Source organism: Haemaphysalis longicornis, unplaced genomic scaffold, assembly GCF_048455015.1.
Source record: "Haemaphysalis longicornis isolate Haplotype H1 unplaced genomic scaffold, Haemaphysalis longicornis Haplotype H1 scaffold_7, whole genome shotgun sequence".
Lineage (NCBI taxonomy): Eukaryota > Metazoa > Arthropoda > Arachnida > Ixodida > Ixodidae > Haemaphysalis > Haemaphysalis longicornis.
Genome location: NW_027526422.1, coordinates 115886916 through 116031094, shown reverse-complemented (window position 1 = coordinate 116031094; position 144179 = coordinate 115886916). Strand labels below are relative to the sequence as shown.

Sequence of the window (144179 nt, the reverse complement as noted above, 5' to 3'; positions counted from 1 at the left end):
GATGATGATGGGTAAAATGCGCCAGTGGTGTTCTCTACCCCTCTTCTAGGGCTGTTTGTTTTGGTCTTGGCTTGGCCATTGGCTACTATTGGCTTGCTTTCTTAGAGGTTGGCGCAATACTGCCACCTCAAGGGCTTGGCACTGTGCACTTTTTCCAGTCTAGATGACAACGCGGCCAACATTCCGAAACGCATCCTCTCCACTCCGACATTATCTGCTCCTCTATCACTTGCTCCACTGATGGGGCAACGTGAAAAATGTTTCCAACATGCCCTGTCTATAGCTCACACAATAACAACAGAGCCTTCACAAGTACCCTCATTTTAATAAGGCATTTCTTGTTTTTAACGAGGCATAATTTCATGTATCCAGGTTCATTGAAACACCCATCTCTGCACTTTTTAATCTACTTAAAAGTTGAAACACAATCAAGGTTTTCGAATAGTGCTAGTCCATTTGTGGCCGAGTTGAATACTGTGTCATTAGCATCCATATTCAAAAGTTTCTAGCATTTGCGCCCATAATAATTAGGAATGAGGGGTTCATTGAAGGAATACAGGAAAATGTCCAGCCGTATAGAATGTAGGGGAGGTAGACTGTTCTTTGGAGGAAGGTACAGTAACCAATGTCCGAAATTTTAGGAAAGGATGTTGAGGAAAATAGATTCGCAGTGTAGGAATCAAACCCACGACCTTTGGATAATGCGTCCGATAGTTTACCGACTCGGCTACGTGGGCGGCTGTATTTTTTATTTTCTGGGGTATTTATGTTGATGTAACTGTACCCTCTGTTGAAGGTGTGTTTTAGGTGCAGAGCACTTTAGGGGCTTGCGTTGTCGTTGTAGCTCGCTCGCTGGACCCAAGTAGAGCCACACGGCGTTCCGTTGCAGCGGCTGTCGTCGTGGTGTAACCCAGACGCTTCGAAAGCCAAGCGGTTCATATAGTCATAAGCATTTGAAAGTCGCGAACTGCTGGCACTTGTCATACATCTCCCCGTTGTTTAGCAAAAAGCAAGCTAGGTACATTTTAATCAAAATATATGTAATTAACCAGCAGCACCCGCATTCATTCAGTTAGGAGCGCTCGTTCGGTTGGTTTTTACGACAGCAAGCGAAAAAAAGTGGCAGTACAACGCCAGCACGTGCAGGAGGAAAAGCAAGCACAAAAAGAACAGAACTCCCGCTGGCGCAGTTTCAGGCAGGGGGCGCGCGAGCACTGCGAAGGCGGGAACTTTGAATTGCATTGGCTGAAATGGTTGGGTTTGGCAGTGAGCAGATTAATGGTGCATTATGGCGAATCACTGCTCTGCACTTGCGACAGGTTTCATATTCGGTTGAACGGCTCCAACTTCTTTTTGAGTGCACATTTGTGCAGAAACCGCTCAAAGTGGCACTGAGATGAAGCTAGCCTTGGGTGCAAGATGGAATGAGCGAGTGTACGAGGAAAGTCACCCACCTTTTGAAAAACCTGGTAACGCGACTTCGACCACATGTCCAGCTGCAAAGAACGCAAAAGAAAACACAATGAGAACCCCGATTAGATGACATTTTCGGGACTATGAAAAAGTGTCGTAAAATGCGGGTGTCGTAAAATCCGAACAACAATTACACCAATAAATACAGCTTGCGTGATGGATTTGCCAGTAATTTCAATTTAAACTACAAACTAATGCTCTGCAGGGCTCTGAAACTTAATTCGCTAAAAAAAAATGCAGTGCAGGTGCCAATCACCCTGTATTAAGGGGGGACGAGGGTCTTAAAACTAACTTTTTTATTTATGGGTAGAAACTTATGAAAATTTGCACACGGATGTGCTTTTCTCTGTAGATTTCAAATATGCAATTATATTTGAGCTGGTGCTGTTAGTTCAAAAGTTATCATACAAAGTCTAAACCGCAATTAGGTAATTTCTTACGCAGCTTTAATGAACTTTCGCATTGCATTTTGTCGCTTTTAATTACATGAATGGATAGCCAGAGAGTTCCCATACCCGATGACATTCTTCGTTTTTCTCTAAAGTCACGGGATCCTAAAAACATATTTCAAGTACAAAAAATGGCAGTATTGGATATTTTGGCTCATCAAAATAACTGCAAGTCATTATTTATGCGTAGCCTAAACAGAAAAACTAAGAATGTCATCGGCTGCCTCAGGCTGTACTGAAAAAAATGGTACCAAGATTGACCTTATGAAGCAAAAAGAAGTTTCCAAAAAGCTGCGTAAGGCTGAGGGAAGTGACCAAAAATATGAAACTGAGAAAACTGCATTTGAAGTTCGGCCATGTGTTACGAGATGAACCGTCAGTAGTGTAGCTTCAAAATTTCCCAGTAACAAAGACATGTTCTTCCCATTTTCAAATCTGTCTTTGGATTCCAAAAATGTCAACTAGAACTGGAGATACAAAAGGCCAAGTAACGGACCCCATCAGGAATTTAGCAAAATTTATCGACTTCGAATCGGTTGGCATTTTGTTAGCGTTGTGAAATCTGGTGGTGTCTTGCTGGCGTCGTGAAAACTGCAACAGTCCTTCGTGAAGTGCCATCATCTATTACAGTGCACGGTGGTACCCAGAATATTGTGTACGGCAAAAGTGTGAGGGTGAAACTTGCTTTAGGTGCCCCCCTTTTGGTGAGGCTATTTCATTCGCGGTTTTTATGCTGGAAGTTTGAGAGGATACAGGGGTGGGACACTGCGCAGTGCGTTTTCCGCAAATGCATCATGTTGTTGGCCCTCAAAAGAGTCTTTTGGGGAAAATAAATGTAGCCGAAAGGCAAACTTTCTTGGCCTATGGGGATAAACCCATAGACGCCTTTTTCCTTCAAGCCGTGCATGGTGCGGCTATCTCCATCGGACATCACGGTTGTTTACCGCAGCCCATTCTTGGAGAGCGAGCGCTTGAACATTATCAGGGCTGCCTCTACCTCCATGCGTCCTGCACCACAGTCAATGTTTCGCTGACACTCATGGTCTGCCAGCCAATCTTCGTAGCCCTCATCTGAAGCTTTGGGTCCGATGGCGCAACCTAAGCAAAAGTTAGAGAGGACTACATGATCAATCACTAAGCCGGTGTACACTTCAATGATGCAGCCCACTCCAATGTGTGACAACTGTCCCCTTGTCATCCACGTGCCATCAAACATCACATCTATGTTGTTTGGCGGCTGACCAAGGTCCGAGTACAAGTCCTTGATGGCACGCACACTATCAGCTTCAGAGGCTGCTGCAGTGTCCTCGCAAACCTGAACCACTTTCCTCAAGTGCGCTTAGAATGTCTTGTGGTGCAGGCCTCGGTGGGACAAGTTCATACCAGCACAAAAATCTGACAGAGCAGTCACCCCCTTCCCGATGCTTTGAATACTTTTCAAGGCCCTCATATTCACTTCAAAAAGAGTGATATTGCCAGATCCTTCGGTCCTTGGCGAGGAAAAACGTTCCACACGGTGTTCACAAACCGAGCACGTCACCTCGAGCTTCACGGCGAGGCCGTACTGCCGGTCAGGCTTCCTCAAATCCGGCGCCGCCAGCCCGCACTTGCCGCACCTGACGTGCGCAAAAAGGTCCTTCAGCATTGCAAAATCCACTAAGACAAAATCTGTGCCGGATTCTTCCTCTGAGTGCGCCAAATCCACTTCAAGAAGGTCGAATTTCCGCTGCGTTGCTGACTTGGTCTCCATTCCGCGCTTGACCTCGTCCGCGTGTTCCGTACGCGCGGCGATCTCCTCCGCCGTGTAATACCTCGTGTCAAGCCGGCAGGACGTGCTTGGACCAGGTATGGATTCCGGAGGTGGTTGGTCAGGCGATGGGGCAGGCGAGGCAATACGAGGCGGCGAACGATTCTCATCCGGCGGAGTCGAGCGGCCCGAAGTCGCACCACGCGACCTTGGGATAGGCGGGCGACGCTTTCGCTTCCCGTGCGCATGACGGGTCGTCTTCTTCAAACGTACGTCTCCTGGCATCATTCACGAAAGTACGCGATGGAAGAACTAGAAGAAACTGTAAAAAAAACTGCTCTAAGCGAGCGCTGCGCCAGAAGAGCGGACTCCGTCAGACGCGCGTAGCAGACGCCATGATGGCGACCGCCATGACAGCAGTCGCGCCGACCAATGGGAGGGGTCGTATGGCGAACTCAAACCGCGCGCGCCCGCTCTAGCCAATCGGCGGCCGAGAAGGTGCCTTCGGAAAACTGGCAAGGGCGGTCGCTCTACTCAAGCGACGCCATTTTGAGATACCGCAAAATGCGCACAAAGAAACAAGCTCCAAAACAAGACCAAGATGGCGGCGATCGGTAGGCTGCTTCGCCCGCGGGGCGCGCGGGAATTTGAAGCAACTTTTGCCCAATTTGGGGCATTTCGTGGCCCTCGAGGCGTTTCAAAACATGATTTTAGAGTATTTCCCGATGGAATTTCGGGTTGATATTTTGAAGGCAGGTGCTTGAAGGTACAATAATTCCAAAAATTGGATTTTCTCAAAATCGATATTTTGGCCATTTTTGACCATTCTAAGACCCGCGTCCCCCCTTAAAACAAACCTTGTATCGTAGTCCACTGCCGCGATTCCTGCCAACCAATGCGAATCATGGCACACATGATCACGACAAACACATGCGGAAGCCTAAGCCTCTCAGCATTACCTCGTTGGCGATTCCACTGCATTTCTATACAAGATGCAGCTAAAACATATTATAGTAAAAATGTCAAAATTTAAAGTTCAAGTAATCGCAGCACATAATGGAGGGCTTCAAAATAACAGCACGCAAGCAAACCTACCCTTTGGCACAAATTATCAAACCGAATACAATGAAAGTTTCTTCAATGAACCCTGCTATAGTCAAGTGTCGAATATAATGAATCGAGAGTTATTTTTCTATAACCCCCCCCCCCCCCCCCCCCTTCCTCAAAAGTGTACATCTGCAATGCTAGTTTGCTGTAATAAAACCCAGCTGCCAACAATTAACACGTCCTGAAGCACATACGTACCAAATTACGTTGAAATTGAGCAACTTCAAGTGCCCAGCAGAAAAACACACATGAATGTATATACAGTAAAATCTCGATGATACAAATTTCGGGATGATACGAATTTCTGGTAAGTCCCGGCGAAATCGCATTGTTTGCAATGGGAAAAATTTCGGCTCTTACGAATGGACCTGCGCGGCCCGGCAGATGATACGAACGAGCCGGCGAGGCGCCCGACTGCCGAGCGAGCAAGCGACGGCGACGAAGAGGCTCTCTCTTCCCTCTGTCGCTCATTCTCCAGGAACGGCTGGGCTGTTGTTTTGTGCTCGCGAAAACGCGCCGCGCACTCCACAGGCGCGTTGACACCGCCACAAACCACCCCACACGCTGGGCCGGCCGCGGCAACATGGCGGTGCCTTCGGTCACGAAGTGGTGCGGGGCGCTCGAGTGACCGCTTCGAACCGCTCTTTAAAATTCCACTCAAAACACACACAAAGTTTTTTTTGTGGTAAATGAGCCAATAATGTGGGCGAAAACGGTGCTATAAAAAATGATCTGCACCGCTAGTGAAAGCGCCCGTGAAATATCTGCCGGAGTGCTAAGCCTAAACATCTCCGCCGGAGCCAGCCGGCTGTCTCAAGCACTTCGAAACTGCCGCCATGAGGCGCATGCCTTCCCATTGGCGCAAGTTGTCAGGCTCCTCCCACTGCCACGTGCATCGCATGTCATTTTCTGACCGAGGCACAGGTGGCTGCGGGTGCGCAGCGCCAACGCAGCGCCAACGCAGCGCCAATGCAGCGCCTTTCTGGACGAAAGTCCAGAAAGGACCGCTCGGCGACATGGAGGTTTAAAAAAGCAGAAAAACATCACGGATTTCTTCACGCGAAAGTAAGAAAAAAAATACACAAGAACTTTTTTTAGTGCTCAATCTTTTGGTGTGTGTTGGTTCATACAAATTTCGGATGATACGGATAGTTTTCATGGCCCTACGAGATTCGTATCATCAAGATTTTAGTGTATAAGACTATTGCGTAGCTTCCCTTTCACTTTGGCCGGGTGGCTGAATTGAGTCACAGACAGACAAACATACAGACAGACACCAAAATTTCTGCGTTTAAGTAGGCCAAGAAAGACAATCGTTAAAAAAAAAAAAAAAAAAACGTATCTGTGGATCTCAACAACGCACCTGGTCGTCGTCCGTGTAGAAGTCTTCGTTGAAAGCCTTGACCAGGACCCACTCAATGATCAGGCCTCGAAGCGCCACCAGGGCCCTCAGGGTTCGGCTCAGGGTGATCTGCGAATAAAATTAATCCAAATAGCAATCCAGTACAACACATGTCTCATTGCTCGAGTCATACACTCGAAACCAACGGTGTGTAAAAGCTAATTAACCTTGTTTAATAAGTGGTTGTTGTACAGTAGAACCCTGTTGATATGTTTAAATAAAAAATGCAAGGGAGAGACGTAAAATAAGAGAAAATGTTCTGTGTGGTAAGAAACGTATTACGGGGAATTGATAGTGTTCACAATTGACAGCATAGAAACCGGGCAACTGAATGAACCGAGAACGCATCAACAGGGTTCCACTGTACTTTGTAATTAACTGGGAAACATAGGCGGTTTTGAAGGCACACTGAGAGTGACTAGGCTAGGTGCACACATACACCTTGAACTGAAGACAAATGTGAGCTATTGTTCCATGCAGGCTTACGCTATAGCCCTGCCCTGCACTCTCAAGGCCTGAAACGTTGGCTCATTCTTACGCAAATGACTGGTCAGACATGTGTCAGCACTCTATTGCAAGCAATATAATCTCATACACGCCATCCTAACAAACATCTTTGTGCAATTAGCACTTATTAAAGACGATCCCTATGTAGCACTAGGGACAAAAACAAGCAAATCGGTAACGCTAGGTGAACAGAGATACGCTGTGCGTGATTCCAACGAAGCATTTTCTTTCATCACCAAGCATTACCAAGGAGGCTTCTCGCCCCGAAGTCCTTGGTCCTTGTGTGGGAGCATTACACAACCTCACAGTTCGATGGCTGAGATCAGACACAGCCCTGACAAGTATTGCCCCAGCGGCACGGTGTGTGTCGGAGAGGAAAGATGTAAAAAGAAAAGCGACCACACTTGAAGGTTAACGCGCTCACACTAGCTGCCAGGCAGGGGGCACAAACTTCGAATTGTGAATAGATGTCAATCCAATCCGGCAAATTGAATATTTGCTGAGATTATACTAATCTCACCGAAGATTGAATAGGTCAATCTCAGCGGAAGCTGTAGCGTGATGTCCAAAAAATTCCATAAGGACGAACATATGCATTGCCACTGTCACAAACTTCCGCGCACAGCGTCTAATTTTACTGTAGAACTTGTTAATATCTGTACACAGCTTCTAGTATTACTGTACAGCATATTATTAACGTAGTACGAACGCTCGATTCTTGGCATTTTTTTTCTTTGTGTTCCCTTCGCGAGGCTTTGAGAGCTTAAACCAGGCGCCCAAGACTCACTGTTGGCTGCCGGTGCAAACAAGATACGCAGCACATTCATACGCGTCAGTGGACAAAGTGAACAACAAAATAAACGGCCACCACTTCAAGATGACGAGAACATTCGAGACTGGCACGAAAGCCTTGTAGTCGAGCCAGACCCCACCCTCAAGAAAGGGGAAAGAGGGATGAAAGCCAGCCCCACTCCAGCGGGTGCCTTGTGTGTTGTTTTTGCTTCGTTGCATTAGCGCGGGTATAAAAGGAGCGCCGTGCTGAGGCAAAGCAGTATCGTTGGAATGCCGTGATGTCACGGTGGCTTTTGTCCGTGCGTACATCGTCATTGCGAACTTGCATCTTTGAAGACTCCAACGTGCTCCTAGGTTCTTGAATCTCTGTGTTCGCCATCTAATGGCCTGGTCTACACCGAAGCAACGCTTCACAGGCCGCCAACTTCACCTCCCGTCAGCATCATCCGGCCCAGTCGGTGAATAGTCTTGGACTTTCATGTCGTAAATATGCATCAAACTGTTTAGGTTTCAGCTACTTTGTAACATTCGTTGTTAACGCTCCTTGTTTGCATCATTTTGCGTCGTTTAACTCTCTCGCATTTGTACTGTTTTCTAGAGACCTCTAGTCAATGCTCGTACTCTCGCACTTGTACCATACTTCACCTGTACCATACTGTACCAATACAAGCCTCTTTCTGTTCGTTCCGAGATTCAGTGTTCTGTATCATTCTTACCCGCTCTTGTACGCAAAAGCCACACATCAGACGGCTACCCCATCGTTACCGGGGGTCTGCAGAGTAAGTGGTCCTGTTTCCCCGCCAGAGTTGACTTTCCCATCCTCTCGGCAAAGCACCCCTTTAAGAGCACGGCGACAGCCACTTGTTCTTTCTATGTGCTACAACCTACAATGTCACAAGCTGGGAACGGGAAAGCAGGACCGGTGGAGTTTGTTTTAGCTACTTTATGTTAAATGAGAGCAGCAAGTGCCTGAAAAAGGCAAAATACAAGTGTCTGACAACCTTTGTGGTGCACCTCTTGCTTGAAGGGACGCTGAAGTGAACCTGGCACTCTTCAGTGAAGCTCTGAAGGGAAGTTCAACTTAAGTGACCCTCTATTCCACCATCTGTCAGAAGTCTACAGCCCCAGTTTACACGCGAAGGTTGACAGAAGTGGAAACACCGGGCATCAGGGGTGTAGCCAGGGGGAGGGTAAAATGATCCATGCAGAAAAATGACTACCGTATTTATTCGAATCTAAGCCGATAGTTTTTTTGAAATACTGATATATCAAACTCCAGGGTCGGCTTGGATTCGAGGATTTTGAAATACGCGCCAATTTCCAAGTGAAGTAGTGCGCAGCTAGCGCCACCCAGAAAATAAAGTATTGTAGCCATTACTAGACGAGCCAGTAGCCACTTAACGGCCATAGGCCGCCATTTTGAATTGTGCGGACAGTGGCCTGCGTGCGGTGTGGCGTTTGGTTTTGACAGCGCAAAAAGAAGCGGTGCCATTATAGTGCCGCTTTTAAAAGTTGTTTTAGCCGCGGAGTTGTCGTCGAACGTTCAAGCCGGGCGGGACTTCGGTGTGGATGAAAAAAATGTCCGTCGTTGGAGGACGCAACGGGAGAGGATATTTGCTGGCGCCGCAACGAGGTTGGCAATCACCGGACCACGAGAATGCCGTCACCATGAAATGGAGATGGCATTGGCTGACTTCGTTCAGACGCTGCGAGCAGCTGCCCTTCCAGTAACGACGGAAGTGCTCAAGGCAAAAGCAAGGGAGCTTTTAAGGGAACGAGGCTTATCGCGGGCACACTTCAAAGCCAGTCGGGGCTGGCTACAGAAATTCATGAAGCACTTCGATTTTAGCCTCCGTCGTCGAACCTCAATCGTCCAGAAGTTGCCCGGTGATTTTGAAGAGAAACTGATTGAGTTACAGCACCGCGTCTTCATGTTCAATAAACGTGTTTTCTTTTTGTGAACACTGACCGCCTTTTTGTTCGGCCTACATTCGAGGTAAGTTTTTTTTTTTTTTCGCGCCTTTGGACTTTCGGGGGTCGGCTTAGAATCGGGGCCGGCCTACATTCGAATAAATACGGTAATATGTTGCTGTGGGAGTGCCCTGGCAACCAGGACCTCCGTGCCCAGTACCTGCCACCACACATGAGCACTCTGCATCAATGGACCACCCCCAACAACAACAACAGCCGCGACACACTGCTCTCCCTCTGGGTGTCCGCTCACGAGGCAGGCATTGATCGCCACATCTGATTGTGGATGTACAGCATGCATGTGTGTATGCACTTCTTTCTTTTCTTTCTGTCTTCTCTCCTACACCCATTTTCCCCCCTATTAAGCCAAAGAGCCATTCTTCAATAAATAAAGACATTTCGTTCATTCATTCGTGTTGCTCAGGCGTCCGGCACAGTCTCGCTCTTTTTTTTTTTTTATCCTTTCTGGTGCCATATGACTACCCTGAAATATCTTTCTGGTTACGCCACCGCCATGCATCTATGGGAGTTTGACAATATCAGGCAGTTCAAAATCTTTAGCAGTGTCACAAAAGGTAGCGAAGTGCTGAAAATATGGCACCAAGTCACTGGCAGGCAAGGATGCTGTGCTACTCCAAGTAAAGTGCTCAGGAGACACCAATGTAAATTGGAAGGACTGTTATTTGAAACTGCGTTGTGTGTCCTTACACAAATAATCTTCTCTTTTTGCTTTTAAGGGGAGTACAGAGTCTTATCGTTAGAGGTTATAGAGGCTAACGCTAAGTATCCTGGACACCTGAAACTTTAACCTCGCAAAGTTGAGCCCCTGAAGAGTAGAGGTGTGAAATATTTGAAACTTCAAACACTTGGCGCATAGTGTTTGCTATTCAATTCCATACACAATTCAGTTTCAGTTTGAAGTATAGTAGACTCCTGTTAAGACGAGCTCAAAGGTAACGTGAAGGTTTCTTCGTATTATCAGAAATTCGTCTTTTAAACGAAGGTTTTTTGCATTGTGGACATTACAAGAGTGCCAAAGTGCTGTTCGTCTTAACCATGTAGTCTGTCTTCACCAAGTTCATGTTACCCAGAGTCTGCTGTATCTGAATTTTTGGAACAATAGCGCAATAGGAAATTGACCCCGCCACACAATTTGTGTTGGCGTTTAAAGCTTAATATGCGCAAGACTTGAGTGAAGCAAGGTTATGTAGACTCTAGGGCATGTCAGCCGAAGTTGAGCGCTGCTTGTGCAAAATGTATAAGCCGAACAGAAGCTCCCTGTCAATGTAGTGGCAGGAGTGAGGAAGCAAAAGTTATTACTTGTCAGCAATGCTTGCAGTAAGGTCATGCGAGCCACTAGTGTGTCTAGCCCTTTTTTCAATTATTGGAGGGACCACTCAAATGAAATACACTCACTCTATTCGCAGTACGTTGAGAACCTGCATTTGTTTCTATGGCAATATGTGCAATATCTTTGCTCCACTCCTTTGCCATCTTGTCTTCGTCTTTTAAGTTCTTGCCCCATTTTCTTAACAAAAAAGTACACTCAATGCGCAAAGTCCAAACTGCCTACGTTGTCTCCTCTTTTTCTGCAGCTACACTTTAGAAGCTCAGCACACACAACAGCAAAGATATTTGTTTTTAAAAATACTGGATTCGATTCACAGTCCATTTTGGTTAGTATTCGTACTTGATTTGCAATCCCAAATTTTATGTTTTCACACCCTTGCTAAGTAGACCACATTCATGTCTTTTCAGCATGGTGTTAGCAGTGAAAAAGAAATAGGCTCTTCAAATAACCAATGATACGCCACCTTTATTGAACTTAACTTCTGCAACCTTGCACGTGTATTCTTTTCTGCGAAAACATTTCCTTAATAACCATACGTGTAGCCTTTCTTGCTCAGAAATGAATATTAGGGTGAAGTTTGAAAGGACAAATAACGGCGGAGTAATGACATCATTAAAAAAAAATTAAAGCCGTTCTACTCAACGTGAAAGCTGTCAGAAGTACAGAGCAGTGGTTTTAAGTGCAGAGCATAGTGGGCTGTAGCTCCATTATCTGCGCATTGCTACCACCCAACGCATTTCAAATTTCCCGCCTTCGGAGCTGCTCGCGCTCCCCCTGCCTGAAACTGCGCCAGCGGGAGTTCTGTTCTTTTTGTGCTCGCTTTTCCTCCCGCACGTGCCGGCGTTGCACTGCCACTTTTCTTCGCTTACTATCGTAAAAACCAAACTGACGAGTGTTCCCAAATAAATGAGCGTGGGTGCTGCCAGTTAATTATGCATATCTTGCCATAACTGTACCTGCAGTTTTCTTTGCGCTAAACAACGGGGAGATGTATGACAAGCGCCAGCGGTTCACGAGTTTCAAACATTTATGGCTATATAAACCGCTTGGCTTTCGAACCCTTTGGGTTACGCCGTGACGACGGAACGCCGTGTCGCTCTACTTGGGTCCGGCGAGCGAGCTACTACGACAAGGCGAGCCCCTAAAGTCTTCTGCACTTTAAAAGCTTTCCACTTAGCATGTCGTAGGTGTAAAAGGAACAGAGAGGGCCAATGCCAATGTGTACGGTAGCGGTGCAGGCGGCATACCTTGAGGACAGCCGAGTTCCCACAGGGCCTCAGTATTTCGATGGACATGTCGACAAACTGCCTCTGCACACTGCCGATGAAGGGGTCCACGTTCCTGCAAGGGCAACAGGCAAGTCTACTCTTCAGCCACTACATGAGACAACAAGACAGAAAGCACTTGCACACATCCAAAAAACATGCACAAAAGGACCTGGCCCATGTAACGTTTACGCCATTCCTGTACCAAAAGAGTTAAAAGGGCACCAAAGGCTGAACGAAAGTTTGTTTGAACTGAAAGATCATACGCTGTGCAGCACTCTCAGCTTGTGTTCAATAAGCAACGACGCGTTACTTGCTGAGAAATAAGTAAATAAAGCTGGCATTTCTTACTCCTCTTTCCTTTTCAGTTTTTCGCGACGTAGCCATCGCATCACAATGTACGAGCGAGGCACTGGGTTGTCACTAGGCGCTCTCACACTGGAAATGGTAGCTTTTATGTCTCCAAGACATTGCCAACCACCAAGAACGTTTCTCTGGCCGAGGAGGCCGGCTTGGACTTTTGTTATTCGCCACTGCACAGGAACGAGATATGCTCTTGGACGCTCGAGCAGCCAGTGTGCGCGCCTACACCAGACACCCAGACCCCACCACGCCGGTCACGTGCGAAGCCCCTCTAGAAGTGACAAGCGCCATTTCAAGCATCAGGCAACCGGGCGGGCGCCTCCACCTCACCTCATCTGGCAATCACCGCCACCTCATATTCTCTCTTGTTGCACGAACCTAGCGTAAAATATACACTCGCTTGCCGGCACTCATGGCCAGTAGTCATTGTGGCCAAGGTTCTTCCCAGTCCAAACATAACAACAATGGTACAGCTAAGCGACGCACGATTTACGGATTGTTCATCAACAGCGGCTTACGATGAACAGAAGAGCACAAGGTCAGATCGGTCAGCTAACCACTGCAGTAAGTACCCTGGACCTTCCGCGGCCCATAAGGTTTGAAGCAGGCATGGTAACACATTACCGATAGCAACATCTGTGCGGAGAATGCAAGATTAAAAGATCAGCCGAGTTGCTTAACTACCTGCAGTGTGTCTTGTTCCTTTTGCCGCTTCCTGCAGGGGATATCGCTTGCAGAAACTCGGGCATTCAATGTCGTAGGTTATTGACTTCACTAACTGCGCACCAATGCTTTCCCAAAACGAAACTGAAAGCATGATGGATATCTGCCTGCCTCGCAATGTATAAAGGCTGTAGTCTGCGTTCTTTAAATTAGATCAGCTCACAGAAAGTTTTCATTTACGTTTATTTCCTGTGCTCTACCACTTAGGAGCTGTTTACCTAAGGAAGGCATTTATAAATGCTTCTCCAATGAGCTCGCGCTGTTCACAACTTTTGTGACACCACAAAATGCAGTATTCAAAAGTGTTTGGGGTGTTGACAACCGTGTTCATGTTTCCGGCATTTTCCGCCTTATTAACTCTTTCCTTACGGCGCCATAGGCCATCGGACACGGAGTTCCGATGATTTCAAACGTGCTACGAAAGCTAAAAAACGGTGCCTTGCAGACAACTATCGCTATCTGGTGTATTTATTGACAACTCCTTTTTCGATTTTATTAACTTTTGTATACATTTCGCGTGCGGAAGCAGCGCCGAGAGTGGAACTTGAACCCACGATAGCGGCGAGTTGCACGAAAATGGCGTCCACATTACGGCGCGTTCCGCAAAACTAGAAAGCTGCGCCAGGGACTTCAGTAGCTGCTGCGGCGGATTTTTGTTACTGTAGCAGCAGTGATCACTCAAGCAACGATCTGGATTGGTCAGATTTCAGTACTGATGAAGGCACAACCACTGAACAGCCTCAGACTACGACAGGTGCGGCCAATTTTTGACTTCACGCTGTATTTATAACCAAAATGTGCTCCCTATCTGACGACAGTGGTTCTAATTTTACGTGTAGGGTCTGAACAACGTGTGGCGGGGATATTTTGCCAAATGCACGGCGCCGCACGAAGTTATCGCCTTCAAGATAGCCTGGCGCTTGTGCTAGATTAGCGCTGCGGAGCGACGTGCCTTTGTGCACGTTGTTCTAAGTTCTGTGGTAGTTCTACTTACCCCAGGACCATTCGCAAACAGTTTACAGCAGTTTCGGTTTCATTTCTGCATTGCGATATTCATATTTAGCGCTACTACGCAGTTACCCAACTTCAAGGCTACCTCCATGGCGCCTGGAGCATCCGCGACTGATCCTCAAACAAAGCACGCCGCTCCTGATTTCCCCCCACCCTAACCCGATTTCTGCGATAAGAACTTCAGATGCAAGTCAAAAGATCACACCCAGTCGCCAGATATCTGCTACACCAAGGGCAACGCTTCAAACCGGCCTTACACTGCCAGCTGTTCGCCTTCCAGTTTCGTTTCCATGCGAGGTATATCTGGGTGTCTAATGTTGCTGCTTAGTTGAACTGTCTATTCAGACGGAGTCTCTGATAAGTTTTTGTACTGTTTCATTTGAAAAATGTTAGGTGGCGCTGCAATAGAGGAGGCTCGTTGTGCTGATCTTTTTCATCGCGCAACTGCTACTCGGCCAAAGATCACAGGGCACGATTCTAGCACATCGTACCTCATTTTTGCAAGCAAGGCTACAATTGCGAGTAAGAAGATGATAATAAAGCTCAGCTTTATGTTTTGAGAGATAACTGACCGTGAACGTTAACAAGCATCAACCATGGCATTCTGTTTTCAATTTCATGCATGTTTTTTTCCGCATCGCGTGCTTGTCCCAAATATTGTGCTTGCTGTAAATGCAAAGTCAGTCATTGACAAGATTTTACGTTATGTGGGGGCAAATTGGTGCCTCTGATAATGTCAAACCGCCAGATTTACTCCGGGGAACCACCCGAAATTGCACATTTTGAATTGGAGGTTCAGCTTCACAGCATGACATGAGCACCGTGCGTGCTAACATTTTTTTTTTATATCTGACAAACTGTTCCGCTCAAGTCGACATTTTTTCTAGGGTGTGTTTTTGAAATGTTTCCCTACAAAATGTATATTCTAATTTTTTTTCTACTACCGGTGGTTTGATATACACAACTTCTTTTTTATCATTTTTTTCGACAACTTGACAAAAATTTTGATTTTGATATTTTTTTTCACAACTATGATATATAAAAACATTTTAAAAACTGGTGTTATTGGAAAGGCCGTTAAATAATCTGCATTTTGTGTTCCTGTAATTAGTACCTAACCAATTTTTTTTACCAGGTAAAAAATGTTTTCTTGGACCCCTAAAAATTGGTCAATTTTCCAGCGGTAGCGAAAGAGTTACAAGCCACGGCACCGAGCAACACTGAATTTGATCCTCGCTTCTTTGGTACACAAGGATTGCCGTGCATTGGCAGGTCACTATCTGTAAAGCCGGTCGTGATAAGAATGGGTGCATGCAAGCTCCACATGCTTACTGTGGCGAGAGGTTGTGGCCATTGCTGTGCGGTCTTCGTAACCGCTTCGTTAAAAACTGGGAACTGCTCGACCTCTTGAGCCCGTTTTGATTCAAAATGGCCGACGCATGGCTTGTGTGCTCGTGGACCTGCAAGGTGAAAGTTAAGGTGAAGAGACATACATTTGAGGAGCCGTGAAAAAAACATATAGCGTTGTTTTAGTCAAATGATTTCGTGTTTCATGATACCCCCTCTACTTGTCCAGCAGCTAATGAACCCTTATTCCCTCATAAATTGAAAAATGAAAGACAAAATTTCAATTCTCCCACTGCATCGTCCATTTAGTGACATCAGCAAAGATGCATTAGAGGGAGGTGCGTAAAAAAAGATCCCGGGCCATCTCCACTAACATGAAACCTGTTGAGGGGCAAAGTATGCAGTGTAGATGTGTATTTTCAGTGCCTTGGTGTTTTTGCCAATGGAGATCTCCACTAACGTGAAACCTGTTGAGGGGCAAAGTATGCAGTGTAGATGTGTATTTTCAGTGCCTTGGTGTGTTTGCCAATGGAGATGAAACCGTTGGGGGGTAGAGGTACACAGCTTTGCTCTAAACGTCTCTTGTCTTTGAAGCACGAAGCTCTCTAGCGCGAGGCGTAAACGAGTATCCCAGTGTTTTAGTAGGGTGACTACATGAGGCACACAACGACGACAGAAGACGCCAACAGCCTTAGCCCCTAAGGGGATTTGCTCCTGAAATTAGCCCAGTGACACTGAATTTAACGCAAACACTGATGTTAACAACAAAGCTGCCTGGTGTTCCCTAATTGCAAGACTAAGCTTTGCAGATCTTCTCAAAACCAGCAGGTCAATTCCCGTTCGCGCCAATTCATTTTTGCCATGCTCCAGTGCTCGCGCCAAGTGCTGGAACTTAATTGTTACTTTTTAACTTGGAGCACTGCCACGAGGGAAGGCGCGAGCGCTTTTTGTTTTTTTCACGGTGCATATTTTTATTTGGTGCAGCAAAAATCAAGCAGCCATGTATTTTTAATTAAAAGAACAATGCAAACATCACATACGCATTGATGTCTTGCATCAGATGTGCTCAGCGGTTTGTTTTCGCTAAACAATGTTGACGAGCAGAAACATTCCCACCAGATTAAGTATTTTAGAAAAGCCTTGCCTATATAAGCGGGTCGTTCCAAGCGTTCTTTTAAATTGCTGCATGTGTGCTTGCCGCCTGCTCTCCTCCTCACTAGGCTATGCCCTGTCCCCGTCGCTGCGATTGCGTTGTCACATTTCGTTTCATGAAAACCTCGACCAAGAACAGCTTCGCTGCTAAAAGTAGTCGGAATGTTGACTCCATGCAGAATCGGAATGATGGAATTGAACAAACTTGAACTGAGGCTCACAAGAGGCCATGCTAAAACATGCTTGGTTAGTGCTGGCCTTCCTAGGTGGTGCAGCATTGCCTCTCAACCTAAGGCCCCTAAAATAACTTTCGACCATGACTAGTGTGCAGAGTTCACCACTTCTGATTGGCCCAATACATGCCATGTTCCGTTATGGTTTGTAGTCCAGTAGAACCTCGTTACAAGAGACACTGTTACAAGAGACACTTGGTTATAAGAGACATTTCAAAATGGTTTGGTTGGTTTTCCTTTGTTCACCATGTTAGCAACATTGGATACAAGAGACATGGTTACAAGAGACACTCGGTTACTAAGGTCCACTTGCAGTCCCTAAAACCGCAGTCCCTAAAGCAGGGGAGGAAGCGAGCTTGAGCCTTGTGGAGCAGCTCAGGGAGCAGAAATAATGCTGTTTAGGAGCAGCTTTGGAGCAGTATAAGGTTAGCTTTGGAGCAGCTTTGGAGAACCAAAAGGAATTCTGGAGCCGTTTAAGCCTGTTTGGGAGCAGATCTCTAGAGCACAGCTTCATTTATTTGCAGTTATTCATTCTGGTAAGCACAAAAAACAAATCAAATGGCTTTTACTCAACATTTGATCAATACCAAGCAGACCACTTTTTCAGCAAGTTGGAAAAATATACGTCCCCACAATAAAAGCATCCCATCTAACAGAGCAATCACCAAGAAAAAACTAGAGATAAGCGATGCTTTAAACAGCTGCACCTAACTAGATTAAGGCAAGTAAAAAATAAGAATTACAGCGATGAGAAACAACCATGAGAAGACCAGAGCTAGGCGAAACGGACTGTCTTGCACCTAAGAAAGAAAGTTTACCTTCATTCTACCCCTAACAGGACTATAGAAAAATTTTAAAAGAAGCTGACAGAGGAAGAAGTTAGCAGGAAAAGGAACTAAGAGGAAACTAGAGATAATCTGAACTGAACCTGACTAGATTCCAGAGAAAGTAAAAATAAATGCTCATGTTCACAAAACAAAGGAAAAAAATATTCTAGCGTATTATTCACATTCACCAAGTAATTACCGTATTTTCCGGTCTATAAGTCGCACCTTTGTATAAGTCGCGCCCCCCTCAAAATGACAGTTTTTCCGAAAAAAACGTATATAAGTCGCAACGGCGTATAAGACGCACCGGTATACAAGACGCACTTGTTAATTAGGTAAACTCATAGTGAATCAGATCGTTAGAAAGTGCGGCGAAAGTACATGGTTGCTGCAGCCGCCGCCTGTGAAAGCACCCCTCGGTAAGGAGGGCTAGACGTGCATATACCATCCAAAGTCTAGCCAGAACTAACTCCTCAAAAATGGTTTATTGTTACACACAGATGGCGTGTACTTAGACGGTGTTTAAACAAAACCATCGAAGCCTCTTCCGCAGACTCGCTAACAAATAATTCAGCAACTTCAAGTGGGAGTTCCGCCGGTGTATCGCTATCGCCCTCTGACTCACTGATGTCTTCTTCGCCAACATCGTCACCACTCGCGGACCGGATTACTCTGGCCTTTATCAACCCGGCTACAACTGTTTTTGTAGAAATGGAGTCCCAAGAGTCGGAGACCCACTTGGCCACCTCTCCAAACGTCGCGCGTGTCTTGCGTGCTGTCGTAAATCCGCGCAATAAAGGTGTCATGGCGGACGGAAGTGACGCGAACGGAAGCGGCCCGAAATTCAAAACTTATCAGCAAGCTGTCATTTTAAAAATTAGCAACGTTTACCTCCTTCAGAATAACTTTGTAATAATTTATAAGCTGCATTTTGTATTTGCAACCCAGTTTGATGTTACTTTGAATTTATTCTGAAATGTAGTTACTGCGCATGGCAGAAAGTGACGCGCAGTTGTTGCAGGCCATTATGATTGTTTTTGACTAGAAAAGTTTCAAATTCTTTGGTTTAACGTCCTGAAGCGACATATGGGCTATGAGAAACGCCGTAGCGGTGGGCTTTGTATTCATTTAGACCATAGAGCTGTGTCTCAACGTGCGCTGGCCACGCGTGGCCGCCGCGAACCGGATTTATTCCATACATAAGTCGCACCGGTGGATAAGACGCACCAACGAAAATTTCAGAAAAAAACCGCGACTTATACACCGGAAAATACGGTACGTTCTTCTAAGCAAAAAAAAGCTGTACAAGTGCATTGCGTTTATCTAAATAACGAATGTACCAATGTTTATCAACTTGTTTTTTCGAGCGTAAACAGCGGGCTTCCACGAGGGATAATGGGGGGAGGGCGTGCCGCCTCCCAGTCACATTAAACTCCCCCCCAACCCCCACAAGAAACAGGCGGCATTGGGCATGACACCTACGCAGCTGATTACTTGCAGACAGCTAGTTTAACAGAATCTCTGCTCTCGCTTGTGCCAGTGCATCAATGTTACTTCATACTGTTGAACAGGTCACCGCTAACCTTTAGAATGGGAAGCACACTCTTGATAGATAAAATGACGAAGGTCCGACTGAACAACAAGAACTACTGCAATTTTTGCTTTTTACAATAAGCACAAAGACTAGCACGCCCTGTCAAGAATTATAGCTTCCGTGCTCAATGCAATTGGCATTGAACATCACCTCACAGTTGCCTCACATCTTGCGGCGGCGCTTTGGAGCAGTTTCGGAGCAATACTGCCTTTTGGAGCAGGATGGAGCAAGAAAGCACATTGGAGCAGCGTGGAGCAAATGGAGCAGCACTTCCACCCCTGCTAAAGCAATTTGCAGTCCCTAAAGCTACTACGAATGAGTTTCTTAAGCCATAGTGAGAATTTTTCTGCCGACCTGTCCGATTACGCTTTGATACTGATTTATAACAGTGGTCCCGTTCGATTATGCACTGTTTTCAGAATTTTTGGTTACAAGAGACCTTAGTTCCAAGAGACATGTTTCCTGGATCCCTTTTGTAATGAGGTTTTAGAGTATAATCGTTATACGAGACATTGGGTACGACTTGATGAACAGGGTTACGCAAGCTGCAGTGTCGCCCATGCCGGTTTTCCAATGTCATTTCACAAAATATTCTGCCCAATGGCAGACTTTAGCAGCATTATACGGCAGTAGTTTTATATGCAGTTCATCTGCGTACATGTTTACATGTTTGTTAAAAACATTAATTGTATTATGAAAAGAATATGCACCAGACTTCAAGCACAAGCTTATTTCACAAGTTCATAATCCCTGTTTAACTTGCACTTCATTCTGCCGGCCTTAGCCAATCGCAAATGGCAGCTTATAATGTGTCATAAGTCGCCTGCCTATAACAGTGAGAGGCACTTCTCATTTTCACTAAGACAGGGGTGAGACAGCTGAATCGGATTTGGGAGCAGTTTTTGGAGCAGCCAAATCTCGATTTTGGAGCAGAAGAACCTTGATTTGTAGCAGTTAGCGACATTAAATACGTCGTCTTCGGAGCCTAAAAAATCAAATTTTTGGCAATGCATGGGGGAAAAGTGCACTTTTTAATCGGTTTTGAACTTACATAACACTGAAACAGCCTTTCAATAAAGTTTTTTCTACCAGAGTATCACAAGCTACGAACTGCACTACCCTTTTACAACCCATTTTAAAGTTTTTAGGCTCTATGTATAGATAGCGTGGAGGGCCGTTGTAAATATTTAATTGAAAAACTAAGCAATTTATTTTTGTAATTCCAGACTGGGCTTTACGCACAAGTGTAGACTTGCCACGGCAAAAGTTGCACAAAATGAGGTGACAGTCGTCGCAAGGGGCACGTTCACTACAATCGTAATTTGAGTAGCGTTGGTATGTTTAGCCACCTCCCTTTTGGCATTAAATTTCTCTTCAGATAGATGAACCATTATTACTAGCGTGCAATAATAGCCTGTGCGCTATCGGACACTGCTCGGACATTTTGCGGTGATGTAGCCTGCACTGCCACTCATGCAATGTCGATCGTTTCATTATCGCCGCTCGCAAGCTCGCTGTCAAAGGCAGCAATAACTCGGCATTTTACAACACCGCAATGAGTCCGAAATTTCACTTCAAGCACGCACCGCACCTCGCACTCAAGCCCGAAACACGGCGAATTCGCGGGCACCACATTGTTTTTGCTGAACTCCCATCTTTCCAGTCGCCCAACTTCCCGCAACAGATCAAACGACCGAATGTAAACCCAGCCACCCCCATAACCAAAACCACAGTAGAAGTCGGCGAAGAGCACCTGAACCACGAGCAGCTGCTTCGCCCGGCGGCCATGTTTTCCAATCTTCGCCACACGAAGATGGCGACGCCCAGTAATGTCGTTCCGGAGATACGGCGCTCATAAAATTGCCGTTTTTTCATTACCCTGCACAAGTAGTTTGCTGCCTCAGTACACAAGTATTTTTTCCACAGGACTTTGCAATTGTTTTCTATGGAAAAACTATGACGACCTAGGCTCATCATGAGCAGTTGCCACTTTTTTGCCTATGATGATCCGTGGTCGTCATGGGTCTTTCGCAATGTTCCAAGGGGCTTTTGACGAGCCGTCAAATGGTGCTTTTCTATGCGAAGCATAGACGGCAGCACAAGTTTCGTGATTGGCGCTTCTATTCAATGAAAGTTTGTACATGCGATGGCAGAATGCGTGCGTTGTGTTCCCCGCATGTTATAAAGAAACATGACCCTACCGATGCTGGGTTCTCGTGCGGCTTTCTCGTGCAAGCGCAAGTGATGAGGACATCAATGTCGTATTTGATTCAGGCAAAAAAGATAGTGGTGAACGTTTTACGGACAGTGACACTAAATTTATTGCAGAATACACCTCGAATACCTTGGGTATGAGGATTACACGTGGAGTGAGGAATGAGCAATGGAACATTATCATGTGCCGTAAACCCTTTATGCAGAGATATTTGTTTTAAACATGTTACCGAAGCATTTCACGTCATAACAAAATTTGGCAATATTGGTAGCTAATTGTGTTTCTTAATGAGCCCTTAAGGGGTTAAACCTACAGCCCTAAGAAAATGCCCCAGCATGCCTCAGCCAAAGGTGCAACAAATGCTTCCGACATACCTTGTCGAACCACCGGTACGACTTGACCATGTCCGTGTAGAGCGATGTTCTGTCCAGGGTGGGGTCCTGGCACAAGTGGCCAGTGCTCCCAAGGTTCAGGGGGGTGACGGGGGAGCCAAGCAGGGTCACAGCTGTCTCCAACTCCCTGCGAGAATGCAGAGAGAGAGAGAGAGAAAAACGTGTGGTGAAACAGTTCAACTGGCATCACTTTCATAGGCTCGCAGCCATCAACTTAATTCCAATTGATTGATTGATTGTAGGGTCTAACGCGCCGACGCAATGCAGGAAATGAGGCGCGTCATAGTAGAGGGCTCCGGGTTAATTTTGACCACCAGGGGATCTTTAATGTGTGCCGAAATCTTGTACACATGGCCGCTTCTGCTTTTCGCCTCCATCAGAAAAGCGGCCGCCACGGCCGGGAATCGAACCCGTGTCTAACTTAATTGTATTATTCAGGATAAAAAACTGCACCCTGCACCTGATGGCTTCAAATTTTCACATGCTTCACAATGTTGCACAATGGGAAAACTACTATACAACTTCCCCTGGTTTTTCCTAAGGCAAGGATTGAGAAGAAAAACAAGACAATGTCTGAGATACTCCTGTTCTGAAGTGCTGTCAATTTCAGTGTCAGGTGAAGTTATCACTCAGCGAAATTATATACTGATCGGAATTCTTGATTGACTGTTTTACCACACCCTGGTGTATCCCCTTCTGCAGGTATGAGCTGCTTTGCAGGTGTCACGTAGGTGCTTTGTAGGTCTCTTATTCTCTGGGAACATTTAATTGCAGCGGTGCTGCCAATTCCAACATCCCATCATGTCCTTACTGACTGAAATTACTGGCTCATTGAGGATAATTATCTGAAATTGCTAAATACAAGCGATTTTCTGACCAAAACCATTTAACTTCAATTTTCTTCCATGGGTATATGCCATTTTGCAGTTATGCACTTACAGTTGAACCCCTTTATAAGAGACACGTACCGGGGAGCAGTTTCTGTCTCTTATAAGAGATGTCTCTTATAAGCAGGGTACCATGTTTTCACTAACTGATCAACCCATAGTTCAATGTGGGCACCGTATGACTAAAATAAGCTCAAAAGAATGTTACAGCATGTTTCAAAAGATTCATTCTAATTAATGTTTGGCCCCAGAATTTATGAAACTTTGTTTGCTTCACGACTGTATTTACACTGTTTTTTACAACTGATTCTACAAGCTTTTTTTTCCTTTCCTTGTTTTTGGAAGATGAATTGTAGATGTTGAGTTCACAAGCCTGATGAATAGCCGGAGCACACAGCTTCCACTGTGTGTTCAGGCTATTCATTACGCTTGCAGGACTCAGCATCTGCAGTGCTTCTTGATAGGGAGCTACGCGAGTGGGAGAGCCCGCATGTGCGATCGCGCTCCATTCAATGGATGGCAGTAAGCTTCAACCACTTCTGTCAGTTGCATTTCCATTGGCAGGGCTTCTCATCATCATTTCATAGCTGACTGAACCACTGTGTGTTTGTTGAAGTTATAATAAATAGCGACTGCAGGCATCTGTTGTCCACCTGTGTTTCCAGAAGGGAAGCAACTGCAATTAGTGACTGGTGGCACTGCATCTGAAGTTTAAATGTCTGTTACAAGCGAGATTATTCATTAAAGTTCAAGAATGATTTGTCCCTTATAACCAATCTTCTACATCCGATGCCTGTTATAAAAGAGGTCGATTTAATGGGAAAGATAGGGCAGCCAACCATGTGGGTGAATAGTGTCTCTTATACCCATTTGTCTCTTACATCAGTGTCTCTTATAACGAGGTTCAACTGTACCACAGACATCTATTGGGCAACGTATCAGCTTTCTTGCGAACATCATACATTGCGGGAAAGGAATGGAAGATGGTTAGTTCAGTTTGTTTCCACACATTTTCTGCTTTTTCGAGATTTTACTGACAGCGCACTTAGTTGTCAAGTACATAAAATGCAAGGTAATGATCCATGTGAAAACTGCCTTCAAACAATAACTGCTGGCCTTGGTGACATGTACAAAACAGCAAGAGGCAACGTTCAAATGAAAGAGAAGCACAACAGGAGAAGACGGGACAAGTGCAACCACACCGGCGGCTGCTGATACTCTACCAGATGCCGACAATACCTTGAACTTGCCTGCTGCCGTGGTAATGTGTACAGAAGGAAAACGCTGGTTCCAGAAGACTCTACCAGCTACTGCTTTTTCACAAGCGCTACGAAGAATCTACAAAGTTGCAGCTGACATGTACACCTGGCGGCAAAATAAGCCAGGGCACGCGAGCGCGTGGTAAAATGCATTGCTGGGCCATCTGACGTTGCATTTCTGGTGTTGAGATACCAATGTGCACGTGCGCGTCCAACTCTTGTATAACCCGCCGCAGTGGCTAAGGCGTTGCGCTGCTGAGCATGAGGTCGCGGGTTCGATTTCCGGCCGCGGCGGCCGCTTTTCTGATGGAGGCGAAAAGCAAAAATGCCTATGTGCACGAGATTTCGGCGCATGTTAAAGATCCCCAGGTGTTCAAAATTAATCCGGAGCCCTCCACTACGGCGTGCCTCGTCGCCTACGTTGCGTCGGCGCGTTAAACCCTACAATCAATCGACTCTTGTATACTACCCTGTCTAATCCTTCGCTTCAAGTGGTAAAGCGGTTTTCATTGAGCGCTTGGCACTAGGGGTAACTTTTTATGCTCAACACGTCTCTCTGGAACACGCTTCGGCACTGAACGTCGAGGGTGAAGCGCGCTTTGCTCCATCTCCCTGGCTCTAATAAAGGATGCATTGCAATGAGATTTCGTTGTCTTAGTTCTACGGGTGATAGTGTTTGTTATGCTTTCTCAACGCGAAACTTTTGGTAACACGCATTGCGACGCGTATTGTATTGCGTATAACTATTTCTGTTCTTTTTTGCCAAACCCGCGACCACGCCGATGTCTTCTCGCATTTTTTTTTTTTCGTCAACACTTCCTTTAGTACTTGTGCAAGGTGACCTCTCGTCACACTTTATCTATTCTCGTCACAAATAATCTATTTCTCACCTCAATTCCTTTCCATTTTGGTGTGGTCTTTTTTTATTTACCAACCAGCCGCATGTTTCAGGCAAAAAAAAAAACAAAGACGCTATGGGATATATGTGGCCCAACATCTTTCCCGAGATGGGCGAGACATGCTATCCGTTGGATCGGGGCAGAGCATTATTAGAGCGAGCAATGCACACTTCTCGCCGTTCGCCGCCGAAGCGTGTGTGAGCAAGGCATGTTGGAAAGAAAGTGACCCCTATGGCCCAACACTGAATGTGATCAGCTTTGCTGCTTGAAATGGAAGAAAAGACAGGCCAGCGGCAGTGGTTGGACGCGCATGCGCATATGGATGTCTCGACACCAGATGTGCAACGTCAGATGTCGCAGCGATGCATTTTGCCACGCGCTCGCGTGCCCCGGCTTATTTTGCGGCCGGGTGTACGTGTCAACTGTTGATGACATGTAGTTGACACGTTCAGCCATACAATTGCCAAATCCGAACCTTACGGTCACTTGCAAGGTGCTCAAAGATGCTCGGGTGATAACTAAGTTCAATCACCTTGCATGTAATGAAAATCGAGAGTCCGTACCCCCCCAACTCCCTCTTCCGAGAATGTTCTTCAGCTGCGGCCAAATCGTAATCTGGAGGCCATACCAACATGACGATCACTGTCACACACACGCTGCCAAACCCGCCGCGGTGGCTCAGTGGCTAAGGCGTTGCGCTGCTGAGCACGAGGTCGCGGGTTCGTTTCCCGGCCGCGGCGGCCGCTTTTCTGATGGAGGCGAAAAGCAAAAACGCCCGTGTGTTCGAGATTTCGGCGCACGTTAAAGATCCCCAGGTGGTCAAAATTAATCCGGAGCCCTCCACTACGGCGCGCCTCATCGCCTGCGTTGCGTCGGCGCGTTAAACCCTACAATCAATCAATCACACGCTGCCAAGTTGTTCGTCATAAAAAGGCTCACGAGCGCCAACATCAGGGACAAGCCGGTAAAAGCCGCTTACAAAAAACACGGCGAGTGCTACTGTGTTGTTGAGGCACGTGCTAGTAACAAAACAGAGACGAACACACCTACTCAGCAGTTCTGCGCGACTGCGCGCACTTGAATCAAAATTTGGGGTAGTGCGTTCACTGCTATGCGAGGCTTTTGTGAAAACAGGCGAGGTGCCCTCGACAAGCTTTACACGGACGGTAACCTGCGTGTTTTAAGTTTACTGCGCTACTAAATACTTTTTTATGCGTTACCGACACTTACCGATCGCAAGGAAAAAGTAAGCAGCAGCCACAAGGAACCAATAAAATGCCTACCTGATTCGCGAAATAACTGCTCCTAACGTTCCTTGCAGTTCAAGGATGAAGCTCTTCTCCTTGTTTTCGTCGCCCTGGGAAAACGGCACGCCGTCCGTCAACGTACGAAAAACTTCGCCGACCGTGCATCGCAGGGCTTTAACGGCTCTAAGGCCAGCGTTCACGGCGTCCAGGTTGATTCCGATGTCTGCAACGTAGGGGTTCATTTTGATCCACGAAAATTCAGGCTGCGTTCACTTCGGAATCAACTCGATTTAGCAACAAGTGAGCGCGCTATTCTTCGCATTACAACGTACGCGGCCATATTGTAAACTTTAGAACTGGTCGTGTGGGCCCCTGGTATGGTTTCACCAAACCACTAAATAAAAGAAATTCCTTTTTTATAACTACAACAATACTTGCAACAGTAAACTTTGTCATAGCTACACTAAAAAAAATCAGTGTGCGATTATTTGTGAGCTACTTGAAGCAAAAAACAAATTATTTATAAGTGTTGAAAACGAAACTGCAACCGAGGTACTTTTGCCCGCGTATATATAAATGGTCCTCTCTGAAATTAGTAGCGTTAGGAGCTCATTTTATCACTGCAGTGATCTTAATTTACGTTTGAGATACGTCAGGTGCCCAACAACATCCACTGAAGCACTGCACTACAGGAAAGATTGTGCCGAACAAAGTATTAATCCCATAAAACATTTGAACACGCCCCACTTCACGAACATATATACAGGTTGTCCCAGCTATCATGCACCAAGATTTAAAAAAATAGCAGGGGCGTTACTCGAAGACAACCTAGTGCATAACGTTTGCAGTACTGTGGAGAAGCCGACAGTAATTTCTTCGTAAATGAGACGTAATTGCATGATCAATTTAAGTAAATATCTAACTCGAACAGTACTCTTCTAATCATTAAAGTGTCAATAAGGCACTCGTAGATACCCACGAGATGCATCAAACTACGGTATTTTCAGCGATAAACTAATTGCGTACTCACAAATTTTGACGGTTAAAGACACCCCGCGAAATACGAAAAATACCACGTGATGGCACTCCCGCCCGCATCATAAAGCAGCGCCCTCAAATACGCTGATTGAGAGCAACCGCTTTGCCTCTCAACCTGTAATGCTGACTGATCTCTTGGTAGGTGAGCAGTGGGCTCGCAGCCTCTATCCCTCGTGGTTCCCGGTGGGTTAGCTCTCGGACAGTATTGTGGGCGGTGTTATTGCCCTGGTGAATCGAAAGGGCTGGAGTAAAGAGTATTTTTACTCGTCGGTGAAGCCCACGTTGAAGACGAATGTTTAATGCAGATTTGGATATTCTTTCATGGAGGTAATTTCGGCATGCCTGTTGCGAATCTAGCTGTATCTGCGGTCTTCTGAGAGATGACCAGGGATATGGCAGCCTCTTCTGCTAGGTCAGTGGTGGTGCAGCTGGGTAGGGTGATGCTTCTAATATGCGACGTTGCAGTTGTCACCACGGCAGCCATCGATCCATTTCTGGCGTAGTCTGCTACATCAGTGTAGACCGTGCGGTCCTTGTCGTCGTTGGCCTTTCCGATATATATAGCACGAGCTCTTGCCTCTTTCCTGCCTGAATGGTGTACTGGATGCATGCTGCGCGGTAAGGGCGTTACTGCAATCTTCTCTCGCACTTCCATTGGCACATCCCGATACTGTGTCTCTGCCGGGGATGTCACTCTTAGTCTGTCTAGGAGGCTTCTCCCAGTGATACTTGACCAAAATGTTTATCGCTGGTTTGATAGATGACCCTCGATGATTTCAGCCACTGTGTTGTGAATACCCAGTTTTAGAAGTTTTTCGTTCGAGGTGCTTACTGGGAGCCCCAGGGCCTGCTTATATATGTGCCTTCCTGAGTAATGCGTCCAATTTAGCTGTTTCAGTCTTGTTTAAGTATGGCATATGGAAGGGTGCAAGCCAGTCGGGATATCACAAGGTCCCCGATTGATTGATTGATTGATTGATTGATTGATTGATTGATTGATTGATTTTGGGGTTTAACGCGACGACGCTGCACAGGCGATGAGGCGCGCCGTAATGGAAGGTTCTTCATTCTTCACTGGGGATCTTCACCTGGGGATCTTCACCGTGCGCCAAAATCTCAGCACACGGCCGTCTTCGCTTTTCGCCTCTACCTGAAAAGAAGCCACTGAGGTCGGGAATCGAAGCCGCGCCTTTCGGCTCAGCAGCACAACACCTTAGCCACTGAGCCACGGCGGCGGGTGGTGTTTCAATGTCGGAACAACCCCGGATATTTTAAAATTTGGCAAATCCACGCCCCTCCCGCCCCTTCTTTCGGCATTTTTTTCCAGCAATGGGTTTTGCACACCTCATCTATAAATTTAAATCTACAAAAGAGAATAAAAACGAAAATAAGATATTGTTGGGCCACAGTCTATCTTTTTTTTTTTTTTTTTTCGCCGGCGGGGTATAACACCCCTCGAAAAATATTTCTGATTACGCCACTGGCTTCGACTATTACTCACAGGACTGCTCCATAACAAAAGAACACAGAGAGGATTCAGAGGAACTGTTTACCGCCTATGAAAATAATCTCAGAATAAGGAAACCGGGGCTAATAAAAAATACAGAAACTCAAAATACCGGAGCTAATAAAAAGTACAGAAACGCTAAAAATTGCAGAGAAAATGACGATTATAATTAACGGTAATAATCAACAATAGTATTCCCTTAAATATATCGGTGCAAAATTCCACAAACACGCACGAACACACAAAATTAGTGGCAAATAACTCGAGAATAACCTTGAAATCTTGTGCAATTGCCTAGTGTGTTTATATTGAGTTATTTTATGGTCTAATCATCTCATGTAATAATAACCCGCCGCGGTGGCTCAGTGGCTAAGGCGTTGCGCTGCTGAGCACGAGGTCGCGGGTTCGATTCCCGGCCGCGGCGGCCGCTTTTCTGATGGAGGCGAAAAGCAAAAACGCCCGTGTGTTCGAGATTTCGGCGCACGTTAAAGATCCCCAGGTGGTCAAAATTAATCCGGAGCCCTCCACTACGGCGCGCCTCATCGCCTGCGTTGTGTCGGCGCGTTAAACCTGCAATCAATCAAAAATCTCCTGTAATTATTAGGGGCGAAGCTCCTAAAGCCATGGGTCTGTCCATCCCTTGACGTGTCTTAGAGGCTCGCCCCTACGGGGCTCGCTCCTAATTGCAGGCTTTCAATAAATGTTGTTCTCTCTCTCTCTCCATCCCTTGTGTCTCGTGGTACGTGACCGCCGCATGCTTTCGTAGATGCCGCAAAGTGGGCCGCGTTGCACGCGGAAGAACCGGCTGCAACCGGCAGCGCAAACTCGGCACCGGGAGCGCGAGCTTGTCTGTGTTCGCCAACGGAGGCGCGAGCGCACGTGCACTGCGAGGGGGAGATCACGCAAGAGATCACGCCACGAACGCAGGCAGTCGTTCTCGGAGATCGAACGAGACGCAAGGACCTTTGCTCGTTTCCTCTCGTCTTGTTCGGGCACAAGTTCGCCCTAAATAAAAGTTATTTCTTTACCGTTGTTTCCCATCCTACGTGACAAATTGTGGTAGAGGTGCGGGGTAGTCCTCGATGGCGCGGGGTCTTTCACCAGGTCTGGGCCTGGGAGCATTGACTCCGAAAATAAAAATGGATTTGTACAATGTACGCACACAGTCTTACGTCTTTCTTAATGATGTAATGGGCGAACTTTCACGGGAGAGTTACGGTTACCGATGATCTCCCCCTCTCGAGCTTCGCCCCACTTATCATCATTCATTCCGTGGATATGGCGTGATTTTTTTTTAGATTGTTTTCGATTTTAAATAGAAAGATACAACTTGAAGGTATTTCTTTACCGTTGTACTATGATGGTACCGGAAGGGTTTTTATTGTATGCACCTGTTTAATGAAAAAAATTACACCATCTTCCCGTAGGGGAACCCTGAGTAGTATGCGAAGCAGCCATGGGGTCGACTGAAGTTCCCATTAGTTTTCAGTTCCTCGTTTCCGCTGACGTTCAGCTTCGCGTGCATTCGTTGTATCAGTAGCTTCTTGACATAGTTTGAATGAGTGAAGGACATAAGGCGCGTTCGTAGCACATGCTCCCGTCTCGGATTGTAGCGCAGTGGGAAGAGCGCCACGTACCTCCCGTTGCGGCCAGAGATTCGTGGGATCGAAACCGGGCGCCGCCTATCTATTTCTTTTTACAGTGGACTGCGCTGACGTCAGCCCAAACGCTGACGGGGCTGAAGAGACGCGCATGCGCAGTAGACTGCGGACGGCGGACAACAACAAGGGAGGGAGGGACACAGCCCCGAGCATGAGATTCCCCTCATCTATAATTACGAGTTCTGGTCGAAGGGAGCGTGAGCAGAGAATCGCGTTCGGGAAAAAGGAAAGGGCAGTTTGGGAAGAGGGTCGGAGGATGGTTCTGAGAAAGGGCGACGCAGCACGCGACAGTAAAGGAGAACAGCAGCTCTGAAGGAGAGTAGGCCGCTTCCGCACGTGCAATACCAGCCGCCTTGAGAGGGGAAGTAAGTGACGGGGGCTTATCAGAACGCTCCTGGTGAGGGCTAGTGAGTGGATGGAGCTTCAGAAGGGGCCGTCGAGTGGGATGGGCAAGTGGTGACGTTCGCGGCTGCAAAGTTCAACACAAAGTAAAAAAAAAAACATCAGCTGAATGTACAAGTAGTTTAAGCGTACTCCGTAGTTTCTGGTGTTGCAAATGGCGGCTATTATAACTAACCTACTCGGATGTATATCCACGTGATGAGACGTATAAGCTTCATTGTAAAAGATGATACAGCGCGAAATAAAACACGGACACAAAACTACTCGGAAAGTTATTGAAGCACACGAAATTTTAAGGCATGGCAGTAAATGTGTAAGCCGGACGTCTATTGCGTTGTCAAAAAAAGGTATTGACTTGCTTTCGAAGACGTGCTGCACTTTGGCATGACGTGAATTGTTGTTTGTATAGATTGTGCCAATGCATTTAACGAGTGCTGATCATGTTGTGTAGTACTAGAGATTAGAATTTTTTTGTAGTTATGTTAACATTAAGAATGTGTATCAAAGTTACAAGGTTCATCGTATTTAATTTAGTTAAAAAAAGACAGCGCTCGTCCCGTCGTCGTTTTGTGTCGGTGTTTTATTTCGCGCTGTAGCATCTTTTACAATGAACTACCAACTCGCCCAACATACACTTTGTATAAGCTTCAGGTCCAAATCATGCTCTGACCGGCGTGCAACTTCATTGGTGAACGCGTGCTGATGGCACACACGCACCGGGAACTTCGTTTTCCACCATCACGCGTTCCGTGCTTCGAGAGACGTGTGGCCTCGGGAGCGTTTTAGTCTAGTACACACGAAAAACAGACCAAAGCCTCGACATAAGAGCTTCGCTTGAAATTCGCCGAACTCTTCTGGCATATGCGAATGCACTACCAACACCGCGTATTCTTCAAACGTCCCAAATACCGCTATCGTCATGAAATCTAAAATTTAGGGGTTCGTGTATCCGGCGCCGTTTTCTTCATCACGTTACAAACTATGTTTGCCCCAAATTTGTGGACAACCACAATGGCGCCAGGTGTGATACAGCTGTGTGATACTTCCGCCCAAATAGTTCGAAGCATGCGGTTTTAATGTAGGGCACGGGCGCAACCTCACGCTGACTGCATGCCTTCGTCGCTTCGTAATGACTGCCACGAACACGGCATACGACAGCAAAAAAAAATATGTAACAAAGAATGGTTCCAGGTTATCAATTACAGTCGCGAAGCATGCGGAATTGAAAAGACACCCAGCTTTTTTATTTACGCCCCTGAAGCGGAAAGACAAGCATGGTTCCTCGCCATTGCTACGCTTAGTGGAGACACTGGCAATGTCAAATAATTTGCTGCGGAAACAAAAGGGCACGACGCACACGTTTTGTTTGAAAGGGGTGGAAGGGCGTTGGCGATAACATTGCGCTGCCGTTTCTATATCATTTTATAAGAAATTTTTCATATCCCCTTTCACCATTTGATAAAAACTTGCAGCTTTTCTGCGTGGTTTTCAACTCGTTGTGCTAACGTCCTCGCGTGCCGTATAGCGCAATCCAGATGTCACATTTTTCACGAAATCAGGTGGTTTCAAATATGTATGGTCATTTGGCCGCCGTTCATACCCAAAAAATGTCGCGATGTACGAAAGTGCAGATAGTTCGGCCAACAATTTCTGCCCGAACGATAACTATGAGTCTCTTCACCCCTATGAGGCGTGATGACGTGTGGGATACTCAAAAATAAAAAATAATGTTAACAAAAAAAGTTGTATTGCAGGGCCTGGGAATAGAAGCGAATTGATGAATGCCCACAGGGGTGACTGCCACGTATATATATATATATATATATATATATAACGCGCCGGCGCAGGGCAGGCGATGAGGCGCGCCGTAGGGAGGGCTCCGGATTAATTTTGGCCACCTGGGGATCTTTAACGTGCGTCGAAATCTCGTATCACACGGGCGTTTTTGCCTTTCGCCTCCATCAGAAAAGCGGCCGTCGCGGCCGGGAATCAAACCCACGTCCTTGTGCTCAGCAGCGCAAAGGCTGTATCTGAGCTCCCCGATACGAATGACCTTGATTCGGATACGGCTTGTGTTTCTTTTTTCATGGCTGTGTGTGGAGTGCCGTGCGGCGATATTATAAGGACTTCACTATATCGACATCCACCGGTGCTTTGCAAAAAAAAAAAAAAAAAGAACAGCCTCGTTTGGCACCGTATCGCACTGCATAACGTAAGGCAAGGTACCCAATCTAAACCAACATAACATGACGTAACGAACAGAAAGCAATAATTTAAAGCACCAAAAAGTAACCTAAGCCATGAAAATTAGAGCTCAATTTAAAAGTAAAAAAGAAGTGAAGCGCTGGTATCGAACCACCGTCATTGGCCTCAAAAAACTGAGACGGACAACTCTCGGAGGCAACGCCGGAGGTGGACAACCACCTTCTGCATATCTGGGAGGCGCGGCACAGCCTCTTCCGCAGATGGCGCCGCCAAAAACATAACAGAAAGCTTAAAATTCGTATCGCAGAGCTCACCCAGCGAGCGGCAGAGTACGCGGCCTGACTCGCCGACTCGAACTTGATGGACCGTTGTAACACGGCGGCCAGACAAATGTCTAGCCGGAGCACGTGGCGCCTCTTCCGCGCCCTAATTGACCCGACTCAAACCCGCGCCGAGACACAAGAACATCTTCTACGAGCTATTCATAGCTTCGATGGAGATACCTCAACGTTAGCGTGCAAACTACGCGACCAGTATCTTTGCACTCAGCAGGACCCCCGAGGGCCCGCGTACTCGTATGCAGGTTCCGAGAACGCGGTGCTGGATCAGCTGTTCCAGCTGCATGACCTGAAGGCGGCCCTAGCTAAAATGAAACGAGGAACGGCACCGGGCCGGGACAAGATAACTGTGAAACTGCTTGCCAATCTTCCAGACCCCGCCTATGAGACCCTCCTCGCTTTCATCAACTCGATCTGGCTTGGTGAGGCACCCCTCCCAATCGAATGGAAGACCGCCCTGGTAACTTTCATTCCGAAAGCCAGCAAAGCCATAAACACAGACAACCTCCGCCCCATCTCCCTCACGTCTTGGGCGGGAAAGCTAATGGAGACCATGGTGCGGGACAGGCTGTCTCGGTTTATGGAAAACCAAAATGCATTCGCAGACACCATGTTCGGTTTCCGCCCGCACCGGTCCGCGGAGGATGTTCTGCTTCAACTCGACCGAGAAATTGTCAACCCTGTCGAATACCCCCTCAACGATAAGGCAATACTCGCCCTAGACTTGAAGGGGGCTTTCGACAACGTCACACATGAAATTACCCTGCAACATCTTTCCCAGACCGACTGTGGACATAACACCTTTCGGTATATCAAGCTATTTCTCTCGGATCGTCAATCTTTCATCCGAATACAAGACGAAGAACACGGCCCCTATCAACTGGGAACGAGAGGAACCCCACAAGGCGCGATCCTCTTGCCGTTACTTTTCAATCTGGCTATGATGAAACTTCCGGCTCAGCTGGCGAAGGTCGAAGGCGTCCAGCATGCGCTGTACGCCGACGACAGTACTATCTGGGTCAAACACGGATCGGTTGGAGATATTGAGGCCAACCTGCAGCAAGCGGCGGAAATTGTGGACGCCTACGCCCGCCGCTGCGGCCTTCAATGCTCCCCGTCCAAATCCGCATTTGTGCACATTCGCCCGTCGCCTAAGTGAGTGCACCACCACAATGGAACTCTCCCTGGCCAGCGGCCCGATACCCGAACACGATGAGATTAGAGTACCTGGCCTCTTTATCCAGAAACATCGACGGGCAGATACAAAAATAGCCAAACTGCGTAAGGTAGGGGACCAGGTGGGCCGGATGGTCCGCCGGGTTTCCAACCAACGCGGGGGATTACGGTGCAAAGACGTCTTGCGGCTGGCGCATGCATTCGTGATCAATCGAGTCCTCTACTCGACTCCTTACCTCCACCTGCGCAAGTGACTAGAACGCCCTCGAAGTGATTCTCAGAAAGATGTACAAGCGTGCCCTCGACCTCCCGATAAACACGTCAAACCAGCGCCTCATGGGCCTGGGGATGGTAAACACTTTCGCGGAGCTCCGGAAGGCACACTTGACTCATCAATATACAAGACTTTCAAAGACGCCGTCGGGACGCCGCCTATTAGCCCGACTACACATCCACCACACAACTCTAACGGAAGAGCGCGTACGCATCCCCGAAGTCTGGAGATACGCCCTGCACGTGCGCCCTCTTCCGGCCAACATGACACGTGACGACCACAGTGGCAGGCGCCTGGCGCGGGCGGAGGCACTGGCCCGCCACTATGGGAACAAACAGGGAGTCTTTTACGTGGACGCCTCCGGCCCTCACCATGGGGGGTGGTACACGGCCGCAGTCATCCACCAAAACGTCGCGGTGAATGGCCTAACATTCAGAGCTCAACACATAACACATGCGGAGAAAGTCGCCATTGCGCTAGCAGCCGCAGACCAGGAGTCGCGAGTCATCATCACCGACTCGAGAGGGGCCTGTAGAAACATTGAGCAGGGGTACATTCCTCCCTTTGCGTATCGCATCCTTCAAAATAGCGACTATCTCGGGGCCCCCGCGTCTCGAACGACCGTATGGGCTCATGCTCACATGGGCCTCGAAGGCAACGAAACGGCAGACGCCGCTTCCCGCGAGCTCACCCTCCGGGCAACGTCTTCGGACCCTTCCGAAATGGATCGCGAACCCAAAGCGGCCCTCACTTTTCGAGAAATTACTGAATTATACCTCCTAAGCCCTGTGAGGGCCTTACAAAGGCAGAGGAACGCACCCTCCTCCGTCTTTACACCAAAACACTGCTGTGCCCGGCAGTTTTATAACACTTTGATCCTGCCTATACAGGACCATGCCCGTACTGTGCGGAGAAGTCTTCGGACATCTTCCACATGGTGTGGGCATGCCAATCAACTCCGAACCTCGCCCCAAAACCCAACCCCACCCGGGAGGACTGGGAGGCAGCCCTGCTCGGCTGCTCCGACTTAGTGAGCCAGAAGGCCCTGGTCGACCGAGCCCGAGCCGCGGCGATCGCCAATGGGCTTCTGTAATGAGAAGCCCACCTAGTGATTGTGAGAGGTGGCGAGAGGTGGCACCCTCCGGGCCACCTCAAACATCTTCCTTGTATATATCAGCAATAAAGTTTTTCAGACTTGTAGTCATGCCTATAGGGTGGCGTTGGAGGGCACTGTAGTCAATGCGTTTTTTCTTAAGTTGCATTTTTAATTATTATTTTGATTGTACAAGTTAGTTCCGGGTGTTTAAAATTATTGCTTTGTGTTCGTTAGTTATAGTTAGGTTATAGGGAGAAAGCGAAGTAGTACCAGATGCGGCGTTTGCTTGCGAAACGCCGCTTAGCACCACTCTAATTTAGACGCCAATTTAGACACTACTAACGAAAACTCGGCGGGGTAACCGTTGGGCAGTACACCGCCGTGGGTATTAACGTTGGTAGCCTCACGTTGAGAAGAACGGCGGACAAAGCAATGTCAACCTATCATACGGCTAGCTGCGGGTATCTGTTACAGCCTTTAGACCTCAAAGCGTAATGTTTGCTCTAAGGACGGAAGAATCTCAGGTAAGCGTTGGCCGATAAACTTTCACGGGTACGCGCTATATGTTCCAGTAAATGGAAGATTTCGTAGTAGCCGTTTTCCTGCTATACAGACGGCGGACTCCGGCTTCATCACCCAAGAGGACCTTTAATAAAGTTACTTAGTATTTATAGACGTGCCCTTCATCCATACACACGCACGCACACACGGCACACCAATATAACGTTAAATTTGATGCATCCCTTTTGTATACATTCTTTCAACGCGCCGCGAGGCAGAGAAATTAACCGCGTAAATGCCACAATAAACCCGTGTTGTGTCAGAAACTCACCAGTCTAATACAGTCGCCTCGATGGAATTTATTGACTGTTCCAGAAAAGTTCTGCACTTCTTGCGTGCGCACGACCATAAAGACAAAACGAAAGTTCAATGTGTGTGTGTGTGCGGGGAGGGGGGTGTAAGGAACTCACCACAAAAGTTCTCGTAGTGCACAGTTTGTCTTAAGGCTGTGGGGGAATACTTGCAGAGACATCAGAAGCGAAGGGAACACCCTTAGAGATTTTCATGAAGGTCCCTAAATCTTTAAAGCTCTCGTCACAAACTCTCTTCAGCATCAAGTTCATCGGTATGAAACCTTGTAGAAACCATGTGGTCATCTGTGCTGGCGAAAACGGTCCTTGAACCGTGCCTTCGTCATCTTTGTACAGCCACCAGTACTGGGTTCCTCCCGTCACACCCGTCTGCGTGGCTGGCGGGCTTATTTCCGCACTCAAGTCCTTTGTCTGGGTGTCAGCCGATGTTCCGGGACACGCAAACGCCTCGTCGGACGAACGGACTTCACAACTCAACGTTCCTCCTACGTTGTCTGTTTCTGCGGTCGCGGTTTGGTCCGTTGGTTCTGGGAGCATTACTTCTGATGCTGTACCCCAGTGCGAAGAGTTGAGATCTCCCGCAGTTGCGGCAGGCTTGGGTGCTGGGGCGGGGCGTTCCAGTCCAGGCATGTTCGCTTCCCGTAGCTTACATTGCCGTGTGCTTACGGGTTGAAGCGTGATGCCTTCAGAATGGAGGCTCGCTGCCCCACAGCCTGGTGAAGACACTGATCCTCGTTCCTGCCGAGGCCAGCTCTTCCCATCTTGCGAGGTGTTCTCTCCAGCTCCTTCGGGAACTGGCGCTGGCAAATGCAATGCCGAGGCAGACGGGAGTGTTTCAGTCCGTTTCGCTGGCATAACCCTCGCTGCGTTCGATGCATATTCTTCAGGGTTTCTCTCCATCGTTGGGCCTGAGCGCGAGGATGGAGGAGGTGAGCTGGTCGCTCCAAGCGAATACCCCTGGTCAATGCGTGAAAAACTTGTAGCAGGTAAGGTCTGCACACCGGCGACTCTCATGCCTTCCATCCTCAGATCGTCCAGATCAAAGGTCTTCCATGAAGTAACCGGTGTAACCAAAGCACGGCAAGGCGGGTCTTCCGGTTGCCAGGTACGGGCCACTCCAGGTGTGACGGACGACGGGTGATCCACAGTATGAAGTGTGTCCAGCTGACGATTTCCTTCATTTAGAGGCAGTCCGGTCTCGCGTTCGATGGGAGAAGAGCCGCCCGAGTCGCTCTTCCAGATAACATCGTCGCTGTCGAGGCTCTGCTCGTCCGCTTGGAGCAAGTGTCCCGCAGCGCCCCGGTGCCTGGTCCAGTTGAGCTCGAACTGGCCACCGCTGCTGTCCACGCTCTGGTCGTCCGATTGGAGCACATGTCCCACAGCGCCGCGGTGCCTGGTGCAGTTGAGCTCGAACTGGCCACCGCTGCTGTCCACGCTCTGCTCGTCCGCTTGGAGCACATGTCCCGCAGCGCCCCGGTGCCTGGTCCAGTTAAGCTCGAACTGGCCACCGCTGCTGTCCACTCTCTGGTCGTCCGATTGAAGCACATGCCCCACAGCGCCCCGGTGCCTGGTCCAGTTGAGCTCGAACTGGCCGCCTATGCTGTCTTGCGCCTCCACCTTATTCTCTTCGAAGCCGTTGTTGGCCTTGAGCGATTCGCCGACGTCACGCCCGTACTGGTCCCACTTCGCCGTGGCGGCCTGCGGTGAGCGGCCACGGTGCCAGTATGTGGAGTACTCGGCGTGGCCAAGCGACGCCTCACCTGTTTCGCGGCCCCGGCTTGAAATGCCCGTTGAATTGGATGAGGGCATGTCGGTGTTGCTGTCAGTCCAGGGGCTTTCTTTCACGCCGCTCCAATCTCGTACTTGCTGGGCAGCTGACGCGATTTTTCCTTCCTCGCGGCGCCTCTGGTCTTGACCATGGCGGAGGTTTTCGCGATGCTCGGTTGGCACATGGCGCTCTGAGCTTGCGAACGCGTATTCGTCGTCGCCCCTCTCGTAGTAGCGATCCACGGGGCGAGTACACCAAACGGAATCCGCGTCGCGCTGGGCGGTTGGGGGCAGAAACGCCGGGTCCCTGTTCCCACAGCGGAACAAAATACTCTCTTCTGCCGACACCGCCACTAGGGAACCGGGCAGTTGAGGGCGGCTTACCTCAAAGTAGAGATTGCGGAACGAATCGGTCGTCTCATTAGGCATGACTGGAGGGCATCGGTTCGGGGCTGCCCTGCACCACGTTGCTCCTGGCGCTTCTCGGTCACTTGGCACGGCCATAGTCGGCGGAGCAGGGACGCAGGAATGCGCCCGCGATAAAAATCCGGCGGCGAACGTAGAACAACAAGGCGAGACCTTCATGAACGCTTGTCACATTGAGGAGGCGCTAGTGGTTGGCAGGGTAATTATTCCCCCTGCTTTTTATAACCACGACTACATTAAATAAATTTTATTCACCCAATGGTTTTGATTTACAAATGATTAATTTCGGAGGTACGAGGACTATCTTATTGGTAAATGTGGTTTCGCGGATTTACGTTGATCTGAGTGTTTTGGCTTCCGGCCACCAGGGTGCCGTTGCCAATGCTGTATCGACTCTGGCACGGCCGCTGGATGACCTTCCGTGCGCTCCCATCCAGCGGCCGTGACTCTGGTATCGACGGCCTCATCTGGCAAAAAAATTCAGGGAAGCTTGCACTTACGCGCAAGACTTGAATGGCGAAGCTGTTGTAGGACACAAAGTTGAGTTTAATATCGTTGTGGTGTCGTGGTTGACGTCGGCGACATGCCATTTCAATGACCTTATGTTGAGCAAGGTCAGAGTGAGCTCGTCATTTCGGTTGGCGTGTTCGTACGCGTGCACTCTGCAAGTGCGACTTGGCGTCTCTAGCGGACGCTCTGCACGCCGAGCCTCTCGAAGCGCGGCTTCTTCCTCGGTCGGCCGAACTACCCGCGGCTGGGCCATGTGGAGTGAATGATCACCTACAGCAGCTTCGATATTCAAGTCGCGGATCTTCTGCGGTACAGGGCGCATGCGCACGATGACACGAGGACGAACGAATGAAAGGTGTACGCTATGACGCGTCGTCCTCGTTTTGAGCAAGTTTTGCCACGATGAGGAGAGCGCTGGAGTGTTTTTGTGGCCAATGTTTGGCCAATGTTTGGCCAATCTCCGTATGCGGGTTTGCTTGGCTTGATGAACGTGTGCTCGAGGTATACGTGCACGAGCACTCGGCCTTCACACTTTCATTCTACAAATTCCTGTATTTGTCGTGCAATTATTCTGATCAACATTTTTTTTTCTCCAAAATTTAGTCTCCTAAATCGGGCACATTACGCCCAATATATCTCCCGATCCTGGCCAATCCCCCAAGTGGGTATGCGCCAAAAAAAAAAAAGGAACAACAACAACAACAACAACAACAACAATTCACCCAAGTTATCGGCGCGCACGAACCCCGAACTTACGGCCAGTAACAACAGCGGAGCTGTTAATAAGGCTCACTTGGCTTCCTAAATTACACGTGGGCGTTTGTCCCCACGCGTGGCCCCACAGGGCCGTCGGAGCCGCGTTCTGCAATGGCCAACAATGAGGGAGGCAGAGATGGCAGAGCAGACTGTGGGCCTCCTCGATTTACCAGTCCTGGACAATCCGCGGACAGTCCGAGGACTGCCTTCGGACCGGAAGCCTTATAGCAATACGTAAGAAAATCGAGCGCCGGATCGCGACTGATAATAGAGAAGGCCCTGCGCTGTCGCTTATTGTGAGTGTTTGTGCGCGGAAACAACATCGTGCAATTCCAAGTTTTTGTGGACTTCAGGGACATTGAAGCGCTGAGCCTGATTTGATGGGGTAACTTTTTGAGAAATCTTTTGTTGGGGACTAGAGTTGTAAGAGGAAAGCCTTAGATTTCGTGAGGTACAGAAAATCATGAGGTGCAGAGTGGTCGAGCCGGGGAGCCCGTGCCGGGAAAGAGCAACCGCAGCGTAGGAGTGGGGTCGGAGAGGGTTTTTGACAACGGGCGATGAGGCGGGAGCGCGGAGGGGAAGCAGCAGAGGTGGAGGAGGGTAGGCCGCCGCCTCACGCGCAGTACAAGCCGCCTTGAGGGGAGAGGGCACTGACGTAGGCTCCTGGCATCGGAGTTTGACCTCGGTCGTCGTGGGGTGTGGACGCGTATTTCGTTCGCCCCTGCGCGGCCGGGGTGGTTTGCGATTTTGCTGGTCAAAACAGCCACCGAAGTCGCCACCAGCCTCAATCCGATGGGACATCTTGAAGGTAGCGCACTTAAACACGGACACTAGGGAAAGAAACGACAAACCACAGCGCTGACTCACAACTGATTTTTATTAGAACAGACACACAGTAAATACTTCAACCTAAACCCATGTGACCACACATCATACATACGTCTCATTACAGCGTATCATTTATAAAACATGGCAGGCATAAAACAAACTGCGTGGATGAAGGCGCATGTTATATTTACATTCCAGAGCGGTTTAAAAATTCGAACTCACTTTCATGTAAAAGAATCGACGTCACACTAAAGCAACATTCCCCATTTTTTTCTATGCTTCAATGATCCTCGTTGCCTCGTTTCTTTCTCTAGTGTCCGTGTTTGAGTGCGCTACCTTCAAGGTGTCCCGTATGCATTACCAACTAGCCCACTTGTCACTTTTTGTACAGTTAATCCGATGGCCACCGCGCTTCTCTGACCACTTGCTGGAATAAAGTTTTCTCCTCCCCCTTCTCGCGATTTTGCCGGCCACATGTCGCGGGCCATGGCTGTTCGTTTTTCGGGCTCCGGGCGCTCTGCTGCGTCCGGGCGTCGAGCGCAAGCTCCCGCTCGCCAGTTCCCGCTCGTCTGCTCGGGCGTTCACCCAGCAAGCTCTCCAGACTTCGGACCACCGCGGACAGCTCTTCACTGCACAGCGTCGCCTCTACGCTCCACCGTTCCCGTCGAGAACTTCTCCCGGACGCAGCATGGCGCCAAGAAAATGTGTTCGTAAATTGTTTTGTGTGCGGTGGTCCCAGTCGCAGTGGCAACCCTTCTTCTTTATCCCTCCCTTCCACTCTCATATCCCTTTTTAGTCCCCTTCCCTTCCCACTCAGGGCCTGATAAGATGTCGGCACCCTGAGTCAGACAGTTTCGGGCCCTTATCACCCAGCTATACCCCCCCCCCCCCCCACACCCAAAGAAAAAAAAGGCAGCATCTCCGCTCCCTGGATGATGGCGAGGGTGTGGATTGCGGGGACTCGAAATGACATCCGATTTGCGCCCCGACCGTCATTTGATTTGAGCCGTGAGTTGCACCTTGATTGTTCTCTAAATTAAACGGGACATCACGGCTCAAATCGAATTTCGCTTGATTTTCGCTTGATGGTGTGTGCGCACGGATGGATGCGGACGGACATTGTGAGGCCCTAAGGTACTCCGCACAGTAAGCCGTTTGACTATCGGGTAGTAAGTAACGGTCGTAGCTCACTGGCTAAGACGACTGACACTAACTCTGTCTGGTCTACCAGACGCAGGCTCGAATCATGCCGGTGCCTGTGTGATTTCTTGCGATTGTAAATTCTATGCGCACGGACGCGGACGGACATTGTGCGGTCCTAAGGTGCTCCGTACCTAAAAAATTGACCGCGGATCTGCTCCTTTCGTTGCAAATGTCGCCAAAATATGATAGTCTTTGTAGACATTTGCCAAGGAAATGCCTCCCTTTGCTTTCCCGCTCACCTCTCATTCTGTTCCTGTACCGTCGCGCTCATCCCAAGGTTTTGCGCAAGGCGATTTGCGCAAAACCTTGCGCAAAACACTAAAGATTTGCGCAAGGCGATTTGAATTTACCGCATTTCACTGCTACAGGTCAGGTTCCTCGATGCCAGCGCTGCAGTACGGGGGAGACGCGGGTGAATGGAGGCGGCCGACTACAAGGTTTATAGAACCGCATGGCCGTGCTCCACGTGCGTTCAAAGCAGAACGTGGAACCTAGCTAGTGGAACCTTTCGTTGCTGTTGCCGCGTGATTTTTCGTATGCCGCCAGCAGGCGGAGGTTTTATGCAGTAGATGTACAATATCATTTGCTATCGAAAAACCAAGCATCCACAAATTTTTAAATAAAGAAACACTGTAAATATCCCTTGTGTACTAATATCCTGTCTTATATTGGCGTAATGTTTTGTTCTTGTTCAACAAAGTTGATAAGTATGAACATATAAGCCGGGCTTAGACGTTTACATTTGGGTGTGAGTTTATAAGATTATTGCGTAGTAAGCATTTTACTTTGGCCGGGTGGCTGAATCGAGTTACAGACAGACAGACAGATTGTGCGTTTTCTGTAGTACTTTTATGTTGTGTTGCACTGTCGAAGACCGGCCATAAAGAAAAAAAAGACAGACAGACAGACATACAGACAGACCAAAATTTCTGTGTTTAAGTAGCCCAAGAAAGACTATCGTCTTTAAATCAACCTAAGAGCAAGAGAGCAGCGAGCAAGCGGGACGAGCTTCGGAGGGCGCCATCCAGGGAACTTGTCAAGTGGTAACGGACGCGGCCACAACCTTCAACTGACAGTTCAAAAGCAGGCCAATTGAAGGTCAAACTAGACTTTCGCCTTCACGTTCTTAGATTGTTCTAAGCATTCCATATATTTTGTGGCGTGCTTCTGTGGTTGGTGTATTTGTCAGTGAATTGGGTTTTTCTGGTGATGTGCCCTTCCGTGAATGGAGGAAGCGTGCAGTAACCCCCCGATCATAGTGTTTTGGCTGCCGGCCGCCCCATGTAATAAAATGTCTTTGACTTCGTCAACTCAATGTGTGTATTTCTCTTCTCGTTGTGCCCTTTCGAGTTGTCGCAGTGGTGCAACACAATAAAAGTAATCTCTTCAATTGCTCGCACGGTTGCCTTGAGCGCGATTCCAACTGCCGGAAGAATTCTGCGAATTGAGAGAACAAATTCCGGGGCGAGTCACCTAATTTATTTCAATGATACTGTTTGCACATAAAATAGCAATTTAGGATCAGCGGATCACGGTCGTATAATTTTTAAGGACACAATGACTTCTTTCTTTAAAAAAAGTAGAATTTTACTTCTCGAATGTCACGTGTCGTACACCGAACCAGTGATAAGTCGCAATAAATTTAAATTTTAAAAATTAAAGTTGCGGGGCAGGGTACGAATTTGCAGTTCTCGAAGTCTGATGCATGCTCTTGTTGCAATTCAGATTTTTCACATACCTTACTAGTGCAGCAGCAATTGTGCGTACAACACCACCCGTAAGTACAAAAGTAGCATTTTTTTAGCTTTAGGTGTCTAAGAAGATAGTTATGGTGCCTTGACAGATGATGCTGCTCTCAACACATTGCACTGTAGATCCCGCATCGCAAGGTTATCAAGAAGACGTTGAGATATTTGTTTTTGCCCTAGAAGTAAGCAGTGACACCAGTTAAAATTCAAAGCTCGTGTTTAACCAGACTGTGTCATGTTATTCCCAGTGGCACGATTAGATTTTAAAACTGCTCGGTAGTTTCGAATCGCTTTTGTTTGGCGTTTCATTAGATCTCGTTACTGAGTACTGACACCAAAAATTTATCTTCCTTTTTTATTGATTTTATCAATGCTTAACTGCCTGGCGAACCCGACTCAGCACTTTAATGAGGGTGCGATAATTAATGGCATTGAGCGACCTGAAAATCGTCCGTTTTGGTTGCCCGCTCTTCCAGCCGCAGGGCGCGTGTGACAGAATCGCGGAATGACCTCACCGTTTTGTGCGGACGTCAAAACAACGCAAAGGTCGCAGTAGGCTTTGTTTCGAACACCCCGCCGCTGCGCGTGTTTCCGTCTCCAAAACGCTGTAACGCCAAAACTTCCGGTAACGTCACACAAAAATAAAAAACAAAAAACAAATACGCAGAAGCCGTCTATGCATTAAGTAATAATAAGGATAATCATAAGAAGTAAAAATATTGCTGCGCGTGTAAGCATTTGCATCAAAACGTTTCATGCATTAACGAAAGTGGGGCGGATGCGCCACGAGCGCCTAGTAGTGGTAGAAAGCACCCGTAAAAAAAAGAAAAAAAAGAAACAATGGCGTTTTTTGATGTGTGCGATTTGTCCACGAAGTTTGTGTAGGAACTGTTACGAATGTAGTGCATCATAAGGCTCTAAAGTCGTCTGCGTCGTGTGTGTCTTGCCAAGTCGTCATTTGTACGTGAGGAAGTCGTGGTGGGCTGTTTTTACTCGTAGCGTCGTCACCTATCTCCTGCCGAGAACGTCCTGGCTTCATTTGTTGCTGGTGTGTTGTGTGTGTAAAATCTCCCTGATGGAATTTGAGTGGCTTTGTTCTACGACAGCAGTGGTGACAAGCTACAAGGGTTCTTTTTCTGGTTGTGAACATGGGCTCACCCGACGTTAAACGCGAGGCCTACGTAGCTGGTGTTACAACTCATTCTAGTTCACTCTACTGACAACGGAAGGTATCCTTTACGGAGTCTCAGTGGCTAAGGCGTTGCGCTGCTGAGCACGAGGTCGCGGGTTCGATTCCCGGCCGCGGCGGCCGCTTTTCTGATGGAGGCGAAAAGCGAAAACGCCCGTGTGTACGAGATTTCGGCGCACGTTAAATACCCCAAAGTTGTCGAAATTAATCCGGAGCCCTCCACTACGGCGCGCCTCATCGCCATGCGTTGCGTCGGCGCGTTAAACCCTACAATCAATCAAACCTTTACGGAGTGGTTTCGCAGGTTGCTCTGGGTGGTAGTACAATCGGAGCAACGATGGGTTTTTATCCTGTACACAATCGTCTGAGACTGCGTATCTTACAAACAAAGCAGTATGAATGAGCGCGAATATTGTTCAGGTAATCAAATGCGCTGGCGTTAGAGTGTTTCATGACTGCTATGGACTATGGTTGTTCGTAAGCATAAGTAGTTATGTCGGCTGTACAGATACACTGCACTGCACATCGTGTGTGTGTGTGTGTGTGTGTGCGCGCGCGCGTACGCATATTAAAGAGGTGGTACCACATGTTGGCATCGACGGATAATATGGCGGCACCTGGTGCTTCTGCGGGCCACTACATCTTTCCCTAACGGAGAACAAACAATCATTAGACTAGACAGTCCTGTCTGCACAAATCACCAATACGGTCACCGTTTGTGCGCAGAAATCACCAATACAGTCACTGTCTGTATGAGCCCTGACAGCTGTCGAATCACTGCACGTAATCTTGGAGTGCACTGGAGGTCTGCGATTTCTCCTGGGCCGGTCAGGTGGTGGCCCTGGCATTGAGTCCGTTTCCCTCTACCGGTACACTGCACTCCTCAGTGCCAGAGCCTGGAGCCAGACTGCGAACCTTGCGGCTGTGGTGGGCTCGGTGGAACATGTGGTGGTACAGCGCGTGAAGACTCAAGTTGATCTGCGGATGAACTCGCAGATTGTGTTTGTGGCGGACCCCCAGGTGCAGTGATCCAAGTCTTCTATGGTGCAGCTCTACTGTGGTAGTCCGTCAACGGGGGCATGTTGTACGTGCAAGAGTTGTCCTTAGTTTCTTGCCCTGGTGATGCCTCTTTTGGTACCGCTGATAGCTGTGAAGCGTTCCAAGTTCGACCGTCTTCCAGATAGAAGGACCAGCGGCCAATTTTTTTTAGGATCTTTAATAGTGGTCCATAACTTGGAGCCAGGAACTGGTCCAGGAACTGGTTTCTTCACTCGTATGTAGGTGCCAACTTGGAACTTGGGGACTCTTGCAGCTTGCTGTTGTTCAGCGTATGCCTTACTTTTTCGTTCACACTCTGCGACTCTTTTTCCGAGCGGACTCATCTCCCGTGAAGGATTTGTGCTGAAGTCAGCTGTCAGCTGACCAATGACGTCCAAAGAAGTTCTCATGTGTCGGCCATGTAGAAGAACGGCCGGGGAGAGACCGGTGGTGCTGCGAGGGGTGGCTCTGTATACTCCCAAGTACTCAGTCACAGTTTCCTTCACTGGACGCTGCTCCAGCAGAGCCAGTTGAATGTATGACTTCAGTACACGATCAAATCTCAACGAGACCACTTTCCTGTGGGTTGTACACGACAAAAAAGATGTGGTTGGTTCCATGGTCTTCAAGGAAGGACTCAAATTCCCTTGATGTGAAGTCGACCGTGAACAGACACTATTTCGGTAGGGTAACCCTCACGTACGAAGAATGCTAGAAGCAACTTCGTCACCGTGTGAGTGGTAACGTCAGTGCAAAAAGCCACATCTAGCCATTTTGAAAAATAATCAACTACTGAAATGGAAAATCGGTAGTCTCCAGGTGCACGCCGAAAAGGAGCAACAACGTCAATAGCTATCTTGTCTCAAGGTTTGTCAGGAAGAGGAATTGGCTGAAGTGGTGTGGGTGAGATCTTGACACTTTTTTCCGCGTGCTGACAAATGGAACTGCGGATAGCTGTTTCATCATGTTTGCCTAACCCTGGCCATCATACTTCTCTCGTAGGCATTGTTTGGTTTTTCACGATACGAGGGTGGGATTTGTGAGCCAGCTGGGCAAAAGTCGCTGTGAGTTTGACAGGAACTACGATGCGCTTAGTACGGAAGAGCATGCCATCAACTGCTGTCAACTCCTTTCGGACTTCATAGTATGGAGTCAGCTTAGGTGCCCGATTCTTGCGGGGCGGCCACGATGTCTGCACGTAACAGGAAACTTCTCGGAGAGTGTTATCCTCCACTGTCGCTTGTCTCAGTTCATCTTGATGTACAGACGTCACCAGAGACTATTTCTTCAGACTCGCGTGGTTTCGTGGTGGGCGGTGACAACTTGTTTGAGTGCTGTGGATGCATTTTGGGGCTTTGTGTCAACGTTTTACTTGGTTTGTGTCAATGTTTGGCCATAGTAAGGCAGTGTAATTCTGTGCCCACAATCTGGAGACCAAAAGCTTGTACGGCATCAATACCCAGAAGTGATGTTCCACCTTGGGTAATGTGGAAGGTCACTACAGCTGTTTCCGATTTGTGCACAGTGAGGGCAGGGAACTGTCCACGCACAGGAATTTTTCGACGTGAGAAATCCAGTAATGTTGTTTGCGATTTCTTCAGCTCAACTTGGTCTCTGAATAGGTTTTGAAAGCTTTGTTCTCCCATTATTGATACAGCTGAGCCAGTGTCCACTAAAAATTTTATGATGCGCCGGGGTGATGCCAGAGAAACAGGTTGAACCCCAACATAAAAGTAGACAACCGTACGCTTAATTATCAGTGTGAACAGTAAGAATGTTCATGACACTCTCAGCGTCTTCCTCTGGAACAATTTCGGCGACTCAGGCCGGGCGTCTTCCACGCCCGCGACGCAAACTTCGACAGTACTGTTGAAAGTGACCTCGAGGTGGCCACACGTGAAGCAGGTTCAACCGCGGGCTACGGAGGTAGACAGTTGTCAGTTTGGTGCGCCGCAATTTCCACACGCGGCTGTGTTTCTGGAGTACGGGATGACAGCGCCACTACATAGGACACTACAGTAGTATTCTTTACAAGTTATGAAAAAGGAACCAAAGACATTGCTGGATTTGGACTCCGTCATTGCAGAAATCTGAAAGTATGTGGCCCCGCGGCATTACTTCACGTGTTTTTGATAAATTGATTTTAAAAATCCACATACACGCAGTGTTTTATTATGCCTGCTACGCTGCTGGTTCATTGTTCCCGTTGCTAATGAAGGTGGCATCAAAGGGGCCGACTAAGGGTGTACTGATCTCAAATTGCCGTTATTTTGTTGGCAGTGTTGGATTCTGTCTGAAGTGTCGTCAGCTATTAAAGTTATTTTGGAATTGTGCAGTGTATTTCTGAGGAATGAACCCAGCAATTTATCTTTCCTTTATTTTTCTTCAGAGTTTGTAGAATGACCTTTGTGAGCAATAAAAATGTGCTTTTGAAATTGTGCTTCATAGTGATGGCTGGAGTTTCATGATTACATTTTGGTGCTTGTGCAGTTTAACAGTAGAGTATAAATTTTTCCAAAGGAGTTTACAAAGTGTATTGGCAAACAGTCAGGTGTCCAGCGTCCCCTTACAACGATAGAGCCATTATTCTACCAAGTGGGACAATTTTTTCAGAGACTTCCCATAAATCTTTAGTTTGTTTAGATTCAACATCTCTTCCATACACTTGGAAGTTATTCTTGTTCTAGCAACTATGACGAGTTGGAGGGGCTTCAGAGTGGTGTGTCACTGATTTTCAAGCATGCACAGTTGCATCTGATTATGCAGCTGCTGTAAGAATAGAAAATGATGCGGCATATCAGAATAGTTCAGGACCTTAGCGCTTCATGTTGCTGCATTTCAAGAATATTCTGGCTGTACAGCTGCAGTAAGAATAGGAACCAGTTGCCCAGCAGGTTGCAATGGTTTGATGTCAGTCCTTCGAGGTGCTAATGTTGCTCCTTTGCAGAGGTGGGCTGTTGCTTCTGACTAGAAGGCTACGGCAAGAATTGCAGACTTATGTAGTACGCTGGAATGGATTCATGGGAGGCCCTCGGGCTGTAAAGCCGCTGCTTCTCAAGCACACCTCTTGTTTACAGCCATGAAGCCGCGGTGAGGGAAAATTCCAGAGACTGTGAAGTTGGTGCTTCTCATGAACGCAAGTGTAATTTTTGTATAGGACCCACACCTCCACCATGACCTTTGCCAGCTCTCCCAGTATTGGCATTTTCAATGTGCGTGCACAGCCTGGACAGCTTTCATGGTGCGGAAAACACTACTCGAACACTGCGCCATGAAATAATTTTCTTTATGTTGTGCGACGGCTTATGAAGATACGGCATCACTTTCACCTTGTTTTCATCGGGCCTCTGCACTTTCGTTTTGCCTTTTAAACTTGATTTGGAGGCAGTCTGCAACCGCCTTAAGCACTGGTGTCAGAAAACCCTCTGCAGAAAACCCTATGAGTCTGGCGGTCAATCTGTTCCTGGATTACATGGACACAACTTTTCTGCAGTGCACTGCAGAAACGTAATGTGGCTATGCCTCATCAGCGATGGCTCAGAGGTACTGCACTCGCCTCATATGGGGAAGTACTGGGTTCGAATCTGCGCACCGCTGGGCACCCACTGGTTTCTTTAATGGGTACAGGTGTCCCTGGTCGAGTGCGGACCTTTGAAAGGATAACTCACACCTGGAAAGCTGCCTTTACCCTTGCGAGGGGCTTCCGACCTTTGTCAATCTGGTGGGGCCCCGGCCTTCTACAACACCGCATTGCCGAAGGGAGGAAGAGTCTGGCGGCATGTCCTACCACAGGCGGTTACTGAGTAGAGTGTGCAGCGTAGCTGTGGAAGTCGCCATGTGCATTCGTGTGTCTTGGTGGTGCCGGGCACCTATTGAGAAAATAGGTACAAGCCTGGTGCTCGGCCCTTGTTACCACTAGAAGATGCTCCTGGCGTGTGATTACACTTGAAAAGTTGACCCAGCTTGTACAGGAAATCAAGTCTATGCAATGAGGTGGCTGGAAAGTGCAATTTTTTTTTGGTTTGTGTCCCCACACGATTGATCAAATCAATAAAAGAAAAAGGGACTGCTAGCACACATCTTCACCTCAAAAATTGCAATTAATGGGACAAAAAGTCTACGCAAATTGTAGCGAAAACTGGAAAGTGGCAATAAAGTACATAAGTAGTTTACTGAAACACTGGCACTGTCGCCAGTTACTGAAATTTTAGAAATTGGAGCTGAGCTGGTGGTAGATAGTGGCATTGGAGCTGTAGAGAATAAGTGAAAAAAGTTTTGTCAATGGCACCTGCATGATTTCGGTGACACAGGTTTTGGGAATTACATTCTCAGATGTAGGCTATAATTTATATTTTAAGCACCTGCAATGCAGCCTACTAGGGAATGGTGCTACGAGATGCCCCATACCCTACACTGTACCAACAAAGTGACGTGACTCTGGCCTCTGAACCACTGTTAGATGGTACGGACAATAAACAAAACCGTTCGCAAATGACAGTCAACAGGTGCAGTTTAATTTTAACGCTCTCTTTATCCACTTTTGCTGCTAACCTTCCAATTTGACACATACGCGTTCTGGGGAAATAGAAATTTCGAGAAATGTGAGCACGGCCCCTGCAAAAATGCTCCCAACTCAGATGCTGCAGTATTATTCCAATATTATTCCTGCGATTATATCACCGTTTGTTAGCTGGCTGAGAAAGAAATCGTGCAATGTACTTTCCGCCCTTGCATTTCAGAAATACAATACCCAGAACTACAACTTTTTCTGAGGCTGTGTTTTTGTTCGTGAACTTGACTAAACATAGTTACTACAGGTGCAGGATGCGCTCTTTATCAAGCGTAGATAAGGTGACGGGGATTTCGAGAAAGCCCTTGCTTATATCGTTCCGTCCAGGCGGAACGCCAAACAGCGTTCCCGGCTCACAACTCGCAGTGAAGGCAGTCTGTGTGCATTTTTACCATACCGCTACCGCTCACTGTTAATTAGTAAATACCCTTAATAATTACATCGCTAATTACAGCTTCGGCGACGGGCCTCGGGGCAAGCAACCGCACTGAAATGGTCCATGTGAAAAGCTTGGCATACTGCTGAAAAACAATGCGATCACAACCATTGTCACTCGAGAATTTAAACACAAGCAGCGCGCCATCGCCTCCTGTACGATGATCGCGCTCGCCCGCTGTTTATTATTATTATTTTTTTGATAACTGCTACAGACACACAACACACCAGCAACAAATGAAGCCAGGACGTTCTCGGCAGGAGATAGGTGACGACGCTACGAGTAAAAACAGCCCACCACGACTTCCTCACGTACAAATGACGACTTGGCAAGACACACACGGCGCATACGACTTCGTAACAGTTCCTGGACAAATCGCACACGCACACATCACAAGACGCCATTGGTTCTTTTTTTTTTTTTTTACGGGTGCTTTCTACCACTAGTAGGCGCTCGTGGCGCATCCGCCCCACTTTCGTTAATGCGTGAAACGTTTCGATGCAAATGCTTACACGCGCAGCAATATTTTTACTTTTTATGATTATCCTTATTACTACTTAATGCATAGACAGCTTCTGCGTATTTGTTTTTTGTTTTTTTATTTTTGTGTGACGTCACCGGAAGTTTTGGTGTTACAGCGTTTTGGAGACAGAAACACGCCGCCGCTGCAGCTGAACGGATGAGCTGCCTCATGGCGGCAGAAATTTTATTACCGCTATCTATAAAATACCTGATGGCGGCTTCTGTTGCGACTCTGGGCTTTATTATCGGCTCATTTCCGGTGTGTGGAACTTTATTTTTGGTAAGAGCGTCTTTCTGGGTAGCGGTTATGCCTGCAGCTCTGGGTACGTGCATCACTTCGTGAACGCGCAAGCGCCCAATTGTAGCTCGCCGGGCCGTGCACGTGAAGTGACGTCACGAGTTTCTGACGAGCGTTGGAGGCAGACGGCTACGTCACTTTTCTCTCTCACGGAGTGGTGTCACGCTGATGTCCATTTGCTGCTCACCTCTCCGCGTGCTGTTCCATCGGCGCGACAAATCCGATCAAATTGAAATATGTTCCGCGCGTCGCAGGCGTCTGAATTTCAGCCAGGTATTCTGTTGTGCAAAGGAAGCGAACTCTGTAATAATATTAACCCCAAAAATTGGTGTCAGTACTCCTTTAAACGAAGCGTTTGGAGGCCAGGACACTCACACAACGTATGGTGTACAGTGGGCGTGTTTCCTGTGGAGAAGGAGGTACAGGCAACAGCGGCCACAAGTTGCTCACCCTGGACGGCATGCTGGTGACATTTTGGCACGCAGGTACGCCACTTCGCCAACACATCATCGGTTAGCGCGGCACCAGCTCGTGCCTTGTAAAGAAGCACTATTGTGCGCCACGGGGATATACAACGGGCAGACGAGCGGAGTCTGGTCGCACCGTTTTCCACAGTGTCTGCTTGGACGCGCGCCTGGCTGCAGCCTTGGCTTCTCTGGGGTCGGGGTCGTATCGTGCGAGTGGTATCACCGGGTTCGAGCGGAGTTCTTCAGGCTCGCTCACGCACGCGTACGTGTAAGCGGTCTCAGTGCCGATCCCGCCTCCGTGTTTCAATACCCAGTCTACCCGAAAGACTATATTGCGCAGGTCCCGAAGCCTGTGACAAATGGTGATGAGATCGCAGATGGTTCCGACGTATGGAGGTTGGCCAAGACCATCGAGAGGTTCGAGGATGTCCGTAAATATTGTCAATTGGTGGTTGTCCCCGGTGCCGTAAGTTGCCTCAATATGCTTCGCAGCAAGAAGAACTGCCTGGAGGTCTGCATCGACAGCGACAACGACCCATCGGTTGCCATTTGCAGTGCAAGGGAGATGTCCGTACAGGTCGATGCCAACATGGTCCAATAGCAGTGCTGGATATGGTAATGGCTGCATAGGTCTAGCTTCTTGGCAGGGAGGACATTTTCGGCGTTCGCATTAATCACAGGCACGAATGCATTGATGAACAAAACGGTACATTCCTCGCCAGTAATTTCATAAGCGCAAGCGTTGGTATATTTTGGGTACACCACCACGGGCTGGATTCGTGTCGCCACCTGACGGAGGCGCGATACAATTGGTACAAGCACTTGAAGAAGGGCTTGCGTTCGGGCTAGTTGGTATTCCATAACGTTAATCTTAACGTTGAGCGCTTGTCTTTGTCTTCGGTGTCCGTTATGAACGTTATGGTACAAGCACGGCTTTAGAAACGCGTCGCGGGGTGGTTCGCTGTATCGCTTGTTGCGACGAGTGGTGCAGTTTTGACGGCGCAAAGAGAGAGAATTAATGCCAAAATAAAGAAGCCAACAGGCCGAGAAGCGATAACGTTAATAAACCTCTTAATTAGCGTGCCACACGCCAGACCACACAAGCTGAACGTTGGCCACAAAACGAGTTCAAATATTTTAAGCAAACGCTCGTCCCGCTGCGCCCTCCGCTACTCTTGGAGCTTCACAGCAAAGCGGGCGAGAACGCGTACATTGGGCATACTTTAATGACCGAGTGTTGATTGCTCTTTCGGGGGCTAAGGACGACACCACGCAGAAAACTCGGCCGAGTCACTACGCATAACCACGCATAAAGTTAGCCGGACCAACCATAAGCTAGGTGGGGATGCCAGCTTCGCTGAGTCGTCCACTTTTCTCGCTACTATAGTGCGAAGTTCCTCCATTTTTTTGTTGAATATGACAAACACGCCTACAGTGTACTGCCATATTCGTTGAATTTAGTATATTTTCTGAGTGTTGACAAAAATTGTGCACCTTCAGTTGCGAGAAATACTGTAAACTTTATAACTGGTGCCGTTACATGCCATGAAACGTCGATTTGACGCAAAAATACCAAACTGCACACTGTCAGTCGGAAGCGGGTGACAAAACTGTACGTCAATCGGAAAAGGCCTCCTATCAAAGTGGTTGATTCGCGCCGAATTCATGAAGTAGAGATTAAGACCAAAGTCTCGCATATTTTGGAAGGCGTGTGACGTGCACAGTCTTACATAACATGACGTTAAACGGATGAGTGACTGTGGGGTGTCCCACCAGTGCCTTAAATAAAAAACAACAGGCACCGGCCTAACCCCCCAGGTCGAAAGCAAAACACGAGAAATCGCGAATACCCTCAAAAAGAAAATGACGCAGTGCATGTTGAAACAGAAGACGTCCAAGCTGCAACAGTTCCCAACCAATACCCATCCAGGCATTGAATGCCTGCAGTTTTTTTTTCATTTTCTTTACAAAAATGAGGAAAGGATAGAAATGTTTTCGGAAGCGAAATGCGGCTAATTGGATCTCAGATAGCCGATGTGTTTTGTGGTGTTGCAGGAACAGTGCAGTTTGCAGGGGTACTGCTTGCACGTCCATCCGTCATCTCGAATAAGTAGTCACAGTAAGACGGCCACCTGTCCATTTTTGCCTGGGCACAGGAATATCAAGCGAAGCTTTCTTTGCCTTTTCCTTGTACTTTTTGGGTGCTGCTGCTGTATTATTGCTCGAATGCGCCCCTGAATTTCTTACAAGACCACCAGGTGGCGCTTGCCTCGACGCATCCCGCCGCGCATCGCCGACTCAGCCTCTCAAAAAGACGGCTGCGCATTCGCAGACGGTCCGGTGTAGTTGTCATTGGAAGCCAATGCAGAGGCCGTGCTAATTCTATCTGACGGAGTGGGTGATGCGTGCGTTGTTCAAGTCAAGCGGAAGGACGTGGACATGTCGACTGGCCATCCTTCACTCCAGCTCTGCAGCAGCGTATACGCAAATTTATGACTTTACCGCTTCGCAGTTCGTTGCGTACTCACCCGGGGCTGTGACCTGGTTACAACAGCCAGAGCAACACGACACTGTTGGTTCTCACCGGAGACTCCCGACCTTCGCAAACAGGCAAAGCCGTTGTTGCCGGCCTTCACGGACGATGTCGTGCGTCTTCTCAGCTGTCACCCTTCCCACTGATCACTGCCCACGTAGGGAACTGTGCGATTGACAAAGTGTTCGCTATGGGGATTGATTGCTGAATGCTTCTCGCGTATTTTGCGACGCACTTGCCACTGTTCTGCTTTGCCGCTATTCCCACCAATGTGCGGGATCCGCCATTTTGTTTTCGCTTTACATGCACTTACTTGACACTTCGAGTACTCCATTGTCGCGACGTTGTCCAAGCTCTCCCTAAGTCTTCTTCTGTAGCTCAAGCACGCTTTTCAAAGAGACGAGGCACACACATAATTTTTAATGCGATAGCGGTAAGGCCCAAGCAGCAAATAAAAAAAAAACGCGTTTGCGTGGGCGTTCGGAGGCAATGTCCGTAACAGCGAAACGGTTCCTCGTCCAAGTGTCTTTGATGCGTTCCATAGCGCGAGATGTTCCTCAGCGCGAGCTTAAACACGGCAGTAGGGAAAGGTGGCCGTACATGCCAGTACACCGCAGATGAAGTAAGGGAGGGGAAGATAAAGAGCCAAGCGAGCGAACGGGCAAGCTGCGGAATCCACCACCGTCATAAACCTGCTCAATACATCCAGGCAAAAAATTAGCAGTGGCTTAGCTCGGCTATACCAGGATATACGCAGCGTGAGTTAATTGTTCAGCTGGTTATTGTTACCTTTCCTGGTTGTCTAGGATTAGCTTGATTACCATGCTTACTGCTGCTTCGATGACACACACACGGTATACGCATTATGTGACACATGTATATTTATCAACCGGCTCCGGTGCAGCGTCACCAATCGCCCCAGAGCTAAGCTGTTTCCACAGGCGCACGCCTGTGTTGCTGCGACGCACGAGCCATCGGTTCCACACCCGGCCACCCCTCGCATGATCATCAAGTGGAGCGGGCCGCCACGTAAGAAATGGTGGTCGGCGAAGACGCTGGGCGCGTGGGGTGTGTGAGAGACGCCGGGCAGCGAGCAACGTTCTGTGCACCGTGTGACGTCACTGCTCCTCGCGCATGCGCAGCACGGCTCTCCAGGAGCCACACGAAACTGTTCAACCTCGGCCAGTGTAGCTCACGCTACAAAATTAGCAGCGACGTTACGCATACGAGGCAGAATGAAGCCATTCGAAGGCATGAGCCGGAAGCGGATCGCAAATAAAATCGTCTCAAGCGGCAAGAGGACGAAGCCATTCGAGAACACAGGCTGGAACAAAGGGTTTCACTCGTTGACTTGAACAATAATGCGTCCGCACTAGGAACGCTTAAGAAGTGCGTAGGTGCTTGCGGAATTTTTTCCCATTTAGTTAAGGGGGTTAAATTTAGTCCACTTTCTTGCATGTTAAATATTTAAACCGGTTGTTTTTTTTTTCCTTTTTCGTGTTAACGATCTTTACTGGCGCACTCCATTATTGCCTTGCAAGTCTGTGCGCTTGAACTTGCTGCGCTGTTTAGTAGTTGTTGACGCCAGTTTGTGTTCGAAAAAAAAAAGAAGGATGGATCGCGGCACCATGGTGTTCGGGGTGCTCAATCGACAGGGAAGTTCGGTCGCTTCCGGTTCGTTTCGCACGAACGAAACCGAGGTTGGTGAACAGGCGGCCATGACCCCTTAAATTTGCCACTATAAATGTTGCGAGAATGCGAATATCACCAGAAGCGTCTGTAATCCTTAAGTATGACTTCAGCAGTGATATGCGGACCCGCAGAGTCTACCATGTATGGGAACCTACTCACTCAGTCCTGGCCGGAAACTAGTGCGCGCAGGAAGCTGCTCTAAGGTTCAACGACCGAGCAGGCATCTGACCATAGCACCACATTGGCTCATTCATTCCGATGGTCGGGATGGGATAGGCTAGTGTCCTACAGGGACATTACAAATCACTACCGTATGGAACGGGCCCGCTCCCCCCCCCCCTCCCGCCCAACTGTCACTCATTGAGAAGCAATCCGTGCTATAGTGTCTTCTTCAGACAAATTCGTGCCCAAACCCGGTTACGTACAGCTACTGCTACCCACGGCAACATTCTAACAAATGCGCCAAATGTAAAGAAAGGGCAGACCTAGCACGTATGCGATGGGAAGCTTGCCCGCAGGCGGCTACGCCGGCAAGCAGAATCACTCTGGCAGAACAATGGGAGGCCGTGTCGCTCAGCTCCGACGCAGCGGATCGAGTCTAGGACATCCAGCAGCCGAGGACACTGCTAGAGCCCAAGGGTTCTTGTTGGCCGACGCCTAGGATCACCTGCTTCTTCCAGTAAAGTTTTCTCTCTCTCTCAAGATATATATATATATATATATATATAAGGTTAGTAGAGAAGACACACGAGAAGGACATTAAAAATAAAAATAAAAGTTTACTTACTGACGTTTCAGGGAGAGGACTCCCTTTCTTCAGAGTCCTTTCTTCACAGGCACTCTGAAGAAAGGGAGTCCTCTCCCTGAAACGTCAGTAAACTTTTATTTTTATTTTTAATGTCCTTCTCGTGTGTCTCTGTCTCTACTAACCTTATTTTTTCGCGCTGTGTGTGAGTTTTGTTTCCAGACTATATATATATATATATATATATATATATATATATATATATATATATATATATATATATATATATATATATATATCTTCAATACCTGTAACCCTTCCCTCCCGTACATATTACGTCGCGTTTAGCGATGCGATATAGTCCATCATGTCAGGATGCCGTTAATTTTAACATTAGAGGTCCACTCTACCATAAAACAGGGCTCCATGAATTTGGTGTTTACTTACCTTACAATGGTCAGTGAATTGCCGGCTAAGTGACCATCCTTGGACCAAAGAGCCTCAGGGGATACTGCGGCAGCACACGAGCGGAAGTCGACCGCACAACGCCCTCTTCCTTCGTCTATCTAAGCTGCGACCAGATGCCCGAAGTACTGTCGCTTTCGCGCGTTGGCCAGCGTTGCCGCAAGCTTTGCGTAAAGGTATAAACCCAGCAGTGCGGGATGCACCAGCCTTTCATCACAGAGGCTCAAATAAAAGACAGCACCTTCATTCTTCCATAAGCAATGTTTTTATGGTGGCAGAATCAAGAACTGACACTACCGTCAGTTTTTGAAAGTAAGCTTATACCGCGTTTTAAAGAAAAAGAGAAGTGGAGGGTATAACCGAAAGGCGGTAATTCTGGTCAGTGTGCATCCTAGCTTGCTGTCGTCCTTAGATGGAAGCGAAAATGAGCAAAAAAGAGAGAGAAAAACAGTGGGCGACAGGTGACAACACGGTGAGCGGAGATGGAAACACTGAAGATGGGGCACTAGACATTGAAGTTCAGTTAGTGTGACTGCCATATTTTGTGTCGCAGTCTTTTGTGGTGTTTGTGATTATTCTAAAACACAGTAACATCCACCTTCAGCGATATATTTAAGTACTTGCGCACCTCTTGCCAGCTTGGGCACTACGCGACTTTCACCCAATGAAAACGAGCACTGTTTCGTTGAAGGGAGAGATGGCCAAGACATTGTCCTCAGTCCATGTTAGCCGCCAGCAACTATTCCTATTTGGCACTCCGTTAGGCGCGTTCTTGCCGTCCTTAGCTTTTTTTGCCCGACAAAGCACATCCGTTTGTTGTGCATGGTATGTTGTTCTTCACAGTCCACGTTTGCGTTTTGTTCGTGCACTCGCGCATATGGACGAAGATCCACATGACCGCTCCAAGCATGACGGTCACTCCGCACAGACGGAACAGGTTGTCGTAAGCACCCACCTTGTCTCGAAAGTAACCTGCGCAATAAAAAATAAAAAGAATTGAACGTGCTTTAGAATAGCGCCACATCACATATCTCAAGCATGAATAGTGGTATAAATTTGTTGGCATCCCGTTCGGGATATACGTTTAAATCTCCCAAGGCAACCATGAACCCACTGGAGTGGTAGCGTGTTTGCGAAGGTTCGACGTGGCCGCCGTCATCGCAGTGGCCAGGTTTGCAGACCATCGAGCAGCTAACAAAATAATACCTGAATCTTGTGTTGAGAGAGAGGCTCTTTAATGTGAACTGGTGAGGTCAGCTCTGCTAGGGACAAGGCTCGCTACATCAGATGGGGGGTGACTATGTTGATGGGTGGTGAATATTAGACATTAGGGTTACAGCAGGAAGAAGACAAACAAGAAACGCTGAAAAAAAAGGAAAGTAAAAACAAGAGAATGCTTCCAGCAGAGTCCGGACATAGAAATACAATTGAAAAGATAATCGTTAATGCAAACACTGAAACAGAATGAAAAGTAAATGACGCGAAAAAAAGAGTAACAGCACCAACCCAAGAAAAATAAATAGATGAACGCCAGTGACACCAACACAAGCAAAGTAAATAGATGGACGCCACAGTGCGAAAGAGTACACATCGCGACACACTTGCTCTGTCTATGATCTAGAGAAATTTGTCTAGTTCAGTGTCTCGTAGGAACTGGAGTAGAACTTTTGTACTTAAGGTACTGTCAGCGGTATTGGCCCAGGGCCCAAGAAAATTACGAAGTTCCAGACTGCCTCCATGGCGTACACGAAAGAGGGAGCTCACTGCAGTTTTCCGCGCCGCAGCGAATCGAGGGCAGACGCACAGAAAGTGATCTACAGTGTCACGCACATCGCAAGTCCGGTACAGAGGGGAATCGTCCCAACCTATCTTGAACTTAAAGCTCCGAGTAAATGCTACATTCAGGCGTAGTCGGTGCAACACTCCTTCACACCGATTGTTGATGCTGCTTGGAAAGCGGAAGTTGTAGTGCGGGTCAATAGCTTGCAGTGGTAGATACCGGTGGTGAGGGTCCTGCCACTTCGACGTTTGTGCAGTCCATGCACTTGCGAGGATAAGGGCGTTGCTGTCGCCTCGGGAGGAAGGAAGCTGGGTCTTACTGCTCATAAAGTGGCCTGCACTGGCGGCTGCATCAGATCTAATATTGCCTTGCATGCCCGAGTGACCAGGCAGCCACTGAAGATAGATGTCATGACCTTCGCGCACTGCCATTGTGTGAATTTCGCCAATTTAACATACAAGCTGATTGTGGTTGTTGTGAAGCTTTCGGAGGGCTTGTAAGCCGCTGCGAGAGTCTAGGAATATTACCCATTGCTGGGCATGATGTCCGCTGATGTAGTGAAGTGCAGCACAGCTGCAAGTTCGGTAGCAGTCGACGATGTTTCGTGGCTAAGTTTTCTTTGGATAGTGCACCGGGCTGCCGGGATCCACACGCCGATGGCGGATGAGCCCGGGCGAACCGAGCCATCCGCATAAACATCTGTGTAGCCTTCGTAGGTACTGGAGATATACTCGAGTGTGAAGAACTTGAGCGCGGCCGCGGGCATGGCGGACTTTTTGCTGATTCCGGGTATTGTTGTGCAAATTTTCCATGGCGCCAGTATCCACGGTGCTACCATCGACTTTTGAGGTCTTTAAAATTTCGCTGGAGACAGGCGTCTAACATGCTGTGCTGAGATGTCTGCCAAAGGATGCGTATGACATCGAGTCAAATGGCGCAAAGACGTTCGAAGGACCTCTTGGAGTTGTAGCACTGTGGCGGAAAAGCACCGAGCTTCGCACGGAGTTCCAACCGTCGATGTGCATTTAGGCAGACCCAGGCAGGTGGGCATAGCTTTAGCCAGCACTGAGTCTATGACCTTTAGGCTTGTAGGCGATAGCTGATGTAGGGCCGGTAGGCTGTAATGAAAGTAATGAAAGAGGCCGTCAAAAAGGGCTTTATATAGTAAAAAAACGCAGGATGCAGTGAAGCCCCACGAATTTCCACCGAGCACACGCAGAATGCGCACAAAACACAGGAGCCGCTCCTTCAGTTACCGAATATGTGGGGCCCATGACATTGAGTGGTCAAACGTCACTCGGAGAAACTTGTGGGACTTGACAGAAGGTATTGGACTACCTTCTACGGTGAGTGTATAACGAGAAACATCGCGCCGCGTGAATGCCATCACAGCACACTACTCAGGGGAAAAAATGAGACCACAGCATCTGAGATATTTTCTCATCTGCACAATTGCCTTCTGGAGTGCGGCGCGAATGTTTCGACGGTTCCTGCCTGAAGCCCAGGTGCAGATGTTGTCTGCGTAGAGTGAAATGTTAACATCTTTGGGCAGGACTGTTGGGAGGCGTATGAGACAAATGCTAAAAAGCGTCGGGCTCAAGGCGCCGCCCTGAGGAACTCCTTGCGTGACGGGATGTTTGGCCGTTGCGCCATCACTGGTGGCCATGTAGACGTAGCGGTCTTGCAAGTAGTCACATGGCCACTGGAACATGCGTTCTCGAACCCCTATGCATGTCATCCTTCTTCGAATGGCCTCGTGTGCGACGCTGCCGAATGCTGAGGGAAGTTAAAATAGTGAAGAGCATTTAAATGACCACCGCGAAGCCGTATAATACCGGGCGTTCAGTACACGCTGCCCCGACCTAGGTGCAACCTAAGTGCACTCGTTTTGCGTGTTTATCCATGTCATCCTAGTCGCACAAAAAAGTCGTGCACCCCTCCGTCTGCCAACGACGATGGTTGAAGGCGAAGTTTTCTCGCGATAGATTCTTTCGTTGGCCAATCCCACACTGCGAGTATGTGGAACTCCGGATGTGCGCACCACTTTCCTAGAATAACCACAGCAACTCTGGGATGTGCGTCCCGGAAGCCTTGCATTTGGATTTGGGGTGTGCGGCGCTAATCAGCGGTTTCTTAGCGTTCAGTGAGCAATATTTTGAGTGGGTGCCGGTTTGAGGTGTTAAACCCTAACATGTTACGTTAGGCCTAATGAACAAAACCTCCAAGTGGCAAGTTAAGCAGAACGTCTTGTGGTTAACAGCCTTACGGCACGGGGAGCAACGCCATTCTTCTCGTGACGGATTCTTCGGTTGTACTCTGAGTTTTTCCCACCGATTCGACGACCATGTCGAAATGGAGTAATCGGATAGACGCCGGCTTCATAACGCGAGGGACTCAGGTTTGATTCCGGCCGTGAGAAGCGTTTTTTTCTTTCACTTCCCCATCGGTCATTCATCATCATCATCAGAGAAAGTTGCCTTTCCTGTGGGGTGTATTGGCGTACAGTGGTATCAGTGAGGACAGTAAAACTTCGGTTTATTAGGGAATTCCTGGGTGTGCGTTCGAGGCAATTCACAGTTGTTAGAATGTCAAGTAGTATTTTCAGCGCACTGAAGTACGGGTGGCAAACGGCTAAATAAAAACTTTTGAAAATATAAACCAAATCACGCTCCTAAAGAATAAGCAATGGGAAACTGAACAACCGATAGTGCTCCTGATTCATTGGTCGGTAAAATGCCGACTGGCAGTGCTCTCCCCGCGGGAAACGGCGCTCTACTCAGAATAAAGACATTCTGTTACTCTTCTTTTACTGTTATTTACTCTGTACTCAGAGTAAGAGTAAATGTGTATCCTTTTTCCGGGAACAAAATACAGGCCCACTTACCTATGACGAGAGGCTTCGCCAGTGACGTCATTCCCGCGGACGCGGACACCATTCCATACGCCATGGACACTCGAGCGACGCCCACGTACTCAGCCAGAAGTACCGAGAAGAGCACAACCGTGGTTCCGATGCAGAAGGCAATCGCTGTGGCCATCGCGAACACCAGCGCGTAAGAGTCAGCAAGGGGAAGCAGGAGGTAGAGGGCGCCCATGAAGACGAAGCTGACCGTCATCACCGTCTGTCGCGTGAAGAAACCCCTGTCGGCCAGCGCAGGCAGTGTCAACCGCCCGACCAGGTCAGCCACTGAGCTCGTCGACAACATGGTGACCGCGTGAGACACTTGTATACCGCGGTCCGTCGCAAAGTCTATGAGGAGGGAGATGTAGCACTCGAAGGCGAAGCTGAACGCTATGTAAGAGTACATCACGACGTAAAACATTGGACACAAAAACACCGTGAGGCCATGGCGAAAGGATCCTGGAACGAGCTGCCTCTCTTTCACAGGCTGCTTTTCACAGTCAACACTACAACTCGAGTTGGCGATGCTGTTGCACGATTTGTTGCTTGGGGTGTCCTTCACGGTTTCTTTTGTCATCGTGGTGGTTTCTTGCTCCTTGACAAGCTGTTTCTTAAGCCAGGAAGGTTGGCGCAGAAACAGTCCAAAGGCGACGGCATTCAGAGAAAGAGCTCCAAAGAGCAACATGGCACTCTTGAACCCGTATTGGTTCGTGGCAAGCTCAAGGAACTTTGGGAAGACGAAAGTGCCCATGGTGGACCCGGCAAAGTTGATCCCCATGGCGAGACCTTTGTACTTGATGAAGTGCTCGTTGATCACGGTCGGAATTACCACGAACAACATGCCGCTGCCGATGGCTGTAAGAAAATATTGTATGTGTTTTAGTGTGCATCAAGGCAATGAAAACATAGTTTTGTATGGTAGAAGCCTCCATGAGAAGTAGGTGTCAGACTGGGTGGGTTTTTTCTTCATCGACGCTACAGTTTTAAGTGCGCTAAGTAGGAGATTACGTGAGCTCCTTCGACAATTTGCAGTCCTGGGCAGACGTCAACACACCCAACGTCTCGCCGGGGCCGGAAGGTAGGGTTTTAGGCACATGATAGGCGCTCAGAAATTAAGAAAAAGAGATACTCGAAAAGGTTCGCAGTGTTTGCTACTTCGAATCAGGTTAAAAAAACAACGGCTTCTATAGCCAAGGGAGCTGAAAAAGAAGTGGCGGCACAGTTTGAACGCCTGTGTTATGAGTAACACTTACATTAATCTGTCGGCGCGTGTTTCGTGTGCTGAACACGCACTTAAAGTTCACAGAAGCGACCAATTGGGCGCTCCCGGATACTCACGAGCAGAAGGCAACGCATAGCCAAAAAAAAAAAAAAATGTTTTGTAAATGTCTGCTTCCGGCCAAAACTTTCCTGGCTACCCCATCGTTGCCAGAAAAGAAGGCAGACGGACAGACAGACCGACCGGCAGACAGATAGACAGACAGACAGAAAAAAAGAAAGAAGGAAAGAAAGAAGGAATGCATGAAAGAAGGAAGGAAGGAAGGAAACAGAAAAAGACCGGAAGTCAGTCAGTCAGTCAGTTAGTCAGTCAGTCAGTCAGTCAGTCAGTCAGTCAGTCAGACAGACAGACAGACAGACAGACAGACAGACAGACTGACAGACAGACAGACTAAAAAAATAGAGCGCGACTTGGACAAAGATGGTAAAGAAGGACGACGGGACAAGCGCTCTTGTCCCCTGGTCCTTCTTTACCGTCGTTGTCCAAGTCGCGCTCTATTTTTTGAATCATAATGCACCAACTTGCCCAACAGATTTGCTTAAAGCCAGACAGACAGACAGACAGACAGACAGACAGGAAGAAAGAAGGAAGGAAGGGAGGAAGGAAGGAAGGAAGGAAGGAAACAGAAGAAGTCCGACAATCAGTCAGTCAGACAGACAGACGGGCAGTCAGTCAGTCAGTCCGACAGACAGACAGACAGACAGACAGACAGACAGACAGACAGACAGACAGGAAGAAAGAAGGAAGGAAGGAAGGAAGGAAGGAAGGAAGGAAGGAAGGAAGGAAGGAAGGAAGGAAACAGCAGAAGTCCGGCAATCAGTCAGTCAGACAGACAGACGGGCAGTCAGTCAGTCAGTCCGACAGACAGACAGACAGACAGACAGACAGACAGACAGACAGACAGACAGACAGACAGACAGGCAGACAGACAGACAGGCAGACAGGCAGACAGACAGGCAGACAGGCAGACAGACAGGCAGGCAGGCAGGCAGGCAGACAGACAGAATACCTGTTATTTATCGGTACCAGATATATTTCACATTTGACATAATTACGGAGCTCCCAGTGGAGATAGCAGGCTGCTGCACTGCCATCGAAAGAGTACAGCTGTCGAATTCACCGCAGGCTATGTGCGCACACTAGCAATGCTGCTGTAAAAGTGGTCCTCGCGAGTACAAAAACTTGTTTGTGCAAAAGTTCCGGTGCTAATGCCTACTAGTTTAACCCTGAACAGCACACCAGAACTGTTCGCAAACTTGGCCACTACGAGCACTAAGAATAGTGCAAACTTACCGTGAGTAATACCCAAGCAAAACACGAGGTGCTCGATGCTGGTGGCAAAATATGTCGCAATTAGGCCGCATGCTCCAATACAGCCTCCGACGAGTGCCACAGGTCGAGCGGTGAAGCGATGCGCTAGGGGCCCTGCGATCAGACCTGCAGTATCGGAGGACAACATATGACAGTTCATTTGCGACTATCAGCGTGCCCACCTTTGAGGAGGCGCAGATAATTCTTAAGAACGTAACGTTTTCCATCATGATGCGGCAACTATAATATCGTTTATTTTTCTGAGCAAGTTGTAATCACCTTGCGGAAAAGCTCAAACTACACTTAGTTGCTTTAGGCTCACATTTCTTTGTTGTGAAAATGGTGCAACTTTGAAAGCATTTTCTTATCGCGAGCAACGTCGCTTGCTTAAACTACTTTTTTTTAGCGATCTTGATATACGCATTTAGTGATTTTCTCGGGACGTGTGAGGGTGAAAAACGCCAAAAAATTATTCAAGGTTACATAGCAAACAGGCTGGCGGACTCGCTGACGCTACCCGAAAAAATCTCGGAATTTCCCTGGAAGCTACTGCTTCTTCGGATGTGAAATTTAAGTGGTTGTTCGCAGCTGACCACGAAAAGATCGCTCCGCTAAGAAGCTTAATGTTACTGAGAAAAAGACTCGGCGTATGTATGTGGGTGTGTCTGTGTGTGTGAGTGTGTGGGTGTGTAGTGGACGACGTGAAGTACAACAGGGGAGAGTATATTGAACCAGTAAACCGCTCATTTTGAACCCATGAGCCAACCAGCCGTACTGTAGGGTACACGTAAAAAGTGGCGAGCCAAGACCGGTATTACTCCTAAGCGACTGCTCAGGAATACGGAAATCATCAAAAACAAATATCACCAAAAATACGCGCAAGGAGCACAAGGTGCCAGCAGCAACTGTTTATTGTGAACAGATAGCAGCTCATAACAAATCTTCATGCAACGCATAAGCTGTTGCAAGGATAAATAAATAATTACAGATATATCTCAGCGTGTATCTCTAAGAGCGCATTGTGCACTACTTTTAGAATTAGACATTCCTATTGGTACAATATTGTGCTACGTAGGTGATTTTTTTCGTTAAGCAAAACTGCTCATGAATACGTGAACGAGTCTGCTGACTATTTTATTACCATTTTCAGCACCAACTCAGATGTTTTGATCTTTATTTAGGGGCCACTAAGAACGATGGCGTCCAGTACCTCGACTTTGAGCTAACTCTTCAACACGCTCCGCGCCTTTGCTGTGAGCACGAGCACTGGTCAAGAGTGGGCCTTCTATCTCTAGACAGCGCCCATTCGATGCTGATAAAGAGTGCTTTCGCTCTGAGGTGCCTCTCAGTAGGCCTCGATAAGTCCTGTCAGCGTTGTTTACAGTCTCTTTTTACAAGAGATCGAAGTGAAGCGTCTGCAAAATTTAGGCCTCCAAAGCCGGCTCGCCACAGTGGTGAGTGATGCCTTGTCAGAAAAGGCAAAATACTTTCTGTGTCAATCGTGAGCGGCCTAAACCACACAAAAAAGAAACAGACGCGAGACCGGTGCAAGCAATATTTAATGTGAGTAAGATTGGAGCCAGCCTGAAACACGTAACCATGAAATACGGCGTAAAAGTTGTTTTTTTTTCTGCCCTTGAAAGGTTAAAAGCATTTCTCCTTTCTGGCTAAGCGCTCAAGCAAGTGCTGCTCAGGAAACTACGGGATCAAGTAGAATAAATCCACGTCTACCATAGTCTAATGTGCATAAATCTTCCGCTAGCTTTACGTAGGATGCCCGTTTCGTGTTATCCAGCATATCATAAAACGCAGCGTTTTCTAGGGCTAAGCAGAAGCTGGATAATTTTGGAGCTCACCCGCCGCGAGCAGGTGGTAGTATGGAGGATTCGCGTTGGTGCGGCACATACACCAGTTGTCACCCACACCTGGTCACCGAATCGAGTGGCACCATTTGGCCCTACTTGCCCATATTGCTCTACATCGGCATCGACCGAAAACGTTTGCCATCTTCTGTGGACTTTCCGTGGTCCGCAGCGCTCCCGACATCGGCAGGTAAACAGTGTACGTGGAACTGTATTCAGACAGGCATCCTGACCACGAACCCTGGCGCTTTGAGCCGTATCCCCACAGCTTCTCAGAGTTCGCTGCTTAGAACAACATGTTTCAATACATTTAACCTTACTCGTCTCCACCGAACTATTCTGCTTAGAAATCTTTGGAATTAACACAAAAAGAGAAGTGTGGAGCTGCTCGAAAAGAATGCGTGTGGTAAGTGCCCCGCGGGCAACGCGAATATTTGACTGGAAAGCGCTGGCTCTCGCAAATGACGAAAAAATACGGTGCAGAATATAGTAAAGTGTAAACTGTACCGACACTGCTTCCCAGAACGAAGTATTGGCACTAGACTTTTTTGTGTGACGGTAAGGACAGTAATTTCCCAATGTGGCCAAGAGGCTTCGTTAGGTTTACGTATTCATTCGCTAAAAGCCTTCTACTTTAGCGTTACAGAGTCGTGATGACCTGCGTTTATCAGCGCTTGAGAAGAAACCAGTGGTCACGTAGGGACTCTTTTGTTGAGTAACGTCTTCAAGACTCCTGGAGTAACAGGCGTGCATAGGAGGCTAGTTACAAGTGCTCATTTCGGGTGGTATTGCAGAGATCAGATTGCGGTGTAGAAGGCCATACAAAATAGCCACTCAGCTGATAGGCTCCACCACGTTATAGGTCCTTCAGTGCGGCACTTGAAGCAGCAGCGTTGCCTATACAGGTTTCGACTCTTCTCCTGGAAGGATATCGGGATTCCCGGCTCGCTCAGCGTAGAAAGACGACACGAAGAGAAGTAAACGAGATATGGGGATGTCACGACCACCGCCTGAGTGGCTGTCTGAGTCGCAGGTAGCGCACGTGTGCCTCATGTTGCGCGATGATCCCGAAGCTGAAAAGCCACCTCTTATTTTTAATGGTTCGGAAGCCCGTTGTAGCCAAACAACAAAAAAGCAATGAAAAAAAAAACGTATACAACCATTAGGAACAAACCATGAGCAGAATTTGTGCCACTTCGGTGCATTTGTTAAGCCAAAATAATCTACAGTAGGTTATCCCTGTCACAAATAAATAAAAATTAAGCAATGTGTACTTACTTCCAGTCATAACTTGTGCTGGGTTGGGGGTGGGGTATTTTTAGTAAAGATTTACAAACGAAAATTCGGTGAACCCAACGGAAAGAATGATGCTAGGGGAAGTTCTCAAGAAGCTAGCGTCGCAGGTCTTGAAGTAAACCAGGGTGGGGTTACACTTAAGGCCAGATGTGGCGACAGAAGCGAAGTTGGGTAGGGCATTTATAGTGGAGACCTACCATGCGTAAAACCACCCGAGTAACATAATGACTACCGAGAATGAGGCTCACGAGCAGTGCAGACATAAATTTGGTTGAAGGGTGACGTGGCAGAATTTACGTGTACAGAATAAATTTGGTCGGCACAGAATAGAAGCGCCTCCGCAAGATTTCGACAGGGCCTTTCATTCTGCGGTGGCTGGCAGTGATGATGGCGATAACGTGCTCTAAAACTGTCGCTACAGCATTACTCCTTCGGCTTTCCAACGCAACTGAGCGGAAAAAATTGCCTCGTAATTTCTAGAGCGAAAGCTCTACTACACCATGTTTTGCATGGTCATTCATCGCGTGTAAATGAACTTGAGCCACCGGAGCACAAGTGGGGTATAGGTGCGACGTTGCGTCAAGTAATCCGCTGTGGAAAGGCGTCGCAGCTGTGCCCACTCGGAGCCTGGACGCTGTGTTTCCACCTGACTATGCCAGGGTTTAGCGGCTGCTTCGCCAGTGCTTGGTCGCTTAATGTCTCTCTAAATCACCCACTGAAGCCGTCTGTGCGAGGACTTCCCCTTTAGATCGCGATAGGCACGTTCACAACTATTAAATCTGGTCAATGTTTTTAGGGACCACGCTTTTCTCATACGTTTCTTGTGCGACTGCGTACTCACCCGTCAACAGCAGAACGCCGCCGAGCAGTATGACGGGCCAGGCCGCTTGACTCCTGGTGGCATGGAACGTTTCCAGGATGGCCACGTAGAGGAAGCCTGACGATCGCCTTCCTCCAACTCCGAAAAACGTGGCAAGTGCGCATGCTCCTGTAGAAAAAAGCATTAAAAACCAGCGTGAACACGCCGAAATAAAACGCCGCAAACGCGGGTGCACAGGTACTGCATGCTCGAAGAAATTCCGAATGAAATGACTTTGTGGCGCCTGATTTACGACGAGAATATCAGAATTTCCGGTCGGAATTTAGACAACCTGGCAAAAACTCATTTAGCTGCCATACTAAATATGTGTGTTAGAAAATATTCGGGTAAATGAAAGCCTAATCGAATAAAAACGAAACAGTAGAAACACTGTGTAGACCCTGTCCATTACCCTGGACAGGAGGAACACAGAACACAACCGGAACGGCAGGCAGACGGACAGACAGACAAATTTAGGCACACACACACACACGAACACTAGAACTGGCTTTTGAGGCGTGCACGAGAGAACTTCAGTTGTCGGCATCAGCTTGCTACCAATGAAACAAACACACTCCGCAGCTTTTTCTCTCGCCACTTTGCTTTTTGCCAGTCTTTTACCCACAGAAGGCATTTTTAAAAGTGTTATAGCAGGCTTTTTGAAATTAATTTTTGCAACCCATCGTTGTATATTTATGTTCATCTCGTGTTTCCATTATCACCATATGGGGCAATACAATGCTTTTTTTGTTCGTTCTTGACGCACTTCCACGGATGAAATGCTATGACGTTCCGCACACTTTCCAGATTGCACACTGCATTGCAGTCTCCCGACCACACTCGTCGACGCGATATGTGGAAGCTGTGCCAATAATGCGCGCACTGCGGCAAGGGCACGAAAGAGAACCGGAACTACAGATACATCTCTCGTCTGCTCTTCAGTTCAGCCTCTGCTCACCTGTGCCGTCGCAGTTGGCAAAAGTCCATGGCCAACCTCCGAAACCACAAGAGGAAAATTGCGGGAACAAGCTCACGCAACGCGTAGCGAAATCGACTGAAGGGAAGGGGTATACCCCGCCCCCCTGCCTGTAAATAACAATTTAATGGTTCTATGCCCTAAAACAAGCCTAAGTAGGCTAATCATTGTTTAAATGATTGAATACTTGTCAGCCTAAGTTTAACACAGGACACAGACAAAGACGAAAGACGAAGCACAAGCGCCGACTTTCGTTTTCGACTTTCGTCTTTGTCTGTGTTCTGAGTTTAATTTAGGTTGACCAGTATTTAATCAATTATGATCCAACTATCTCAGATTCTGCCTATTCTAATTATTGTTTTTTTGCCTCTCTGATTGCGAGTGCGCGAAGCATGGTGTTGGTGACAAAGTAGAAAAAATAAAATTTCTTGTCACGCTTGACCTGCCCGGTCTGCAGAGAAAAAAAAAATTATCTAAATTAACGAATCTTGGGATCAGTACCACAAACTATTTTGGAAAATATCTTTTTAATTGCGAACGATTTCCAGAACTTATTTCCAGAGGAACGTTTTTGAGCAAGTTGTATTCCCGCCAGTAAAACAATTTAGGAGAGGTTCATGATTTTTTTAGTGATTCATTCTAGCCAGTGGATGGCGTCGTGTAAAAAACAAAAAAAAACCCTCCTAGATGCTCATGAAACAGCGTGCAACACCTTTATCATTCGCGCGTATTTCTTTAGGATTATTTCTCAGCCACCCAAAATATGCAAGACATCCGCACAACAAAGCGACGTGTTGAAGCTGAACTTCTGCGGGCTAACTGCGAAGTTTTCGTGCAAGGTTGTCTCACCTGCTGTCATCCAGCTGTGTACGCTGTCGGGCCCGTACCAAGGTATCCTGCTCGAATTCTTCTTTCCGTTGTCGTTTGAAGCGTCGCTCGCCGCGCATTTCTTTGCCGCGCAGGCGGGTGGGCTTTCGGCGACCGTCATTGCTGCGACTAGATCCGCGTTCCTCTATTCACGAGCCATGCTCTGCGAGATGCAAAAGAAAAGCGAATCGCAGCTTCACTAGGTGCCCATCAGCGAGACATTGATACACGAACCATGTCATGCCACCGGAGAGGGAAGCCGAGAGGAGGCACGACAAGGGACGGGGAGTGCTTCTTGTTGCCGCAATCTCTTCGTCTTGAAGAAGAAGCGGAACAGATAAAGTGTAAGAGCGTTCCACTAGTTCGGGTGCCGTGCAACTGTGCGGATAAATGGACGTATTAACACTCTGGAGTGAAGCGGCTGATCTGTCGCGCGCCTTTTCGGTAAGAGGGATGACTGAAGTCGAAACAGCCTGCTGAAAGGAACACTGCAACAAGGGCGAAAGCCGACACGCGGCACTGTAAACGCGACACGCAGGTCGGCTTGGCACTGTAAATGCGACACGCAATGCTGCGGGTCACTTTTCCAGTGCCGCACGTCGACTTGCAGCCTTGTTACACGGCTCCCCTCAGCGGTTTTTGCTCTGTCTCCGGCCCTCAGACGGCACCCCAACCCGAGAACACACGCATTCGCATAGAGGAAAAGCGTCGTTTCAAAACGACGGCCTTTTTTTTTTTTTTTCATAGAATTGGGCCCCTGGTTACCAAGAATTCGCGCGCGAACTTGGTGCGCGAACTCCTGTCTCTTGTGCTGGTGAGCACGAAGAGACGTGTTCTGTCACGCTGGCGCGGGCAGTTTTTACGACGAAGACGAAAAACCAGAACACACGTGTGCCTAGATATAGGCGGCCTATTCATTATGCCGGGAGGTTTATATATTCCGTAGCACTCCACTACGGCAAGCCTCTTGCCCAGATGTAGCTTCCATGGCAAGAACCTAATTAAAGAATAAATTCGGCCGCGTCGTTTCGTCCGCCAGTGCCAAACATGAGAAATTCCTTATATGCTGCTGTGGTCTGCTGCTCAAAAGTGTAGAAGTTTATGAAAGACACGGGGAGACATTCTCACGGGTCAAGATGTCTGAATTACGTTACGCCGTCGAATCCAAGCCAGCGACGCGCTTTCAGGACGACGCACATTTATAGCAATCGGCGCCGCGCCCACTTTTTGCGGTGGCGTTCTTTCCTGACAACGTCTCGTGCACACCATTTGGCGAACCGCCAGATTCACTTCAAGCTCTAACAACGCGCGCTTCGGTATCGTGTGTAGTAGCTTCCGCTTATATATGCCGGGCGTGTTCGACTTTGAGCCATCAGCGTTGTCTGCGGCGCATTGTCACGTCCGCAGCCCGCTGATGAATCGTTTACACCCTCACGCCTTTTGGGGCGAGAGTCTAGACAAAACCGAGAAAGAGGAGGGAACGAGGAAATAATTTGCCTACGTTACGCGTCTAGGTCAAGGCCTGTGAAAGTCGGAGGGATGCTGTGCGAACGTGTCGCAGAAGCAAAAAAAAAATATTGCACTTACCAGCTGTGGGCGTCCAGTATACGTTGTCGCCCTATACACAAGGGGCGTGTGTCAGGGCGGCAGAAAGTCGCTTGTACGAGGACCGTTTCCGTTTCGTAGTTCGATACGTTTCTATGTGAGGCCGCGGACGTCTGTGTAGCGACGATTGTGCAGTGAAAGGCTACCGATTATGACTTTTACATCCACCTCAGGCCAGATACCATGGAGAGGCGGGAGCGGTTTACGTCCGGCATACGTTTCAAACAAGAAAATCAGCACTTCATTTAAAAACAATGAGAGGAGTTTCGCGTAGTGATAAAGTCATTGTTTAGAAAAGTGGTCGCGGGTGAAGATGAAAGCAGATTTAAATCGAATCTGCAACGCTTCCGATAAACGCTTTCACTCTTTCCTTCGTGTCTGGAAGCACTGAAACGGCTTCAGTTATTGCCAGCCCGGGGCGGCACGGCGTGATTTGTTCGTCGGAGCAGATACGCCTTTTGTTTACACTTTGCTTACGTGGCTTCCTTTCTAAAGTGGCTATCGAATGCGTTCATGGCTGCGACTGACGGAAAGACGGCCAATGGCCGCTACACCTCTGCAATGACGTAATTCCAGGGGTCGAAGAACGCCAAGACCGGTAAAGAGAGAAAAATCATTTGAGCAAGTTTCGAGGTTATCTGATGGGCATAGAGCAGTAATTTTTGGCTGAGGTTCTTCGTGATCACCTAATCTAAGTACTGGGTGCCTTGGTTGACTACGTTCTGCAAGCATTTAGGATTTCGAAAAAAGTTGAAAGAAGTGTTGATCTTTTACGTGAAGTTCGTCTGAGAGCTGTGAACCGCGGGTGGAGGGGGTTTATGTTTAGCTGAAGAAATTTTAACATTCGCGCACCTCAACTCAAGATGATTCGCTCTTTGAATTCCAGTTGAGGTCACCGCTTCGTAAATTGGGGAAAAATTAATGGAATTTCTATGCGGGCATCACATTAAAGTACCAATAACCACTATGGCAACGGATAGGCGTGGCTGTTTGCGCGTTTTAGAGACTTTTTTATGCGGATATGTGACAATCAAAGAAATACAAATTCACCTCTACCCCGAAGCTAAAATATCAAGAAAAGCAGTGATCTCCAAGTGAAAGTGCTCCGAAGGAGCATAAGTATATTTCTTCTGCCGGTAAAGTAATGGCCGCGGTTCTGTTTCAACAGTCGATGAATACCTTTTATCGTTTACTTGCAGAATGGAAAAAACATCGCCATTCGAGTATTTTGCGTCCCATTGCTGGTAGTTTGAAAGAAGACATGAATGGAAAGACACGGCCCCGACTGGCGCAGATGAAAGGGCTGTCACCGAGACAATGCAGACAAATTCAGACCTTGATACAATTCCAAATGCAACTCACCAGCAGTGGGAGAGTGAGCTTGTCAGCTCAGACCTTAGTAAGCAGCTTTGGCTCGCTGAAATGGCGAAGACGGCAGGCCGCACCAACGGAGTTCTGGACTGAGGACCCCACCCGCGAACCCGCTTGTCTTCAGTGTTAATAAAAGAGTTCCTCCTCGTCCTTCTCCTCCTCAACCGTCGCCATTGCAACGTACCTGATTTGGGCTTTCAACTAGTTCTGCAACTTCAAATTTTTCTCTCAATTCACCTCTGTTTAATTTTTTGTTGTTCGCAAACTTGAAAGCCTAGCTCGGCGGCGCAAGCTGCTCGTTCGTTGATTATGTAACCATCATAAATGCGTGTTTCGCATTGCACGACAGGTAATGGTTTGTTGCTTTATGCGGAGGATACGTTTACAGATAATAAGATCTTTTTTCCAAGGAGAGAGAGAGAGAGAGATAGAGAGAGAGAGCGAGAGAGAGAGAGAGAGAGAGAGAGAGAGAGAGAGAGAGAGAGAGAGAGAGAGAGAGAGAGAGAGAGAGAGAGAGATAGAGAGAGAGAGAGAGAGATTTTTATGTGCCTTTCTTCAAGGCTTCTGAATCACTGGGGTGGGGCTCCTGCTACCGGGCGCCCCCAAGAAAACGTGTTTGACTTCCATTTAGCCGCATTGGTCAAACAACCCTCGTGTCAGTTTTATTGCTAGGTTCCTCGCGGCTCCAATGCACTCGATGCACATGGTTCCTCGCCAGGCCACGGTGGACACTTAACTCGGTAACCACCTCCGGAAGGAAAGCCGCCGTACTATCTATTCCACCACAAATGCCTTGTTGACTTCTGCCCGGGTGCACCTTGTCGACAATGGTCAGTGATGCCTTCCAACGCTAACTGGTACCTTTCAAATAATTCACCTTTTTTCATGTTCCGCATTCAACCGGGGACACCTGTACCCATCAAAGTGATATGGTGGTTTCGGCAGCCCCCTTCATTTCCCTTATACGAGGCAAGTGCTGTGCTTCCGAGGCATTGGAAAACACTGCAGTTTACTGTAGTAACCGCAGTTGTAGTAAACATTTAAAGCTTTAAACACCGTACTTCCGAATCCTAGATGCTACGAGATCAAGACGCGGGTCATGCGCCAGAAACAAGCGCTTGAGCTGTCGGGCTTCTTGCGATGAATTGCAGTGATGCGCTGGGGAAATCCTTTGAGCCGGTTTACACTATTGGAAGTCATAGATTAGGTATCACTGGTACGTAATGTATACGTGCCACATGTCCGTGATGAAGGTCGAAGTTGGTAATTATCATAACTTATGAGCATTATAATAGTAAGCTATAGGATAACTGCGGTAAGTATGAATACAATAATTGAAAGGTAGTTTCGTGTGATTCAGCATTGAGCATTTTGTTAGTAAATGACGACGCAACGCCGACGCCGAATGATTGTAGATTACTTTCGTGCAACTCGTTGGTCGATCTTTCGTCTTTCGTGTATAGCCAAGCGTGGACGGCACGAAGTTTGACGGTGGCCCGCCGGTACGAAGAGGACAAACGTGGGTAAAAATCAGGAAGTCAGTTGCAGCTTTTGTGTGGGCTCTTTTAGAGGTTGCCAGAATCCAGGCGCTTCTTAAATTACAGTTATAAGTCTGGCGCAGTGCACGGAACGTTCTAGAGTCAACTCCCGTTAATACGAAGCCCACGGGGACCGCAAAAAACCTTCGAGTTTACCGAACATTCGATTGAACGAAGAGCACAATGACAGCATTGTTATTAGTCGGCAACACCACTGCCTTTTTTTGATTCCGTTCAGAATCTCGACTTTCGTCGCCAATTCGAACGTACGACACGGATTGCCATGATAGTTGAGTCTTATCCCAAAGTCGAAGCCTGAAGCGTCCACCACACAGACTTCTCTCATGGCGCTGTGCGCAGCAGCAAAACAAAAAGCAGGGTAACTCATAAGAGAGAGAGAGAGAGAGAGAGAGAGAGAGAGAGAGAGAGAGAGAGAGAGGAGAGAGAGAGAGAGAGAGAGAGCGAGAAAGATAGATAGAGAGAGAAGATAGAGAGAGAGAGAGAAGAGAGATAGAGAGAGATAGAGAGAGAGATAGAGAGAGAGAGAGAGATATATATATATATATATATATATATATATATATATATATATATATATATATATATAGAGAGAGAGAGAGAGAGAGAGAGAGAGAGAGAGAGAGAGAGAGAGAGAGAGAGAGAGAGAGAGAGAGAGAGAGAGAGAGGGGAGAGAGCCATACGCTGGCGGGCGTCTCAACTGGCCTGTCGCTTTACCAGGCGTACGATGCCTCAATGGCGATGACACCGACATCAGTACAGAACACTGTATCTTGTATCTTGTGTCTTGAAATTTCGAATTTGAATTTTTCGAGAGATACTATCACCTAGACGTTTCTTATTCGAACTAACTTCCAATTAACCGATGTAATTGGTTTTAGTTTCAAAGTATTCAGTGATTCCTTCCGCCGTATTTCACTAAAATTGCTGGGACCGGCACATCACTTCCAATTAACCAAAAATTCTAATTAAGCGACCTAAAATTATCGAGGCCCCTTTGTCATTAAAAAAATATTGCGACAAGATAACGGCAGTGTGTGTGTGTGTGTGCAAAGTAAAAATATGCGTTGTTTTGAGTGTTGCTCAACCAAAGAGCGTGGATACTGAGACAGCAGGAGATTGGCCCTATAAAGATTTTTCTTAATTTCTCTGTCTGGACATTGTTTGCGTCCTGAGGGGTGGCACTTAAGCCATATGACTGCTATTGGCCAGATTGCCTTCAGTTTCAGCAACAAACGCAGTTGATAGCCACTGCAGAAAACTGCAGCAAAAGTGGAGCAGAAATAAGAGGAGGTGCCTACTGCGAGCAAACTATCTCGCAGTTCCACTTTGTGCTGGCGGTGTCAGTGACTTTAAAAGTGCTTCAAGGTGGGGCGGAACAAGTGCAAGCGTTTGCTCGCAGTATCGCAGGGGAACTCTAGGACGGGCAAAGATGATAAGAGGTCGAAACTAAACGCATAGCCGCGGAAAATGTGTTGTCTGGTCATAAACGAATTAACGCCGTTCCGTCGCCATGAAGTTTTCATTAGACGGTTTGAAAGCATGATTGGGATAAAAAAAATAGTGGTTGAAAAATAGTAGGAGATACAACCAAATATGAGCAACTGACGTATGTATACAGGCACTTGAGCACAGGGCAGTATGCACAGGAGAATAACGGCTCATGATATTTTACTTTAAGCGCAGGACATACCTGTGAGACATTGTAGGGTTTAACACGCCGAAGTTAAATCTCGCCTATGAGGTGCGCAGTTGTGGAGGGCTCCGGATTACGTTTGGCCACCTGAAGATATTTAGCGGGCTCCGAAGACTCAACACACGGGCTTTTTTGCTTTTCGCCTCCATCAGAAAAGCAGCCGCAGCGGGCGGGACCGAACCCGAGTCCTTTGGCTTGCAGCACCACGCCATTTAGTCGTCCACGCGGCGGGCAATGAGGCACGACGTAAGGAGTAACGCTATTGAGAGAAAATATACCGCATTTATTCGGATATAAGGCGAGGATTCCTTTCCAAAATCTGTAGTCGCAAAGTCCTAACCCGCCTTATATTCGAATGGCGATTTTTTTTTTACTCTCCAAAACACGCCCTCGCCTTATAATTGTGACCTCCTTATCATCGTATAAATACGGTAACGGGTGAAGAAAAGGAAGATTGTGAAGTGGGAAAGTATGTGCATTCAATGTGCGCACACATTGATATAAAAGAAATCATGCGCAGTCGGCGAAATGTAGGCATAAGCGGCTCTTAATCAAAAACTGAAAACTGATCACTGCGGATGGTTGTTCGGTCGAACGTTCATCATCTGTAACCGCATACGGTACTTGAGCCGATGCCGAGCTCACCGTGCAGCATTCAGCGCAATTACATTATAAAAAGCAAACGTTTCAGCCAGAACATTTAGGTGCTTTCTTGGAGCTAGTCTTTACAACGGGGATTCCGACACAGTGAATGCGATAGAGGAGGATTCAGGGCAACAGGATCAGGACAATGAAAAGGGTCGTTGAACGAATCATTGCCTTCCTCACATTTTTCCCCGGCGCCCCTTCCGACCTAGAACCAACGTTATGAAGTTGTCAATTACGCTTTTTTTTGCGCGCATGCGCGTTGGGCCTCCCCCTCTATTGCAGTTTTATGCCAATAAGAATATAGCGACTTAAACCGCTTAAGCTGTGACAGGCCGGCGTTGTGTTTTGAAGCACCGTGAGACGGCAGAAGGGAAACTTAAGTGAAATGTAACGCACCGCTCCCAGCGGCCAGTAGACTATATCAGACAGCGCGAAACTGGCTAGTATTTTAGTTATGAGTAGTTGCGCGTTTACAAGATTGCGTTGGCCGAGCAAATAATCCCACTAGTCAATTAGTCGTAGCTACGCCCAGCAATCCCTAGCAAAACTATCTTTATCACGTTAGACCAGCTGGTTAATCGCGCAGCTTTGATGAGACTTTTTTAACTGTCTCTGGGTCTTCCGCCAGCTGGTCCGTAGGCGCCACAGCGTTGATGAGCGATTTGAAATGGCAGGATGGAGGACGCTCTCAGCGTGGTGTGATTATACGGTTGGCGCCTATTGGCACCTGTTTCGCGGCACTGCTCCGTTATGCGGCACACACCTGGCATCTCGGCGCTTTTGCGAATACCTGCACAGGCAGTAGCCAATTAAATGCGAGGAGTGAAAATTGAGAACGAGATGGAACGTTTAGATCACGGTTAAGCGCAACAAGTAAGGCGAAGGACTTAGAAGACGAAGACTGGCGCTACTTACAAGTGAAGCTTTATTACCAAGAAAGGGACATAACACGCTCACATGACCATAGAAGCATTTCGTCACAGCACAGCCCAACGCGTACCCCGGTCGTTGTTTTGTACGTCCTTTATCTTTTTGCTGCGCTTAACGGTGCTCTAAGTGGGATGGCAACTGGGCTGTCTCCATTCGTTGTTAGAAAATACAATGTACTAGAATTTGGTTCACGCTGGCGATAAATTGGCGTTTCCGGGGTAAAATTTCAGACTTAACTGTCTACACTCACGTTCCGGAAACTACTCGTTGCTGTATTTGACACCTTTATGGCGAAAAATTGCTTTTAGTACACGTTTATGACGAATAATTTCGAATTCTCATGTGCATATTTTTTGTGTCCGCGACTTACTTGCTTCCAATCAAGCACGGTACTCGCTACTATACATGCGCCCGACCACGTCGAAACAACTGTGAAGACTTACGCTGGTAGCTGGGTAGTTCCATCCACCGTGTAAATTGCGCTGTTGTACGTCGAGATTTTAAAGAGATGTCAAGTGCCGTGTGATTCCTCCGTGCATATTGGTTTTAAACTTCGTGCGTAGTTAATGGGTTATGTATTAGCTCAACCTCGCCGAGTGGCTAGCAGGAACTTCCACTGCAACACGAAGAACCTTCTGAACCAGGAGTCGTGTGAGTACACATCTTTACAGAAATCAGCGGTCGAGTTGCGAATTTTTTGCCTCTTTAAAAGCATTGGATCGCAAAGCACGGAATATGAGACAATAGCTAGAGGGACTGACGTGAATACGCAAGAATAGAAGAATGGGTTAGTTTAACTATTTTCCTTTGGAGCAGACGAGTGAATAGTAATCTTCTCAGGGCAAATAAGCATTTAAGGAGCTCAAGAGGAGGATAAGGGGCCCCTGCAACACTCTTTTCAGCCTTTTTATCTGTACCCTAACCGCTTTCAGAACGTGGTCAACAAGCTCATTCAGTACTTTTAATATGGGATCACGAAGAACCTCAGGGCGGAATTACTGCTTCACGCCCATCATATAACGTATAAACTTGCACAAAGGGTTTTTCTCTCTTTTGCGGTCCTACCATTGTTTGCCCAGTTGAGTGACGTCACTTGAGATATCTTGCGGTCATTGGCTGGCTCCTTTTCAGTTGCAGTAGTAAAGACACTCTATAGCCTCTTTAAATGAAACTTCAACAAAAGCAAAAGTGTATTTGGTCGACGAACAAATGACGCAGTGCAGCTTCGTGCTGGCGATAACTACAGCTTTTTAGGTACTTACAGCTACGAAAGAAAAACGGGAATTGTTTATCGGAAGTGCTGCAGGGTCTTTTTAAAGATACTCTGCAAAACTTCCGATAAACGCCTTCACTCTTTCCTTCGCGTCTGGAAGCACCGTGAGGGTTATAGTTATCGCTAGCACGGAGCGGCAGTGCGGGATTCGCGCGTCCCAGCAGATACGCCTTCTGTTTCTGCTTTTCTTTTGCGGCTTTCCTTTTAAAGTGGTTTTCGAACGCGTTCACTGCGGCAACAGCTGGTCAATAGCTGCTTTACGTAACGTAATCTCAGCGGTTGAAGAAAGCCAAGACTGGGAAAGAGAAAAAAATCTTTTGAGCTTGTTTCTGAGTTATCTGATGGGCATAGAGCAGTATGTTTTGGCTGAGGTAATTTGCCACGCCCTAATGTAAGTACTGGATGTGTTGGTTCACTACGATATGAAAGCTTTTAAGATAACAGGAAAAGCTGTAGAAGTGTTGCAGGGTAGAAGTAGAATGAGAGGCAGAAGTTCCATGGTTTAGCGCAGCAATAGACGGCATACGCCAGGACCAGGAAATCGCCAGGTCAGATACTTTCAGCTCTGATGTGTCAGCGCTACAGCACTGACGTTGCCTTATAAATAAAATAATGGAGGCCGACAACTGTGTGGAAAAGTTGATTGATCGTAGGGTTTAACGCGCCGGCGCAACGCAGGAGATGAGGCGCGCCGTAGTGGATGGTTCCGGATTACTTTTTACCACCTGGGCATCTTTAACGCGCGCCGAAATCTCGTACACACGGGCGTTTTTGCTTTTCGCCTCCATCAGAAAAGCGGCCGCCGCGGCAGGGAATCGATTCCGCGACCTCGTGTTAAGCAGCGCAACAACGCCTTAGCCACTGGGGCACCGCGGCGGGTGTGTGGAAAATGTAATCGCTGATGGCTGCATTTAGTGCATTCACGCCATTGGTACAATTTTGCGAAAAGAAAACGTCTATGCGGGATTGGTACACTGTATGCGAGGGATCCTTTGCTTTGTACTGCACTTCGACTTTCCTAACAATGGACGGCTATTCTACTAAATTAAGTCAGGTTATGCCACTCGCACATAAGAGCGTTTTATGGAGGCAAAGAAACCAGTTGAAGCTATGGTCTAAACGGGACTGCAGGAAACACGATGCTGCGCGCTCCTTGTGGGAGCTTGACGAGATGCACGAGTACTTGAAAGGCACCTATCTACGGCCACGATGTTTGCATACGTGACAGCGCACCGAGCCGCTTCAAGAGCAGAGCCACTTTAAGATCCACTTCAAGAGTTCTACGAACTTTGAAGATCTATACGCGTCTGGCAGGGGGGGAGAAGAGGCGAAGTCGGCGAAGTGTCTGTTTTTTGTTACGAGGCATAAAAACAACTCTTTCGACGGCCTTAGTGATTTCATAAAACACCAGATTGCCTACACAGACCATTGACAGAAAACGCCGATATAGAGAATCCCCTAAGACGATTCCTATCTGCAAGTGAAAATTTATGCTGACGCTAATCCATGCACCTGCTGAATTCAGTGATCAGTTTAACCACGAAAAGCAAAGCCATTGTAGTTATGGGCTGTGTATCCAAGGCATCCTGTTATAGCACTCGTGCCCGCCCACGAAAGAAACTCCCGCAGGACAGCTTTCATCCGTAATAAGGAGACGTAAAAGTGAGCAAACGATAAATCTCCACTTCTATGTTTATTGGGGCGTGTTTGTTGGTGAACATCAGTGGCAACTGTGGACTTTGTCAGCGTTTCACATACATTTTAGTGTTCTGTGGATGTGCTCTGAATGACAGAACCATAAAAAGAAGTGCGGTTTTAGTGTATTGTTTATAATAAATCACCAAGGCTATCTGGCAAATATTTAGGGTTCCTTGTTGTTTATTTAAATAAAGGCACCCGCAAAAAAAGCTGACATTTCAGTCTTTAGGAACGTCACTCCTGCTGCGACCAAAGTCCCCTATTACAACGAAATTTCGCATGAGCCTCGAATGCTAGGCGTGCGCTGGTATAAATGACTTTTTCGGAGCTCCAAAAACATTGAAGCGTGTTTTTGTTAGTTGAAAGAAACTATTTATTGTATTTCCATGTGCAATTTACCTAAATTAAACTTTACTGTTTTACTGTGTCACCTGTACATAGTTAAACGTGCGGGTAACCCCAATGGAGTAACCGACCTTACGCGCTCAAGCGAACGCCCTAAGTGACGTGAACAAGCTTTATTTGTACCGTCATCCTTTACCCTTACTACCATATCTCGCAAACAGGGCCTCTTTGCCTTTTTTCTAGAATACATTTACCAATTTTGTTCCTCCGTCACCTGCCATTTGCGAGTTTCTCAACTATCTAGCTAAATTTTCAAATACGTCCAGAGGGCTACCTTGACGGAGGCCACCCTGTCTGTATCTGTGTAATTCCCCCTTGTTCGTCGCACGTTTTCGTGTCCGGCCGCGCACATCTGCTCTTCAAGGAGAAACTACTTTCATTTGAGCGCCCCTTTAGCCAAGCGGTTGGCTACGTCACAGAATAGGCGCTCTGATCTACGCCTGAATGTCAAATTCCACCGCCACCCCCCCTTACGGGCACGTGGCACTGAGTCAGTTTCTGCAGTCGATATAGCGGGAAAAACGTCTCCTTTTTTTTTTGCTTTCATGTCATCCGACTGCGTATTTTTGCTATGATTAAAGAGCCGGCAGCAAGAGAATTCAGTATGTCTTGGTCACAAGCGTTACTCGGTTGAGCAAGTATTTAATTGAACATCACAAAGAAAAATGTTCGCTAATGGCTCCGCGTTCGAGGAGGTCGTAAAACTTTCATCGGTTTCAAGGATGACAGCCGCAGAATGATAAAAGGCGATCCTTTTTAAGTGTACTCAGTCACAAAAGCAGTGACGAGAAGGTACCGCATGTGACGAACACGCAACTGAAGCACGACAGAATAATTAAACGTAATTAGGCAACTTTTTTTTTGTATTTTCTGATTCTTGCTCAAAAGAGCCTCATTTTGCGGATGTGATTAAGAATACCTTGCAGAAATTAATATTGTTTCGTTTTCTGTTCGTCGCAGTACGCGAAAACTACTTGACGGCTAAAGCTGAAAAAGGAAGCTGGCCATATGAAGCTGACCAGTTTTCGGTTTCCAACAAATTCTGACAGGACTGCTATCCCTCGCCGTGTACGAGATCACAAATATGGTGAATAACCGCAGCCACAGGAGACATTCGTGCCGTCGTTTCAAATCGCGGAACAGCGTTTTGAAGGGCGCTTGAGCCCTTCAAATTACCGCTACATTCTTTGTGGTTTAATGAGAGCTCCTCTTTATACATGAATGTGCCGCTGCGCAACGATCTATCAGGATCCCCGCCCGTAAACGCATTGTTTCTGCAGCAAGTTGGGCCCTCGGCGTACACCGAAGACTTGCTCCCCCACAACCGAAATTACTCGCTCACAGAACACTCATACACTCAGATTTAAAATACACAGCCGCTATCTTGGACCGTACTTCGTTCAGGTCATAGAAGCCGTACAAAGTCGAGACGTTAGATTGTCTAGTTGATCGCTTGAACTCATATTGCTTGGATTGTTGTTTTGTAAAACTCGAGCGCACCTGTGATAACGTCACTCGAAATGCGCCTTCAGCGGCGGGCCTTTTCAGGGGTGGATGCTAAGGGCTAGGTATACATAACTGTCGCTTTGCGGGAGGAGCAGGGGTCTGAAATAAAATGGAGAGCGCACGTGTGTCATTTGTCGCTCACTCTAATCGGTAAGCTGTGCGCGACTTGCCCGAGAACAGCCTGCGTGCTCTGCGTAAATGCAGTGCTCTTGTAGCACGTACGGCTGGCAATTTGCTAGGATGACGCCATGGCGGGCGCCGCACGGAATTATTCTTTTAAACCACGCGCGATTTGAGCAGGATGCTAACAAAAAAGAGCGCGAAACGGAGGACATGGTGCAGAGACACGCAAAACGAGCGCTGAATCTCAATTAAAGCATTTATCGGGACTTAACAGCAACGGTTAGCATGGTGATGAATAAGGAAAACATGAACGTAATGCTGTGTGTTTTCTTGTCTCCATTATTCCACGTGTCGTTTTTCCAACCACCCAAAAACCCGCTTGCCCAGGTGGTTCCTCGTTAAATTAGGTGTATTTGTCTACTTAAAACGTTGAATTCAGTTGCAACCAGTGAGAACTTGGAAACACTTCGCGATGGACATGTTGAAGTGGCAGGGCAAAGTGGCGCTCACATGGGTTCGCTTACGAGGACAGTCATGAAATTTATACGGGTTCAGGTGCAGGCGAAAGCGAAATGGAGATTTCAACGCACGTTAATTAAAAATTCCCGGTGGTTCAAAATTAATCCTGAGCTCTCCACTACGGCATACCTCATAGCCCACGTGCAGCTGCGGCGTGTTCAACCCCGGAAAAAAATTAGCCGTGGCTTACCTCGGCTATGCCAGGATATACGTAGCGTGAGCCAAGGTTCAGCTGGTTATTCTTAGGTTTCCTGGTTGTCTAGGATTGGCTGATTATCATTCTTACTGCTGCTAAAACGATTTCGAATCCAATCCAATTTTCTTCAATTCAATTCAATACAACCCATTTTAATCGAATCCAATCTAGTCGCGGCGGCGGCAGCTCTGGCGCGCCAGCTGTGCGCGGAGAGACGGCGCTGCTCCTCGCGCATGCGCTGCACGGCTCTCCAGGAGGCACGCGAAACTGCTCAACCTCGGCCAGTGTAGCTCATGCTACAAAAGAATTATATGGTTTGCTAGGCAACGTACTGACTCTGAGGTCAATTACTGCGGTATCTTGTGCCTCTACATCCCAATCACGAGGGTTTACTGTTTTAGCAAGCGGACCTGCCTGAACGCCCAGCAAAATCTTGCCATTTCACACCATTCCCGTTTTCCGGTGAGCCAGCGGGCCCGGTACTTGTAGTGGGCCTCTATACGGCTCGCAGCGGTCGACATAGGCGTTAAAGGATTACCGATGGAAAAACAGATCCTGAAGAAACTCATGGGATCCGCAGGCCAACCTTACGGTGAAGGCAACGAGACACCTACAGCGCAAAGTGTCGCTCAAAAGCATCGATCAAGTGCGGATAGGTAGTTAAGCATGACACGACAGCTGTGGCCGTTATTCAGTAGCTCTAAATATGCACATATGCTGTGAATGCGAACCATGGTAAACCATCGCAGGTTTTTTAGCATTAACTTTTTGTGCTCGCTTTGGTTTAGTTCATGAGAACGGTACAGTTGCGGAGGCCCTTTTTCTATTAAAGGGACACTGAAGTAAAAATACAAATTGCTGTAGACCGATAGATTAGCACAGCGAGAACGTGATTATACCGCTCTTACGCTTAGCTTTTCTATAACAAGGTAGAAAACAGCAAAAACGTCAAGACAGGTGTCACCGCCACTGGCTATACCGCGGAACGTACAGCGAGAGTGGTTAAAAGTGGGTGGAAAATATTTAGCAATATGCCCTCACACATTTATGAAAACTAAACAGGGCGTTTTTGTGGTGTCATGTTTGAACGTCAAAGAACAAAAAGAAAGCTAGAAACAAAGTGATGGGAACCCATCCGCTAATCACACGGCGACCCCAAAGGATAACAAGCTGGTTTCGGTACAGTACGTAGTGGAATACTCTACCAGATGATTGTGCAAACTTTGTACCGTACTGCGGGCATACGCCTCGAGCGTTGCCTGTAGGGGCGCCACTGAAATCCCCCTAGCGGTCTGTTTTGAAAGCAGCTGCGGGAGATCTGGACCGCTCCCCACTGTCGCCGCTGCTTTTGCCGCACGTTCAAGATTGAGATTGACCGTTTGTATGCGTTGGAAAAATATATATATGTGGAGCAGCCACTCTGTTCACAAATATGGAGCATTTAAAAATATTTCGAGCGCGATCTTAGTGGGCTTAATTGGGTCTGTACAAGCGCCAGGTGTTTGTCAAAGGGCGGCGTCGCGAAACCGGCATATGCATAGAATTCCACGGTCCCAAAATTTACTAACAGTGCGTCGCAAGCAGCGTTTCCTCAGATGTTCATGCTACGGCTATACACTACTGTGTAAATCGGTTTTGTGCGCTTACATAACCTAGCGGAGCGCTCATACCTGACAGCGTGCCAGTTACGCCTGCAAATGTCATACCTCAGATATTGACCACTACCCTTGGAAAGTCACTGTAAATTTCACGAACATTCTACGAAATGAGTGCGATGGACAATGGAAAATTACACTGAAGGATCAGCGCACGACAAAAAATTTATCGCTGGGTCGTTTGTCGTGAGGTGAGCTCTGGCAAACGTTCATTATCTGCTGCATATATAATCCGCGAACAGCATGGAAACGGGCTTATACAGTAATCCGGGTCCGCGACTCAACGCTTCTTCAAATCAGTCTTACGACACAGGAAGTCTGTAGAATCTAGCTCAAACTGAAATCACAGGGATTTATCAAATATCACACTTTCCCAACGACACCTTTTATCGCTGTGAACTGCGTATACCTTATGCTTCCGAAAACGCGACCGCCGAGTGATCAGCTGTCCGTTTAAGCCGAAAAACAACAATGAAAAAGCTTGTGTGTGTGACTACTACAACCTTCACTTCTTGATTTCGCTTCGCATTCGTACCCAATCATAGTTAAGCATCCCCTCCTCGTACTCCATGTTCTACGATATAACAGTGGATTTCGCATCTAATTTCTCTGGTTATTAGATGCAACGCATCTCAAGCTCGCCCCTCTGTCCTTCCTGCGTCTGTCCGGCGTTGTCCGCACAGCTGCGCCTCTCCTCCTCTCCTCTCTCCGATAGCGAACACTCTCTCCCAAAAACGCTGCGGGTTGGTGCAGCGCGCTCTCACTCTGTTGCTAGGCGCCGGTGGGCGGCGCTGCGCACGCTGCGCTTGTGCAGTACTCTCTCTCTCCGCGCTCTCCTCTCCTTCGGGCGCTGTGAATATAAAGCGGCATGCCGCGCTCCGACGGTCTCAGTCGACGGTCGTCCGCGTTACGCTTGCACTCTCTCGCCGTACTCGACGATGCAATCGTCGAGCCCCTAACTGTGCACTTTATCAGACCACAAGGCACACATTCTCGTCTGCAATAAAGACCGTACCTGAGCATACGTGTACTGCATGTGCATTGCATGGTGAACATGGAAAATTACACCCACCTCCCCTTCGCGTGAGAATCCCTGCTATAAGCGTAATCACTACGATGGAAAACGCCAATGGAACCCCCATGAGATGCGTTGCATCACACCAGGGTTCCCGCGAGGGGAGGTGGGCGTAATTTCAAAGACGATAGTCTTTCTTGGGCTACTTAAACGTCTGTCTGTCTGTGACTCGATTCAGCCAACCGGCCAAAGCAAAACTATTCCTGCGCAATAGTCTTATATAGTCACAGCTAAATCTACCCGTCTATGTCCGGTGTAAGGTTCATACTTGTCAACATTGTTGAAGAAGAACAAGACATTACGCAAATATGAGACAACCAATCAATACAGAAGTGATATTTGCAGTGTTCTTTTATAAAAAAATCAAACATGCTTGACTTTTGCGAAATTAAATACTTCATCAACTGCAGAAAAAAAATTCACTCCGCCGTCGCCTGCTGTCGCCCGCGCCACTATAGCTTCTGGCGCCATTTTAAGAAATCAACCGGCAGCAGTTACGCAAGGTTCCACTAGATAGGTTTCAAGTTCTGCTTGCAACGCACGTGGAGTAGGGAAACGCGGTTCTATAAACGCTGAAGTAGGGCGCCTCGATTAACGCGCGTCTTCGGCGTACGGCAGCGTTCGCATCGTGACACCCGGTTTGGAGCAGTGGAACGCGGGAAATTTAAAATGATTTAAGCAAACCTTTAGCGTCTTTACCTTGGGAGGAGCGCCACGCAAGAGAAACAACATGAGAGGTGAGCGGGAAAGCGAAGGGAGGCATTTACTTCGCAAAAGCCGATAAAGACTATCGTCTTTTGACGACATTTGCAACGAAAGTAGCTGATACGCGGCCAATTTTTTTTCTTCCTGGCTTACGTTTAGGCGAACTTCTTTAGCATTTACGAAGCTTAACTGGGTTTTTAATTCCAGTACGAGCTATTCTGTTTGTTTCCGACTTGCAGACCATTTATTTTTCCGTGGTTTCACTAGCTTTACTTGGTTCTTGCTATACGGCATGAGTGCGCACGTACAGTCTTCGTCAAAATTTTGTGGGCTACGGCGACCGTGTCCGGAGCAGGCGAGCGGCCGAGCAAGGGCGCTGCGCTTGCCGCTGTCGGCTGGTTACGCGGCTAAAGAGAGTAAGGGGAACTTTCGCGCTTCATTTCGTAGTATGGCTGGCGCGATAAGTGCAGCGGGGCCGGTTTCTCAGAGCAGGCGCACTTCGCTTCAGCGAAGGCACTTTGAGCAGCACTTGTCGCTCCGTATACACTGCAAAAGCAAGAGCAAAAGTTCCCCTTGCTCTCTTTAGCCACGAAACCAGCCAACAGTGGCAAGCGCAGCGCCCCTGCTCGTCCGCGCGCCTGCTCCGGCCATGATCGGCCGTGGCCCACAAAATTTTGACAAAGACTGTACGTAATGACGCAGAGCCTTGGAATATACTTGAAAGTTTTGTGTAGCCTATATTCCCGTAAAAGGCACAATATATTGTCAGGTTTTCGGTAATCATATCCACGAAACACATTTTTATAGGACGTACATATTCGAAACCAAGCCACATTTGTTGTCCGCGCTGCATATCCAAATCAAAATCTCACTGTGCCAGTATCAGGTCTAAACGAGGCGAGAATAGAATTCACTTGTGCCTTACGTATTCGGAGGTTACAGTGGTGATATGCTGCTGCCGTGACCGACGCCCGTAAAGGCGGCCAAGAAGTCCGCTGAACCGCGTCCCCGGATAGTTCTTGTAGGCGTTCGAGCACTCTCCCAAGACGCAGCTGTTTTTTGCAGTGCCCTGACTGCACTATTTGCTAAGAGACGTGGTCACAGCAAGACGTTTAGGGCGCGGAAAGGCAAAAAAAGAAAGCGAAAGAGAACCGAAACATTGCATGGGCCCCTATCAGCCAAGCAGCGCCAATCACGCAAACGCCGCGGAGAAGCGGCGGCAGGCGGCGCAGCGATCGGGAAGCTCGAGGCGTATAGCCAAATTTATTAGGACTCTCAGCGTGCTTTTTCTGCATCACACACAAAAAAATAAAAACACGGTAGCGCATATTTAAGGTTCACCAATTTTGGACCAGGTCAGTACTTTCAAGCGTACGGAACGTCTCGCGGACGTAAATTCTTCCCAGGCTGCCGCTGGACAGCGCTACTCGTCCACGCATGCGCCGATACCACTGTCTGAGGAGGCGTGTTGCGTACCAGCGGTTGGTTCGACGCAACCGTCACGCAGCCCAAAAAAGGACAGTATGCTTTTCGTCAACAAAGTGCCAATACCGTGCACTGGTCCCCTGAAGAACGTTTTGTTTAGTGATCCGGAGAAGCAAAGGGCGTAGTAGCTTGGGAAAGCACAACTGATATGACCGAAACTGACGAAACCACTTGGTACGTGGTAGCGTTGTATTAGGTCGGTTCTATGGAGCTGTACATCACCGCAGCCGATCGCCTGCTTCCGGTTTATCGCGCCGAACACAAGATGAGACAGCCGCTTTTTGCGTCACGGAATCGTAGCGAGAGAAGTGACGAACGTAAATGCGTTGTTTGATTAGCCATTTATCCTTAATTAAGGCATTTTTTGGCACCAGCTCCAGGCTAAAATGTCTATGAGAAAATCAGACTTGTTTGAAACCAACGTACTAATTGTCGTCTATGTCTCTTTAAGTGGCCAAGAAGCATATAAGTGCAAATAACTATCTCAATAACTAATACTGGTTGCAAGGTTCATACATATCAATATTGTTTGGCGCAAAGGAAACCTTGGACCTGTTGAAGGGAAGGCGTGGGTATTGTAAAAAAGGGAATCGGGATGTCTACGTCGTCCTCGTTATCACCAATGGCGTGTTTGCGGAAGACGGGAACAGGCAGCAAAGCATATATGGGAATATAACTCTTCCCGGACACGACGGGTTCCTTAAAGGAGCCATGAAGACAAAATACGAGTTGGGTTTATTAGAGAGATTGCTTAGTTCCGATAACAATGATACCAATATCATCGCAATCTTCGAACAAATAACGTAGATATTAAAGAAAACGTGTGAAGCAGTCGCGACCCCCAGGCCAATTTCCCGCAACTTTTCTATGACGTCACGGAACCTTGTTTGTGCGATTGGCGGCCGCCTAACTGACCTGTCGCGACGACACATGACTGGACGTCTGTAATGGGGCCTCTAGTTCCATTTGACCGCATCACTTGAATGCTATCGTGGAGTTAACGCACCGAAAATTATGTTTTATTGTTGGCCCTTATGACGTCATTCTTGCTCATAACACGTCACTGTGGTGCAAAATTTGAAAGTTTTTAAATACTTCTTGCTTTTTTTTTTCGTTAACAAACATCTTTTGTGGCTGTAATGGAACTGAGCGAGATACTGAGTCCTAGTTGTTTCAAATTAAACGAAGTTGTATTTTCTCTTCATGGCTCCTTTAAGATACCAAGCTTTTTTTTTTCAGTTCGCAGTTATTGTTTTTCCTCAATATTTTAGCCTGTTCCGTACTGGGTTACTGTAAAATGCATCTTTCACATTGGCTTTACTCGGATCACGAGTTCGCTAGAAAACGAACTTATTCTAACCGGTAACTTTACATGCTTCGTTTTTAAATTTGGTACCAGATTCTATTTCGCGTGGTTTTCTGCGGCGATTACAGACAAAACCGTTCGGCAGAATTAGGACAGAGATAGAAAAGTCGTTTTTTAAGCTCTCACCAGATATACCGGCGGGTTGGCACAAATGCAAAGTCACGACCATGCGCTACGTGCTAACGAATAGCAATTTAAAGTTCTTGCTGTCGCGTGCACAACAATGCAGGCCCCAATGAGGGATGATTATCTCAGCATAAGGAGAAGCGGGAAATTAAACCCACGAAGAAGGGCAAAGTTAAGGGTACGTAAAAACTAGCAGGAAATACGCGAAACGCGGTGAGTCAGACGGGTCAGGCTCGTGACACGAAAACGCTTTCAAAACAACTTACTGAGAAACGGAAATATTTCAACAGTTTTCAGTTATTTGGAAAATATATCTCGTACTCACGAAATCTGGTGTTCCTCGCATGGTAAAACCAACATCGACGCCGTGGCGAAGCTACAAAACAAGCCTATCCCTGCGATCACACAGTCAACCACAAGTCATCGCTCGACACTAAGCGACAGAGGTTTAGGTGCATCCGAGCGGCGACAATATACGCTGCTCGGAAAGGGTTGTTCTGCCATGCCGTTGGAGATTTCAAATGTGGCGCCGCGGAATTGCGCGTTGCCACAGCTGAGCGAAAGTGCAAACCAGTCTCCTCGTGGCCTGGGTGTGCCCAGGGCCGCAATGGGGCGCAGCAAGAGGGACATGTGAGTTGTATTACATTCCCGCCCTAACAGCTGCTCGTAGCGTGCGCCGCGTGGAAAGAGTAGGGTGTGAGCGATGGTAAACGGCGCGGGGAATCGCCATTCTGGTCTGTTTTCCGGCGAGTAAGAGAGAGGAGGGACCAAGGTGACTCGTTGTTTCACTTCGCGCAGGCTTGCGACCGAATGGGGGCTTTTCCCGGAACACAACCAAAGCGAGTTTGCCCCCTCTTACGGTCGGGGAAGCACCGATAGGTTCTTCCCGGGCTGCTACTTCTCGGAGATGTGGCTGTTTGTGGTAACACGTGCCGGCAACCAAAGCGGAATACGTCTTCGGCTGCGTGCGTGTCGTAATGACATGACAGGTTATAGTGGAAAGAGGGAGAGAGAGAGAGATCAAAACAGAGCGACAAGGACACCGGCTTATCGTGCCACTTCTCCGCATCGACGAAGTTCATTGAAACGCAATCGCGGGATTCACAAGTGACAACTAACTAGAAATGTTATTTTTCTTTTCGGCGGGGTGAGGTATGGCCTCATACGTCAGGAACGAAACGGAGGAGTTACGGCACGATTCAGTTGTACGGCGGTGATCTCTGTGCGCCGTTTATTCGACAGCGGTGTGGTTTTCTGATATTTGATGTTCGACATAGTAATCGAGCACTTTTGTACATCGGTTCAGACATAGCTCGGAAAGCATGCACTGGTAGCTATTCTGGCTGCCTTAAGACACGTGATTCTTGAAGCGCCGTTACGTTGTTAACGTCGTTGCCCGCAAACATGAGCAGCTCAGTTTCCCGTAAGGAGACATGTTTAAACGCATGCCGACGCCTAAATTAATTTATGTTCTTTCTTGTTTGGTGCTTTTTCTTGTCTTTATTTAGTTGATTCGCTCATTTCTCTTTCTTTTCTTCTTTCTTTCTTTCTTTCTTTCTTTCTTTCTTTCTTTCTTTCTCTCTCTCCCTGTCTTTCTGTCTTTCGTTCTCTTTCTTCTGCCTTTATTCATTCCTTTCGTTCTTGCGTTTCTCCCCCCCCCCTCTCTCTCTCTCTCTCTCTCTCTCTCTCTCTCTCTCTTATATCTGCATGGACAGTAAAAGTCGTGGAATAGCATGAACCAAACAGGAGCAACAGCAACAGAAACACCACCGAAACATCAGTTGTAGCTCTGAACAACAGCTATGGGGACAAAAAAAATGTCGGGAAGATATCAGCGGTAAGCTTCTTAAAGAAGCTAACGAAAAATGAAACTAAACAATTGTGCTCGCTGTTTAATATAGCAACGTTGCTTTTAATCCTGCTCAATATCAACATAACCAAAATTAAACGCTCCGTGCGTTGCTAAATAACAAGAAATGTACATAGTAGGGTTAGTAATGCGTCCATGGGATCACTTGCACCCGTACTTCCACCTGTTAATTCAGCAAGCTACTTGAGGTGCTGCAATCAAACGACCGCCCTCACGTTGGAGCAGCATAGCGCCACATCGCGGAGCTGTGAGACACTGATCATCAGCTATCATAACAAAACGCCACCAGTGCCGAAAAGAATTCACAATAGCGCACTTACGGAAAATCGACAGGGAATTGGGAGAAACAATCATATTTGTTTAGTAACCAGATGTGGCAGCAGACTGGGAAATGGGGGAAACAATCATATTTGTTTAGTAACCAGATGCGGCAGCATTTTATTGCTTCGTTTGCGGCCATTTTGTACTGGCAGAACAGTTTTCTTCAGCACTAGTAACTTCAATTTTACTTCGCGTGTTCAGCTACTCCACAGCTCGTTGTCATCGTAAACTGCACGATCACCTCCACGCGAGAAATTGCTGGTTACTTCTTAGCGCAATAGTAATGCTCAGTACAGCGAAACCTCCGGAAGTGTGCACGGTATTTGCCACAGAGTCAACCCCAGAACACGTCATCATAGGCTACGCACACGTACCCCCTCTACGCATATGTTGAAATGCCAAGGCGGTGAACAAAATATCTGCCGTTCGGCCATGTTTCCGAGGTATGCCAGCTTGGCAACGTGATGCACTCGGTGTGGTGGAACCACGACCCTACCACGAGCAACGCCTGGAGTCTCTGTGCTAACCGCAGGATGAAGCATGAAGGTACCCCTCAAAGCTGCTCTGCTCGCCAGGACGAGCAGACGATCTACAAACACAGTCTAGTCCACAAGACTGACTATAGGTCTGCGAAAGCAGCTGTACAAGAGCAGCATGCTGCTGGACACAAGAAATCTTCAAGAAGGCAAGAACAAGAAGGACACAAGCCTATCTCTATGGACCTGGATAAAGACTTGTCCTACCATTCCTACAACGCGCAGCACGGTTAAAAGCTGAAACTGCAGCTACCACGGTGGCGCCTGCTCCTGCGGCTACACCTCCTCTGGCTTCAGTAGAGGCTCCGAGAGCACCAGCTCCGAGAGCAGCACCAATGTCCACGACTACAGGGGCGCCGGCGTCAACACCAGTTGTCACACCAAACCCTGCTGCTAGGTCTTCTAGATGTTCTTCCCCTGCCTCCATGGAAGGACAACGCGAGTCGCAAGCTGAACGTAACCCGGCAGGACTTGGTTCTGCAATCTACTACATCGTGGAAGCTGTGCGTCTCTTTCTCAACTCTTTTTCCACTCCGCTGGCCAAAGCTGTCGTGACGCTCATCGACTTCGTTTGGCCCCTATTGGTACAATGGCGGCAGCGGCAACCATCACTACACGTTCCCACACTGTGTAGCAAATTCGGCAAAAAGCAAATTTTCCAATGGAATGCATGTGGAGTTTATCAGCAGCTTCCAGAATTCCGCAGATTTGTTTAAAAACACCAGTTCCCTGTTATTGCCATCTCGAAGTCCCGACTTTCCACAGATTTAAGGCTATCCGGGTACGCAGAGCTGCGTTCATCAACTGGTGTTGATGAACCGCGTTTTATAGGGACCGCATTTTATAGCGCGCATAACGTTGAGGGGACTGCGTAAGCCGGTCCCAGTCGATGACGACGTTGGCGTACTTGTAAAGCGGCGTGGACTCTAGGTGTTTGAGCCAAGCGTGGGTGTAAAGTGCCATTGACGTCGCGATGGTTTCCACAGCATTATCAACGACCACAAGCTGGTATGCAGACATTGAGTTTCATGGAAGCGACCATGTACCAACTTACATTATTGCCGACGGTTTGCCTGCTGGTCCCCGTAAGTTTTTCGTGCAATTTGTCGACTGGGGTAACCTCACCACAGCAGTCAAAACAAGCGCTGGGGATTTCTCGTCATACGACGACGCTAGTAACAACATCACAAAAACCCGGACGTCGTGTAGCAAAACCGCAATCCTGCCCAAGGAGTATACAGTGGCTGACGTCGAGTATGAAAATCTCAGGGCGATCTGTAGAATGGCAGAAACTTGCGGAAGGCTTCCGCAGTAGATGACATACGGAAAGCCAGACGCACGTAAAAGCTCATACAGAGGCATTTGAACAAGCTTGCCAAACATGAATGGGTGTTTTTTTGTTCGAAGCTAGACCCTAGGAAGCCGCTCACAAGGATATGGAGTTTAGTGCGTGGTTTCCGTCACCGAATGCTCAGTTGTACCCTCCCTTTTAACTTTATTTGTTCGATAATGAAGGTAAGCGTCTTAAATGTTGCTGAAGCCTTTTGCGCTAAAGTTACTGCCGCACCGGGGTCTTTAACAACGATCATTTCCAGGGTAACGAACCCATCACCGAACACACCCTACATGGATGAACCATTCTCTTGGCAGAACTTGAAACTGCTCTGTGCTCAGTTAACAAAACCTCTTCTCAGGGCCCCGACGGGATACGTTATGCGGTTTTATGTCATCTAGGCGCCAAAGCGAAGCGGTGGCTCTCGTCAATATTCAATCGCTACAGGCAGACCGGCTGTCTTGAGCCTGGGTGGAAGCACGCTCGCACTGTGCTAAAGACACCACGACTGTTGATTCATATCGACCTATTGCGCTTCTAAGCTTCAACAGTAAGCTCATGCAGAAGATGGTGCTGCTTCGCTTAGACTAGGATCTCACTGACAGAAGCGTATATTCGTCGTCCATGTCGGGCTCCCGAAAGAGCCGGAGCAGCATTGACAAACTTCGCGTGTTGCCCTTGCAACACGTGAATCCCGCAAAGATCTGATGAAACATTACCATTGCAGTCTTCATTGACATCAAGTAGGCATATGACTGTGTTTTCCATGCAGCTGTCCGGGCAGCAATGAGGTCTGTAAGCTTCGAGGGACGGATGTACGACTAAATGTCTGATTACCCCTCTGATAGGAGCATCTACATGTCTGCAGCGGATGGTGAGACATCCCTACATAACGTGACGCGCGGTGTCACTCAGGATGGGGTATTGAGCCCGACTCTTTCTAATATTTCGATGATTGGCCCTGAGGGATGTATGCCGAAATCGGTTGAAATCTCTATGAACGCTGATAATATAAGTATGGTGCTCGGGCCGCAACAGGCGTGTGCCCCAGTCGAGGCTGCAGCGTGCAGTAAGCTCGATTGAGAAATTTCTCGCGAGACGTGGCCTTAATATATCACCAGGCAAGTGCGCCGCAATCGCCTTCACAAAGCGGCACGTCTCAAATTACCAGTTAACAGCTGAGGCGTACCGATACCTTATGTCACCTGTCACAGGAGTTTGGGTTTTATCTTCGATCGCCATCTGGTATGGACGCCGCACATCCAAAGCTTAAAAAAGAAGTTAACGTCATTCGCACACATCTTCGGCATGCTTTCCAACAGCACTCATGGATGTAGCGTCAGCTCTCTTTTAAGGCTACACGACGCCCTCTGCGAAGACTTGCTGCTTGATAGCCTCCGAGCCCGGACTTCTCTCTCCGAAAGGAATTTTAAAATGCAAGAGAGTTTGCAAGTCAGAATACTGAGGTTATGTCTTGGTGTCCCGAAGACTATCTCCATAGTGGGAACCATGGCAGAGAGCATACGGCTTCCGCCCACTGCTATGAAGGCAATGTAACAACTTCGCACGCGCCTGCGCGTAGTGGCAAGGCAACATGGGCATCCTTTGCTGCAGCGTGGGTCTGTCAAGTACAGCACGATCCGCCTTCCCAGTATCAGCCTTCAGCCTCTTATCTTTACCCTCCGTGGCTATTTCCTCCAGTGAAAATTGCCACCAAGGTACCTAGATTTAAGCGGAAGGCGGATATACCAGCCCCTGCTCTAAAGTTGTTTTCCTTGGAGCATATTAACAACAAATACAGAGGCCACACTCACGTTTACAATGATGGCTCTGTGACGGCTACGTCATCGGCGATAGGGACCTCGATTCCTTCGTCGCTCACAATGCGAGACAGGGGCCACACATCATGCACAATTAAATCCGAATGTAGCAACAGGTGCGCACCGCTCCTACTTAGTTAAGCGATCACCCTATCCTCTACGAAGCGTAACGAAAAAGGAAGAGACGAACAGGCGTGCATGCTCTCCCCATGCATCGGTTGTCAGACAAGACACAGCAGCATACTAAAATCCGCGTTAGAACGGTGGTTTGGGCTAGTTGGTGCATACTAAATGAAATTCGAAACAGCGCAAAAATACAGGTCAAGAAACGACGACACACGGCACTGACTAGCAACTGGTTGGTTTATTCCGCGGCTTGTGAAATATACCCAAGAAAGGAAAGCGAGAAGGAATCATGATAAAAATGAAGTACATTTACCAGTACACAGAGAACAGAAGATCTATATACGTGCATTGACCAAAAAGTTAGCAATGAAGCGAAATAACATGTGGCCAGAGGCGCGAGGCGATGAAAGGCAATTTTGAACAGTGCAGCTTGGTGTTTTTTTATTAATCCAGATAGCGGATTTCCTTCCCTCGTAATTCAACAGAAGCCTTACTGACACAGTCGCCGCCTGCCTTGTGAATGAGGCAAGCTTCATAAATTTCACGCTCGCGCTGACCGTTATATGTTCGTGCAACGCGGGTACCGTGGAATCTGGGCGAACACCCGTGGTCGTAACAATGTGTGTCAAGGTTTCTGCCAGTGCCTGATTTTATTGCGTTTGCATGCTCGCTGAGACGATCGATTAAACACCGCGCGGTCGGACCAATATAGGTCTTCCCACAGGACAGAGGAACTTCATACACAACGGAGCACCTAAATTCTACGTAGGATTTTGTGTGGTGTTTCACGCAAAAGGTTCCCTTTGGCTCATTTGTGTTCTCTCGCCTGAAAAGGCCACCCAGTTTGCTTGGTGCAGATAACACTACTCCAAGCCCTGCGCGTCCCGTTACCTTTTTTCAACATGTGCGAAACCTCATGCATGTAGGGGACGACAGCGATTCTTGCCGGCCTGTCCTTCACAGATCCAGCTTCTCTGCGCCTGTGAATTTGCCCTAGCATCACCTCAGCTCAGTCACGTATGAAGGCAGCTGGGAAGCCTGCCGACAAGATCCTCGCAACCTGCGAATCGAAACTGGCCTCTACTTCATGCGGGCAAGACCACTTTAGGGAGCCCCTTAAAGCACCCAAGGCAATGCTCCGTTTCACGATTTTGGAATGGGCAGACGAGAACGGAAGTAGGCTTTTCCTACTTGCAACATAGCTTGGCCTGAAATGTAGGAGGAGGTCCAAAAACCGCAGCTCATTGTCCGAAAGAAGTTCCCTTCTAAGCACGAGACCAGCTAGGGTGGTCTCGAAAATGTTCCTGTTGCGCTGCACATGCTCGTCCAAGTCACCAGTCACCCACTCGGAAAGCACCAAGAAGTCATTGGTCCGACCGTTCGCTGTTTAAACTATCGTCTAAGCGAACATGCAAACACACTAAAAACAACCACTGGCCACACATTGTCATGACCACGGGTGCTCGCCCAGATTCAACGTACGCGTGTTGCACTAACATATAGGGGTCACTGCGAACGTGAGTTATGAAGCTTGCCTCATTCACAAGGCAGGCGGCGACTGTGTCAGTAAGGCTTTTATTGAATTACGAGGGAAGGAAATCCGCTATCTGGATTAATAAAAACACCAAGCTGCACTGCTCAGGATTGCCTTAATTGCATCGCGCTTCTGGCCACGTCTTATATCGCTGCGCTGTATCAGCATTGCTAACTTTTTGGTCAATGCACGTATATAGATCTTGTGTACTATGTGTACTGCTGGATGCACTTCATTTTTATTATGATTCCTTCTCGCCTTCCTTTCTTGGGTATATTTCGCAAGCCGCGGAATAAACCGACCACTTGATAGTCAGCGCCGTGTGCCGTCGTTTCTTGTCCCGTCTTTTTTGCGCTGTTTTGAATTTCAGCTACTAAAATCAGGATCCGCCAAGGCCGCTCGCCCCACCGCTTTTACTGCCAGCTAGTAGGCCAAGAATTGTGGATTTAGCGAACGTGTGATCTTTGACAGCCTTAGCACGTACAGGTTTTGCTTCATTTTGCCGAATGGGCTAAAGATAGTCAGCCCTGTTGCGCAATGGCTGCGTATAAGACTTTACACTTCTCTATATAACAACCAGCAGCTGCATGCGACGTTACTATTGTTGGAGGAACTGTCACGAATTAGACATTATATAAAACAGGGCATCTTCTGTTTGCATCGAATTACATGAAAATCCAGTACAAAATTATTTTAATTACATCGAATCCTTAAAACGTTCCTTAAAAATAGCTAAGTTTACCAAACCTCCGCCTAGCTCGGCAGGCTGCAAGGCTTAAAAGTTTTAATTTTTGTATAGTAGTACAATTCGTTTATCTAGCGGTATGTATGGTCATTCCACACCAGTTTGATCAGTGAGATGAAATCACTGGAAAGCCGTACGTCCTTACTTTATTTGGTAGAATGTTTGCAGATAACACATTTTCTCGTACAAATGAATGATGGAACAACGCGGTATCAGAAGGTATTGTTCAGTGCACTAATATAAACTGTTCTGGAATATTACAACTAACGCAAATACAATAGCCACTCTCCTAGGATGGCAGCAGTACTGCAAGCAGTATTTGTAAATAAATGAATAAGCAAAAAATTAACAGTCCGTTTGGCTGCTTTGCTCCTCGGCACTTTGTAGTTCTCCTTTTCTGACATAGAAGGTAGTGATCAACATTAACATCTTTACTACGGTCTGAAGACCACACTTTTCAATGGAGTATGTTTGAAATCGGACGATTTTCGCGACGTTAAGGGCATATCTTGCGTAGTTGCATAGCTATTGGCCGAGCCACTGGGCTACCATTGGTTTTTCCATTAAATTACAGGAAAGACAGATTTGTTTGTTTCAATATAAATTGCTCTTAAAACTCGGTACCACCAAGAGAACACTCTGGCGACCACATTTCCTGCGTCAGAAAATAAACTACCGCTTGAGTTCTTCCATGCTGACAGTACCTTGCGGAATGTTATCGTAAAAAAATAACAATCATGAGACGAAGGTTGTTGCTCTGCTATTGAGCTCAGTTATTCAACTGACTACCTTCCTGACTATCATCATAGTTACTTAGGGCATTAGCACTTCCAGTGCAACAACTACTATGCCCTATAAAGCGTTAATCTTTCCAGACTGTCGCATCGCGTCAAGAGACCCCCGAGGACAAGGCCAAAGGAAACGGCGGAACGTTTTCGAACGCTGCACTCACCCTAGTTTGCTCGAGATCCTTTGTCGATGAACCACTGCATCTTTGCCCAAATATCGCTCTCTTCACCATCACGCATGGCCGTGCACACACACAAGATGCCGAACGTCTCCATATCCGTGACCGTCAAGCCGAATCTGCTTAACGCGACGACTTCGCGACATGGGAAAGCGAGCCGCTCTCGGCTACTGACAAGCCACGAGAGAAAGCGGTTTGTAACTCGTAGTTTTTTTTGTGTTACTGGTCTCCCTCGGGGTGGCGTTTTATTTGTCGTTCTTTTACCGCGGCGTCAGCGAGAAAGCGAGGAACAAGCCGGAGCGGTGCTAAGCCGCGTTCGATCCCGTAATGTGGTCGCGATAATTCACCTCTGGGCGTTCACCGCACGCGGTGAGGAAACTCGACGCACTGTAACGTGTCCCGCGGAGACACGCAGTCTCTGCCGTTTCTTTCGGTTTACTTCTGACCCGAGGCGCCGGCTGCCGCCCTAAAGAGGCCGCTTATCGACGGTGCCATTTGCCTGCAAGCTGTTCTCGCCTTGTTTTTGCATGCGCCGCGAGATTGGATAGTTTGTCCCTGTTACATGCATTTGAAGTCTCTGCTTTTACCCCCGCGGCCAGCCTGGGTTAAACGGGGGAATCGTTCCTTAAACCTTCGTGGAAATTTCTATGGTTAAATTCTAACCCAGGGCAGCTGAAATTTATGCACTTTTTACCACAGCTTTTTTTCTTTTATTTCTTGTACCACGGAGGAATGCGATGTGTTCGAAGATCGATTAGGCGACAATTAGTACTGCGCAACTGCGGCTGGCCGCCCATTCTTCAAAGTCGAGCTACGCTTGCTGTCTTAGCAAGCGCCTCGGTTGCTCTCTGTCGAAACACTTTCCGGAAGGTGTCAGAAGGCGCTGTATATGTGACCTTGTGGCTGCCAATATATAAAAGCGGGGAATAAATAGATTGTGTTGGACGTATTGTGCGTCGCAATTCAACATTTAAATGCTGGCAACTATTGCAGCGGGTTAAGAGCTCTGTCTGGTCATTACGAAGGTTGTTTGGTTATTGTGGTAAAAAGTACAATGTCAGATCTTTTACGAAAAGAAATGCATTTATTTTTCCTCAGCATAGCCTGTTTTGAGAGAGTAACAGTTAGTCCAAGCAGCGTTCATTTTTTTAAAATCGGGTCCTAAGCCTAAGAACTATGGTTTACAGCAAAATAACAACCGGTGGTTGTGACGGCATTTCCAGTGTACAAAAAAAAAAAAAAATTCCTGTCTCCGGGCCTGTGTTTTTAAATTTTCTAACGAGAAGAAATCAGGTCGAACATGTCAAGAAAATAGCGAGATTGGGGTCGCAGGCAGTAAGCTGAAAGCCAAATCTGCGGAATTCCGCATTTTTGTTAACGCGGCTGATGTGTACGACGCCCAGCTGCATTTGGTAAAAGAGCAGCTGCCTCTGTATGTTTCTGGGTCGTGTTTTTAGGTTTTCTTTGAGACAGTTCAAGAATAATGGCGTTTTTGGGTTTATATGCTGGAATTACGGCTACGGGTTTTTCTTTAGCTTTCCCCTCGCTTACTAAAATAGTGGTCAGCGCCACCATAGCCGAGCGAAGGTTCTCTATTTTATCTGAAGCACTGGTTTTACCGCTGCTTCGACTCCGTTGTGCATTTTTTTGAGCCAGGTCACAATCATCAGAGAGGAAGATGCATATATTCATGAAGCACGACCAGACTCTTTTCTTGCTCAGTCAACCATTGCGGCAGCCATTGTGCGCAGCCATTGCGTGCAGGGTTTCGTGCCCTCCATTAGCTGAGGTTCCTAAGTTATCATCACTACCCTAAATTTTCGCACCGTGACTTTTCATAAGAATTTCATCAATTTTAAAGCGAAAGCTTTAGTATGCTAGGTCTTTCAAGTTCATTCATCGCGTCGCCTTCAGCCGCCGGTGGGCAATCTGCGTTTTTTAATTTTTATCGACTCACTCTTCTGGAACACAGTCTCAGCTGCACGAGGCCATATGTTCAAGGAAATTGCGCTTGTAACCGTAGTATCACCACGATGCTGCGCCTGCTCGGTTGTCTGCGCGTGCTCTTTAGCTCAAGCGAATGGATCCATCCAATCATTCAGTAAATATAGCTAGATGAAATCTCAAGATAAATGTGCGAAATCTCAAGCAAAGGCAAGCTGTTACGAAACACTGTGTGCATAATCTCTGCTTTCGCTCATGATATTGAGGCTTAGGAGTGTTAAATCCCAGCCATTTATTCTACTAATACCTACGAAGTGCCGACATCGACCAGAGCGCGCTACTAGCACAAAAGTCGCCGGTTCAGTCACGGCTGCAGAGTTTTCTTGAAACAAAAACTCCCTTGTCTACAGGCTTTCTACGTATGAATACAGGCGTTCTACATTTACAGTCCTCTGCTCAATGCTGGGCACCACATAACCAAAAAAGCTGCCTCTGAGCGTCAAGCGCTGCTTTAAAAGTGACAGCCAGTGGCTTTCAGTTGCGCGAAACGTTTATCTATTTTGGTGCACAAAATTAGTGATACAACTTATATTTTTGGATGATTTGTTAAAAGGAATACTCTCCTAAAGCACTGTGTAAGGTCCGCCGTTTATAAAAAGGGTAGAACAGGAGAACCGTCCTTGAGGCAGCCTTTACTGAAAGGAAAATTCCGGAGCAACCAAATCACCTAAGGCGCTCAGTGCGTGCAAGTACCAGTTTTTGTTTACCGTCCACCGTCATGTCCTTCCGTGCTGCTGATAGTACTTTCAAGATCAAACGCTTTCGCACCGCCTGCCGCATGGTTTGAGCGTCATCGATGAGACACAGCGTTGCTCGTTAACCGCACCATTCGTACTCCATGTAGCCAAGTAGAGCGTGGCTTAGGTAATGATGTTGTTGTGCCATGCATTTTCTTACTCAGCGCGTGCCATAGATACGCGTAGTGTTATTCAGGATCCAGTCAACGGTAACTTTGCTCAAGGAGCCATCAAATCTCAAACAAGCTGACACGGCAATTGTCTGGCCGCCTTGGTCATGCTTGCAGGCAAGTGCACGGCATTAATTAGCCTTTCCACGAGCGACAAGATGGCAATAAACATCCCCATTTCATCTTGCTGCAGGGTGGTATTTTTTCGGGAAGTGCAAATACAAGTCGCAGAAACTTGTGCCTCGGCACCGCACCGTGCACCATCAACTGTACCCCTGCGCCAGCAGCTTTACTCTGCCCGAAGTACTTGACGTTGCCACCGCACCCTACGTAAGCCTTGGTGTTGGGATAGTTGGTATCGATACGTATTTAGGCGTAGAGCGCCCATGTTTATGAGACAAACAGAATAAAGGGATGAACGGAAAAACACAAAAATCAAATCCCCTTTCTCGAGAGAAGGATGATTAAAACGCGAAGCAATCTCCTATGCAACCTGAGTCAAAGCTAAAGTCCCAAATCCACTGTCCCAAAGTCCGAAATCCAAACTTCCAAAGTCAAAAGCCAAAGTCCACTTCAACTTAGCCAGCTCACTCCAAAGGCAAAGATCAGCCCTGCTTAGAGAATCTATTTCATAATCATCATCATAATAATAATCATCATCATCGTCGTCGTCGTCGTTTCTTGCAGCGTGTTGAAAGTTGGCTTTCGTACAGCGCGCTTTGCCCTGACGCGCGGCGCCATTTGTCCCTTTTTTTTAAAGCTTCGCGTTAAAATAAAGGAACAAATGGAATGCATCAACCGCGCACCAACCGTTCCGTTCGCCCCTTTATTCTGTGTTTTTCTCGTAAATTTCAGCGCTCTATGTTTAAACATGCACCGTCCCCCGCCCCGCTACTCGATCGGGATGAAGAAGCACCAACACATGTACAGTGATATGCATGCACCCGCGGGTGTGGGATGGTAAATTAAGATGGTTGATCAAGGTCGGGCAATGCAGGACTCAGTGAAGCGCCTGTCCTGTGTTTCCTCCCTTTTTGTGGCCGTCTCAAATTGCGCAGTTTTTTACTTTGCGTTCAAGATGTGCCAACTCGCCCACCAATAAGTTCTCCCAATCAAAACGCAACCCCACAGCTACCATATACGTCCTTCTTCTTTACTGAAGTTTTTTGACCAAGGGAACCTAAGGCCAAGAGCACCTTTTCCGTGTCAACCACCGAAACGCAGTCACGCTCCGGTAAAAGAGATCCCACGACAGCTTCAGGAAAAACGTGCCACGACGTGCCCAATTGGATAATAAAAAAGTGGGGTCCCGCGACCTGCAGACGACGCCAGAGAGCACTCCTGCCATGCCAGCGAACGATTGACTGCATGGGGCCAAGAAGAGTCACATCAATTTCATTTCGCGTCTGTTTCTACACCCGCAGATCACAATGAAATCTGAAACCCGTCGAAAACGCCTCCGGTTTCAGAGACACAGGAGTGACAAGGACGGGCTCTTGGAGTTCGGGTTTAATGCTAGGGGAAGGCAAAGCCCTCTGCCGTTCATTGATTTCGCCGAAATCGACAAGACGAAAGATCAGAAAACGCTCCAGATTCGCCAGTGAAGCAGGCATTTTCTCCACGCAGCAAGACAATGATCTCTAAACGACCAGTAAAATTCACGCTAATCTTCTTTGACGAGTGTTTTGAGAATGCTTGTAACGTTAAATGTCCGCACTTTATCGTCTGTGTTCATTGCTGTTCCTACTAATGAACGCGCTGTAATATTAGTTTGTGTATGTTGCTTGTCTGAATTTATGTCTGTTACGGTGGGCCCATGCTCCCGAAACAGACCGTCCACGTACATTAAACTATCCACGTACACTAAACTGTACACAATGACGTTTTGTTATGAAGTACAGCGGATTTTACTGCCAGTTTACAGACATCGAAGGACACTAGAAAGCGGTGCAGCGATGCTGTAATAATCTAGATTATTTATATTACGCCGTAAACTGGGGATACGGCTTCCTCTTAAGGCCTTCGACGGAAGGCTGACGGCGCAAAAATCTGTGCCGGTCGCATTGATAAAATGTAAAGGGCGAAAAAAAAAAAAAAAAAAACGGCAGCGTATCTGCTTGATTGATTCATGATGGTCGACGCACCTCTAAGCCGACGCTACACAGCCGCAGAGACGCGCTGTAGTGGAGGGCGCCGGATTAATTTTGACTGCCTGGGGATCTTTAACGTGCGTCGAAATCTCGAACACACGAACGTTTTTCGCTTTTCGCCTCCATCACGGCGTATCTGCTAGCTTCACCGCAAATGTCGGTGGACGTCTTCTGCCACCCCTGTCACATAAATGCCTCTCTTCTCTCCAAACCACCTGTCAGGCTCTACTTCTTCCGTCTCCCTTCTCCCAAGATAAAAAGGGTGAAGGTTTGCTCAAGTTAATTCAATTTTCCCGCGTTCCACTGTTCGCGCGCCCTGTATTCGAACCTTTTGTCACTCTTGTACCCGTGTATTTTTGGGACGAAAGATTGCTTACAAGGCGTATTTTTGCTTGCTGTCACAAATATCAAGCGCACATCTATCTGTAATTAAAAGAACACTGCCTATAACACGAGGGATGTAGTAATATTTTGCCCTAAATATGGATAATGTATTGTTCTTACTTAAACGTTGACGAGTATGAAGGATGGAACGAGATTTAATGGTTCGGGAAGTATTTGCCTTTAGAAACTAGTCGTTTCAGAATTATTTCGTCTTTTGGCCGGGAGGCTGAATCAAGGGACAGACAGACCGACATGAATGGATGGATGGAATGAACTTCATTGTGGCCTGAAGAACTCGCGCGCGCCGTTGTGCGTGCTCGTCGACCGGGCCTAGGTTACCCCCGGAGGCACGCAATGGCCTGGTCCCTTCTTCTCCACAGGTATGGGTCCTGCCTCGCCGCCACCTCTCGCGCCTGCTGGACCGCCCACAGTTGCTCCTTGTGGTCGTACCTGGTCAGCGCTGCACCCATGCGTGGAGGCGACGTTGCTGAGTTAGCGTCCTCGGGTTTCTGGGCGCAGTTCCACAGCACGTCCGTCAGGGTGCCCATCTCCCAGTGGCGAATCCTGCGCCTGCCGTGCGGGTGGGTGTCGGGGTACACTTTGTGTAGCAATAATTGGGTACGCAGGGTCCCCGTTTGTAGTTCTGGGAAGATGACAGCCTGCACCCTGTCCAGCTTGTCGCCGGGGGGGGGGGGGGGGGGGGGGGGGGGGGGGCAAACCAGACGGTATGCTTTGCTGATCTCGTTGTAACTGAGGAGTCTGTCTTTCGGGCTGAACTAGGGACGGGGGTCTTCGCCGTCGGCGCGGTAGGATAGTGAGCCGTCTCATTGCGGTTGTCGTGCGTTTCGGATGCCTTGCCTTTATGTGCCGGGAACCACGGGATTCATTTTTCGTCGATGGGTTTCGGCTTTCTGGGAGGCCGTTCTAAGATGCGGATGGCCATGGGTGGAATTTCTGCTTTCGGGTAGTTCCTGGGCAGCCTTGGTCTGTCAGTGCGATGGCTATGACAATTTCGTCTGCCTCTTCGGCGTTGTCGCGTACGCTCGCTGTGGTCCTCGTGGTGCCGGCGGCGTCGACCACGCCCAGTGCGAAGCGACCGTCTCCCGCGTATTCCGCGGCGCCCGCAAAGCGGGCACCGCGGTCCTCTCAGTGTCTGTCGGTGAGGGCTGTGGCACGACCTCTGCGTCTACCCCTGTTGAGGGCTGGGTGGATGTTCCTGGGTATTTGGTCCACTCGCACCCCTTCCGTATCTCATTACTAATGGTAATTTTCCTGCCTTGTTGCTCGGCAAAACGTTTCGGGTTGAAGTAGCCCAAGGAAGACTGCCGTCTTAAAAAAGTGTGGTTGATGCCTTTTTCATAGGAATCAGTAAAACACGAAAGTGAAATGCGCCTTCACAGGAGCATTTAAATGTTTATTGTGCATCAAAATGAACTTGCACATCGCTATTTATATTACGTTGGTATTACACCGTTAGTCGCATCAACGTTAGGCACTGGTTTGCACGCGCCGGAACATTGCGTAAATCCGACTGAAACCACAGCCCCTTGAAAACCGTGCGAACATAACGGAACCGAAAGCAGTAGGTGGCGGAGGGTGCCCACGTACACGAAGACGCTGGCATCGAGTCGCCAACTGTCGGCCCTCATTAGTGTCATGATGAACTACTTCGCTTCACTTCTCCTAGTCGGCAGCTTCTCCTAGACGGCATCTGAATGAAGAAAGCAGTGGGAAAGATATAAGGCGCATTGGTAGACCTACTTGCGCTTGAATTCGTATACAGTAGGCAGAGCGCAGTGTACCTCCTGTTGCGGCGCGAGAGTTCGTGGCTCGTATCCGGGCGCATCCGAGGCAATGGAACTTTTTCTGGCGACGTCATTTCCGTGACGGATATGACGCCGGTCAGATCTTGATGCACCCTGGCATAAAACACTTTCATGTTAAAAAGAGTTCAAGAGAAATTCCCTCGCGGCTGCAGCTGCTGTTGTACCAACAGGGGTCGCAGCCGCGACCGCATGTCTCTTGAACTGGCCAAATGAAAACAAATATCAGACCTCGAGCACTTGCTTCTTGCTGTTTCACTAGTCCAAGCGCGAACTGGCAGGGTTCCTGTGCAACGCATAATTCCCCCCCCCCCCCCCCCCCCCCAAATCCGCGGGCTGATTACCATCACGCCCACTAAGGTACAACTAGAGGTCTTTACACTTAGGGCACCGTCCAAAATATCAGCGGTGGGGATCAAAGGGTTCAAACAGACGACAGCGAATTAAAGAGCACAATAAACTGGCGTGCGCATATCGCTGTTTGGTGATTGGAGTTTGGCGTACGCATGCCGATGTCAATCGATCAAGCTCATGCCGCAACTCTCCTCGAGGCGTACATGGGCGCACACTACGCCTTACGTATTGAACTACTAAGTATTAGGCCTGCTTTCTGAGAAAGTGAAGCGCTAGCGCCCCTCACGCGATATTATTGGCCTGCGCAAGCGGGGAAAATTCCACATGGAACACTCAAGATCGACATTGGCGGCTTTCGTAGAAGCAGAAACGCGGGGGGATGACCGAAGTACAGCTAGGATGAAGGGGAACGCGCCATGTTATCAGCCGTTCTACAGACGCCGCCGACACGCGTTCCGTACTCACTCACTGGTATCACTGAAGTGCTTCTCTCCTTGTGCAGTAGCTCGAACCTGCGTTTCCGCGCGCGGCCAACAGTTCGTAGTCAACAGCGAAGCGGGCTGAACGAACCTTCACTCAATGGTCACCGGGCCGGGGGACTAGACAAGTTTAAAAGCAGCTCGAGGAAGCATCATGGGGCGGTGACTAGAGAAGTCGTGTGTAACCAATCGCATGGCGAGTATCAGACGGCTGGCCTTTAAAGAACACGGCCTCACTGTGGTTCTGGTGCTGACCAAAGCAACACTGTTGTGGCGATGAACCCGAAAAGTAGAACTTATTACGCAATTCGAAGCATGCGTCAAACGACAGGCTCCCTCCGTGAGAACCAGGTGAGATGGTGGGCGGAGAGGGGAAATCGGGAGGGAGCGAAGGGGAGGAATGGCGTATAAGTGAAACCACTCCCCGTTAACCTATTTTGTTAACTATGCCTTGCGTTCCTAAGTATATATGTTGGGTAATACAGTTTTTAGAATAAACCGCAGAAGAAGTCACGAAGGACTGTGGTACAGTCGACTCAATACGAAGCCCACAGGGACCGAATGGAGCTTCGAATGAACGAAATTCTAATTTAAAAATAAAGGCAGCGTAAAAGCATTGTTATTGGTCCGCAACACGTCTGTCTCCTTGATTCCGTTCAAAACCTTGACTTTCGTCGCCAAGTCGAGCGTACGACACGGCTTGCCATGATGGTGTAGACTTATGAATAAAATTCAAAACTGAAGCGCCCACCACACAAACTGCTCACATGGTGTTGTGCGCAACAAAAAAAAGTTGGGGACTTTAATAGAGAAGGACGCGTACGCTGGCGCGTCTCAACTGAACAGTGTTGTTCTTGCTCTTGTAATTTTGAATTTTTCGTGAAAGGATAGTCACCTAGGTGCTTTTTATTCAAAACAACTTGCAATTAACCGATATAACGCCTGTTAGGTTATATAATCGAACAATTTATTCCAAAGGACTACGTCTAAAATTTGCAGGGCCAGCACATCACCTCAATTAACCGAAAATTACAATTAAGCGATTCTGAATAATGGAGAGTCAATGGTATTTGGAAATACCTGCGTGTTGTGTTGTAAGCTCAGCAATGGCTTTCATTTATGTTATAGAACCCGTATAAAACAAATATTTCTACCATATTTCTGTCTAAGGAGTCTTTTCCGCCCGTTGACTAGTTGGCGGTCACCGTACTATGAATATGAAATAATAGCTACCCTGAGTTTACTGTCTTCCAACTGTCTTTCGCGGAATTTTGTCAAATCAACCTATTTCCATGATTTTGTCGGGTGTAGACAATTGAAACTGGTGCCGAAAATTTGTGCTATATTTAGCTGCGGTACTTAGAGAAGCAAACTACCTTTTTATAATTTAGCGCTACGAGACGCTACAACGCTGCTGGCTATCATAAAATGCTTATTAATAGATAGGTCAAGGTGAAGTTAGTAGTATTAAACAGCGGCCTAAGTACGAGGACTTCCAAAGAAAAAGCGGGGTTGTCCAACGGCTGTGATTCGAGTTTCCACACAGTGCAAGGTAAAATACACATCATACGAGGTTGGTCCGCTTAGGCCAAGACTTTTAGTAAATCAAGCTTCGCGCCATTCATCAAAAATTCATCAACACCACACCATCAACAGTCAGTCAAAACGAAGACAAAACCGCTCACGCAGCCTCTCGGGTTGCCACGCTGTGATTTCGAGAACTGCTCCGAAAACAGGTTCCATGCGTATTCCCTAAAACAAATTATTGGAGCATGTTTGCCCGCCGGGGTAACACTATCTCTCTACCAGGTTCAACTGAACTTATGAACTGAAAAGTGCGCAAACCAAAGACTGTGGAACGGTCAAATCTGGGGATGTCGCGATTCTTTCGTCGATTTTACGCGACGCCAGATCTCGGTCATGTTTCATTCGTAATTCTTGGCAAATGCTTTTTCGTGTGAGGTCGACTTGGCCACCGAATTCTTCACATGTATTGGTTTAGCACATTCCTTCGCAAGAGGGCAGGCTACGGGTCAAGTTCAAGACAATTAAAATGCCTGCATCTCATGCACTCAGCGGGGATTCCAGTGAAAGGTCAGCCTGAATATTTATTTTAAGACACGCCCCCATTATTCTTTGCAACACCTCTCACAAATTGCAACCTAAAAATGTAGCGCTATAATGTTAGACTTTAACTCCATAAACTAGCACTATAGAGTCAGTGGGGTGCCAGCGGACTTCGGTAAGTTCATTCGAAGAGTCATTGAGCATTGGCTTCAGTAGCCTGTAGGGTACGTGGCACCCAACCGAAATCAACCAGTTGATATGCAAGAATGATTGCTATCCACAAAACGTGTTCTTGGACTAGCTGGTACATACTGAATGGGGGGCTTAACGCAAAAAAGACGGCGACGGTGGCAGACGAGACAGGCGCTTGTAAGCGCCTGTCTCGCTTACAAGCGCGCCAGAGAATACAAAGCGCTTACAAGCGCTTGAAAGATGTTTACAGGCGCTTTTAAGCGCCTGGCAGACGAGACAAGCGCCTGTCTCGTCTGACATTGTCCTCGTATGTTTTGCGCTAAGTCCCCCCATATAGCTGTCCATGCCTGCGCAGATTGTACTTCGAAATTGGCGAGAACTAGCTGTTGCGTTTGCAGTACTTATTCCCTAAAATGTTTTCATATCTGTCCGGTTGCTTAGTTGCTTACCAACGCTAAGCTATCCCAGTCTAAAACCACAACAGAAATACCGCAACAACCTAACAAGAATTCTTGTCGTACGACAAAAGCCTTGTTGTGGCAAGAGAACACCTGTTGTTAAGACATAGCCATCTGTTGTTACGACACAAATTTCTGTCGTAACGACAAAGTCAATTTTTTCAACAACAAACATTTCTGCAGTAATAGTAGAACTGCCATTTTCGCTACTCTTCACAACGGGCAGTAACATTCAAACCATTGCCAATACTGACGGAACATCAGGATCACGACAAGACTGAAATTCTGCACAACGGAACATAAAAATCAGGACAGAAATACCACATACAACAGAAAATAAGCATTCGCCATGACAAGAATACGACAAGACGACAGTACGACGCGCGAAAATACGACACACTAGATAAATATTTCTTGTCTTTTTCGACTGGGACGCCGAGAGATGTGGGACAAGCACCTAAGATTACATTCAAATCTTACATACCTACCAACCATTATCTTGCCATGCTTACAACACATGAAGGCCACTTGTGGCCGCCCCAGAAAATGCAGGAATGTATGTTGATAAAACAGAGTGCACTAAGGACACACCCCACCGTTGGAGCTCTCGGCAATGCGCCTGTAAGATGGCAATCGAGTATGCAATGATATTTGGCATTGAATACATTCGGCATGCACTTACGAAGTTCCCGCGCCTTCCGCAATCCTTGTCCGAGCTAGCCCACAAATGATGTTTTAATGAGCCACAGCAGAAATTTGTCGCAGCTACATCCGGCAACAGGGGTTGCAGCACCAAATCAGGCAGCGTTGGTGCTATGCGCGACCTTGGCCCGTAATTTCGGCCAATGGGGGTTTCCAAAAAGAACCGATAGGAAAATTGAGGCTAGATCACTAAGGGGATTCAGTGGAAGCCTTTACACGTAGGTACACGCACGCAAAATAGCATTGAACTATGTCGTCAAGGGCTTCGTCAAAGCAACACGCAGGACTAGCAGTTCATTAAGGGCGAAGCCTTGGCGCGACAGATTCGGCGCGTTTTATTCGGTATCGTAAGTGGAGTTGCAAGGCCGGTCATGATTCTCAGTGCATATTCGGGTTAACCAGTTTCGATTGGTGCGAACCGCCTGCACTTTAGTAGGTTTCCATTGCCGCGGCCGCCTGCTGGAGCATGGCCACTTCGTACAGTGCACTCGCAAGAACAATCCCATCAATGGCCGCCAAGTGCGACAGATGGTCGAAGTCTTCACCTACTGTAACAAATTATCGCCGTTTTTGTTCGTTCTGTTTTTGCTTTGGGTCTCTACTCTACTGAGAGTTTGTTTAGGCCCAAACGGAGGGCCCAGCACTTCTCATACGTGATAAGACCAACCGTCCATTTGCACCACTGGTGTGGTCATTCACCACACCCTAAAACTCGAAGGAGCGCTCACAGTTGTCTTCGTACTGTTTTTTTTATTTTCTTGCCCACCGCTTAGTTTATCTCCCGAATTAGTGTGTCTACAACCCATATGCGTATTTCATTTTCTTCCACGCTTTCGTTATTCGTGATCAGTTGGTGATTGTGAAGTGCCCAGGACAGCACTCGTCAATATTTCCCAGTATAACTTCAAATAACTCCATCCATCCATCCATCCATCCATCCATCCATCCATCCATCCATCCATCCATCCATCCATCCATCCATCCATCCATCCATCCATCCATCCATCCATCCATCCATCCATCCACTCGTTTGTAGGTCCGTCCGTCGGTCCGCTGGTTTGTCCGTCCAAAGCAGGAATGCTCCTCGGTTTGTAATTCCTAAAATGGCGTAGCTTCATTTGGCCGGCAATGGCTTGACTTTGGGCTAGTTTTGTACCCATGACATACACATGGCACACACATGGGGCACATGGCATGAGACACATTGCATACACATGGCATACACATGGGTACACATGGCAGTATTTTAGTTCCTTGTAACTTGTGGTTGAGAGTTAGTAGCACTACATTACTTTTATTTCAAAAGATTTAGCAAAGAAAAAAGAAAAAGAAGCGGAAACAAAACTACGACGATCTTTGTTGCGACAAGTCAAGAATTAAATGTCCAGTTTCAGTGCCTCAAATAGTTAAGGATAGCTTATCTGTATAGTGTGTTCACTCTTCAAAACTAACATGGCACTCACTGCAAGTGCACAGAATTCCAGACGCCTTGCTTGCAACAATCAACGCATACTTGATTACAATTAACACTTTGGGTTTGGCTGCGGCTATGCTGTATAGGTGTATACTCGCGGTGTTGTTTCAACGTGAAAAATGCAAACTAGCAGCTTGTTTCGGCACACTCACCTAGGCGCTAACTAGCTTCGATGCTGTGAGCGTGTTTTAAAATTATTTTGTTACGAATGTTTACCCATCATTGATTATTTTGATTGTTTTTGTAGCGTGAGCTACACTGGCCGAGGTTGACCATTTTCGCGTGGCTCCTGGAGAGCCGTTCTGCGCACGAACGGCACGTGGTGGCCCGGTTCACTTGATGATCATGCGAGGGGTGGCCGGGTGTGCAACCAGTGGAACCAGTCGCAGCAATAAAGTGGGGCGTTTGCCAGTGTTATATAGCCATGGAGAAGGAGAGCGAAGCAGTGCACAGCTGACGCACCTGAGCCGCCGCCGCCGTGACTGGACTGGACTAGACTGGCTTGGATTGGATTAGATTGGATTGGATCGGAAATCGTTTTAGCAGCAGTAAGCATGATATTAAGCTAATCCTACACAACCAGGGACCCTATGAATAAACAGCTAAACCTTAGCTCACGCTACGTATATCCTGGCATAGCCGAGCTAAGCCACTGCTAATTTTTTTAAGTGCGAATGTACTTCTTAAGCGACCCTGAACCTGCGTCCACCGGCGATGTCCGCATAGCATACCCACGTGGGGGATTGGCCAGGAATCTCCTCGTCTTCCTTGGCAACGGGGGGAGATGGGCGCGCGCTGCCTGGCCGCTGACATGGCACATACCCACGTGGGGGATTGGCCAGGAATCGGGCGTGAGAAGGGCTAATGCACCCGCTTAAGGGAGTACTGACACGAAATTTCAAAGCTGAGATCCGCTCTAGCAATCAAGTACAACGACAACACAAATAGGTGTCTGTGAATAAATGCATCTTTCTTTCTTTGTAGTTTTGTGTGTGTGTGTGATCTCTCTTTCGCGAACATTACCGAACCGCGCAAATTCAACTCGTGCATTCGCACTTTCACATTCTTCCCCTCGGGGAAATGCGGGGAATTTTTTCTTCATAACTTTGCTTTGTCCAATACATTACATTTTTTGCGTGGTTGGTGGCCATCAGAGGCGGGGGGGGGGGGGGGTACCCTGGAGAACATTTCAATGTTTGAGGCATGCGTTTTCGACGGAGGGGAGAAGAGAAAGAACGTCTTATTAGTCATCACCTCAGGGGGAGCCCCGCACTTGTACTGCACTCAGTTTTGCCCCCGTTGAGTTCGCAGTCAGCATAGCAGGGTAAGATGACAGTTATACTTAAAGAAATGAGCTGTGCAGAGTACAAAAAATAAACTTTCAGCCAGAAGGGGCCTTAATGCATTCAGATAGGCCTTGAATTGTGTTCCAAATATCAATACAAAACTACTGGTAATTCAGAACTTCAACACTAAGTAAGAAAGAGCCATATTGTGAGAGCCTCATTCACTTCACTTTCTCCCTTCACTAGGTGGAGGGGAGGACTCTGCAATGATTATGCACGGGTAAATTGATCTCAAGAATCTCCTCCACTGGAGGCTTGAGAGTAGGAAGGATTGAGAATACCAGGGTAAGTGTTGAAGGTTAAGAGGATGGTAAACCGTTGGCTATCGTCGCAACAAATTCAGCTCAAGAGGATTCCCTCCTGAAAAGCTACTTTTTCCCCATCGAGGGGCGGCTGACCCTAACCTATCTTGGCGGTGCCCCCGTCCATTCACAACAACGCTTCACCGGGAGATGAAAGAGTCTGGGGGCTGTCCTTCCAGAGGTGGTTACCGAGTTGAGCGTGCAAGGTGGCTGCCGAAAGAAGCACTTTTATTCGTGTCCCTTGATGGCGCCGGGCACCTAGCGGCAAAATAGGTGAAGTGACTCCCCGGCCTATCGCTCGGTACTCGTGTGGGACGACAAGGCTTGAAAATTCGACCGGGATTGTCCGGAAAAGCACCCCTGCAAAATTCCGAGGCTGAAAACGACAATTTTTAATGGTATTTAGCCCGGTCCTTTCGCATTTGTAATCCTGACGCCTCTCTCCAAATTGCCATCCCTACGGATGTCATACGAGTTGCACTCATTTGTTGTAGAAATGTAATCTGCATCTCATATTACACCACTCCCTGAAAACTTCGCATCCTGGTCGGCATGGTATTGTTCACTTCGGCGGTTACCTTGACATATGAGATTAGTCCCGGGACTTGTATTTCTCCGCGCTGGAACTGGTCCACCAACATGAGAGCGTACGGACCTAAGGGCGCTCAAATCTTGAGTCAATAAGTCAGTCAGTTGACCGATATATCAATCAATCAATCAATCAATCAATCAATCAATCAATCAATCAATCAATCAATCAATCAATCAATCAATCAATCAATCAATCAATCAATCAATCAATCAATCAATCAATCAATCAATCATTCAATCAATCAATCAAGATAAATTTATCATTACTAAATCGTCCTTCCACTTCACCAGTGAAAAGTTTATTGTTAAAAATATTGGACGGATTATCATTAACGACGCCCATATTGATATCGTCGGAAATGATAATCTATTCAATACAAATTGATTGATTGATTGGTTGATTGATTGATTGATTGATTGCTTGGTTGATAGCAAAACTGTGATGTCGGACCTTGTCGAAGCTTTACTGAAATCCAAAAAGTGTTGCATCAATGTGGCCATTACTATCAAGAACGGAAGCGAAGGAGTGTGTAACAGAAGCTAATTGGGTGGATGTGGAATATTATTTCCTAAATCTGTGCTAATGCCATATTAGTACGCAGTTACCTTACAGAAAATCGCGCATGTGGTTAGCGATAATGGGTTCCATTATTTTGGAACAGTTTCATAGTAAGGATATGGGTCGGTAATCGTCTAAAGAAAACTGGCAGCCTTTTTTATAAATAGGCACAACTCGGGCTATCTTCCAGTCTCCCGGGACTTTCCCCGTTAGAAAGGAAGCACGCAATACAACAACAAAAAAATTAGCCAAAGACTACGCATATCTGCGCAGGAATACATTTGGAATATCATCCCGACCTGATGATGTCTTCGTTTTCAATTTAATAGCATAGGCACAATACCATTATATGAAATAAAGTCGGCATCTGAAGAATGAGTAGTCGCAGTTGCTGCGGCAGAGTTCTGGGACCAAGAGTGTACACTAATCCGCCGCTGTGGCTCAGTGGCTAAGGTGTAGTGCTACTTATCACTGGGACACGGGTTCGGTTCCCGGTCGCGGCGGCCGCTTTTCTGATGGAGGCGAAAAGCAAAAATACCCGTTTGTACGAGATTTCGGCGCACGTTAAAGATCCTGAGGTGGTCAAAATTAATCCGGAGCTCTCCACTAAGGCGCGCCTCATCGCCTGCGTTGCGTCGGCGCGTTGAACCCTACAATCTATCAAATCAAGAGCGTAGACTACGAAAGTAGTCATTGAAGCGATGAGCAACGGCCTTCTGATCAGTAACAATTGCATCACGAATTGTTAGTTAAGAGATTGGCTTATCTTCTCACCTATGTAATTCTGAACTTCTGTAGGGTCATTTCTGATTAAGTTTGGCAGCCTTACGTTGAAGTAGTTATCTTTAGAGCGTTTCACTGCGCTTGCAAGTTTGTTCTTCTATTTCCTGATAACTTCAGGTACAGTACGCGCTTTTTTTAGTCGTTCGATTTTACGTTTCAGTTCAATGGTTTCTCGGACCATCGCAAGCATGTGCATGGGATCAGTTCATTATATTTTTGCGCAAAACCGCACCAAAAATGCGAGAATTTCAAAGGGGAAGTAGGGGTGCGGATTGTATGCGAGGTATTTCCTTTGGTGCAGCTTCACCGCAATGCGCGTTGGGTCGTGATGCTCCTACAGCAGTAATAGCGACTAAGCCACTGTTATCCCATTGACAGTACTTATTTTGCACACACAGCTCAACAATATATCAACCTGAAAAAATGCATGCGGCAAATCATCTCGTTATGCAGTCAGCTAGGTAAGTTGTTTTGCATAAACAAATGTGTAATGTTGCTTGAGTAGTAGCTTTGGTCCATTTTTTATATACAAGATATGCGGTAATACGCGGGGATATTTTATTTTATTCGTCGATGGAAATTACGGATGCGGGTTGTAGGCAGGGGTGGGTTATACACGCGAACATACGGTATGTCCGACATGGGGTCCCGGGAAGTGCATATTGGTTGTATAGCAGTATTTGAAGTGGCAGAGAGATCTCAATTCTCATGATATTCCACCCGTAAAAGTGCCGCCCTGCTCACACAAATTATGCGCTTAATTTTCTTCTGATACTTTGCAACATCACTAATAAATTGCGGAAGATAGCAGTCACCGTTCACTTCTTCAAGAGTTTTGTTGCCTAGCTTGAAGTTGTATTTTGGCTTGCGTATTCAGCAGAATTTTTGGTTTCTTTGGGTTTGTTTTTATTACCGCCGCCAAACTTTGCGAGCAAATTCACTAAGAATTTTCTGCAATCCCTATCGGGGCTGCTTCAATCAGACGGTGTCATCTGCCAAGCTTAAATTAAGTGATTCATGTATTCCTTATTCATTAATAAGCCAGGTATACCGTTAATTAAGTTTCGCTCCTTCTGCGCCAGTAGCAAATACTAATTTGGGATGGAGTTTTCGTTCCAAACCTGTTCTGATATTAAATGTCTCAGTGTTTTTATAAAGAAGCATCGTGAATCCTTTGTAAATGTCCTCAAACAGCGCTGTGTATGGTTCCTGAACTCTATCAACTCGGAGTGTTTTAAGCACATCGGTTGCCTCTACTAAGTCGATTGTGCTTTTATTTTCTATAAATGCCAGTTACGGAGATTTGTTATAGGCGCCAGATATACCAGTTACCTCGTTTAAGGCCTAAATATGATCCATTGTCCTACTAAGTCTTGCCTTGATTTCTTGGATGTTGAAATTTTATAGGGTGATGGAGTATGGTGAATTACCTTAATAATTGACTTCTTTTGCAACATATGGTAAGCTGATGAGCATGCAATGTTTGAGCGTGTTTTACTTTGTGTTTTGTTTTTGTGTCGTTTTTGCGTTTTGCGTTTTGCGTACCACGTGACGCACAGTCGTCGGTTGCTGCCCATTGTTGTCTGTACATATCAGCACGAACTGCCATCACGAGATGTTTATATGCGCTGTATAGTGGACAGTCGTGATATATATATATATATATATATATATATATATATATATATATATATATATAGATACGGGACGAGGGACTCGGTAAAGATACATATCAAGGTTGCAGTCGTCATTGCCAGTGCTATTCGGCTTTTTTCGAAATATTTAATAGGGCCGAATGACATGTGCTTGTCACGTTTCTTTGATTCATTGATAAATAAGCGAAAATATAAGTCGAGAAAAAATCCGCCGTTTTTCCGGGAGCGGGACTCGAACCCACATCTCCGCATAACCGGTGCGGTGCGTTCGCCATTACGCTATCCCCACAGCGGCTTCTCTCTCGACTTTAAAGCGGGGGTTTATATTTACAAGAGCTCTGAGGCCGGTCAACTAGCGGCCTCATATATATATATATATATATATATATATATATATATATATATATATATATATATATATATATATATATATATATATATATATATATATATATATATATATATATATATATATATATATATATATATATATATATATATATATATATATATATATATACATATATATATATATATATATATATATATATATATATACATATATATATATATATATATATATATTTCTCTACTTTCTTTCTTTCTTTCTTTCCAAATTCTTTATCTGTTTCAATGACCTACCACATCCTCCCCCTTGCTTTCCGAGGTGTTCTTTCTTGACTGCTGCCAACTCTTATTTCTGTCTTACTTTCAACAAGCCACTCATTTCCCATTCTGATTCGCTATATGCATAGCGAGGGCCTCTGTTCTGGCAGTCTTGGTGCTATATGAAGGTTAAGAGGGTTCAACGCTGGTCGACCACTCCTGACTTGTCGTAGACACTGGACTCACGGCCCGGGGGTTAAAAAGAAGGTCCCCTTCACCCCGCGAAGTCCGAGTGGCGCTGGCTACCACCCCCAAGCAGAGGAAACAAACACACCTTAACATAAATACCCCAGAAAGTGGAGGGGAAAATCGCCCCGCCGGTAGCGTAGTGGTTATCGCACCAGACCGGTATTCTGGAGGTCGTGGGTTTGGATCCCACCTGGCGGGCATTTTTTCTCCACTTTCTTTCTTTCTTTCCGAATCCTTTATCTGTTTCCATGACCTACCACATCCTCCCCCTTGCTTTCCGAGGTTTTCTTGACTGCCAACTCTTATTTCTGTCTTATTTTCAACGAGCCCCCCATTTCCCATTCTGATTTGCTACCAGTGTTGCGTCCTGTCAAACAGGGGCGCAGAGAAGTTGTCTTCGCGAAGACGCAGTGGCAAAGTATTTATTAGGCGAAATGCCTAATTTGGGGGAAACATACAAAGAGCACCAGTTGTTGGCTTGAGCAATATGGCGACCAAGAACCGAGCACACGAGCCGCTAGCTAACGAGCTCCTTCGTCGTCCTCTGCTGTGCCCATCACACGGCACGTACCCACGCGGAAATTAGCATGTCCGTCCTACTTAATAATGCTCTCATCCCACAGACTGGCACGTGACATTACCCCCTAGCGAATCAGAATGGGAAATGAGGGGCTCGTTGAAAGTGAACTTTTCGCAGCTGCCCACTATCCTAGACCCCCCTAACATCCACCTTTCCACAGAGCTGTGGGAGCCTTGGCCAGCTCCGGCCTCGAAGATCAGCTGCGCCTGATCGAAAGGGCTGTCGACGCGGCCCGAACTCAAGGCATCCTGGAATGAGGACGCCTCTCTCAAGCATTTTCTGGATTAATTAAAGTTTATTCTCTCTCTCTCTCTCTCGTTGAAAATGAGACAGAAAATAAGAGTTGGCAGTCAAGAAAACCTCGGGAAGCAAGAGGGAGGATGTGGTAGGTCATTGAAACAGATAAAGAATTTGGAAAGAAAGAAAGAAAGTGGAGAAAAAATTCCCGCCAGGAGGGATCCGAACCCACGACCTCCAGAATACCGGTCTGGTGCGATAACCACTACGCTACCGGCGGGGCGATTTTCCCCTCCACTTTCTGGGGTATTTATGTTAAGGTATTTTTGTTTCCTGTGCTTGGGGGTGGTAGCCAGCGCCACTCGGACTACTCGGGGTGAAGGGGACCTTTTTTTTAACTCCCGGGCCGAGTCACGGCGCTCTACTTGTGCTCTGTTTGCGCTCTACTTGCGAGCTATGAAATACCAACTTTCCCAGAAGTCCGCCCACGGCGCAATAAATGAGCCTTTATTTCGTCGCCCTTGGGAGCTTTGACTCTTTTTTTTTAGTTTTATCCCTTTTGCAACTTCAGCTACCGTTACTTGGAGGCTTCTATAGAGGGCGAGTTGCTTCATAACGGTTTCTGAAATTACTGAACCGAAGAAGCCTTTATATCCCGTGACTGCATTTGCTTACGAAGTTTCTATCATGTCATTGTTGCGCATGTGGTTTACGGTCGTATCGTCTTATCTTTTTTTTGGCGAAGTTCCGACAAATTACAATGTCTCTCTCTGCAACTCCTTACCGAGCCTCGGAAACCAATTCACCGGCTTCATAAGGAGGCCACACGTCTCGTTAGATCTGATTTCATCTCGGAAGCTTCTAATGCCTCCTTAAGATCTCGAGCCCCACACACGTAATATCGATGACGCTCACTCCGTAACCTTTATCGCTTTTCCACTGCGGCGATATAAGACGTAAGTCCCATTTTGTTCGCACAAGAGCGAAACAGAAGCTGCATAGATAAGCGCCGCTTCTCGTGAGCTGAACGCACGGGCTGGCACCAAAGAACGCGATGCCTTGCAAGCAAATAGTGGAATCACCAGTTACCTACAGAAAATATGGACCAAGGCGAAGAAGGGGCGCTTTTTAGTTCGCAGTATCAACGAACGGCTTTTACGCGGCGTCCCCGCATTACGCAATACTCGCCGTGAAATACAAACGGTAGTCGCGAAGCGCTGATTTTATCGTGAAAGCCTATTTGTAACAATGAACTGGGTCAGGCGGTCTCCAGGGAAAGTGATACCGAAAAACATCTTAAGCGTAGAATGCTGCAGTTTGACGTGGTTCTCTTTATTATGCGGAGGCCTCTTTGCATTGCGCTTAAATCAATAGGATCATCCACTTTCGCTTATTCTTAAGTATTCTGCATGCAGGGATGGCCATGAGACGTAAAACAAACAAAAAAGGCTGTGAGGCAGAGCTAAGGTTGGGAAGAAACGTCAGAACTTCAAATATCTGATGGAAACCCGTTTCGGCCGCTCAGTGGCCAAGGACGCAGGTTTGATCCGGGCCGCTGTTGCCGCGTTTAAAGAGGAGGCGGAAAGCTAAAACACCCGTGCTTCAGTATGTCAGCGCACGTAATGATCCCCGGAGGATCGAAATCAAACCGTAGCACTCCACTACGGCGCGCTGCATAGCCTAAGTGTATATTTTTTTCATATTTGTTGCCAAATGACGGTAGGTTTGTGCCTTTTAAGTAATTATTGGTTCGCGCTCACAAAAGCGCAACAACAACTTTGGGTGTCAAAGCTTGTGTTTCTGGGACTTTAGAGCTTCCCTGATTTCGGTTTTCAATTCCATTGGGACGGACAATCCCCAGTGATGCGTTACAGGCGAAGATACCGCGCTTTTTCTTCAACGGGTACATAAGTCTTTTTATAGAAGTTTGGGCACGTTATGTAGAAAAAGACACATATCTCTTGCAATGTTCGCGTTGAGTATTGTACAATGAAGCACTGTCATCATCATCATCATCATCATCAGCCTATCTGCGCCCACTGCAGGGCAAAGGCCTCTCCCATAGATCTCCAATTATCCCGGTCCTGTGCTAACTGCGACCAATTTATCCCCGCAAACTTCTTGGTCTCATCTGCCCGTTTAACTTTCTGCCGCCCCCTGCCACGCTTTCCTTCTGTAGGGATACACTCTGCTGCCCATAAGGACCAACGCTTCTCTTGACTTCGCATTACATCCCCTGCACACGTCCATTTCTTCTTCTTAATTTCTACTAATATGTCCTTTACACGCGTTTGTTCAATGACCTACTGTGCTCTTTTCTTGTCTGTGGTACGGCACTAAGATTTGATGGTATTGGTGTTCCTTGAAAAGAGCTGTATACGATATTTGGTTTCTTAGAGGATTTAGAGCCAACTCTACACATACGGGGTGGCTCAAACTTAAAAGTAAATTGAGTTGCTAACCACTGCTCAAGTTTGTAGATAAGGTCCGGCGTGCTAAAGACTGCCTTGGCTGCTGAAGTATCAATCATGCTCTAGAGGATTTTTCGGACGTAGCAAATATCTTCGGAACTTCGTTGGCAGGCAGTAAGCACTTTCATTCCTTTAATAATGCTGAAATGAGCAGCATTATCTTTGTTCTGATAAATTTGACCTTGTTTTTACTGGGTTTAATATTTTCTTTTAGTGACAGTTCTCAAAAAGGATGTTTTTTTATTTATAAATGGACCCACTCGGGTAACTCGCTTTTTGACAAATAAAAGTCCAGGCATTTTGTTAGCGGTAAATTTGAAACCAGTTTAGTTCGTGTATCTAAAAACCCATAGCTCATTCCAACACAGCATTCTGAAGTTGAAGTGTATACCAAGAAGCCCTCACAAACGCAGTATTTCAGCAACTTCTGTGGCCGTCTCCCGTATTGAATCAAAATGAAAAAACAAGTACACTAACCGAAAGAAAAGCACGGAAAACGCGATTACAAGTTGCTATTGCCCAAGCATACTTCAAGCTATATTTTTTTGTGCCGAAATTATTCCGCATACTGGAGGGAACACTGCCAGGCTCTCGGTGTGTTCGTCACTGCTCAAATAGAAGGGTGGAAATATTTTGCGCCTATTTTTTACTTATGCTTGAGTTTCAAGCAAAAAACTAAGAATATTTTTCAGGTTTTGAAACGTCAATCAATCAATCAATCAATCAATCAATAAATCAAGCAATCAATCAATAAATAAATCAATCAATCAATCAATGAATCAATCAATCAATCAATCAGTCAATCAATATAATAACGTCCTCATGGTAGCACTGACGTCCCTTGCAGGCCGAAGACTGCTTTTATAGATTTCGAATTACTGCCATCCGGTCACATCAGGACGAATTCTTTACCCTTAAGTTTTTAACAGCGCAACTGTTTAAGCTTTAGCTTGGTCCGGTGGCATTACAAGAAAAAAATACAAAAAAAACTGCGCCGCTTGCAAAGGGTGCCCCACCGCAGAAAGGGTATTAAAACAGTGAAGGAGGTTTTTGCGCCTGCTCAAGTGTGAGCACAAGGGGTACGGGAGTATTCGCTCCGCTTACTGTCACCCATTAGCACTCAGCTCAGCCACTGAAGTGCAAGACCTTCTGCCTCTGCATTTCCAGCACCCTTGTCCGTCGCTACAACCGCCTTGGATGTACCCGCGTCTGCAAATTACAACTGGAGTGCCCGGCATTACCCGCAAACAGAATATCGCCACCCCTGCCTTAAAGTTCTTCGCCTTGGAACTGCTGTTCGAAAAATACAGGGCCCACACCCATCTATACACGGATGGGTCTGTGACAGCTAGCTCATCGGCTATAGGAATCTGGTTTCCGTCCTCCTGTACCGCCTTCAGCGCAACGCTTAGCCACAGGACGACATCCATGGTCACCGAACTTGCCGCTCTGCGGGCTGCTTTCGCCTACATCATCGAGAAACCAGCACGTCAGTGGGCAATCTTCACGGATTCTCGGGCGGCCCTTCAGTGCTTAAAATCGTACCCGAAAGAACAGCTTGTTTTAGACATCCATGCTGTTGTGACTTCCTCTTCGTCACCCCTTGCAGCAGACGACGCTAACCATCATCATTTCATTACGCTTCACGAGCTGCCGCATGCTCATGTGGCTGCGCCGGCTCGCGCCCGCTTCTTCTTCTGTTCTTCCATTAAAAGCCTCATCGGATCACGACGTGTCGCTCCCCTTCCTGAGAATCGCGCCGCAGCTGGAGGACCCAGAGGTCCAACACATGGTGCCGAAACCCGGGAACTCTAGACGACGCCAAGCCCATCGACGCACGGAGCCGCGAAAACAGAGGAAACGACGCGGCGCCTGCGATCTTGGCGCGAGTTCCCAGCTGCGTGCGACCGAATGGAGCGGCAACTTCGACGACGCCTCAGACTACGGGCGCAACTGGATGGCCTTCTAGCGGAAGCGGAAGGCCACATAAGAGGACATGGAGAGGCGACACCATCTGCAGTGAGTGTACTTTTTGAGCGAATCGGCGCATTGTACGCACAGATTGAGACAGTGGATGATGCGGTTTTTGAGGAGACACCAGACGACTTGCTCGAGAGTGAGACGTTAGACACCGGGCAGTACCTCGACAAGGTTGTCACCTTGACGGCTAGCCTACGTTTTAAAATGCAGGATTGCCGATCTTCGACGCTACGCCCGGCGACCGTTCTTCCAATACCAACGGGCAAGCGCACATCCCCACAAGACCATCCACTACAGGAATTAGATGCACGGAACATAACTCGGGTGCCTTTTGGAGCTGCTTCGAGTCCTGTAGTTCTAACGGCTACTTTGAACCACCAGCTTCAATCTGTGGTAGATTGGCACCCAACGAGAGCCCGACTGCCGCAAGACTCCACCTGTATGAACGATCCCCCCATTGAAGCAGACCCCACTAACGAATCGATCAGGATGCACAAGGATGAAATCTCCCGCGGAGCTGCCATGAACATTTGCAAACCAGCGAGCAAAGCCACTGCGGTCGTTTCCACCTTCGAGCATAGAATGACTTCACAGGGAAAATTCTTCTACTCGCCTCCGGGAACCCTAAAAGCGCTAAGCAGTCTTCGGAACCAGAGCTTCTATACACTTTCGCTCAAGTCCAAGATAATCCCGCACTCCAGTGAGTTGGAGCCGCAGCCAGCAGAAAATCTACGTGAGCGAACGTCTGAATTACGAACCGAGTGCAAGAGACGCAAACGCATAAAGAAAGAACGAGTCAGAAGACGTCATGCCGAGCACAGAGGGAGGCTTCAAGTGAAAGTTCATATGGTCCAGACAAGGAGCACAAAACCCTCGGTCGTTCAAACCCTCACAACGGGAACCTGGCTTGCAAACGAACCATGGCGTGACTTGAAGGTGCAGCAACACACCCTATGGTATAAGCACCGGTGGCGGCAAAAACGATATCGGCATAAGAGGAGTGATGATACCAAGGATATCACGCCAAACCAAGCAAGAGAGACGCCCTTGAAGAAAAACTTGGGCTACACTGTGAAAGGCAATGTCCAACACAACTCTGTAGTTTGGGACAAATCTCATTGGTGGACTTGATGGCATCGTCGGGCCCAGCAGTGCACGTTTTTCCTGGGGCACTACACCCAAGCGTCCCGAACCCCTACTTAACCCTTTGGAAGCCCCTTAGCGGCTTCTGTCGGCGGGGGAGACTGTTGTGACTTCCTCTTCGTCACCCCTTGCAGCAGACGACGCTAACCATCATCATTTCATTACGCTTCACGAGCTGCCGCATGCTCATGTGGCTGCGCCGGCTCGCGCCCGCTTCTTCTTCTGTTCTTCCATTAAAAGCCTCATCGGATCACGACGTGTCGCTCCCCTTCCTGAGAATCGCGCCGCAGCTGGAGGACCAAGAGGTCCAACACATGCATTGCACTTACAAGCTCTAAATGCACACCATCATGTAGAGCTTCAGTGGATTCCTGCCCACTGCGGTATAACTGGAAACGTCAAGGCGGACACTGCGGCATCGATAGCGCATTATCTGCACGGGCCAGTGATACCGATACCGTTCTCCAGAAAAGACGCTTCTGCCCTTGCGTCCAAGGCTGCCTGGAGATTTCAGCGATCCATGTGGGCTGTTGCGCCGCATAATTACGCGCCGCTTCACTCCATATACCCGCACTGGACCTTTAGGATGCCTGAAGGACTCTCCAAGCATGACGAAGCGGTTATTCACCGTGTGCGGCTAAATGTCGCTTACACCAATTACTTTCGATTCAAGACGAAACAGGCCGCTTCCCCCTTGTGCACTCTTTGTGACGTGCACGAGGACTTGAACCACGTGCTATGTGAGTGCACGAGGTATAGAGCCGCCAGAACGTCCCTTTTAGTGTCCTTGGGTCTTCCGCCGTCTAGAGGCCTAACTCTCAGTGACGTGCTAGGCCCTTGGACGAACTCTAAACGAGCATCTCGAGCGACAAAAGCTCTACTGTCTTTCCTGCGAAGCACAGGACTTGATCAGACTTTTTAAACAGGACTCTCTTAATGAGCGCGTCATCTTCATCACAGTCATTATCATCACCTCTTCATCGATTTCATTTTTTTATACATCTGGTGTAGCAAGCTAGGCGCCTTGGCCAGGCTAACCTCACCAGTATCATTAAAGACTATTCTCTCTCTCTCTCTCTCTGTACCCTTATAAACGTGATAGTCTTTCTTGGGCTACTAAAACGCAAAAAAAAAAGTATTGGCGCGCAGCTTGCAATAGTGGTGCAAGGCTGGAGAAAGCGCGGACAGGGGGTCGAACTAGCTTCCTCCCTCTGGAATCCGCTGTCACTGCAGGGCACCGACTCGAATGGCCACGCAACTTCCGGGGAAACTTGGCCTCACCCCTCAGCGCTGAACCTTGCCTAACAACATAATCGCAAAACGTAACAAAAAAATTAGCAAAGCCGGAAGGAGCTAGGTCAACCCCCGCTCCACTGTTTTCACAGCCTTGCACCACCAGTACAAGTTGCGCCAATTCTTTTTTTGGTTGCACACCGCGCTCAGTGCTTGCCTTGATTTTGAATCGCGTCTTCGAGTGGCCATTCAGTTACACGAATTCCCGATCGGTTCTACCCCTGGCGTCACACGTCGGGGATGACTCCCAGCGTTTAAATTTCACTTTGGATACTCTGTACAAACGTTTGTTCCTTCATCCAAGACGCACGTTTCTAATCACGAAGTGTTGATCAAGCCATATATTTTTGGTTGCCCTTCAAGCTGTCTAGCTTTTTTTTAAAATGTGCATCTAAACACCTCAAGTTTCAAAGCACCAAATGTAGTCAGGCGGGTATAGGTTTCACGTAAACCATTGTTTTCAGTGACCGAATTTACCAAGTTGTCCCTGCGAGAGACTGCTTCCAACGAGAGCCACATGCGTGATCTTGTTCACGTGATAGGGATGAGCACTACCAATCCATCCAGTATAATTATACTCCTCCGCACATTACAGTCCTTGATAGTCTAGGCCTAAAGGGCGGAAACGGTGCACAGGAAAATCACTGTACATTAAGTTTTGTGATGGCTATTTTAAAGCTAACACTGAGCAGGCCTTAAGCGGGTGGCGAAACATTGTCATTTACTCCCTCCGGCTGGTTAGACTTAACAATGTTAACTACGCATTTATACAAATTCCTAACGTCTCCAAAACAACTGTTTAAAGATTGTCTACAAATAGGTTGCGAATAGTTAGCGGGGCTTCGTGTCTTTCTTGTACGAAGCTGAACCATAACTATCACATTTTTCTTAATGAGTATGAACAGTTAAAAAAAATTGCAGTTAAAAGGACGAATTATTGTGCGTTTCGTAGTTTGGTTTCCTTTGGACGATTTTCCCAAAAGGTTCATCAGAACAGCTGGCTTCATTAAATAAATAAACTGGCTTCAATAAACAGCATATACGGATGTATGTAAAACTTTTTTTTGAATCGAAATAAACTTTCGAAACTTTGAAACCTTCTATTGCGTTCACAAAGCCCGTCGTACTCACGTAAAGCTCCCTCGTCGTCGAAACCCCTAGGCACTGCACGCGTTGCCTGCGAACACAATGCTCTGAATACAGCGCCAAACCTCTCGTCCACTCGCCGCGTAGTCGGAATCGGCTGACAACTCATTTCAAGTATGCTGTTTGTTTATTTATTTCGCTCCCACGACCGCAGGAAGCCAGCGTATCAGCAAGGAGCTCGACGAGATTTATCGGCAGTGCCATGTCAGCCTGGTTTCTATTCTCTCCTTCCTCCGCCTTCTCGGAGGCGTGTTTTTGCGTTTCTTCACGTTTTACTCTCTCCTTTCAACCCGCGTAGCACGGAGGTGTGGTACCTGTTCTCCTCGCGGTGAAGTATCTATCACCGCCAACGACACGTCCTCGCCAGTCAAGTGCGTGGCGGCGTGTTTCCGTTCTGGAAGCCTTGACGTGGAACCACTATCGACCTGACAGACGCTCTGGCAATGTTAAGTGCAATAACGCGTGCAGTATATTAGCCTGGATTTTTCAACTTCCTTATCGTTCTCGGCGAAACTGATTTATTTGGCAGGGCCTTTTTGGTTAATCTTCCAGACGGAGGAGTTAAGGTATTTGCTTTTAAAGGGCAGGGTGTCCCAGCCGTGCTTCGTTTTACGGTATTTTACTGTACTGCCGTGCTTTAAGGGAAGTAAAATACCGCGGACATTTTATGCTATGCCGCGAACTGCCTCTTGAAATCTGCAAAAGTGACATGACTTATTAGTGTGTGAGTTTGGTATTCATATCCACCGACATAACCCTATCGATACGGGACTGTGCTAATGCACGTTTCTCTTTCGGTGATAAGCTAAAAGGTATGGAATGACCTCGACAGGCCGATATTCTTGGGCGTTGCCAAAAGGAAGCAAATATTAGCTGCCGTTGCGTCCGCAATCGTGCGAACGTAATTAGTATGGCCTCGGTTGGATCATATGACTCGCTGATAAACATGTTGACACGTATTATAGATTGAGGCGAACTTTTCCAGGCTTGTTATCTCCGTAGCTTTACTGGACTTTATTGTGAGCTGTGGTAGCGAGCACTAAGAGGCCATGAAAAAGACAGCAAGGCGATTGTGTTTAACCCTTGATGGCAAGGAATCCTGAGTATTTGTGGGTATGTTTTAGGCCTTGTTATGATGTGTGACCCCTTTTTTCTGTGTGTTGTTCATTGTAGTAGAAGGGAAGTCGTTGAAAATTTTCGTACTCGTAATGCAATGGCCGGAGGGAAAAAATCAGTGCACTGGAGCCAGCATAATTGTGAACGAGAGCTTGAAATGGCGCTAGTTTGTTCTTGACTCGGAACATTGCTGGCGCTAGGCGGGACAAGGACGAAGAATTACACGCACAAGTGAAGTGCACACCTTTACTTCACTTGTATGTGTTGTTCTTCGTCCTTGTCCCGCCTAGCGCCAGCAATGTTTCCAGCATAATTTTATTCAGTTTAAAATCTGACTTCTGGTGAAGAATCGCTCCGCGCGCTGGTATAGGGGGCGGCAGTACAAAGGGCATTGATAATCCTACGGTATTCGTGTTCAATGAGAGAGAGAACAAATGTTTATAGTGATCAACAAGCATGGATGGGGTTCTTACGTCGAGAATCCTGAAGATTTGTTCTCTTTTCCATCTAGAGGTGTTCTCCGAGGACGGATCTGAACAGGACCCCCTTCCTCTACTTACGGGAAAGAATGTGCAATTGCGCGCGCTCAGAGGCATGCTAAATATTACAAGGTAGACGGCTCTTCGCATAAGAGGCCGAGAGTGGGATATAGAGTAGAGGCGGGGAGAAACGTATTTGTCTGCAGTAGGCGGAAGGTACTTTGTATCTGTAACTGGAGGTCTTTATCCGCATCCGCATTTACACTATTTTTAGAAACAAGTGTTGTAACCTCGCCAATTAGGCATTTTTCGGAGGGGCAGAGAGATACCGGTCAGCTCTTTTCTCGATTTTTTATTCCGCTCTTTGGTTCGTTGCTTTTTTGGATACAATTTTTTTGCCCTAATCGCCCGCATTTGGTCTAGAAAGCCTATTTTTTTATTCCGTTGGTTACGTTTTACTGTTTTTTGTCGTTTTTATATTTCCTTTTCCAACTTCCGCCTACCATCGATCTCTATTTACCCTATTATGCGGGAAGACGCCTTTTTGTGCAGATGCAATGACAATATTTTCCCATATCTTTTCAGCAAGAAACGCCATTTGATGTCCTTGCTCTAAATTTTGAGGAGCAGGTGATTGCAAACATGAAGCTGGGAAGGTCTTTCTAATCTTTGGCTTCATATAGAAAGAAAAATGCCGAAAAAGTAACAATTCTGCTACGAAAACGGGAAACCAAGTGAATATCTGGTGCGGTGTTTTCTGAAAAGTACATGGCGTGATGAAATACGGTGGTAGCTTGAGTGATAATTTTATGTAAGAGTATAAACGTGGCTAAGCTTGCTGAGGCAAACAGTAGTGATAACACTTGCTGGGCTATCAGGGACGCCACACTGCTGGTGTACGGGTATAATGTGTGCATGAATTTATATTCGAACGAAGTCGGCGATGCGATTTGAGACAAACTCCGTAAGGCGACCGTACAGGGGTGTAAGAGAGGGAGGGTACGATGAAGAGGAAGAGGAACAAGCGATGTAAGAGGAATGATAGGAGGAAAGGGGAGAGGGTCGAGAAGAGTGCAGTTGTAAGGGGCGGAGAAACAGTGGGATAGGGGTAGAAGGGCAGGAGGGAAAGGGGAATTAAAATAGCGTAACAAAAGACGTTGAGTGAGGGAGAAGAAAATAGGGAAAGGGTAAATAGAATTGTAAGGGCAGAGGAAAGGCGATCCCAAATAGAGCTGTAGAACTGTAAAGATATTAATTAAAAAAACACTTTCACATTATGCAGTAGGCAGCCGTAAAACATAGTATAAAGGAATTATTTCCCTTCCTAAAACAGATGTCTGCAACCGAAATTCTGTCCTCAGTTTACACAGAGTTCTAATGCATCTGCACTTGCGTCCACAACCAAAGTTAGAAGTGATCTGGTCTATTCATCTTTCACTTCCACCCATCTTACGCACAAGGTTTGCCCTTGTTTGGAGACTTTGCCGTTCTGGGGATGGCCATCGCTGTGAATAGAACTGAGGTTTCAAAGAATACATCAGAAAGGAATTTTTTCTGCATGCCCGCCCGCTTGTATTCAGACGCTCTTTTTTCATGGGGCGGTCTTCATTTTTTATCCTTTCAAAGGAAGCCGTACGATTTCAAGTGCTCATCAATATAATAATACCTGATTTTTGTCTTAAATCTACTGTTAAAATCTTGAAAAAAGCTGACGTTCGGCGTTTATTTCTTACCAGTAGACATACAATTTGAGTGCGGGTTGTAAGCCCCTTCGGCCGTAATTAAGCAGTGTGGAACTTCAATCCGTCGTGATTTTGCTCGTCGGCACGGAACGGTTGTTCTTGTGGCGCGATTAAGACATTTTATGACTTGTGCCAAGACAGTATGCATAGTAAATTGCTTGTTGTAGCACTTGCGGCGCCCAGTCGAGGGCTTTTAAACGACCGTAGGATGCTGTCTTCTCTGAAAAGAACCTAAAAAGCGGAGGCAATATGCAGTAAGTAAATAAGTAAACCTAAATTCACTTCTTCCGTACACGCATGAGAAGCGGCTTTTATTAAAACAAGCCCCATATTTGTTACACCGGTTTAATGGTGTAATTCGCCGCGTAAACACATACATCTAAAGGGGTAACGAACGATGGCTATCTTATAGGATACAGTACTGCGATAGGTGCGCATGAAGACTTTTTTTATTCTTCTCGCGCTGTTGTTTGCGTGGTAGCTAGTGTAAACTTATCGATTTTATGCACGCAGCAAAACCCTTTGTATAACGAAGCTTCTTGGTGTTTGAAGCGGAATGATAAACGAAAATAATACTTGGCTATGCGTTGTACTGAACGAGCAACCTAATATTGTCACGGAGAGAAGACAGAGGAGGAAGCTGTGCGCATTGTGCGTGGCGTTGCCGGGTGCTGGGATGGCCGACATCACGTAAATATTCCGCTTCGAATTCAGCCATTATTCTTGTCATTCGTCCTGCCGCAACGTAACATTTTGGTTGAAGGTGCAATGTGCATCTTCATACCGGCCGCCATGCATTGCCCGTCTCGGCTTCTAATGCGTTTCTCTGAGGGTTCCTAAATTACGTCGCCTCGGCGCAGCCCTAGTGCTTCATGGACACGTCCGTGTCCCCAGCCCCATGTCTCCAGCCGATGACCCGCCGTGACCATCCGAGAAGTGACCCACCCAGACCAGAACTGGCGACAGTGACGTTCCCAGTACACCGACGCATTTCTAAGGGCCTTCGGCGTTCCGGCTGCATTGACGGGCATAACTGTTCGTGGGCCGTGGTTCATCAAAATCCTCACCTTCATCTGTGGCGGCATGGACTTCCTAACTGTTTGTAATCATCTCACTTTTCATTCCACGCACTCCCCATCCACTGCGTCCTCGACCAGGACGGTCGCCGTCGACGAGGGCGACCGTCCCGTTACGTGGTGGCAGGACGAATGACAGGAACAATGACTGAATGCGAAGCGATATATTTACTTGATGTCGGCCACCACAGCACCTAGCAACGCCATGCACCACCACGCACACAGCTTCGTCTTAGTTGTATTCTCTCCGTGACAAAATTCTTGGTGTCGGAGAACAACCTATAAAATACCTAAAAAGGAATAAAATGTATGAGCAATACTCATAGCTTTTGTAAAAAGCCCGCCCAAGACACGACACCGGTCGAAAAAGAGGAATCGGCGATTGGGCGACTTGCTGATAGCTTGCCTTTACAGGCATGAAGGCCTTCGAGTGACGCGTAGACGTCAGCCTGGAAGGTTCTACACAGAGAAAGGCTGTTGATATAACTGCTCAAATAACTGCAATGCCAAACACGCTTAGGCTTGCACCAGTCTAACCACAGAGAACCGTAATCGTTTGCGTCAATTTTTAAGACACAGCGACGTGCACTTGCTGATGCAATACCCTCACCTTGAAGAGTCGGTTAGTACAGATGATGCCGATTCCGGAACGCCGTCGTCGCGGCCGGGTCCGTCCTTGGACGAGGGCACGGTTATTAGCGGCTACAGACAGTCTGATCTTTTAGAGGAGGCGTTCAGATGGTACGAAGAAGGCACAGCGATATCACTTCTCGGGTGACAGACACTCTGTTGCAAGCCGTTCCACCTGCATGCCACGGCCACGGAAGTATTGGCCTCTCCTTGTCAAGCAACAGGTGATGTGCGCAATCACGTGGAAATGTTTAGGTGATTATCGGCGCGCAAATAAACCGAGCCTATTAGGCAACCGCGCAGAAGAGGAAGTGTTTAAGAAACACATGCTTCGCTTTTAGCATTACGGTTACGCAATGTTGGCAGCATAACAGAGGTTTGAAAGATCGGCCCTCTGCGCCAAATGCTTTCTCTAAGTGAGGGACGGCTCAAGGTTTCTGTACTAACAGGTAATAATCAAAGCGATGATTATGATCCGAAGTAAACTTTTAAAAGAAAAGATGACAAAGAAACTGTGAACCAGACGTTCTAATCGTAAAACCCAGGGCCTAGAACGGTGAGCCTGTACAAATTTTACAGCGCCGTCCTTTCTAGAAGCATGCAAGCACGCCGACCACAATTTCGTACGAACCACAATGATTGCGGTCAGTGAAGCTGTATCTAAGCACTGCTTTAAGATGCATAATAATTAGACCCTGTGGCCCCCCTCAACACTGCGTTGTGATTTATAAACGTTCCTTTTTTATTCGTATTGCTCGTTTATTTGGAGGGAGCACCGACAAATACAAAAGAGTTGTAATGGTTTGTACAATTTTGTAGGTATTAACCTGTATTAAATGATTTGAAACACGAAGACTCTTGTCATACTTCAACCTTACATAAATATTAACTTAAAAAATGACAAGTGTGGCTACGGTGGGCCCACTTTGAATTGTAAATTGAAGTCCTGTGAACAGGAAGAATGCGGCATTTTAAGGCTTCCGTTGCATATATATTTGGTAAAATTCATCAAAAAAACGTCTGAGAACCACACGTGGCCGGTTACTGCACCATAAAGAATACTTTAAAATCCCAAACACCCCATAGGCTCCATGTTTTTTCTGTAAAATGTAAGTACGTAGGTATTACGATCAAATTGACTCGCGATCTGCGACCACTAACACAAATGAAAAAACAAACACAGCTAATCTGGTATTTATAAACGACTTTTCTTAAAACTAAGAACTTGAAAATTAAGTAACGATGTTATCTAGAAAGCACAGGTATACCTTGTTTCTTATGTGATGGACATACTGAAAGGAGCTTGGTAAACAAGGCGCTATTACGAACCTCATACCAGCACTCACGCTCCCGGGACAAACTGCGCCTGCACGCCTGTTCGGTTTAATAGTTGCTGGCACAAACCACTGAGCCTCTAAGCGTCAGTTTTGTTGCTCGATGGCCACCTTTCTGAGAGCAGCAAAAGACTTTTGTCGGAATGCGTTTTTCGGCCATGTCTGTCCTTATTGTATTTAATTTTGCACCTTTTTGTCTTGTTACATGCGAGACATATTTATGTCTCGCATGTCTGGTGAATCCTCAGATCAATTTCAATGGTGAGTTCTTGATTTTGCTTACTGGCGCTGGCTATCTGGCGCAGATTTCTTGAAGCCATTTTAAATGCAGAGCATTTCAGTAACTCACGATGTCACCCGCGTTGGCGTCCGTAGTCCGCGTCCGCATCGCTCCCCCTACACTATATAAATACTTGCCGGCGCCAGGTTTCGATCCTACGACTCTGCGGGCAAAACGCAAGGTGCACGGTACTCTACCAACTGAGCCACAAAGCCGACACAGAACGGAAGGTTACGAACGTGCCTTATATTCTTGACTCATTCAACCGTCGGCCAGAGGTGCGCCCTCTCCCCCGCGTCCTCCTCGCCTTCTGTCCGCTCGCAACGCCCTCTCTCGCCGCGTTCGGTTCGGGAGCACAACAGGTGGGGACGTGCGCAACACCCTCTCTCGCCGCGTTAGGTTCGCGCGCAAGAACAGGTGGGGCGCTCGCATCGCGCTCTCTCGCCGCGGTCGGTTCGCGCTTAAACCACATATGTCGTTCGCGCGCGCTGCGGTCGCTAACATCTGTGGCGTGATCGTGACGTCAGCATCACGCGTTCGCGTGGTGGCGATTTCGGCGCTATAACACTCTCTCGCGAGGGGCATTGGATTGGATTCGATTGGATTGGCTTGGATTGGCTTGGATTTGGATTGGATTGGATTAAAGTGGATTGTGTTTGATTGTGTTGCGTCATAGCCGCGCCACGTTGCGTCATAGCCGCTCCACGTTGCGTCATAGCCGCGGCAGGGGGTTCACGGCACGTTTCACCATCGACTTCATCGACAATGTCTACGCTGGAAGACAACAATTACAACAACAACAACCAATACGTAATCCATACGACTTGCAGGCGCGCCCCCCCGCAGAAATGCTCTGCATTTGATCGTGCCCCTCGCGAGGGGGATGTTTTCTTCTCCATAAAGCAAGGCCATGACTTTCAGCTTGGAATATTTAAGCCAATTTCAACTCGTGGGGACATTAACTTCATAGAAAAGCGGGCGAGAAAAATTAACGCAGTTCTACTGAACGTGAAAGCCGTCGGAAACGCGGAGCAGTAATTCGGCAGTGTTTCCCCTGTGTTATTCTTGCGAGTACCTTGTGCTTGATTTGTTTTTTGCAACATTCGTACATTTAATAAAGAAAGCCGCTTGTATAACATTGCCTCATACAGGCAGCGTTGCACATACTCTTCCGCCAAGAGGGGCTGTGGCGCTCTCTCTTGACTAGTTATAGTATCAACCTGGCGTTGATGCTGAAAGTAGTCAAGAGATGGCATCGCAGCCCCTTAAAATGCCTATAAAGAGACATTGGATTGAGTTTTAAATAATGTGGGGTAATTAATGCGTTAATTGATGGTGGTTTTCTTATTTTACATTAGTGTAGTTATTTCCGGCCAAGCAACGGCATCGTCCTTTGCAACGACGCAGCGCAAAGATCCCCCCAGCACTTTGCATATAAGCAACGTGGTCCTCTGTGGAGCAATGGTATTGACACCAGCTTCATAGCGTGGTGCAATCCCGACCAGCGGACGAGGTTTTTTTTTCTAAGCATCTGTTTGGGTGCGTGACCCGGTGACCGCGGATGAGGTACGGCGACAAGCGAGGCCCGTAAGTGCTCCACTCTTATAAACCGCCTCTACGAACGAGAGGTATGTGTTTCCATACAGTGCGAGTTACTGCTAGCGTCAGGGAAATGTTTTACGCGTGGTAATTCTTTAGCCCAAGAGAAACCTTGGCCAGATATGCGACAAAGCATAGGTGCCTAGCAGGATATAGCACTGTCTGTGAAGTAAACATACGCGTGCACAATTCAAAGACGAAGTTTAATTTACGAATAAATTTCCCGCCAACCACATACATGAAGGCGCTCCAAACTGGGCATCGGGAGACGACAAAGCAACTAATCTTGCCCGTGTTCTGTGGCTCTCTGACCCTTACGTATGAAGCAATTTTCGGACTTTAACAGCTGCTGCCTGTAGGCTGACTTTTGCATAAATAAAGGAGCCGAAAGCGAGCCGTGCTGGCGGCAGTTTCAGCATACGTGCTTGTCGGGAGGGCCCAGCTGCAGATTGCTCACTAAGAAATGACTTCGCAGTAGCAATCTTCCTTATACCTGTAAAATCTGTAAAACGTGGTACAGGAGCGTATGGCTGCGGAGGAAGACCGCGACTGCATCTCTGATGCGGGCGCTGTAAAATTTAGTCACTACCACTACCACTTGAATACTTGCTGGTTGAAGTAGTCCGGCTGTGGCTGCATATGCGTCGCCACCCGAGCGGAACGGCTTGACTGATGAGCAGCTTTCCAGGGATCGTAAGCGTGCTCCAGGTGAGTTGCTGGTCTTCCTAATGTATTGAGAAATTTCAAATTTCCAAGTTATTCCCCCATCGAGAAGGTTCTAATGGATTTTCCCCGGATTACAGCATCACCTTTCTGCAATTTTATACATAATGTTTCCTTCACTCTGGCCCGGACAAAAGGAAAAGAAAAACATCCGTTATCCCTTCTCGGCCTTTACGACATATCTACCAAATCTCCGAATGGGTTCGTCGCCAACATTTACGGCTGACATTCAACGCTTCATCGAAGGTGCGAGCAAATCTCAGAACACGCTAAGGGTCTTTCCTTGCACCGGATTCCAGCGTTGGAAGAAAAGGCATACAAGTGCTGAATATTTGTGAGCTCTGGGACGAAGATAAGTTTGCTGTACCCTCTTAGAAGCGGTCTGATCTTTTAAGCTATTTAAAAGGCCGATATAACGACTGCTCTGAAGTTGATGAACTTTAAAGTAATATCTATTCGTACGCGCGTTCCGAGAAATACACCCTTCGATAAATGTAGTCAAGACACCAAGGACATTAAGGGTTTGTACAAACAACTGGCCAGGGCGTCAGATTATTTGTTTCCACGGGCACCACCGCGGCTTCCGATGCTGGCGCGGCCATTTTCCGGTCGTTCCATCCCCGTGCACCTGAGTTACCCGGTGTTTTTTTCTGTTTTGTCTTTCGTCCCCGCAACCGGAGGGAGGGGAAAGCTGGGGGTGAGAAGGAGAAGCTTCTTTAGCGGAAGTTCATCTGTAGGCTTCCGGTGGCACGACCAGCGCCTCGTCTCCCGAATCGAGTTCATGTCATCGTGAGCCACAAGGCCCCGACAGCATTAGCGGCTGCCTGGCGAAGCCGACTTGTCGTTGCTGATAGTTATTTTTGTCGGGCTTAGTGTTAAGGCTATACGCTGACGCTTAGCATGTAGGGCATGCCCAAGGTTAGAGTGTGTCCTCAGTCGACGCAGGCCCTGAGTGGGTTGTATTTCCTCGTAGAGAGGTGTTTCGTATGTCAGTGCGTTGGTTGCCTCGCGCGCACGTGCTGCCATTGTATCGCGACTCTAGTTTGGTGCCTGCGCGCACGAGCGCCTTTGTCCGCGTAAAAGCTATTTTCTTCTGTTAGTGTTGTATGCTTTTTTCCGGGGCGAAGGCCCTTAAGTCTGGGGCTATTGGCGTCTCCTGTAGTCGTCACAATCGTCGTTTTATGTAGTCACGGTACTAAAACAACGGGGAACTCGTTTAGGCCTCGCGCTAGAACCTAACGCGTACTAAAAAAAAAACACCGGGGCACGGGTTTGCCCCTCGCGTTGGAGCGCTTCATAACGTGTACAAAAAAACACCGGTACATTCGCTTATGCCTTGCGTTAGAGAGCTTCGTGCTTCAAAGACAAGAGACTTCTACAGCAAAGATGTATACCTCCACCCCCCAACGGTTTCATCTCCGTTGGCAAAAACGCCAAGGCACCAAGATGCACTTATACGCTGCATGCTTCGCCCCTCCGCAGGTTTTACGTTAGTGGAGACGGCCCGGGATTTGTCTTTTAGCCTTGTGTCAAATGCCCTCCTATTACACGTCTTGTTGGCGTCTAACCAAACTCTGAACACGTGTGGGCCGTTCCACTTCCATCGACTTCGGCACAGGTGCAAAAACACAGGCCGACCACCCTGTTCAAATAACACCTCTTGTTCGCGTAAGCGGACAAAGGCACGTGAAAGTGTTGTCACAGGTACTTTTTCGCTGTCATGTAACTCAATTTCCGGTTCAAAAAATCAACGCGATCTGCGCAAAGCAAATTGTCTGAGCGTGAGTGCGACTTTGTAAATAAGTGCCCTATTCGACTAGTTACGCGCGCTCAACACATTTTGTGCAATAAAATATCTCAAAAAACTTGCAACACTTGTCCATGGGCAATTTTTATCTCTTAATCAGGAACATTTTATATAGTACCGGATGTAGTAACGAAAGCCAGTCTACATTGTTTATTCTAACGTAGGTTGCACATTACTATGAGTTTTGTAAGGACCACAGTAACATAAGGGAGAAGGAAAACCGTCTTGTGTAACGTCATTATAAAAAGGGTCCTCTTGCATCCCCGCTTTATTGTGGGCTCGCGTGCTTACAGGGAGCATGCGCAGTACATAGCATTGTGCCTGTTTCCATTTGCAACGGAAGCTGAAAAGGGCGCGCATAATTGCCGTGAGAAATGACGGGTCATCCCAATAAGCGCGGGAAACCGTATGCCTCCGTTGGCGCAGAAGAATCTGATTGCAAAGAATCTTCCACACGTACAATTGCATAAAATCTGATCGCACCCAGCATGGCTGCTTTGTGAGAAGGTGTTTTTGGTCTGACAATATCCATTTAAACTCGCAGAGTTCTTGTGATCACAATGCGAAGAAGTCGGCTGCGCGATCTGAATAACGCCAGGCAGATAGAACGATCGCGGCGGTAGAAACGAAAGACACGGAACTGCGGTAGTTTTTATATTGAGATATAGCGTATTTGAAAGTTTATTCTCAAACTTTGGCAGCGGCGCGGAGAATATGCTCTCCTCTAGTATAGTACTAGAGCCGTAGTTTTTAACAGGGTCATTTCGGATAAGATCGAACAAAGCATGGCTGGTCGACCTCTTCAATTCGCTTGAGTATTTTTGCCTCATTGCCGCATGTATTTAATGTGCGGATTCACAAATATTTTCTGCAGAAAAAATTTTGGCCGACTGAAAAAAAAATCTAGAATGCACCCGCGTGGACCCCGGCCGCTACCTTCCCCCTGCGCCGCGGTCAAACTTAGCGACGTCTACAAAAACATATACTCATCAGGCGGGAATGGTAATTTTTATGCTTAATCTACGCCTGGTGTACATTTTCCCCCCAAAATATCGTTGTCTAGAAAAACATAATTATTTTTTAATAAATTTCCAAATCTTGCTGAGAGCGTATTTTGTTTGTACTTTGCGGGCCAGTATTATCGTAAGTACTGGAGTAGAGCGTTCAAAGTTTAGTGAGGGCTGCTCCTGGCAAGCACAAATAAGGGCTATAAATATCGTGTTTGTGCAAGATACCATTAAAAAGCAACTGGCGCAGAAATGCGAAGAAAAAACAAGAACACTCCAAGTTCCCACGCTTATTAAAGGAAAAAACTTCGTCGATTTCGCTGAAATTCTCCCCAGACGTTCACCTGTGGATGTACTTCAATGATCACTAAAAACATGTTGTATCATTTGTTCCTGACTCGCCTACAGCGCGCCATAAAACCCTCGTCGGATAGGTCTTCACAAGGTCGTGAGGCACGAAACAGTGATAGCAAATTCCACCGAATGTGCAGATATTTTATAATTTTTTTGTGCCCAAGGCAAGCGATTGCTTATAGATAGTATTACGGAGAATTCAGAAGTTAAACTTAAATTTTTATGCGAACTTTGGGACGAAAATAAACAATCTGCGCACCGCTAAACTTGTATAGTTTGAAGAAAAAACGGAACTCCAGGCTCACGCGTATTTAAAAAAAAAAAACGTTTTTTCCAGTTTTATGAAGCTTTAGAGGGATATTTTCCTCTAAATTTACTTGTGCGAGCCCTAGAAATATCGTGCGTCATTCTAAGCACAGCGCGGATACAGCGAACCTTTCCTGCGGTTGCGAAACCGCTGCAATGTAGGGTGGTAAAACGCGCAATTTTAAGTTCTTCGGGTCTATTTTTATAGCTTCCTCTAGATTTCCCCAACCGCGGTCACTCTTTGTCTTAGGTTATCAACGCTCTTTTTTTGTGCTCACTGCTGCCGTGATGCGCCATATTTGGTTCATAAGATCAGCTATTTGACAAGGAGCACGCAGTCTTGTTTTTTAACTCGCCTGGACGTAACTTTCGTTCGCCTGAAATCAAAGGTTGAACGGAATCCCGTCCGGTCGGCAGCACACATGGCAAGTATTAAAAGCGGACATCGGCCACACACGACCCCGGCGCGGGTAACGTCTCCAGGTAGCGCGGCCCTCTTCGGTCCTTCTCCGGTCGCACTAGTTCAGTTACTGAATTAGCGACCAAAAAGGAAGGCAAACGCCCTTGAGCCTGGTGGGGTCGGGGACGACACATGTGGGATGGTCATTTTTTTGTTTGGGTCGACTATTTTTTGTGCTTTTTCAACCGGATGCGGGTGCAGGGACTTGGCTGACCGAAAGAGCGAAAGAAGGGAGTGGAAGAAAAAGGGCTGCATGCGTTGCACTGTTAATGGGTTTTCAGTTGTGTCACACTGAGAGAGTGCCTTGCGCTGCCGCCCCGCTATTTGACTACGGTCGCACTTCAATCTTCATTTCATCACTTTTTTGTTATTCCTTTCAAGTATTCTGATGTTATTATTGTTTTTGTAGATATTTCGCTTTCTACTCAGTCTCTTTTGTGGTTAATCTTGTTCTCTATTGCCCTGCTCAATGGCTGCGAAGACTAGCTTTCATCGAGTGCATTGTGAGGACGATCTCGACAAGCATCGACGGAGGACAGCGCAGAAACGAAACTTTCGCAGTGTTAAGGACCTGGACATCAAAGCCCTGAAACGCCTTTTGCGCCCGGACAACTTAAAGAAAGGGAGTGAAGATTATTACTTGCGTCAGCACTTATTTATGGAGTTTACTAAAGAAATTTGTTTGGAAACGCCCGAGCCTGACGCCGTCATTTTTGTGACTGCCAAGGAAGCTGTGGAGCACCTAAACCTTGGCGTACTTCTTCCTGAAGTGTCTCCTCTGAAACCGCCAAGTGCAGTGAGAAAACGGGACAGACCAGCTTATGCCAAATGAAAGAAAAGGGAAGTGGAGCAAGCTGTGACCAAAAAAGCGCGCTCGAGCGTGCGAGCCGCATATACAGTAAAATCTCGATGATACGAATCTCGCGAGACCGCGAAAAATATTCGTATCATCCGAAATTCGTATGAACCAATACAGACCAAAAAATGTAGCGCTGAAAAAGTTTTCGTGTATTTCTTTTCTTACTTTCGCCTGAAGAAGTTCGTGATTTTCTTCTGCATTTTTTTTTACCCCATGTCGCAAAGCAGTCGTTTCTGGGGCGCGTAACGCTTCGCGCTCGTCACCTCACTCGCGGTGCCCAAGCTCGCTACATGCCGCAAGTCAAGCGTGAACCGCATTGTGCGTTTTTGCACGCGATTCGCGAACCTCGGCTTTGCGCGCAATGTATTTTCACGCCTGTATCGACGATTTCGCGCCCGCGGGAGCTCCTACCTCAACCAGAAAATGACGCACGACGCGCGCGGCAGGATGGAGGAGCCTGACGACTTGCGAAGCGCTCGAGACAGCTGGATTAGCTCCGCCGGAGATGGTTAGGCGTAGCACCCCGGCAGATATTTCATGGGCGCTTTCACAAGCGCCGTGGATGATGTTTTATAGTACCGTTTTCGCATGCATAATCAGCTCCTTTACCGCACAAGCAACTTAGCGTCTGCCTTGAGCGGCATTTTAAAGAGCGGTTAGGAGCGGTCGCTCGAGCGGCCTCGCCACTTAGCGGCCGCAGCCGGCCACGCCGCGAGAAGCGTGCGGGGTTTCGCGGCGGTGTCAGCAAGCAGAAAACAACAGCCCGGCCGTTTCTACCGAAAGAGCGACAAAGAGGGGAGAGAGAGCCGTCACTTGCTCGTTCGTCAGTCGGGCCCCTCGCCGGCTCGTTCGTATCATCCGCCGGGCCGCGCAGGTCCGTTCGGAACAGCCGAAATTTTTCCCATTGCTAACAATGCAATTTCGCCGGGAGTTTTCAGAAATTCGTATCATCCCGAAATTCGTGTCATCCAGAATCGTGTCATCGAGATTCAACTATAATGCGAATACTGCGTCTGCCTCAACCGAGAAAAAGTGCTTCCCGTACGCCGAGTTGAACCACAACTTTCGACAAGCGTTTGCAACTTGTACATCCTCCAGGGAGCGTTGCCAGCTGCTCACGTTGCTGCCGTCATCCCTAAAGAAGAACGAAGTACAAAAGATCATTCCGCAAGCTTCCATGTATTTCATCAACAAGACCCGGAAGTTGAGGGAAAAGCACGGCGTATGGTATCAGCCCGACCCGTACACGAGGCAAAGGGTGGGTCAGGACTGCATATCCACGGCATGTGAATACTTCGAAAGATGAGCTGGAGTGTTCCAGACAAAGTCCGAATAAGAAAGACGTCATCTCGGTTGTGCGTCACGGAGAAAAAACTCTTGTCACTAAACGCTTTATGACACGATGAGTTCGAGAAGCTTTCCGCATTTAGAAGAAACGAAATCCTGACTCAAGCATTGGGTTAACAAAGTTTTACTCGTTGCGGCCTCGATGGGTGAAATGTAGTCTTCAGCAAGAAGTGTGTGTCTGTGTCTACTGTGCCAACTACGAACTCTATGTTGCTGCTGTGGAAAACGCTAGCAACTCAAAAATAGATGCCAGTGAATTGAGCGCTGCGTTCCTTTGCACTCCGGCATGAGACCACTGCTTCTTAAGGGAGTGCGACAAGTGCCCAAAAGGAGAGCCCCTGACGCTCTAAACACTAAATATCCCCGAAGAAGAAGACATTGCGGTTGCCACGTGGGAGTCCGGCGACTTTGTGAAGAAGACCCTTGACCCTTCAGCATTCCTGATGGGCCTCCGACTATCACTGGCTACATGGATCGTGCACAATCACAACTGAAAGACCCAGGGAGCTGCCCTCCATAATAAAAAAAATGTGAACAGCGAGGAAGCTTGGTGTTTCAGTTTGATTTTGCCGAAAATTGGACTGTCCTTCTTCCCGACGAGGTGTAAAGCCACCACTGGCATAAAAACAAAGTATCAGTATTCACTTGTGTGGTGACGACCCGAAAAAACAGTCATAGTTTTTGTGGTTGCAAGCGATGACGTCTGCCACTGCTCTGCGCATGCCTGCTTGGCTTTAGAAAAAATCAGGCAGTGGGTAGACGACAGTCTCCTACTGTACTCCAAGGTGACTTATGCGAGTGACGAAGCTGCCAGTCCCTTAAAAAACA

General features: G+C 47.5%; 2 protein-coding genes and 1 pseudogene across 7 annotated transcripts in view; 1 reads left to right on the top strand and 2 right to left on the bottom strand.

The window, feature by feature from the left end:
- LOC144146852 (mediator of RNA polymerase II transcription subunit 27-like) overlaps nucleotides 1–26574 on the bottom strand; it is a 45768-nt gene extending 19194 nt beyond the window's left edge. The window contains exons 1-6 of the mRNA XM_077678804.1: nucleotides 26250–26574; nucleotides 21904–22048; nucleotides 15494–15621; nucleotides 12047–12140; nucleotides 6140–6247; nucleotides 1455–1496 (exon numbers count right to left, since the gene is read on the bottom strand). Coding sequence (XP_077534930.1) covers nucleotides 1455–1496; nucleotides 6140–6247; nucleotides 12047–12140; nucleotides 15494–15621; nucleotides 21904–22048; nucleotides 26250–26455 — 723 coding nt within the window. The 5' untranslated portion in view covers nucleotides 26456–26574. The remainder of the gene's footprint in view (nucleotides 1–1454; nucleotides 1497–6139; nucleotides 6248–12046; nucleotides 12141–15493; nucleotides 15622–21903; nucleotides 22049–26249) is intronic.
- Nucleotides 26575–34849: 8275 nt separating this feature from the next.
- On the top strand, nucleotides 34850–35934 carry LOC144144924 (uncharacterized; annotated as a pseudogene).
- A 22634-nt stretch (nucleotides 35935–58568) lies between these two features.
- On the bottom strand, nucleotides 58569–133395 carry LOC144146851 (monocarboxylate transporter 12-like). 6 transcript variants are annotated; one of them, XM_077678801.1, is made up of 6 exons: nucleotides 133256–133395; nucleotides 71090–71270; nucleotides 69247–69393; nucleotides 65230–65373; nucleotides 62640–63512; nucleotides 58569–58947 (listed from the first exon to the last, which is right to left on the bottom strand). In XM_077678801.1, the coding sequence occupies exons 2-6, from the start codon at nucleotides 71226–71228 to the stop codon at nucleotides 58757–58759; spliced, it is 1494 nt and encodes a 497-aa protein (XP_077534927.1). In that variant the 5' UTR covers nucleotides 71229–71270; nucleotides 133256–133395; the 3' UTR covers nucleotides 58569–58756. The 6 variants fall into 6 exon arrangements, with proteins under 6 accessions (XP_077534927.1, XP_077534923.1, XP_077534928.1 ...); XM_077678797.1 differs by lacking the exon at nucleotides 133256–133395 and adding an exon at nucleotides 128218–128368; XM_077678802.1 differs by lacking the exon at nucleotides 133256–133395 and adding an exon at nucleotides 100283–100306.
- Nucleotides 133396–144179: the final 10784 nt, after the last annotated feature.

Excerpts from the sequence above, each read along its gene's own strand:
- LOC144146851 (XM_077678801.1), bottom strand. The coding sequence starts at position 71,228 with ATGACGGTCGCCGAAAGCCCACCCGCCTGCGCGGCAAAGAAATGCGCG. Across the intron at positions 69,394-71,089 it reads ACACAGCTGGATGACAGCAG|GAGCATGCGCACTTGCCACG; the intron begins GTGAGACAACCT and ends TTTTTTCTACAG. Across the intron at positions 65,374-69,246 it reads CGGCGTTCTGCTGTTGACGG|GTCTGATCGCAGGGCCCCTA; the intron begins GTGAGTACGCAG and ends CCGATACTGCAG.